This window comes from Aulonocara sp. 'chitande type north' Nkhata Bay, linkage group LG18 (genome assembly GCF_057382095.1).
Source record: "Aulonocara sp. 'chitande type north' Nkhata Bay isolate Kocher_YH1m ecotype deep benthic linkage group LG18, A_spYH_male_GT1.1, whole genome shotgun sequence".
NCBI classification, from domain to species: Eukaryota; Metazoa; Chordata; class Actinopteri; order Cichliformes; family Cichlidae; genus Aulonocara; species Aulonocara sp. 'chitande type north' Nkhata Bay.
The window spans coordinates 39,814,389-39,958,567 of record NC_141361.1 but is presented as its reverse complement, the minus strand read 5'-3'; the positions used below and the strand labels follow the sequence as shown (position 1 = coordinate 39,958,567).

General features: G+C 42.3%; 3 protein-coding genes and 1 pseudogene across 6 annotated transcripts; 1 reads left to right on the top strand and 3 right to left on the bottom strand.

The window, feature by feature from the left end:
* The window catches only part of LOC147309188 (uncharacterized), a 20,313-nt pseudogene extending 12,405 nt beyond the window's left edge, over positions 1-7,908 (top strand).
* A 3,521-nt stretch (positions 7,909-11,429) lies between these two features.
* On the bottom strand, positions 11,430-53,421 carry LOC147309187 (cadherin-12-like). 2 transcript variants are annotated; one of them, XM_086271599.1, is made up of 14 exons: positions 53,332-53,421; positions 46,455-46,516; positions 45,691-46,281; positions 36,141-36,265; positions 34,485-34,654; positions 31,208-31,327; positions 28,763-28,930; positions 28,442-28,629; positions 24,624-24,877; positions 24,031-24,167; positions 22,513-22,634; positions 21,990-22,104; positions 14,927-15,178; positions 11,430-13,145 (listed from the first exon to the last, which is right to left on the bottom strand). In XM_086271599.1, the coding sequence occupies exons 3-14, from the start codon at positions 45,997-45,999 to the stop codon at positions 12,553-12,555; spliced, it is 2,553 nt and encodes an 850-aa protein (XP_086127725.1). In that variant the 5' UTR covers positions 46,000-46,281; positions 46,455-46,516; positions 53,332-53,421; the 3' UTR covers positions 11,430-12,552. The 2 variants fall into 2 exon arrangements, with proteins under 2 accessions (XP_086127725.1, XP_086127726.1); XM_086271600.1 differs by lacking the exon at positions 53,332-53,421 and having other exon boundaries at positions 46,455-46,533.
* A 21,260-nt stretch (positions 53,422-74,681) lies between these two features.
* Positions 74,682-106,542, bottom strand: LOC147309186 (epidermal retinol dehydrogenase 2-like). 3 transcript variants are annotated; one of them, XM_086272312.1, is made up of 7 exons: positions 106,386-106,541; positions 98,405-98,732; positions 95,462-95,593; positions 95,174-95,273; positions 94,744-94,888; positions 90,866-90,991; positions 74,682-75,276 (listed from the first exon to the last, which is right to left on the bottom strand). In XM_086272312.1, the coding sequence occupies exons 2-7, from the start codon at positions 98,723-98,725 to the stop codon at positions 75,180-75,182; spliced, it is 921 nt and encodes a 306-aa protein (XP_086128438.1). In that variant the 5' UTR covers positions 98,726-98,732; positions 106,386-106,541; the 3' UTR covers positions 74,682-75,179. The 3 variants fall into 3 exon arrangements, with proteins under 3 accessions (XP_086128438.1, XP_086128439.1, XP_086128440.1); XM_086272313.1 differs by lacking the exon at positions 106,386-106,541 and adding an exon at positions 106,211-106,361; XM_086272314.1 differs by lacking the exon at positions 74,682-75,276 and adding an exon at positions 86,665-87,004 and having other exon boundaries at positions 106,386-106,542.
* Positions 106,543-123,022: 16,480 nt separating this feature from the next.
* Positions 123,023-127,532, bottom strand: LOC147309185 (proenkephalin-A-like). The gene is made up of 3 exons (XM_086272009.1): positions 127,229-127,532; positions 126,782-126,928; positions 123,023-124,031 (listed from the first exon to the last, which is right to left on the bottom strand). The coding sequence occupies exons 2-3, from the start codon at positions 126,923-126,925 to the stop codon at positions 123,435-123,437; spliced, it is 741 nt and encodes a 246-aa protein (XP_086128135.1). The 5' UTR covers positions 126,926-126,928; positions 127,229-127,532; the 3' UTR covers positions 123,023-123,434.
* Positions 127,533-144,179: the final 16,647 nt, after the last annotated feature.

The window sequence follows — 144,179 nt, the reverse complement described above, 5'->3', positions numbered from 1 at the left end:
ACAACTGCTGCTCAAACAACAACAACAGTTACTCCAACCACTACAACTGCTGCTCCACCAACAACAACAGCTGCTCCAACCACAACAACAGCTGCTCAAGCCACTACAACAGCTGCTCCAACCACAACAACAGCTGCTCCAACAACAACACCAGATGCTCCAACCACTACAACCGCTGCTCCAACCACAACAACAGTTGCTCCAACCACAACAACTGCTGCTCCAACAACAACCACATCTGCCCCAACCACAACAACTGCTGCTCCAACAACAACCACTACTGATCCAACCACAACAACTGCTGCTCCAACAACAACAACAGTTGGTCAAACCACAACAACTGCTGCTCCAACAACAACACCAGATGCTCCAACCACTACAACCGCTGCTCCAACCACAACAACAGTTGCTCCAACCACAACAACTGCTGCTCCAACAACAACAACAGTTGCTCAAACCACAAAAACTGCTGCTCCAACAACAACCACTACTGCGCAAACCACAACAACTGCTGCTTCAACAACAACAACAGTTGGTCAAACCACAACAACTGCTGCTCCAACAACAACCACAGCTGCTCCAACGACTACAACTGCTGCTCCAACAACAACCACAGCTGCTCCAACCACTACAACTGCAACTCCAACAACAACAACAGCTGCTCCAACCACAACAACAGCTGCTCCAACAACAACAGCTGCTCCAACCACAACAACAGCTGCTCCAACCGAAACAACTGTGGCAACAACCATGACAACTGCTGCTCCAACAACAACTGCTGCTCCACCAACAACAACAGCTGCTCCAACGACTACAACTGCTGCTCCAACAACAACCACAGCTGCTCCAACCACTACAACAGCTGCTCCAACCACAACAACAGCTGCTCCAACCACTACAACTGCTGCTCCAACAACAACAACAGCTTCTCAAACCACAAAAACTGCTGCTCCAACCACTACAACTGCTGCTCCAACAACAACAACAGTTGCTCCAACCACAACCACAGCTGCTCCAACAACAACAGCTGCTTCAACCACAACAACAGCTGCTCCAACCAAAACAACCGTGGCAACAACCACGACAACAGCTGCTCCAACCACAACAACTGTGGCACCATCCACAACAACTGATGCTCCAACAACGACCACAACTGCTGCTCCAACAACAACAACAGTTGCTCCAACCACCACAACTGCTGCACAAATAACAACCACAGCTGCTCCAACCACAACAACTGTGGCACCAACCACAACAACTGCGGCTCCAACCACTACAAATGCTGCTCCAACCACCACAACAACAGCTGCTCCAACAACTGCTGCTCCAACAACAACAACAGCTGCGCAAACCACAACAACTGTGGCACCAACCACAACAACAACTGCTCCAACAACAACAACTGCTGCTCCAACAACAGTTGCTCCAACAACAACAACAACAGTTGCTCCAGCCACTACAACTGCTGCTCAAACAACAACCACAGCCACTCCAACCACAACAACTGATGCTCCAACAACAACAACTGCTGATCGAACAACAACAACAGTTGCTCCAACCACTACAACTGCTGCTCTAACAACAACAACAGCTGCTGCAACCACAACAACAGTTTCTCAAACCACTACAACTGCATCTCCAACAACAACCACAGCTGCTCCAACCACAACAACTGCTGCTGCAACCACAACAACAGTTTCTCCAAGCACAACAACTGCCGCTCCAACGACAACCACAGCTGCTCCAACCACAACAACAGCTGCTCCAACCACAACAACGGCTGCTACAACCACAACAACGGCTGCTACAACAACAACCACAGCTGCTCCAATCACTACAACTGCTGCTCCAACAACAACCACAGCTGCTCCAATCACTACAACTGGGCCCTGTTTCAGGAAGCCGGTTTGGAAAACTCAGAGTGAAAAACGACACTCACGGTTGAGTAACCCCGAACTGTCCAACTCGGAATATTCCGTTTCAGAAAGGCTGATAACAATTAGTTCAGTCAACGCGGAGTTGCTTTAACCCCAAGTGAAGCGCGCGGACGAGGATACATGAAGCCCTGATAAGCGGAGCACAGATTAAGCGAGTCACCATGGAGACGGAGGGAAAGAAGGCGTGATCAATGTATTTTACAGCGCTTGAGGCCGAAATTCTGATGGCAGCATATGCCGATAACACGCAAATTCCGCGGAAAAAAGTTACACAGCCACAGCTGCGAAAGACAGGGAGCATGCATGGCAAAACATAGCCGACAGAGTCAATGCGTGAGTGTTAATTTAAACATTGATCTAGGGATTTCCACCCATTTAACACGTTATTTTATCATATGTTATTTTATTTGTTATTTTATACATTTTATTTTGTGATGTGATGTGAGCGCAGGTGCAACCCAACAGGCCCCAAACGTTCCTGGCAGCAAGTAAAAATGAAATGTAAAAATATAGTCCAAACAGGTAAGGTGTAATTGTATTATGAGCCATAGTGCTTGGTCTGTTTGTCCCATGTAAATCAATTGCAGTTAGAGGCTACATTAATTTTCTTTCTGTAAGCACTTATTGAAATTATCTGAGCACATTACAAGTACATATTTGCTTACTCTGTATGCTCAAATGTGGCCCGTTATAGCCAACAGAAAAAAAGCGGAGGCCCGAAAAACAGGTGGGGGTCCTCCACCACCACCACTCACAGAGGCTGAGCAGTTGGCCCTCAGCCAAAACAGTGGGCGCCCTGTGGCCGAAGGCATCTCTGCGGGGACATCCTCTGAGTCAATAACCCCGCAAGACACAAGTGCCTACATAAGGGGTAAATTCAAAATAATACATGATGTGCATACATCCTTTCTTCACAGTCACCTTTGCAGTGCTACTCATTCATTTGATAAACTCTTTACCATGATGGATTATTTTGTAGTGAAGTTATTTTCCTACTGATTGTGCCTTCCCTCAGGCTTGGTTGTCTTTGAGAGCATAATGACAATGAAGTGTAAGGTGATTGGTATGTTTGTTAATTGCCATTTGGTCCCTTGTAAGTTATAAGTGTCCTGTATAAACCTCATATTCTATCAGTTGATGGTGGTGGTGTACTGCATCTGGTGCAGCCTCCTGTTGAGCCAGACCAACATGCAGTTGTGAGTAATACTCCACAGATTATATGAGTGTACAGTAGAACAGCAATGTTGTTTATTTCTTTACTACAGGAAAATAATGAAGAAACATTGACAGCTGTTACAGAGGAGGAAGCAACAGAGACACTTTATGAGGTTTACATCTTTTAATACTTTGTGTACAGGAAATACAGGCGACCAATAAAGCCAGTTGAACAAAAAATCTGTTTATTCTTCTTTCAACATGTTGAGGTGATGGGTCAAAAGAAATGATTGTGACATATGGTGTCTCTGACTGCGCTTCCATCTTGTATGTCCGTGGGAGGGTCAGGATGTTCATGGTTTGGATCACTGCTGATGTTTGGTTCAGAAGGACAGTGTTCTCCTCTAATTGTGGCAATGTTGTGAAGAATCACACATGCCACAATAATGTCACATGCCCTTTCTGGGGTGACCCTGAGTCTTTGCAGGCACTGGAACCGGGCCTTAAGCATTCCGATAGTCATTTCAATTCTGGCTCTTGTCCTGCAATTAGCCAGATTATATCGCTGCTGTGGGCCCGGTTCAGGGTCAGGGTAAGGGGTAAGCAAATAGGGTAAACATGGATACCCCCTATCACCAAGCAAGTAGCCAGTGAACTCTCCTAAGACAGAAGGATACACTTCAGTTCAAATGTCCCTGAAGCAATTGGTCTTTATATATTTTAAAGTATTCTCAACTCACCATGTCCAAATTTTGTGCTCAGTGTACATTCACGGAATATTTGTGAGTCATGGACAGAGCCTGGCCACTTGGCTTCCACATTTGTGATAATGTTGGCAGCATCACATATGATCTTCACAGTGCAGAGAACACAAATTAGCATCCATTACTATGATAAAATAATTTGTTAGTTTGAAATGCTACAGGGAACTATGTACCTGTACATTAATGCTGTGGAAAGACTTCCTGTTCACATAGTCTCCTTCATTTACTAAAGGAGCAATGACTGGAATGTGAGTGCCATCTATACAGCCAATCACGCCTGGGAACCCTGAAAATAAATGTAAAATTTAAGTAGTAGTCCAAGTATCACCACACCATAAATTAAGTTTCGTTCATCCTGATACCTGCAATTTTGTGGCATCCCTCTTTGATAAATCTTGTGGGTCTATGACCGGGGAACACCACAGACGAGTACAGGAGACGTTTCAGTGCAACTGTAACATTCCTGACTGCCCGACAGACGGTAGCCTTGGAAACGTGCTCAGCGTCACCAATATTATACAGAAAGCTCCCGTTTGCAAAAAAACGAAGTGCAATACAAATAATATGTACAGAACTGAGAGCATGTCCGCGATGTGTCACATGCGTAATATATGGCCTGAGGATGTTATTCAAATAAATTATTGATTGTGCTGAGAAACGGTAACGTTCACACAGAAAATCATCAGGAAATGATAAAATGTCCAAACGCGCTCTGATCACTCTCTCCCGGCGGAGAGCTCTGCGGAGAATTTGGGCTTCACGATCTACTGGCTCTTCAAGGAAGGGACACGCCATGTCTGAGACTTCCTACTGTCAGGTTTCCGACAAAGGGGCGGAGACAGTCAGGGTTAGTTGTAGTAAACCTGCTAGGGGGCAGGTTAGCTTCACGGAGTGTGTCGTCATAGTGACTCACTCAGGCTGCAGCTGAACTCGCTTTGTGAAACCGAAAACCCAGAGTTTTCGTTAACTCAGGGTATACTTACTCAGTTTTTCCACTAAACCGGCTTCCTGAAACAGGGCCCTGCTGCTCGAACAACGACCACAGCTGCTCCAACCACAACAACTGCTGCTCCAACAACAACAACTGCAGGTCCAACAACAACCACAGCTGCTCCAATCACTACAACTGCTGCTCCAACAACAACCACAGCTTCTCCAACCACAACCACAGCTGCTCCAACCACCACAACAACGGCTGCTACAACAACAAAAACTGCTGCTCCAACAACAACAACAGCTGCGCAAACCACAACAAATGCGGCTCCAACCACAACCACAGCTGCTCCAACCACAACCACAGCTGCTCCAACCACCACAACAACGGCTGCTACAACAACAAAAACTGCTGCTCCAACAACAACAACAGCTACTCAAGCCACAACAACTGCAGGTCCAACAACAACAACAGCTGCTCCAAAAACAACAGCAGCTGCTCCAACAACAACAGCAGCTGCTCCAACCACAACCACAGCTGGTCCAACCACAACAACTGCTGCTGCAACCACAACAACAGTTGCTACAACCACTACAACTGGTGCTCCAACAACAACAGTGACACCTGCTCCAACCACAACAACAGCTGCTCCTCCAACAACAACAACAGCTGTTCCAACCACAACTCCAGTTGCAACAACAACAACAAAAACAGCTGCTACAATCACAACAACTGTGGCACCAACCACAACAGCTGCTCATCCAACAAGAACTGCTCCTCCAACCACAACCACTGCTGCTCCAACAACAACAACAGCTGCTTCAACCACTACAACTGCTGGTCCAACAACAACCACAGCTGCTGCAACCACAACAACTGCTCCTCCAACCACAACAACTGCTGTTAAAACCACAACAACAGGAGCTTCTCCACCCACCACAACAACAGCTGCTCCAACCACCACAACAACAGCTGCTCCAACCACAACAACAGCTGTTACAACCACAACAACAGCTGCTCAGAAAACAACAACAGCTGCTCAGAAAACAACAACGGTTGATCCAACTACAACAGCAGCAACTCCAACCACAACCACAGCTGCTCCAACCACAACCACTGCTGCTCCAACCACAACTACTGCTGCTCCAACCACAACAACAGCTTCTCCAACTACAATGGCAACAACAACAACAACAGCTGCTCCAACCACAACAACTGTGGCACCAACAACAATAACAGCTACTCAAGCCACAACAACTGCAGGTCCAACAACAACAACAGCTGCTCCAACAACAACAACAGCTGCTCCAACCACAACAACTGCTGTTACAACCACAACAACAGCTGCTCAGAAAACAACAACGGTTGCTCCAACTACAACAGCAGCAACTCCAACCACAACCACAGCTGCTCCAACCACAACCACTGCTGCTCCAACCACAACAACTGTGGCACCAACCACTACAACTGATGCTCCAACAACAACAATAGCTGCTCAAGCCACAACAACTGCAGGTCCAACAACAACAACAGCTGCTACAACAACAGCAGCTACTCCAACCACAACAGCAGCTGCTCCAACCACAACTACAGTGGCAACAACAACAACCACTGCTGCTCCAACAACAACAGCTGCTCCAACCACAACAACTGTGGCACCAACCACAACCACAGCTGCTCCAACCACAACAGCAGCTGCTCCAACAACAACAACAGCAGCTGCTCCAACCATAACAACAACAGCTGCTTCAACCACCACAACAACAGCTGCTCCAACCACAACAACTGCTGTTACAACCACAACAACAGCTGCTCAGAAAACAACAACGGTTGCTCCAACTACAACAGCAGCAACTCCAACCACAACCACAGCTGCTCCAACCACAACAGCAGCTGCTCCAACAACAACAACAGCAGCTGCTCCAACCATAACAACAACAGCTGGTCCAACCACAACAACAGCTGTGGCACCAACCACGACAACAGCTGTTCCAACAACAACAACAGCAGCTGCTCCAACAATAACAACAACAGCTGGTCCAACCACAACAACAGCTGTGGCACCAACCACGACAACAGCTGCTCCACCAACCACGACAACAGCTGCTCCAACCACAGCAACAGTGGCAACAACAACAACATCAGCGGCAACTCCAACAACAACAGCTACTCCAACCACTACAACTGATGCTACAACAACATCAGCTGCAGCTCCAGCCACAACAACTGCTACTCCAACCACAACAACTGTGGCACCAACCACAACAACAGCTGCTCCAATCACAACTACAGTGGCAACAACAACAACATCAGCAGCAACTCCAACAGCAACAGCTACTCCAACCTCTACAACTGATGCTACAACAACATCAGCTGCAGCTCCAGCCACAACAACTGCTACTCCAACCACAACAACTCTGACACCAACCACAACAACAGTTGCTACAACAACAACTGTTCCAACCACAACAACTGCTGCTACAACAACATCAGCTGCTGCTCCAACAACAACTGCTACTCCAACCACAACAACTCTGACACCAACCACAACAACAGTTGCTACAACAACAACTGTTCCAACCACAACGACTGCTTCCACAACAACATCAGCTGCAGCTCCAACAACAACAACAACAACAGCTACTTCAACCACAACAACAACTCCTCCAATCACAACTACCGTGGCAACAACCACAACAACAGCTGCTCCAATCACAACTACCGTAGCAACAACCACAACAACTGCTGCTCCAACAACAATAACAACAGTTGCTCCAACCACTACAACTGCTACTACAACAAAAACCACAGCTGCTCCAACCACAACAACTGTGGCACCAACCACAACCACAGCTGCTCCAACCACAACAGCAGCTGCTCCAACAACAACAACAGCAGCTGCTCCAACCACAACAACAACAGCTGCTCCAACCACAACAACAGCTGCGGCACCAACCACGACAACAGCTGTTCCACCAACCACGACAACAGCTACTCCAACCACAACAACTGTGGCACCAACCACGACAACAGCTGCTCCAATCACAACTACAGTGGCAACAACAACAACATCAGCGGCAGCTCCAACAACAACAGCTACTCCAACCACTACAACTGATGCTACAACAACATCAGCTGCAGCTCCAGCCACAACAACTGTGACACCAACCACAACAACTGTGACACCAACCACAACAACAGTTGCTACAACAACAACTGCTCCAACCACTACAACTGCTGCTCCAATCACAACAACAGTTGTTCCAACAACTATAACTGCTGCTCAAACAACAACCTTTCCAACCACAACAACTGCTGCTACAACAACATCAGCTGCTGCTCCAACAACAACAGCTTCTCCAACCACAACAACAACAGTTGGTCCAACCACAACGACTGCTTCTACAACAACATCAGCTGCAGCTCCAACAACAACAGCAACAACAGCTACTTCAACCACAACAACAACTCCTCCAATCACAACTACCGTGGCAACAACCACGACAACAGTTGCTCCAATCACAACTACAGTGGCAACAACAACAACATCAGCTGCAGCTCCAACAACAACAACAGCTACTTCAACCACAACAACAACTGCTCCAATCACAACTACCGTGGCAACAACCACAACAACTGCTCGAACCACTACAACTGCTGGTACAACAGCAACAACAACAACAGTTGCTCCAACCACAACAACTGCTGCCACAACAACAATAACTGCAGCTCCACCACCACCAACAGCTGCTCCAACCATGACAACAGCTGCAACAACAACCACTAAAATGCCTTCAACAGCTATATCATCCACGACAACAACAAGTCACACATCTTCTGTCAGAATGAATGTAATCCCTCTATTAGTCGCACTCTTTGTCTTTACCATCTATTAAATGGTAAATCATGGAAACCCCATAAAAACACTACAACTGTGAAAGGATTTTTTTTTATGTTACTGTTTACTTCTTCTTTTCTTTTTTAGTTGGGATTTAAGTTAAAAAGTGTAATATCTATTTAATATTTACCCACAAATATATTTATCTATTTATTAAACTCATTATGCAAATGTCTTGAAAAAATGTACTTGGGATTTTTGTTATATGTGATTCAATGACAGCATTTCTTAAACTAGTAACTGTAATTACACCAGAAAAAAAAGCCAAAGGATTACAACTATGACCATGATAAAGTTTTCAACAGACAGTATGACGGGATTTGTTTTTTTGCTTTGGAAATATCCCATTGATGGCAAGGGGAATAAAGAAAGCTATGGCAGTATATTTGTTTTGTATAATGTTATGATTGTCCCGACTGTCACTATTTTCATCATATTGATGGTAACACATGGCCCTACTTTTAACATTTATAAAATTACAGAATATTAACCATATGTTATTTAAGATGAGATACTCTGGTGTCCCCTGAATGTAGACTTTTACTCTCTTCACCCTAATAAAATTATTAATGCAACCAATTGTTTTTCTACATGAATTACCGTACCTATACGATATTTCAAAGTTTCTTTAATGAAGTGATATATTTCACACTATTCAACAATATTTTATTATTAAGAAAGCTAATGTTTTTTGCTGGCTTTTCTAACTACCAGTACATTTCCCTCATAGATATACAAATTTTGATAATTGAAAAGGAAGGGGGATGTGTTGAATTATATATTCTTTTTAAACAAATGTAATCTCTGTTTCTAGTTATCAGGTTTCAATTATAATGTCGTCCTCGGATCTTTAGTGGTTCTAACAGGCACTAACTATTTGTTTCTTTTTATAAAGTCTAAATGGCTTGGAGTGGTTGGTAAGATTGGAAATAAGCTTCCTAAATGCTTATCGATCACATAGTAGTACATATCATGTCACAAGTGTCATGGTTGGCTGTGTGGCAGGCAAGCAGAAGTGGTGGACCCAAAATTGCAGGACTCTTGGAGATGGGAATAAGCTGAAAACGCAGCTTTATTCCTGGAGGAATGATTCACGAAATAAAACTTACAAAAACAAAACTCTACACCGAGGTGCTGGAGGACAGGACATTACAAACACACAGCAAGTTGAGGGTACAACGCGACACTGACACAGAGAAACACAGGGCTTAAATACACAGATGGCAGTAATCAAGGGATGAGAGACAGGAGGGGAACACACCTGGGAGAAATCACAGCTGATGAGACAGGGGAAACGTAAACTGAGCACACTCACATACGACACAGACCTTCACAATAAAACAGGAAACTCAGACACATGGAACCAGACAAGACATTGAACTAAACAGACAGATTCACAAACAGACGGGGTGACACCATAGACCAGGGGTGCTCAATCCCGGTCCTCGAGAGCTACCGTCCTGCAGCTTTTAGATGCATCCTTGTTCCCACACACCCGAATCAAATGAATGGTTTGTTATCAGGCCTTTGCCAAACACGATGGCATGCTGAAGAGGTAATCAAACCATTTGATTCAGCTGTGTTGGAGTAGGGATGCATCTAAAAGCTGCAGGATAGTAGCTCTCGAGGACTGGGATTGGGCAGCCCTGCCATAGACAGACAGATACAGACGCAGACTCAGAGGCAGACCGAATATAACACGTAGAACTCAAACAATAATAATCATGATAATAAATTGGAAAATGATAATAATAAACTTAAAGCGCTGGGTCACCGACCCAGGACGATGACAACAAGAACCAAAATTAATTGTTGTAATGGAAGTAATAACTAATATGAATTTAGGCAGGTTTGCAACCAAGCAGAAAAGTCTTTCAAAATCCCAGATAATAAATATGAAATCACCACACTTGGAGAATGTTCATTTAGCTTTTTTTACTTCAGAATTTGAATGGCTTTCCCCTTTTTAAAATTAAGTACAGAAAACTTTATGTAATGTTACGATATAAATATATATTCTTAATGCTTATTTTCTGATTATATTGTCTTTTGTACTTTGCAATAGAGGCATAAGAAACAACTAGGTCAGAGGGTGACAGGTCGATCTGGCAACAGACTTTAGAAAGGGGAAGTTTAGTGCAGAGCTGCACAGGAAACCAGACACAAAAAAGAGGAACTAAGTAAACGGTGTGTCGGTGTGACGTAGTGCAGAAATATATATATATATATACATGGTGCAATATATTCAGACCTGAGCATGTGTGTTCCGTCTCCATTTCCAGAAATGTAAAATAAAGATTTTTTGAGCTTTACCACTCTGAGTTCAGTCTTTCTCTGAAGGGAGGTCAGCAGCTGATGGATGGATGGCTTTGACAAAGAAAAGGTCATTAGCAATAGGCCACAAAGGAGGTGGAACTCTTCTGAATCTGGAGAAGGAAAATTCAGTGATGCAAGCTCTGACAAAGTGTCTGGTGACTTAGGGGCAGACTCCCTAAAAACATTCATAAAACATACAATTTAATGTTAGTAGCTCTTGAAAGGTGTGAGGGACCTAAAACACAGGAAAAAAAATACAATCCTGTCTTTGTGTTTGAAAGGCAAGCACAATCATAGCCCCTCTCATTTGCTGTCATGTTATTAACTGTTATTTTTAACTGCAATTTTTGTTTTATGTTATTTTAAACCAGTAGTTTTGTAAATAAATCACATTTTTCAAATAATAATGAGCACATAGAAGTGGCTTTGGTGGCTGTGGTTCTGACTTTATTTAGGCGCACGATTGAACATTTCATAAAACAATGAAACAAATTAATATGAGTTAATAACACATTTACCTTCCAGTCTGGATTTTTAGCTTACAGGTCACACACATGAACTCATTAGCACTAACCCACTGAGATGCATCTGGAGTTAGATTCAAAGTAACATTTAGCTCTTTTTATAAAATAAATCACCAATCTGGAACATTGTTAAATGGAAAAACATTACTGCTCATTGACGTATGACACTTGAAAGTAACACAAATGGTCGTTTTATAGTAGCTAAAACAAAACCCCACTCTAAACCTGTATGGGTCCTTACTGACCAGTTAAGAGGTTTACTTATATTCACTTTTGCAACCTACTTGCCAGCTTGTCCAAACTAAGGTGAATCCAAAGATGAACCAAACCAGGTTCCACTGGGAGAATGCTTGAAAGCTGAGACTTGAGAGAAGACAGAAGACAGACCCTTGGATGATGTGGAAGCATATAAATACTACCGACGTGAACAAGTTTGGTTTTATCATTCTGACAATTCTTACATCGTTCTAGTGTCTGTCACGTTTAAAAATGTATATTTCAGGCATCTGACGCCTCCTTATTGAGGTTTGCAGGCATGTCCCACAGGGAAGAGCCAGGAAACGCTGGAGAGATCATTGTTCTCAGCTGATCTGGGAACACCCTGGTGTTCCCCTCGACACGCCAGAAGAAGTTGCTGGAGAGAGGGAGGTCTGGGCTTCTCTGCTGGGGCTGAGGCCCCAGATAAGTGGAAGAAACTGGATGGTTGAATATTATGCACACATACACACACATCACCAATTGTTTAACTAAATATATTTCTCAAGGTGCCGTTGACTTGAAATTCCCACCAGATTGCAGCAACAACCCATCCAGTCCACACATGCAGAGAAACAGACGTAATAATGAGAAAATGACATGGGAAAAAAAACTACTTACTGAAATGTAACAACAAGCCTCTGTTGAGATCACAGCTTCAAGACACCTTTTGTATGAAAACGTCAGCAGCACCTTTAGAAATACATTGACAAGTGACATGTTCAATAATATTTGGCCTAACTGAACTAATATTCAGTTCAATTTCCTCTCAGCTCTCGTTAAAGAGAGACGGTGGCTGCTTGTCAAGGATGCTAGCCAGTGTTTTAAATGGCTGCCCCCAGTCGCCAAGCGAGCTAAAATCCCCTAAACTGTCAAGTACAAAAGAGTCCTCTATGGATGAGAGAGAACGCGCCTCTGAGCCATCCCCCTCGTATGCGTAGGTTGCCAGTGAATCAGCAGGTAGGGCCGCGTACCCCTGCTGGCTCTCCTTCAGTCGGTGTTCAATGACCTCTCTGATCAATTCAGCATCGCCTTGGGTCGCCCTGCCGCGGCAGAAGAGTGGAGGCTTGTTCCCGGTGGCGATGAAGCTGGCTGTTTGCAGATGGATGTCAGGTGACCTGACATTGTCACAGTGGGTGCTGAGATGCATCAGAATGCCGTCGCCATAGCCATTTTTCTTCTTGTTGGAGATGCTGCTGTGGTCTGTTTTGCACAAGGTGCCCATGTGAAACGCGTCAGTGTCAGCCTCGCCACCTCCCTCGTCGTCATAGTGAATGACATTATCACGGATGTCTTCTTTTGATCTCATCAGCGTGTCTTTCACTTTCTGGGGCCTCTGACTCATGTATAACACTGACATACCTGCAAGGCAGAAAACAGAGAGAAGCACTGGTTACCATGGTGACCACACATACATGATCCTTAAAAATATAAATGTATAAAACATTACATGGTGCAATCAAATCTGCTGGATATTAGATCAATGTTTGGACAATACTTTAGGAACGTGTTGCAATGCAGTATACCCCACTGAGGTTCAAACACCAGGATGGGCAAGACAGGCACCATAAGGGGTCATCCACCCAGTGTTTTGTCATTTTTCTGCATTTATTGAGTCGTTTACTGTATTGTATCTAGTTTCAGTTTATTGCTTGTGTCCTGTTGTATTCATGCCTCCTATTGTTGTTTATCTTGGTCTTTGTGTTTTGTCCTTTAGTCTCGTGTGTGAAGTAAGTCTTGTGTTTGTTCACGGACCTTCGATCTGGTGTTTCCTGTGGTTGTCGTCCCTCTGTGCCTTTGTGTCTCATTTTCCCTGATTTGTTCTCTTGTGTCCCCGATCTCATCCGTCTCTCTGTGCTGTCCTGTCTGGTCCTCCTGTTAAACTAACCATGGTTCCTTGTTCAGACTAGTGGTGTGTTTATTGCGTGTCTCATCATGTTATAGTTTCCAGCTGTATCCCACCCTTTGCATCTTTTGTTGTTATTCTTTCCAGTTTGGATTCAGGAGACAGACACTATCTCTACTTTCAAGATTAGGCTTCAAACTTTCCTTTTTGCTAAAGCATATAGTTAGGGCTGGACCAGGTGACCCTGAATCCTCCCTTAGTTATGATGCAATAGACGTAGGCTGCTGGGGGATTCCCATGATGCACTGGGTGTTTCTTCTTCACTCACTGTGTGTTAACAGACCTCTGCATTGAATCATATCTGTTATTAACCTCTGTCTCTCTTCCACAGCATGTCTTTATCCTGTCTTCCCTGAGTCTGGTTCTGTCGGAGGTTTCTTCCTGTTAAAAGGGAGTTTTTTCTTCCCACTGTCGCCAAAGTGCTGCTCATAGGGGGTCATATGATTGTTGGGTTTTTCTCTGTATCTATGAAGCGCCTTGAGGCGACTTTTGTTGTGATTTGGCGCTATATAAATACAATTGAATTGAATTGAATTCTGGTAAGTATATATTGTTCGAGTCGCCCCTTGCTCTCTGTCGTGTGGTCCCTCACACCTTCATGCTGTGTGTCCTGTATGGATCACTGCAGCCCTCCATCCATCATTACATCAAAACTCTTCCACATCCTGCAGGTTTTCTAAACAATGTTTCTTTGCTTTTCAATAACAGTCTTGTAAAAGCAACATTGTATTCAAAGCCATCCAGTTCTGTGTACGCAGTAAAAGTGATGAAGTTCTTTATTTATTCATTTATCTACTTCAGGTTTATTATCAGCCCTAATTTAAAACATCAGATTACCTGAACAGGCTGAGAACCAGAGTAATATGCTCAGGTTCAGCATCAGTTTGTCATCATCAAGCTCAAAACCTTAGAGCTCCTTATATTCATATGGAATTTGCACATTGTATTTTCACCTGTATGTCCAATATAAACAGAATGTTTATAACAAAAAATAAATACATAAATTGATTTGCTTGTGACCTGGTGGGAGGTTAATAAAATATTAACTGGTCTGTTGTGCCAAGAATGATTTTCTTCATTAAACAACATTAAGAAAGATTTTTAGGCTACCTAATGTCAACAGTGCAAAAAGTAAAATTCAGTCAGAACACACTGCACATAAGACTGCAGTTTGCAGTGCTAACCCCAGAGTTTGAGTGTTTATACATGACACAACATTATAGCGAGACTAGCTTACCAATCAGCAGAGCAATGCTCAGAAGAATAGCCAACAAAGCTTGAGCACTGAGCTCAGCGGGCAGGAACATGGCCACTGGTGAGCAGGTCAGAGGTGAGCCCACAGTCTCACAGGAACACACTCTGATGGTCAGGGTAGCTGTGCTGCTCTGAGCGGGGTAACCGCTGTCCTCAACTACAACAGGAAGGATGTAGACATCCTGCAGCCGCCGCTGGAAAGCTGAATGTCGAGTCACAATCCCAGCAGTGTTGTCTGTAAGATCAACAGGGATGCTGCGTTATTATTACATTACATACAACAACTATGTACAACATCATGCATAGTAACATAATAATTACTGCTAATTAATAATTGGACTGGTCAGGTAATAATTGGTATGTAAGCCAGGTATAAACACTCTCAGGCTTGCTTTCATTGAAATGAAACAAGTAAGTTGGCAGTTTGGCTTAAATTAGTCCTAAAAGCAAAGCATAAGAGGGACCAGAGGGACAACTGGGACCTCTGGTATCATTTAGCATTTATACAGACAGTAGATAAAATGTTATACTGTTATACTGCATGCTGGTCGACATGCAGAATTTACAATAAGTAACAGTACGCAGCAGTAACAGCAGATGGAGATTTGTGATTTCAAGGCAACATTAAATAATCACAGGACAGCATTACAACTGATATTATTCATACATTTTTAATGTAAATACATATTAGCCGTCAATTTTAATCCTTCTGGTGATTACAGACTCTGGAATGTAGTTCATATGTTTTTTTGCTCATTACCAACTTCTTGCCTTTTATACAAGTTGGTAATATAATTTGAAGTAACGCAACTTCTGTATGTGTGTCCACTTCACACTTTGAAGAGGCACACGGTGGACAGGCATGTTTTCCTGTGAGACGGGGCTACTGTCCTTAACATCAGTTTCAATGTGGTCTCATGCACCATTATTCACAGGGCCCATGATTTGACACACTGTATTTCTGTAACACAAGTTTTATTTTTAGACATTAAAGAAGCTTCTTCAGTTCTAAGAGTCAAATGGTGGAGAGTCCCAGATTTAAAACGCAGTGGGAGTTTCCCCCCAAAGAGGGACAAAGGACCCCCTGATGATCACATGAGCTAAGGTGTGAAAATGGGTGTGGGTCCCAATCAGGCAGGATTTCAGGTGAGCTCATTGTGAAACCTGGCCCCACCCTGTTTGGTCTCTCCGATGTAGAGGTCTGGGCATTCCTCGCTACACTGTACAGCATACACCACATTGTTAAGTTTGTGTTTTGGAGTTTTGTCTTTCGGGTGAACCAGTTTCTGTCTGAGCGTGTTGCTGGGTCTGAAGTACACCGGGATGTCGTGCTTGGCGAAAACTCCTGAGTTTCTCTGATACACCGGCTACATAGGGGATGACAATGTTGTTGGGTCTGTCTTTCTTATTCTCCCTCGCTGGTGTCTGGTCTTCTTTTCTGTGCCTCTTTGCTGACTTTATAAACTCTCAGTTAGGATAACTACATGTTTTGAGTGCTTCCTTTACATGTGTGTGTTCCTTCTTTCTCCCTTCAGGCTTAGAGGGAACATGTTCAGGGAACTGAAGAAGCTTCTTGGATGAGAGGTGAAACGTCTTCAAGCAACTCAAAGAAGTCCAGACGCTTTTTTTCCAAGCTCCTTAGACTACGATGACCTGGATGACTGAGAACCTTCACAGACATATTTAGACATTAAAGTGTTATTTAGGTTGACACGCGTTTTGTTCCAAACCACACTGGTATCTCACTAAGGGGGAAGTGCCCTCTGGCGTGAACAATCACAGAAGCTCAACTACCACCATGCCTGTCCAAGACAGACCAATCACTTCACAGACACAGGGTCCCTCCTTTTCCAGGAGTGGGAGTGGTGTTTGCGAGTGGTGGTGGGCCCAAAAATCGATTCTTTCCTTTCCCATCGATGTAGGAAAATCCCAGTGGCTAATTCGGCAAAGCCACTGCTTGCTAGGGGGAAATGGTCAAGGACCTGGAGGCGGAGTTTACTCCTCTCTTCAATCTGCCCCTTGACTTTAAACATCTGGTTGAAGAGAGGAGAAAACCTCTTGAACTGGAAAAAAAGAATTAAGATGAGGAAGAGGATGTTAATATGGATATCCTTGGAGATGAAAACAAGCAGGACAAAGTTAATGCCGTTCTGCCTTCTACCCAGGCATCGCAGCCTGGCAGCTCCACCGGCGGGGAAACTGAGGTCGATTTACATGAGATAGGTGTCATGGTCCTGGGCCATGTGGGCCCAGTATTCTTAGTTTCTTGTATTTTTGTATTTCATTCCTTATTTAGGCCATGTTTCCTAAGTTGTCCTGTTGTGTTGTTCCTTATTTGACTTCCCCTTGTGACTTTTATCCCCTGTGTGCCCCTCTATGTATCTGTGAGCCCTCATCTCCCCTCCTTGTTTCATTCCATGTTTCCCCAGCCCACTATGCCCGCGCTCTCTCTCTCTCCTCCTGTTTGCACCTGTGTACTTCCTGTTTTACTTTGACAGTCTCCCGTCAGTGTTGTTTACTCCTGCCATGTCTTGTTATGTTTATCTGTGTCAGCTGTGTTCCCATGTGTGGCCACTTCCCCTGATCATCCCTCTTGTGTATTTAGTCTCTGTGTTTCATGTAGTCTGTGTCGCGTCGTCTGTGTTCTCACCCCCATGTTTTCATGATCAGTCTTTTGTGATCATCTTCGTCTCAGAGTTCTCTTAGTTTGTCACAGTATTAGTTTTCCCAGTTTAGTTATAGTTTAGCCACGCTATCCCTGCTGTGTTTGTATTCCTGGTCTTCAGTCATATTAAAGGCTCGCTTTCTGTTAAACTCACTCCCGTCTACTCACTTGTGTACGCTCCTGGGTCCATTACACACACCACCGCACGACCTGCCTCTGCAGACCGTGACAGTACGACGCGACCATGCCGGACCCAGCGACACAAGAACGGGAGATCATCCGGACAGTGGAGTCGCTATGCGGCAAGTGGTTGCGGTGCTCCAGAGAGGAGGAGCGGAACGAGTTAGCCCGCCAAGTAGGGGTATGCGTGTCCGTATTCCCTTGGTTATGGGAGGCGCTGCATCCCCTCGTCATTGACTTTCTCGTTTCCTCTCTCCAACTCCGCCCGCAACTGCAGCGGTCCTGTGTGCGTGAGCCGTCGCCAGAGTCATGCGGTAGCTCAGTTTCCCCGCTGCCTCGTGAGCCAGAAGCCGTCAGAGTCGGTACGGTGAGGCTCACCGCTGCCACACCCTCGGCTCACGCTCCATCGGCTTCCACATCCTCGTCACCGCCTGACTGCACTACGCGGATCAAGGAGATGCCAGCTGCTATTGACTTCGGCGAGGAGGAGCGGCAACAGGTATTACAGGCGTATCGCGAGGACGAGCTCCGTTGGAAGCCCTGGCTCATCCCCGAGGAGGAGTTCTCGCCAACCGCCCCGCCTCGGACCTGCCGCCCGCCCTCGCCGCCTCGATCGGACTACTCGTCTCCTGCTGTCTTTCTGGCACGGATGTGGTTGGAGGACGAGGAGCCGGCCGCTATGGAGAGTCAGGTTTTGTCCACAGCCGCTTCAAGGAAAAAGCGGCATTCTCGCCGCCGTCGCGCACCGCTACGTCCCGCCTTGCCCTCCACGGAGCATCACGGGCATGCTGTGGGGGTCCTGGATGTCGATCTCGAGGAGCAGCAGCACGCCGCATACATACAGCTAGAGGAAGAGTTCGGGAGGGAGCCGTGGCTCGCCCCTGATCGTGATGAGCGCTCTTTCCGGGGAACTCGACTGGCTCTTGGGGGTCCCCGGAGTTGCCAGGGACTTCCACCGCTCACCCCGCCCGCTTCCACGGATAGAAAGAAGCGGCACTCTCGCCGCCGGCGCTCTGAGCCCCACCCTAAGGAGGTCCCTCAGTTAATGCCATCTGAGGCTTTAACTCCCATCAGCCATCCAGCCGTGAGTACCCCTGACTCAGTTTCTGACGTCGTATCTAGCCCCTTAGCCAAAGACCTCAAGTCAAAGGGATTTTCTGAGGTAACTAGTGATGAGGACGTTACGTCTCACACAGTAAGCCTGCAATCGGTGGGTTTTTCTGGAATAATGAAAGATGCTGGGAGTAAGGGGTCAGACTCAAAGTATTCTGTATCAGACGACTTTCGATTTAATGTGTTGACATCCTTAGCGAGCAGTCCTAGTTGTGTGGGTGATCAAGAATTAAATCCTATTACCTCTGACAATTTAACGATTACCAAGCCACCTCATGCCAGGTTTGAAACTTTGCGTGAACCATCTACCGAGTCTGAAGAGAGACTGCCTAGCTTTCCTCAAGGAGCAACTACAGACTGTTTGTACTGTGCTGAAGTCTCTGAAGAGGTGGGGGCAGCAGCTGTCCAGTCAGCACCCGTCCTAGTTTTGCCCCAGACTCCTCTTATAACGGAGGTGAGTGACTGTGCTTTTTCATCTCATGAACCTGATATAGTGGAGTGTACTGGGTTGCCCTTTTGTGGGCCCAGCTATGAAGAAACTGGTGCCAAAGACTGCTCTACCATTAATCATGATTTCATAGACACCCATGCTGTGACTGACCTAACTCTAGTTACGAATGAGGGCCAGTCAGAGCAGTGTTGTGATAATGAAAGGACTGTGTGTAACTGTTTTGAAAAACCACACAACGAAATCACAGACAACGTTCTTGACCCTGTAGAATCCAGGACTTTTTCTAGTGTTGCTCCCATAGCCGCACCACATGGAGCAAAGGTTCATGAGACAGCGAAAGGGATTCACACGTCGACTGTACAGTCTGCTTCTGAGCCTGCTAGGAATGGCGTGAGCTTTCTCTCCGCCTCAGACTGTTATCTACCGCAGCCAACTCGTACAGCCGAGACGGAGTGTTACCCCCGCGTGCAGATCGTAGTGGACTCTAGTACCGTATTCCCTGATGGTGGGATTGCAGACAGTGCTCAAGACCAAATGCACAGGAACGTGAGCTCTGATGCTACTGCTTCTCAGTCGCAGACTGTTAGGCCAGCCATAAGCATGCCTGCCTCTTTATGTGACTCTGAATCCAGCTACGGACTTATGTGCAATCCTACCATGAACTATTGTGTTGACAATACCGACAGGGAGTTGGCATCTACTACTCGAGTTACCGAAAGTGTTCATGACCTGAGAAATTATGTTTTCAAAGCTTGTCATGCTAACAGTGTTCTATGTGCTGCCTCACCAGTCGCTTCTGAGCTTAAGACTCTCCCCAGGGCCTCCTCAGATGCCACGTCAGCTGGAGGGTCCGAGGGGCCCGTTCAGCCTCCCGTCTCCGCTGGAGGGTCCGAGGGGCCCGTTCAGCCTCCCGTCTCCGCTGGAGGGTCCGAGGGGCCCGTTCAGCCTCATGCCACGTCAGCTGGGGGGCCCGAGGAGCCCGTCCAGTCCCACGCCACGTCAGCTGGAGGGTCCGAGGGGCCCGTTCAGCTGCATGCCACGTCAGCTGGAGGGCCCGAGGAGCCCGTCCAGCACCATGCCACGTCAGCTGGGGGGCCCGAGGAGCCCGTCCAGCACCATGCCACGTCAGCTGGGGGGCCCGAGGAGCCCGTCCAGCACCATGCCACGTCAGCTGGGGGGCCCGAGGAGCCCGTCCAGCACCATGCCACGTCAGCTGGAGGGCCCGAGGAGCCCGTCCAGCCACCTCCTGCTTCACCGTCACCTGGTCCAGCTTCGACTCCGGCTTCAGCCTCATCTTCGCCTGGCCCAGCCTCAGAGTCTTCGTCCTCGTCTGGCCCAGCCTCAGAGTCATCGTCCTCGTCTGGCCCAGCCTCGTCTGGTCCTGCCTCGTCTGGTCCTGTGCCCACCGGGCCATGGCCAGCACGCCTAACACTGGAGAGCCGCCGCTGCCTTCCGCGCGGCCGGCCTCCTGAACTGCTCCGTCGTCTCCTTCGCCGCCGCCGCCGCTGCCGCTGCCTTCCGCGCGGCCGGCCTCCTGAACTGCTCCGTCGTCTCCTTCGTCGCCGCCGTTGCCTTGAGCACGGCCGGCCCCCTGAACTGTTTCCACGTTGTCGCCGTTGCCTTGTGCACGGCCGGCCTCCTGAACTGCTCCGTCTCCTTCGCCGCCGCCGCCTTCCGCGCGGCCGGCCTCCTGAACTGCTCCGTCGTCTCCTTCGTCGCCGCCGTTGCCTTGAGCACGGCCGGCCCCCTGAACTGTTTCCACGTCGTCGCCGTTGCCTTGTGCACGGCCGGCCCCCTGAACTGAGCCGTGCTTTCCTTTTTGTTTTCTGTTCCTGCTGTGTTTGTATTCCTGGTCTTCAGTCATATTAAAGGCTCGCTTTCTGTTAAACTCACTCCCCTCTACTCACTTGTGTACGCTCCTGGGTCCATTACACACACCACCGCACGACCTGCCTCTGCAGACCGTGACAATAGGTAATGGTGCAGCAGCCACGCTGTCCATTAGACGGCCTGCAGCGCAGAATGACAGGGGGGAGGAGAGGGATCTGTCTGACAGGAAAATATTGCCTGCTTGTCAGACACTCTCCAGTCCTCCACCAAGCGGCTGATTCCTGCTGTCGTGGCATGTATGCAGGAAATGAGGGGTTACTGGGATAAAACCTTTCACCACAGAGTTTCCATCAAGTCTTACTCTGGTCTGGAGATCGCTGACGGTAAAATTTTGGGGCTCGCTGAACTCCCGGCGGTGGAGCAGCTCGTGCATTTCATCCCCACCAAACCGCCCACACTCACCTGGGTGGGTCTAACCCTCCCAGGTGAGACGGAGCCTTTCACAGCCTCCATGTATCAAAATGTTTATAAATCAGCAGCTCAGTCAATAAAAATTCTGACACGGTCACACTGGACATGAGCCACCTGCTTGATAAGGTACCCTGAGTCCTACTGTTTGCAAGGAGAAGTGTATCATCGCTGATATATCTGACTGAAGACTCTCTGCACCATAAACATGTCACAGGTACAAAGAGCACTACAAATGGGAAAAACTCTGTTTATGGTTGATCTCAGAGATGCATGTGCATCTCCCACACAACACAAAAGCTGTAGTTACTCTTTAGTAGCCGCTACTCTTTGACTTACTTCCATAATCTCTAACAGTGAAGTTTCTGTTTCGGAGCTCCTTGGAGGACTTGAAGAAGAACCTCTGGCCTACAGGGGGCTGGTCCTCGTCCACAGCGCCAACTGTCTGGATCACCTGCTCAGCAAAACAGGAAGATTGTGTGCTAAACACACTCAAGAAAAACACAGAACAACTTGTGAACTGAAAATATCTGGATTCACCACACGGGTTTAGTCTGTGCTGATGCAGTGCACACCTACTCCCGATGACAACCTCACACTACCCCCACGAAACAGAAATATTCTCAGTTGAGTAAAAACAATTGTTGTCATCACGTAGTTACAGGACAAGGTTGCTGAGTGCTGAAGCCGGTGCTCAGTTCCAAACCTCCTCTTACACCAACATCAGCACAAACACTGCATGGGGAGCTTCATGTCAAGGATTTCCATGGCTGAGCTATGGAAATCCTTGACTATTGCCCAGTTAATGTATTTAACAAATACCTGTGATGAAGATCTTTGTATGTGCTGTAGCTCAGCATACCTGTCCAGCTCTGGAGTTCTCACAGACGAATGTATCTGAAGGAGCAGTGAGCTGAGGAGGGAACTCATTCACATCCAGGACGTTGACCTTCACTAACACTTCTGCAGACAGCGAAGGATTATCTGTGAGGGTCAGCATGAAGCCGTGTATAATTAGTGTGACAGCCAAATATATTCATCACAGCCAGTGTGACCCGAACATCCTGTGGGCTTCAAACTACCATTAGCTTGGCTCTGATTTTTGAGTAGGTCACCTGCAAAGAATACATTAGGTAACAATTGTGGGCGTGTCCTGCAAACGTTTCTTTACTTCCAGCTCCACATTTTTTACTCAACTCTAATCAAGTAACTCTGCATGAATCACAATGTTGCATATATGTGCAACAGCACAGGGAACCGCAGAGAAAAGGCAAACATCGAAAAGCTATTCACTGATTTGATAAAGATTATCGAGTAGCAGCCCACTTTAATGATATGAAACATGATGCAGCATCATCACAGTTTTGTGCCATTGAACATGTTCCAGTGCCTCCAACAGTGGAAACCATGACTTATCATTGAAGAGAGGCATTCTGGGTATTCACCTTACAGACGCTGTCATCTAAAGGACTGAATCATGAACTTGTTCTCAGTGTTATGTTCTAGTTTCTACATGATCTTATTTTTTTCAATACATGACAGTGATTTTTATAAGCTGTGATGACTGCGGTTTTTAATAAGTAGTAATTTATGGATGTTTTCGATGGTCCGGTTCTATACAAAAATACACAAAAAGAGAAAATGAGGAACCCTTTTCCCACATCACTGTATGTAAAGTGTGAATCGTGAGGGGATAGTGTTCTGTTTTGTTCACACTGCATTTGTTTCTTGTCACTTAATACAGTGAAGACAAATATATAACACGCAAAACACTTATTGGCTAGAAGAAACAATTATTGGTACATTTCTGTTGCAGGGCTAACTCAGTGAGAAATACCAAGAATCTAGAATAACCAATGAACCCATCTCCACTAACTGCATGTCTTTGGAGTGCAGAGTCAAAGTGAACCCATGCAGCCACACGGAGAACATGCAGACGATACATTAAACGATGGTGGATTTAAACCTGGGACCTTATAGCTGTGAGGCAGCAGTGCTAAGAACAAGCTTTGAAAAAAGAAAAAAGGAAGGATTCATGTTTTTTACGTTTGTGAGGTCTGAAAAGTAAATTAAATTTGTATATTATACTAAATCCCTCATTCTAAATCGACTCCTGGGTCCTCGCAAAGCAGGATTTTCTATATAAGAAAATGCAGTCTTGGTGAATAGTGTGCCCCCTGATAAGAACACTTTTCTTATACGAGTTTTCTCCCATTGATAACTTATCACTCAACATTTATGTTGGAATTTCTAACTAACATTTGTTTAGTTGATGAGATGGTTATGAGATGACCTGTTTGCACAGTTAGTGTCTGTACAGTTTCTGACACACAAGTATACTGTTGGTGGTTGTGTGTAGTTATTGGTGTGGAATACTTACTAAGTTTGGTTGCCACCACAGTGATATTGTGCTGAACAGCTGTCTCTCTGTCCAAGTATTCATTAGTGGATATGATTCCTTCCACCGTCTCAATGTCAAAAAAGCTGTCAGAGCCAGTCTGCCACTCCAGAGAATACCTGCACACATCAGACAGTCCATGGACTTTAACTTCATTTTACATTTTTATAGAAATTTAATTTGGTCAACCAGACATAAAAACTAATTGCATGTATAAACTCATCAGTCAAATAAAAAAGAACTTTTAAAAATATTACTGACTGGTTTTAAAAGCTTTTTCTGCCTGAAAGTTATACGTCTGCAGTGATCTGTCAGTTCGTGGTAATTAATCAATAGTTTCACTTCAGAGTTCTTAACGTGCTTTTTATATGGAATCATATTTGATTATTTAACAAATTAACTCTCTTATTTGGTTAAACTGTTACTTGGTGAACAAGAATCCAATTCAAACTATGATGTAGAACAACATCGTTACAATTTCCAGCCTTCCAGGAAATGAATAATACTGTTAACAATACTTAAAAAAATAAACAGTCTGTTGACATAATTCCACAGATCTGTGAAGCGCTTTCCACCTGACAGCACTGCTACTAGCATCCAGGTCATAAGCGGTCACTGAGCCAATGATGGTTCCTGGGGGAGTGTCCTCGTACACGTCCAAAGAATAGTAAGGCGTGGTGAAGACAGGAGGCTCGTCCACATCCAGTACGTTAATTTCGACTGTCACAGAGTCCTTGAAGGGCCCCAGATGGAGGAAACGGGGATCTAGCTCTGCATTAAATGCTTCCACCTTGAAAGTATAGGACGCTTGGGTTTCATAGTCAAGAGTCTGGAAAACATGGGAAGAAATACACTGAGATGAAGCAAAAAATTCAGAGCAATCCTTATATTACCTCATGTCTGCAGAGAGAGGACGCCCACAGGCCGTCTACAGTGATTTTAACTAAAATACTTTCTGAAGTATAATTTTAGGACCATCTGGGAACTTTTTAAAAAGATAACTACGGAAATTTTTGTTTTTGCGGTCCAAACAAAAATATCAATCCAGCGCAAAGAAGACTATTACAAAGCAATGCTTCTGTCCTGACATTTGTATGGAATCATTCTGGAGACGATGTCTTATCCGTGTTATTGGTTTTGAACATACCACAGCAAAATTAAATAAAGCTCGACCCACGACTGTTGACGCTTGGAAAACCTTCTCATCCAGAGTTATCTCCTGGAAGAGGCAATAATTGGTTTTAACTTTGTGTTGTTGTGTCTTTTCTTTGCTGTCCCTATGCCTTGTTTGCTAATGTTTGCTTTGCTACTGCAGTTTACAGTTGTACTGTATATGTCTGTACCCCCCCCCCCCCCCCCCTTATCAAGAGACTTATTGGGCTGGACCAGGTGACCCTGAATCCTCCCTTAGTGATGCTGCAACAGCTGTAGGCTGCTGGGGGATTCCCATGATGCATTGAGTGTTTCTTCTTCACTCACTATGTGTTAACAGACCTCTCTGCATTGAATCATATCTGTTATTAACCTCTGTCTCTCTTCCACAGCATGTCTTTATCCTGTCTTCCTTCTCTCACCCCAACCAATCACAGCAGATGGCCCCGCCCCTCCCTGAGCCTGGTTCTGCCAGAGGTTTCTTCCTGTTAAAAGGGAGTTTTTCCTTTCCACTGTCGCCAAAGTGCTTGTTCATAAGGGGTCACATGATTGTTGAGTTTTTCTCTGGATGTATTATTGTAGGGTCGACCTTACAGTATAAAGCTCCTTGAGGCGACTGATGTTGCGATTTGATGCTGTATAAATGTCTTTTTCTCTTTAAGACTCTCCTGTAGTTTAATTTAACTGGTACATGTTATTTTAGAATTTAGAACCACTAATTAGCCAAAACCCACTAACTGCATATCTTTGGATTGTGGAAGGAAGCCAAAGTACTGGGAGAGATCCCAAACAACCGCAGGCATCACATTCAGGCTCCACACAGAAAGACCTTGGCCAGGTAGTAGAGCAGATCAGCTACTGATTGGAAGGTTGGAGGTTCGATCCTTGGCTTCCCCAGTCTGCATGCCAAATATCCTTACTAACCCCAAGTTGCTCTCCGATGCATCCATCAGAGTGTGAATGTTGGTTAGTTTACACTTGAGTTTAGAAGTGGGTGTAAATGAGGCTATACAGCGCTTTGAGTACTCCGGGAGAATAGAAAAGGGCTATATAAAAATCAATTCATTTACCAAACGTGGTTCATAGTTCTAAATGCTTTAAATTGTCAGTGAGAATAGAGAAACGCTTTTGGCTGACACGAGTATTTGACCAGTCCACACACACCGTTGGCTGCTGCGGCTGCCTGCGTTTACCTGGGAGTACAAAAGGCTGAGGATTCTTCACTCATGTTCGACTCTCTTGAACAGATGTAGGCTGTCCCTCCTGCCTCTGCCTTTGTGCTGCTGCCTTTTGAGCCTCTGTTTTTTGAGTTGTGGCCTTTGAGATGACTCGTGTTCTATTAGTGTTCTTGTGTTATTTGAAAATTTGAGAGTTGTTTTTTTGTTTGAATTGCCTCAGTGCCTAGTGAGTCGTTTCACTATGTGTTTTCAGTTGTGGTAATAAACCTTGTGTTTTTTTAATCTGCCCCCCCTCGTCTCTGGGCTCATTTATGTTACCTCCCCTTGAAAAAGAGCCGAACACAAGCGCTCTGACATTTCCTGTGAGAGATAAAGAAATGGAGGCGTATACGAAGTCAAAGAAACCAAATTAGAAATGATGCATCTGAGAGGGTAGTTGTTTTTTATGAACACCTGCCTTGACTGGTTGTGGAATAAATACAATGAACACAATGTGAAAGGTTTACAGATAGCTTTTAGGATTTAGGATTATTTAAAAGGGAATCAAAATGGTTCCATCCATAAATGCATGAAGAATTTTTTTCAATATCACTCTTAGACACCATGTTTTTAATTTTAGCAATATTATGCAGATCAAAAATGCAGTCTTAGACACAAAACAACTTCAAGGTTTCTAATGGTACTATAGATCCAGGTAATGACAACTATGCCTCTGTCAGTGCGCCCCAGGGTAGCTGTGGCTACTTAGGGACTAGTAAAGTGCTATACAAATACAGGCCATTTACCATTTAATTTTCAATTCTGTACAAAATAATAACCATTGTTGCTCATTTCCTGTCTTCAGCCATTTCACTCCACGGTCACCTCATTTCCTATTGTAATCCTGCTAAACCTAGTCTGTAGTTTTGGCTGTTCTAAACTATTTAAAGTGAGTCAGGGGTTACATATAATTGCTTTCTATCTAATGTTTTCAATCCATTTCATGTACACATCCATGTCTTTATCTCTCACAGGAAAGTCAGAGAGTTTGTCCTGCACTCATCACTGTGTAGTCCTGGTCAAATACTCGTGTCAGCCAAATGTGTCTTTTATTCAACAAAATAACAAAATTGTCACCAGAGCACAAAGTATGAAGGAATGAATACAGTACAAAGTACAATAGTCCCTTACATGGTATTACCCCAGTGACAGCAATTACAATGGAACAGCAATTACAATGGACCAGACAGTCAGTTAGTGTTTCTCTGTTCTCACTGACAATTTAACACATTTAGAACTATGAACCACATTTAACAATGTGGCTGTGAAGCAGTCTCAGGCTACGTTCACACTGCAGGCGAAAGCGCATCAAATCCGACTTTTTTGACCCTATGCGACCCATCTATCCGATCATGGCACAAATCCAATATTTTCAAATCTGACCTGGGTCACTTTCGTATGTGGTACTGAATCTGACACATATCCGAGGTTGTAGAAAGCGACTGCTGTTTGATGGTCACGTCGCATTAAATCCGTCTTTTACGTCACTGACACAAGACAGACGCCAATTATCAGAAGACAAACGAGAAAGCATGGCGGCCATTGTTAAAGCAAAGGCTCTTTTTTTTCTCAGTGTCTTTTCTTTAATTAATTTTTCAAAATTTTGTCGGTTACGACTGTGCAGAAATTGATCGACTGCTGCAACAACACCTACTAGCTCTGTAGCCGCCATTTTTACTTCTGTAAACAGAGCGTGTTGTGTGTGACGTCTTCTTTTGCGCACGTGTGACGCTTTGAGGGCCGTGAACCGTTCACACTGGAGCGCGTTTGCTGTCACATTTTATTCGTAGTGTGAAAAACAGACAAAAAATTTTTGGATTTGATCAAAAAATCAGAATTGAGCATTAAGACCTGCAGTGTGAACGTGGCCTAATTCATATGATTTAAAGAACTTTGCATCAGCATAAAACAATCTTTCCATCATCAGCTTGAAGACATAAAATAAAGTGCTGTGTGAATGGATCAATGCTTTGCAGCAGGAAGCACTTAGAAAGCAACTAACGTGCACTAAAGGGTGAATTGACCTTTTTCAGAACAATTATCCCTTCTTGACTTTGACCATTACAGATGATGTCAAACACGTTGCCCTCATCTCCTGGAACAATGGCATACTCCACCCGTGCGTTGCTGCCTACATCCAAATCCTGGGCTTGAATTCGTCCCACAGCTGCACCCAATGATGCTGACTCTGGTACATGAAGATTAAAAATACCTTAAAGAGTAAGAAAGATCAGTAAAAAGAGACAACCAATTAAACACTATTATTAGTCCAACGTAACTGAATGAATGAATGAGTAGATTTTTTTAAACAATGAGCAAATTAGACATTGCTAAGAGTTTGTTACTCTTAGTGAAGCGTGGAGGGTTGTCATTGACATCAGTCAGGGTGATATTGATGATGGTGGTGGAGGCCAGTCCCCCCAGTTGACCACCCATATCCTTGGCCTGGAGAAGAACCTGGTATTCCTCTTTCACCTCACGGTCCATGTTGGCCAGAGCTGTCCGAATTATACCTGAAAGGATTTGATTTAACATTTTAGACCTCACTATAACAAAGAAGAAAGACAAAGATGAATCTGGCTTTAGTCTACACACGCTGTATGCCTAATTTTGCCTCAGTGTATCTAAGTGCTTCCCACATTTGAATATTTTTTGTATATTTGTCACAAAAAATGTAAATATTAGACAGAGATGATGCAAGTAAACACAAAATGCAGTTTCTAAATGAAGGTGTTTATTATTAAGGGGGGAAAAAGCCAAAATGGCCCTGTGTGAAAAAGTGATCCCCCTCCCCCATAAAACTGCTACAGGCATCCCCAGACGAGTTACAAACAACAGTGACGTCTCTAACTGGTGAAAAGTTTGAATGGTTGACTGCAGCCAAATCCACCATTACAAGACCAAAACCAGTTGCTCCTGCACTGAACGATGACCTTGAAAACCGCTCACAGAGAGTTAATCTCTGTATACTAAACATTCCTGAAGGGAGCAAACATGGCAGGGACCCTCTAAAGTTTATGTTGGAGGTATCAATGCAGGCAATGGGCCCCAGTCTTCCCTACGTCATCTGAACTGGAAAGAGTCCAACAAACCCCGACCGACCTCCAGATCCAGTGAAAGGTCATAACCCCCACACTATCCTGGTCAGCTTCTCCGTATTCCCACAGAAAGAAGCTGCACTGCGCTGGGCCACAAACTACAAGCTTAAACATCAAGGTACCACTAAAAGGGTCTATCAAGACATCAGTGCACTGTTCAAAGCAAGCCCTGTATCAGAGAAATGTTAGACTCCACCCAGCATGGCTGCGTGTGATGTGACCTGATAGGCTCAGATGTTTCATGACCAGAGGATCAGTAAATAGTAAGACTACATGTATGGCACTCTGATTTAAACAGCCTGAAGATGATTAATCATCTAAGCTTGAGTATGTGCTCATTTTCATCCTTTCATAGTAATCAGTGAAACTCAAGATCCGGACACTCATTAACGTTATTGTTGGGTTATTCAGCATCATCCTACATGCAGGTGCGTACATAATATAATAAGGTTGTATACCTTATTATATTTGACTTTTGATCTAAAACAAGGCAAAACATAAAATTATATATAATTATATATACAAATACTCTGTCTACTTGGAAGGCTTTCTTAAATTAATAGAAGGCAAGAAGAGTGCTGGCTATGAGTGATTTTGTGAGCTATCTAATTTAAAGTTAACAGTTCATGTGTATAATGTCTGTTTCTTTACAGTAGATGTTTGCTGTGGTGGATGAAGCAGCTACAAAGTTTGCTTTTCTTCACACATGAGTTTAACCTGGACCAGGTGACCCTGAATCCTCCCTTAGTTATGCTGCAATAGACGTAGGCTGCCGGGGGATTCCCATGATGCATTGAGTTTTTCCTTTCCAGTCACCTTTCTCACTCACTATGTGTTAACAGACCTCTCTGCATTGAATCATATCTGTTATCAACCTCTGTCTCTCTTCCACAGCATGTCTTTATCCTGTCTTCCTTCTCTCACCCCAACCAATCACAGCAGATGGCCCCGCCCCTCCCTGAGCCTGGTTCTGCCAGAGGTTTCTTCCTGTTAAAAGGGAGTTTTTCCTTCCCACTGTCGCCAAAGTGCTTGCTCATAGGGGGTCATATGATTGTTGGGTTTTTCTCTGGATGTATTATTGTAGGGTCAACCTTACAGTATAAAGCTCCTTGAGGCGACTGATGTTGCAATTTGATGCTGTATAAATGTCTTTTTCTCTTTAAGACTCTCCTGTAATTTAATTTAACTGGTACGTGTTATTTTAGAATTTAGAATCAGTGCTTGCTCATAGGGGGTCATATGATTGTTGGGTTTTTCTCTGTATCTACTGCACAATATAAAGCGCCTTGAGGTGACTTTTGTTGTGATTTGGCGCTATATAAATAAAATTGAATTGAAATTGAATTGAATGAGTTTAACGTGCGGTTTGATGAAGGACGCCCGGCAGCTTTTTCCCAATAAAGGTCTTTACAGGAACAAAAGCTGCTGTTTTTTCACTATATGTGTGCTCCTATGTTTCTATTGCAGGTCTATATTTACATTGACCTGCAATAGAAACAGTCACAACGTAAAGCTCATGTTTCCATGGTAACTTGTCTTTGTGGTGCTTGTTTTATCAGGGGTAGGACTGGGGAGTAACTCGTGAGGTATCATGAAGTGAACTGAATTCATGCGACGTCTGAGTTCTGTTAGTACAACTGTATCAATTATTCTTGCTTTGTAACAGAAACGTTCCAGCTGCTGTCCTGTCACCTGTTTTGGGGTCCACAGAGAAGTAGGGCTGGCCGTGAAGGATGCTGTAGACAACGCGAGCACTGTTGCCATACGTGGGGTCATCTGCATCTGTGGCAGTCACCTGTGTCACGTAGGTTCCTAAACAAACACAAACATGTTTGCACAGATTATGTTAATACAGATTACGTTTCTCTCTAGAAACTGAAAAGCAGCGACGTCTGCGTGCTACACACCTGCTGACCGTGCTCTGTGACTTTACTTGGCCTGTCACTTTGTGGCTGAGCTGTTGTCACTCCTACTCTCTTCCACATCGTTATAATACCACTAATCACTAACTGTGGAATATTAAGTGGTGATAAAATTTCACAGCTTAACTTGTTGCACAGATGGCATCCTATCATGGTACTTCGCTGGAATTCACTGAGCTCCAGAGAATGACCCAATATTTCACAAATGTTTGCAGCCTGTTTGATTTTATGCGTCTGTGGCCGTGGAAGTGAACCACTACTGAGGTTCACCATATGTAAGAGGACAATACTGACATTTTTTTTAAAATTCTCCTATAAAGGAAACAGAATGTGGGAAAAATGGGCACAACTTTGCCATCACTGAGTTCACTGACGTAGTTCAATAATGCAGTAATTCCTTGGTGGCCCCAGGGGTGGGTGACATTTGCCACGAGTTCCTGAATATTGTAAGGCTGTTCTGGTTCACACACTTCTGCAACATCACATGGAGATCTAAACACTCCTTAGCCTCCCTGGGAAGGTCTGCCCTTTGTCACTGATTCGGTTCATAATCTTTACAGACAGGATCCAACCAAGTGGTGGAAGGCTTCCAACTTGGTAGCCTCAGAATGTTATATCTGCTTTTTGCAGATGATGCGCCCTGTAGGCTTCATCATGCTGTGGCCTCCAGCTTGCAGTGAAGTGACGTGATTGAAAATTAGCATCTCCATGTCTGAGGCCATGGTCCTCAGCTGGAAAAGGGTGAAGTGTCCTCCCAGGGTCAGGGTAGAGTTGCTGCCCCAGTTGTTAGAGGAATTTTACAGGGAGATTGTAAGATGGGGTCGTGGGTACAGTGAGGAGGACAGTATACCATTGTAGTCATTTGAGATGGGCTCAAAGTAGAGCCACTACTCCTCCACATCAAAAGGAGCCAGAGTTGGTTTGGGCATCTGACTAGGATGCCTTCTGGGTGACCTCTGGCTAAGGTGTTCTTGGCATGTCTCCACGAGGCCCCAGGATAGGAATGGAGAGATCATATCACTCTGCTGGCCTGGGAACACCCCAGTGTTCTCCCAGATATACTGAATGTGATGGCTGGGGAGCAGAGGGTTTTCTGGGTTAAGCTGCCCATGACCTGGTTCGGATAAGCAGAAGAAAATAGATGGATGGATGGATGGATGGAGGATGGATGGATGTATGCCAAGACTTTGGAGAACAAAAAAAGAAAGATCAGATAATTTGATCTTGTAAACACACCCTAAGAAAGCAGTCTTACATATTTGCTTAATATGTGCGTTGAAGGACATGTCCTGGTCAAAAATGACTCCAAGGTTCCTCACAGTGTTACTGGAGGCCAAGGTAATGCCATCCAGAGTAAGAATCTGGTTAGATACCATATTTCTAAGCTTTTCAGGGCCGAGTACAATAACCTCAGTTTGATCTGAATGAAGAAGCAGAAAGTTAGCGGCCATCCAGGTCTTTATGTCTTTAAGACATTCCTGCAGTTTAACTCATTGGTGTGTGTTATCTGGCTTCATGCACAGATAGAGCTGGGTGTCATCAGCATAGCAGTGTAAATGTATGCTATGTCTTCTAATGATGCTGCCTAAGGGAAGCATGTATAATGTAAACAGAATTGGTCCTAGCACTGAACCCTGTGGAACTCCATAATTAACCTCAGTGTGTGAAGAGGACTCTCCATTTACATGCACAAACTGGAGTCTATTAGATAGATATGATAGAAACCACTGCAGCACAGTACCTGCAATACTTACAGCATGTTCTAATCGCTCTAATAGGATATTATGGTCGACAGTATCGAACGCTGCACTGAGGTCTAGCAGGACAAGCACAGAGATGAGTCCACTGTCAGAGGCCATAAGAAGATCATTTGTAACCTTCACTAAAGCTGTTTCTGTGCTGTGATGAGCTCTGAAACCTAAAATCTGATAAATAGGTTGATCATAGCCTGAAGTAATTAATTTTAGGACGTCGTATAAGAATGGGTTCTAAAAGACACAATGATGGTTTGGGGGAAGAAATTACTGAAGTTAATTTAGAAAGATGGAGAAAAAGAGTCTAAATGAATATCAATGGTGCTGAAAGTAGCTAAACATAAATCTAAGTCTGTGAGATGGTTATGAATGGTTCAAATTTTATTTGTGAAGACTGTTACAAGATAAGGTTAAATGAATGCTTGGTTCAACAGAGGTCTGACTTTTTGCGAGCCCTGCTACAGTGCTGAAGAGGAACCTGGGGTTGTTCTTATTTTCTTCGATCAGTGATGGATACTAAAACGTTCTAGCTTTGCAGAAGTTTTTTTCTGTAGAGCAGCAAACTGTTTTTTTCAGGCTAAATGATGATCTTCTAAATAAGATCCCAGTTTCTCTCCAGTTTACAAGTTTTCTTTGTTAAGGTGCATGTTTGACGGTTACACCAGGGAATCAAGAATTTCTGATTTCGGGCTTTCTTTTTCAGAGGAGCTACAGTAGTGGTACGCAGGGAAGATGTAGAATTATTAAGCTCTGTGGGAGTAGGTAACCGCTCTGCATTGTTTTGGCACATGGCACTGAAGAAGAAAACAGTAGAGAGACAGTGGCGCTGTCACTTGGTGTTTGCTCTCTGCAGCAGAGTATTGCTTCCTGTTCCACAGTGTGTAGCTTATCTGTGGAGCCAGTTGATTTAAAAACTTCACCTGCTAATTACATTCACAGTATTCACTATCCCCTACCTTATCGGACCAGGGGTGACATATTCAGCTGCACCTGAGCCAGCCAGCAATCTAAGGAGATCTCCTTAGATTGCTGGCTGGCTCAGTTGTGTCTAAAACACAATGTAGATAACTGGAAAAGTTTCTGGGAAAACCTGGTCTTGTTACGAGAGACTGTCCTGTCTAAAAAATTGGTTTCATTTTTAATATATTTTTGTGCACTGTGTATTTTTTTATACCTAAAATATATTTTCCTTGATAAGGAGTGTACACTTTCATTTATCTTTATTTATCTTTATGAGTTCTGCTATCTAAATTCTTCATCCACCTACTGCATCCGAGCCTGTAGCTGTCTTACCTGTTGGGGACATCTCTGGGACGCTGGCGCTGTAGGGTCCATCTGGGAACTGAGGTTCATTGTCATTAATATCCTGCACCTTGATGATAAACTCAGACTCTGGCTCAAGAGGGATGCCTGTATGAACGTCAACAGCCTGGGCCTTCAGCGTATAGTACGATTTTTTCTCCCTGCAAAACATCAAGTATTAAATTTACACACACTGAATTCACTGGCACATACTCAACTGATATGATTATGTGTTCAGGCTATGAGTCTCATGGTGTCTCAGCATTGATTCCGTGTCAGGCTGCACTCATGCTGCCAAACAGACTGTTAAAGAAAATGGAAATATTAGATGTGCTGTAGATCAAGTAGTGACTCAATTTTGGGACAGGAAAGTGTTTTGTCCATAGAAATGCTCGTCTATTGATGCAAATGCATGAATAAAGGTAGACTTTTATTGGCATAGTCACAGTTTTATACTTACGGGGGTTGTTCATGTGCAAAGCTTAGTTTATCATTTTAGTTAGTTTATCATCATATCAAAGAGGAACTTTCTTTTATGATATGATTTTCTGAATTTTAATGTGACATTAAGATATCCAACAATATCTTATTTATTTAATTGTGGAGGGGTGTGGTTTATGGCTCAGCTGCAGGGGAGGGGTGGAGCAGTGGGTTCAGGGTGTGGTGTCGGGGGAGGCGGACCTGCCCATGCCTTTCCTATTTCAGTCAGATGCGGGGACCTGACGAGAGAGCTGCGTGTGGTGCAGAGCCGATGAGGACAGCTGGAAAGCTGCCCCACTGTTAATAAAAGATCACTGCACTAGCAACGCAGCTACAAAAGTAAACATGTGATAAAAACCTGCAATTGCAAAAAAGCAACAACAACAAAACAACTGCCACTGTTGAATGTGTCCTGTTTAGGTGGAATGGGTTCTCTCTCTTACACACACACACACACACACACACACACACACACACACACACACACACACGCGCACACACACGTGCACGCTCGCACGCACACACACACTCTTTAGAGCGTGCTGATTTTGTATAGAATCAATATATAAATTTGACAGTTTTACTGTGTATTGTATGCAACGAATGACTGCAACACAATGTGATAGCAGCATGTGAATATTATCAAGCCCTCGAGCCGCAACGGTAGAAACTCTGAAGGCAGATGCTACTCATGATTGGTCTTTTTTTCAACGACTCCCAAAGTCTCCAAACAACAGGGCTGGCCGCCCGCAGTGACAGTTCAAGAGAAAGCTGTAATAACACATCTGCAGTTTTAAAGGTAATGCATATGTTCAGTGATGTTTTCTGAGGTCAGCAGCTGTTTCAGGTCTTGAACATCAAACATTCTTGCTCAGGTGACTCAGCTGAAGTTGATCAAGCCTCAGCCTGTTTTGTGGGAAAAAAAAATCGCCTTGAATCTTTTGTGCGTTTTTAAAAAAATCTCAGCCAAAGTCAGCATCTCTGTGGACACAATCATCTCTCTGACAGAAAAAGGTTGATTCTGATTTGTCCAAGTCTCACTTCCCCGTCCATTGCAACTCCTGAGAAAAACAGTTTGGGAGGATGTGCCTTCTCTAGGTTCCTACTTAGATATTACTGTTTTCAGGTGCTTAGTCAGTTTAGACAATATTATTGGGAGGTACTGACCTGTCAAGCACCACCTGTGCATGTATATCTCCTGTCATTTGGTCAATGGTGAAGACAGACCCCACTCCCTCTCCTGAGAGTGTATATTTCACTGCATTATCTCCCTGGTCCATCTCAGTGTGGAGCTGCAGAGGAAATTATGTGTCAGAAAAGCATCACAAATACTGTATTGTTTTCTTATTTAGGAGATGATATGCACATTAACTGCATCAGTCTTCATTTGTTGTCTATGAGAACGATATGAATACACTGACTAGCTCCTGCATTCGGTACACCTGTTCAGCTGCTTGTTAATGCAAGTATCTAATCAGCATGACATAGTGTGTAATGTGTATCTGTTTGTAAGCATGTAGACTTGGTCAGTATAAGCTGCTGAAGTGGAACAAGAGTGATCTAAGTGACTATGAAGGTGGCATAGTTTGGGAGTGAGGTGGGCTGGGCTTATTTCAGAAGCAGCTATCTGCTGCAGGCCTCGAGGGCCGGAGTTTGAAACCCTGATCTGCTGGGAGTTTCCTGCACACGTTGATGCCAGAGGTCAGTGTAGAATAGTCAGACTGCTCTAACTTTGGTTAATGTTTTTTGTTTGCAAATGAAATCATCATTTAAAACAGTTTTTTTTTTCATTTTTTTGGGTTTATTTGGGTCATCTTTGTCAAATATACATTTTTCACTAACATGCCATTTTTAGTCCAAATCCCATGCTAACTAGAAACATTTGGGTTTAACACTGTAACAGATGAATGAGTTCAGTGTTAACAAGCGTTAACTGTGATTAATTAATTTGAAAAATATAACGCATAAAAAAATAACGCATTTAATAACACTGGCTTGACATATTTGCATTCCAAGCAAAGAGGAATGTTTGTCAATGCACCATTTCCTGGTAGACCGATTACACTGATGCACACATCAGAGCTACAAAGAATAGTGATGGGATTTCCGGCTCTTTCAGCTCCGAACCGGCTCTTCAGGTTGTTTTGTTGCTTTAACTAATTTATTTTTAACAATAATATAAAATTATGCAAAAAAGGAATTACTAATGTAAAAAAAGTATTTTTATTTATATATGTTTATATATAAATATATACGGTGGCCCCTAGAGACAAAGCACGTACAAACTCCAAAACACATTTCTAGCATGAACTGAACTTCCAAAGCAGAGCTACTAGATCACTTAAATTACACAATTGAAAGCATATTCAATTATCTTGTTTGTGTATTTATACACAAGCACTCACTTATATTCAAATAATTTAAAAAAAATGTTTATTTACCTGTTACTACCACACACCAAATCCGGTCGTTGGTACTTGCTGGCTTGTGTAGCCACCAGGTAACACTGCGCCTAGCGTCCTGGAGCACTTCTGTTGTGTTTTGTACGTGCTTTGTCTCTAGCGGCCACCGTAAATATACTTTTATTTATTCACTCCACATAAAATGTAATAAATAAATCATATAATACAAAAACCAACTATTCACATTTGAACTTTTAACTATTTCAATTTTCAGCTTTTTCCTTTTAAACAAATTTAAAGTGAAACAACACAAAACACTGCAAACCACAACACAATTAAATATAAATTATAATATGAAAACAAAAAGAACATGCATATTCTCTGTCATATGGACCTGCATGAATCCTTTATTATCTGCAACCGAAAATAGTTGTGGATGATCACTATACCTTTCTAATGTGACGTTGTTGTCCCTGGCTCTCTCTCTCTCTCCCTCCCGCTCTGTTCCTGTGCTACTGAGTGTAACTACCGCCCCTCCCCCCTCTGCCCAGCACAAAGCACAAGGCTCACGTGCGGAGTGAAGCGGAAAAAAGTGCGAGAGAGAGAGGCTGAGAGAGAGAGAAAGGAAAAAAAACCCATGGCTCCCAATAAGGAGCCGGCTCATGTCACCTCAGACTGATCAGAGGCTAATTTGATTTCTAAAGACTATCCAATGGAACCTTGATAAAAGCGTGGTTATGTGCAAACTGTGCAAAAAGGAGTTTGCATACCACCGAAGCACTTCAACCTTACGGCATCATCTAAATGCAAAACATGTTGCAGTGAGTACAGAAACTGTGGGAGCTGTTAGCGCTAGCAGTCCCAGTAACAAGAAAAGGTGTCAGCAGCCGAAACGTGATGAAATACCTGGCATCAGGACCAAAATTAGCAAGTCAACATCGGACAAACTTACAAATTCTCTCACAAAATGGATTGCTCTGTCTGTAGACCACTATCAGTGGGAGAAGATAGCGGGTTAGAAAATGTGCTACAGTTGGCGTCAGGTGATCCAACTTTCCAGCTGCCTATTTCAAGTAAAGTTCAACAGCTTTATGACACTGAAAAGCAAACAACATGAGATTACAGACAGCCCTGCTAATATGGAGGAACTACACCAGGAGCAAACAAGACTGGGGCAACACAAAGAGCCACTTGAGCCATGCAGGTAAATAAAACCATTTTTTACTTATTGTTACTGTTTCTTCAAAAAGCTCTACAGTTGACAGTTATTGTGTAGATAATAATTACTTTGTTGAACTGTCTACTACAGGTTCGTGACTGAGCTTCTTGGAGGTGAGACGTCTGTCTGATGTTCAGTGGTGTTACCTGCTTTCTGCCACCTGCATTACAACATGGAGGTCTCTGATGATGACCCAAACTACATGGTGAAGTTTAAGACTGCCTTCACAAAGGTGTAGCTACACTCAACCATCAGTGAGCTACACACCAGATAGCTGCTGTGCTTGACCCACTTTAAGGATTTAAAGTGTCCTGCAAGGAGAGAGCGAGAGGAGGTTTGGAGCAGCCTTGAGGTCCTGCTGCAGGAACAGTGTGAAGATGGCACCACAAAGGAGCCAGCAGAGACAAAGAGCCTCCTCCTCCCCTCTGATGAGGAAGAGTTTGCACAGAGCAGAATCCACCATCAGCCAGACAGACTGCCCGCTGCAGTGGTGGTCCAGTCGAGCAGGGACCCACCCACAGCTGTCTGTGATTGGTCCTGCCACTTCTGTCCCATGTGACAGACTGTTCTCACCTGCAGGTCACATAGTAACAAAAAGCTGCTCTGAACACGTGAACAGGCTAGTTTGTAACTGGCTGAAAGAGACGGACAGTAAATAAGCATGGAGGTACTGTGAGTAAATGGACTGGTTCTTATTTAGTGGTTTTCTACTCTGAGCATCAAAGCGCTTTATACAACTAATTCATTCACCCAATCACACAAGCACTTTTTCTAAGCTGTTAGTGCCTATCTAACATTAACATACAATGGATGAGCAACAGGGGGTTAGTATCTTTCCCAAGGATATTTGGCATGAAGACTAGGAGGAAGCCAGGAATCGAACCACCAACCTTCCAATCATTAGATGCTCTACCGCCGGAGCTACATGTTTTATGTTCACTGTTTTAGCCTAATGTACAAAATAATGTTGGCTCAGGTTACTCAGAGTTTAAAGGTGAAGCTGCTCAAATAACCTTTTATGTTTATTTTTTTAAGAAGATTAAACTTCACTCATGTTGAAATTATTATTATTATTTAAAAACAAAGCCATTTTGAAAATATACTTAAAGTACTTAAAACAGCGCTTCATTTTTAAGCCTGCCCAGGGATTTTTTTTCCAGAAATGTAAAGAGCTTGAGTTTCCAATATTCATGTCCATGTTTATTATTTGATTCTGTCGCCCACTAAAACCCTTTTAAATTAAAAAAAAAACATTTGCACTTTGAGGAATATTTTCTTGTGCGATTAAATGTGATTAACCGAGATGATTAATTACAAAGCCTCTAATTAATTAGATTATTTGTTTTAATTGAGTCCCACGCCTAATAATAATACAATGTATTAATCAAACAACATAATTTCTCATTCAACAGAATAATCTCTTGTTTGTAGAATATATACTACAATTACTATACTAACTAACACTATTTCCAAATAAATCATCCATAATAAATATAAAGTCAACAAATATTTTCAAAACAAGCTCTACTGTGCAGGGCATTACACTTATCTAAAAGGGGTTCAATATATGAAATATGAAAGTCAACAACTAACTGACCAGTGGGCTCCAAACATTGCAATGAGGATCTATTTAGACCTTTTGTAGTTTAATTAATAACCAGTCGGCTAAGATGTTGGCGTAATAAACTGTAATAAGTTGCAACCATTGCAACAAGTCAGTTTGTGAAATGAAGTCCCTCCTAGATATTCAACGATCAGCTGCAGGTGATTTTTAGCAGTAGAAATGTGACGATGTTACAGAGCGGGGGTAGACCAGTACTGAGGCACACGTTCCAAACACTGATCACTGTGTCAGACAAAAACAGTTCATGCATGAAACTCAGAGCAACACGAGCTAATAAACCAACCACTTACAACCACATGTCCAAAAAAGTTGTAAAATGTAAATCAACCGAATGCAATGATAAAAACATGATATGTTTATCTGTGAATTGTTTCTTCTCTCAACAGGAAAACATATACAATATTTATAATGAGACAATTATAAGAAATCATAAGTAATGATGGACAGAAGTGAACCAATCTGAAATAATTCTGCCTAAAAGTTATTTTTGAATCATTTAAAATAGACATCAAAGACGTTAAAAATCTCATCATCTACCGTACAAAATGACATAAAGAGTCCAAGAATCTTGACGAGGCTAAAAACCAATACTGAAAGCCGTCAGGCCATCAGCACGATTCCAGCATCAGTTATGAACACAGTTTGCTGTTTAAAGCTCTGCTGTGGTATCAAGAAGTCAGAGATCAACATTATCCAGAAATACCATCGTCTGCTCTGGTACAAAGCTTATGTGGAAAATAGTTCAGTGATCAGACAAATTCAAATTCTCTTTGGAAAACTACAAAGGAGAGGGACTATTCGGCTTAATACCCAGTGGTGGTGTTGATGGGGGGGCGGGGGGAGCTGGTGCGCATCAACGCCTATGTAACTGACAACTATAAGTGCTGACAGGTATATACAAGAGCAAAGAACACTACTTTTTCAGGGAAGGCCTCACATTTTCTCCTCTTACAGGAGCCTGGATTTTTAGAGGAGAGCTCCAAATCAGTGCTCACCAATTTCGAACATTTGATGCACTGAAATGAAGAATATGACCAAAAATCCGTAGAACAACTAGAATCCAGTTGTTTTTTGTTTTTTAGGCAAGGCCTTGTGTATTTCAGCAAGGACAATTAAATTAATATTAACTCAGGTTTGTATAACCCCTGTCAAGAACCTCAAAGATGCTTCACAAAAAAGTATAAATAAATGAAAGTATATAAATAAACACAAAGGTAAACAACTCCAAAGGAAAGCAGAGTAATACAAACTGATGACCAGAGTCCACTGACATCTGCTGCTAAACAACACACTTAGTGCACACCCTCCCCAATGGGAGTAACACGACAATCAGTAGTGTTCTTACACACACACACACACAGTGTGAACACTGCCCAACAGCCCTATTTGCTCCCCTCTTCTTCTTCTTTAAAACCCGCAAAGCTGATTATGAGGGGAGACACCTGCTGTCACTGGGAGGAGCACAAATCCTCCAGAAGAAGGAATGCGCGCAAACACACACACACAGACACACACACAGCACTACAGCTTTAACTACATACAGTGGGGGAAAAAAGTATTTAGTCAGCCACTGATTGTGCAAGTTCCCCCACTTAAAATGATGACAGAGGTCAGTAATTTGCACCAGAGGTACACTTCAACTGTGAGAGACAGAATGTGAAAAAAAAAATCCATGAATCCACATGGTAGGATTTGTAAAGAATTTATTCGTAAATCAGGGTGGAAAATAAGTATTTGGTCAATAACAAAAATACAACTCAATACTTTGTAACATAACCTTTGTTGGCAATAACAGAGGTCAAACGTTTACTATAGGTCTTTACCAGGTTTGCACACACAGTAGCTGGTATTTTGGCCCATTCCTCCATGCAGATCTTCTCGAGAGCAGTGATGTTTTGGGGCTGTCGCCGAGCAACACGGACTTTCAACTCCCGCCACAGATTTTCTATGGGGTTGAGGTCTGGAGACTGGCTAGGCCACTCCAGGACTTTCAAATGCTTCTTACGGAGCCATTCCTTTGTTGCCCGGGCGGTGTGTTTTGGATCATTGTCATGTTGGAAGACCCAGCCTCGTTTCATCTTCAAAGTTCTCACTGATGGAAGGAGGTTTTGGCTCAAAATCTCACGATACATGGCCCCATTCATTCTGTCCTTAACACGGATCAGTCGTCCTGTCCCCTTGGCAGAAAAACAGCCCCATAGCATGATGTTTCCACCCCCATGCTTCACAGTAGGTATGGTGTTCTTGGGATGCAACTCAGTATCCTTCTTCCTCCAAACACGACGAGTTGAGTTTATACCAAAAAGTTCTACTTTGGTTTCATCTGACCACATGACATTCTCCCAATCCTCTGCTGTATCATCCATGTGCTCTCTGGCAAACTTCAGACGGGCCTGGACATGCACTGGCTTCAGCAGCGGAACACGTCTGGCACTGCGGGATTTGATTCCCTGCCGTTGTAGTGTGTTACTGATGGTGACCTTTGTTACTTTGGTCCCAGCTCTCTGCAGGTCATTCACCAGGTCCCCCCGTGTGGTTCTGGGATCTTTGCTAACCGTTCTCATGATCATTTTGACCCCACGGGATGAGATCTTGCGTGGAGCCCCAGATCGAGGGAGATTATCAGTGTTCTTGTATGTCTTCCATTTTCTGATGATTGCTCCCACAGTTGGTTTTTTCAGACCAAGCTGCTTGCCTATTGTAGATTCACTCTTCCCAGTCTGGTGCAGGTCTACAATACTTTTCCTGGTGTCCTTCGAAAGCTCTTTGGTCTTGGCCATGGCGGAGTTTTGAGTCTGACTGTTTGAGGCTGTGGACAGGTGTCTTTTATACAGATGATGAGTTCAAACAGGTGCCATTCATACAGGTAACGAGTGGGGGACAGTAAAGCTTCTTACAGAAGACGTTACAGGTCTGTGAGAGCCAGAGATTTTCCTTGTTTGAGGTGACCAAATACTTATTTTCCACCCTAATTTACCAATAAATTCTTTACAAATCCTACCATGTGGATTCATGGATTTTTTTTTTCACATTCTGTCTCTCACAGTTGAAGTGTACCTCTGGTGCAAATTACTGACCTCTGTCATCATTTTAAGTGGGGGAACTTGCACAATCGGTGGCTGACTAAATACTTTTTTGCCCCACTGTATCAGCCAATAGCTGGTTAGCCAGAACTGTAATCTAAACAATCTGTATTCAAATCCTATGTGCGAAGTGGCTGGATTTATCTTGATGAATAAATACATAAAAGTATGTGTGTGTGTATATATATATATATATATACACACACACACACACACATATATATATACACACACATATATATATATATATATATATATATATATATGGTAAATGGCCTGTATTTGTATAGCACTTTACTTAGTCCCTATAGACCCCAAAGCGCTTTACACTACATCCAGTCATCCACCCACTCACACACACTCACACACTGGTGATGAAGTTACATTTAGCCACAGCCACTCTGGGGCTCACTGACAGAGGCGAGGCTGCCGGACACTGGTGCCACCAGACCCTCTGACCACCACCAGTAGGCAACGGGTGAAGTGTCTTGCCCAAGGACACAACGACCGAGACTGTCCGAGCCGGGGCTCGAACCGGCAACCTTGCGATTACAAGGCGAACTCCCAACTCTTGAGCCACAATTAACAGGCTGGTGTGAAAGATTGCTGCCACACCTCCCCCTCGGCCTGTGCTTCGAGGTTTCTGGTAGTTAGAATGACTCGGGGGTGTTGATTCATTTAAACTAACATAATCATCCTGCTGCAACCAGGTTTCTGTACGGCAGAGTAAATCAATTTGTTGATCAATTATTAAGTCATGTACTAACAGAGACTTGGAGGAGAGAGACCTAATATTTAATAATCCACATCTCACTGTGTAACTCTTTGGTTCAGATGTGGATACTGTATTGTTCTTTCTTTGTAATTGTTTATGTTTAAGTTGTTTGTTGCTGGTTTTTAGTTTGTTTTTTGTCTGTTTGGAAGCTGACACAGTCTCTATGGAGATGGGTTTTTGGGGGGGTAGCAGGAGGAGAGAAGCTGCAGAGAGGCGTGTAAGACTGCAACTCTGCTTCCTGGTCCCAACTCTGGATAGTCATATTTTGGGGGGGTTAATAAATTTGTCCATGTTTCTAGAAATGAGAGCTGCTCCATCCAAAGTGGGATGGATGCCGTCTCTCCTAACAAGACCAGGTTTCCTCCAGAAGGTTTCACATGTCTGAGAACAGAATCACCAATTACCAGAGTTTGACCCCCGGCGGGTGTGTCACCGAGTGGGGAAAAACAGACACATGGTTGGTGGTGTACCTGGGGCTTCTGTTTAAGACTACGCTTCCTCCTCACCATCACCCAGCCGCCCTCTTTCCCCAGCTGCTCAGGACAGTCTGCCGGGGAACAGCTAGCGGGGCCTACGCTGTCTTCAGCTGCACCGTTACCAAACAAGGCTTAGAAATGGGCAAATTTCATTTAGACAAGAAATGGTGCAACCTTTTGATACTATTATGTTGTAATGAAGCAATGTGTTAAAATCAGCTTATTCTATTGGTAACCAGAGTGATGCACTCAGCCACAGACGACCATCTCCATTAAAGGAAAGAAAAAGACAGAGAGATGGAGATCATCTGTCATAATGTTCTGTGTAAGTAAAGTTGGGCTGCCCAGCTCTGTAGTAGTAGTTATAAAGTAGCAGGAGTATAACAAATCTCCAAATACATGGTTTAATTATCTTCTTGGTTTTTCACACGTTTACCCCTGATGTGGACTTCAAGTCAACAAGGAAGGGTGTTCATCATCTGTACTGGCTTCTATTGTGCATCACCAGGTTGTCTTCATTATGTTTAAATACTTACATGTATTCAGTTTCTTCCATGTGATTTGCTGATTAGATAGAATTTGAACAGGTGCAACAGCAAAGAGTTTTTTGGTATTTGTTTTTTTTTTTTAGTAGTACTGGAGTAGTAGCATAGCTTATCTTAGCTTAGCTTAGCCATCTGCTCTCATTTTTAAGTATCTTACTGTGTTATACTACAAAGTTTGGGAGTTTGTACACTTTAGTTTTATCTGATTTGATAGTTTTCCTCTGATATTTTTAGAGTTCTGTGAGATTTTTTAGTTTTCATGCCTTTTTGTTTTCTTCTTATTTCAAATAAAACATCTCAAAGCATTTGAAATGAAAGCATATATTTTAGCCTTATCTGGATATTTTCTAAAGATTTCATCCAAATCCACTTCCTGGTACAAGCGAGCTCCAAGCAGAAAAATGTAAAAATGAAGCAACATGGACGAGCTAAAAACATCAGGTCTTTTCTGTTAAAATTAACAGAAGGTAAAGAGTCAGTAATGTTGGTAAAGTTGCTGTTTAAAGACAAGTACAGAGTACACACAAGCTCTCTCAAAATAATCTGGTAACAGCATATATAACGATCGTATATAACGATTTTGTTTCGCTTACCTTTCCAACATACTGAGGTTCAGATCCCATGTACTCCTCCAGGACAAAGAACTGGTTCCACACCCATCCTCTCTTAATCCGGTGAGTTCCCAACCTACCCTGCCTCCGCCATCTCCTCTTGCCCTCCACTGATGGAACTTCCCCCAAAGAAGGCCTCAAACTCAGATTTTTCCTCCCTCCACCAGAAAATGTAATGGCACCCCTGCTAGTTCTGTTGTGGAGGGAAGTCTGCAAAGGGATTTGGTAGGAGTGGTCCAATAACAAGCAGGATCCCACCAGGAATATAGTGACATATCTCTTTGTTATCATCAGTGAATGTGTTTGTCAAAAAAAGGGAAAGCAATGTTAAAAACAAACTGGGTTAGTTTGAGGTTGAGAATGAACGTCCAAAGCTGGATTTGACCTGCTGGCACGGACTGGGCAAGAATTCCACTGTATTCCCAGATAATTCATATACTGTCATTGCTCAATCAGGCAAATCTCTGAAGGTCATTGTTGGTTGGCCTGGGTTTGTTGGACCATGAGTTTCGTCCTGTTCTGTGACTGCAGAAGAACCACCTCGTGTTCTCCTCAGTTCCTCAGCAGAGACACCTGGAAGAACAGGTTTAAATAGCAGCATTATAATGTAGACTTGAACAAAACAGTTCAGCTACAAAGTCTCACTTTTGTTACTTACATTTACTTATAAACTTTAAATCTATTAATGCTTTATTACATTTGAAGCTTTAGTGGAGACAAAGTCAGAGAACAAACTATTATCCCACCTGTAATCCTGACACTGCTCTGCAGCGCTGATTGGACAGGTACCTGCTGTGACACAGATCCACTGGCACAAGGACATACAGGAAATCTTAATCACACATCAGGATCACTGGTACTGTCATTTTAATGTTTTATTGCCAATTTAAATTGTGTTTGCTTTGTTTTGCATTAAAAGAAGAAAATGGATAGATGGGTGGTCTCAGCATACATTTTTACTTATCTTATTAAAACTTAAGTACTATTACTTAAGTGGGATTATGAACTTTTTTTTATGTAAGCATAATTTTTTTCCCTTCCTTCCTGTCTCAATGGTTTTCTAAAGCAGTTCATTTTGCCTTGTTTGAACCATTAAATACAAGCGGGAGGTGATGTTAATACCTGATTAGTCTTGTCATGCACCTGCTTCACAGACTTACAGTGAATACATAACAACACCTACGCTCACATTGTTGTACTCTCCGTCAGAGGGGCAGTGTCTGAACGGCTGCCATCACTGTGACATAGGGCCAAGGACCTGGTATGGACCCCCCCATGATTCAGTGACTGAATCATCGTTGTTCTTATGATGGGGTTGATGATTTTCTCTCACGTGTTTTTAAATAATTCTTACTGAACTTTTTTGTCTACACACTGTCAGACTGCACGTGTAAAGGCTTCCACAAAAATCACTCACAATCTTCTGGCAGTGCTCTGTCATTTTGATTATTATTATAATAATCTGGGCAATGAGAAAAATGATGAGTACTGAATTACTAAAAGAAACAGCTGACTACTGAAAACTGGGGCATGCTTGATTTTGAAAGTTGCTTATACGAATATAAGTTACGTCATATCTAAAGTTGAATGACGTTTCATTATGAGGGCGACTCATCCTTAACTGTTGTGCTGAGCACAGCAACTAAATATCTCCAAACATTTGTACTTCTGATGCCCGAGCTGGACTAAGTTTTTGGTTGTTTATTATTTGTTTTTCTTAAATTTATTACAAGAAACAGTCAAATAAAGGTTCCATTTAAAAAAAAGAAATCACTTTTAAGTAATTGTAGAACGACCCTCTTTCATCTTTAATTATTCATTTATTTTTTCTTGTTCAGTGACAGAAATCGAATTCATTTTGGGCTGAACGCAGTGTCTTAAAGTCCCATTCAGTCACTGAGAGAGGATCTGCATCCAGACTCTTCTTCATCACAGAGGATGTTTGTTCACACACAGTCCCGATCAAACGTTTAAACCAAAGTTAACTTTCGAACATTTGTTGCCACCATAAAAAAGTCAAACCCATCTATATCTTGTTCAGGCAATTGATTAGGTTTTTTTCATGATGTTGTTTATGTTTTCATTAATTGAATTCATTTATCCACTTGATGGCTGCTCGTTCTCGTCAGAATGCTGTTTTTTGGTAAACAAACACACACTGAGGTTTTAGTCATTGTACCTCATGTAACACAACTATAACCAGTAACAATCTAACATTAGCATTTAATATTTTAGTGTACCAGAACTGCAACAGTGATGCCACCCTCACAGTACACCAGTATTTAAGTTCAAATGTGAAAGCTGTCCAACCCTTTTTAACTGAATATTGTGGCAGAATAATCCACTCATAAAACCAGTCGGTGTTATAACTCTGATTGGAGCACTCTCCAGCACCCCACCCTGTGACTAACAACACTTGGCACTCTGTCATTTGGCCCATAGGCACAAATAACAGCCAGAGCCTGTTCCAACCTGAAGATGCAGGGAAGCAACTCTTTTGTCCACTGGGGAAAGCCAAGGGGCTGCAGGTATACCTAACCCTGGACAACTGCACAGTGCAAGAGAGTCTAACTGCTCTCCACCAAACTGGAGCTTTGTGTTGAGGTGAGCCAGACTATATCTAGTCAGCATCTTCCAACCTTGTGCACCAGCTCGAGCTCCTTCTGCACCAGGGGACACTACATGTACCATAAGCTAGTTTTGAGAGTGCCAGAACCTCTGCCTCTGACTGCTAAGTCTAGTAAGCACCAAACTACGGCCTCTTCTGTGGGTGGTGGGCCCACAGGAGGACAGAGCTGTGCCACTTTTTTGCACCCGGCCCCGTGGGCTACGGCCGGCCACCAGAAGCTGAGACTCTACCCTCGGCTAAGTTACCCTTTTGTCTGAGTCCTGATTTTGTGTCCTCATCCTCACCATGACACACCACAAACATACAGTTTGCAAACTCCCCCTGTTTTGCTGCGGTCATTGCTGATATATAAAACAATATATTAATGTAAAGCTGATGTTTAGTCACTCAATACCATTCTTCAGATTTGTCTATTTAAACTGAATTCAACAGATGCCTCATCAAGATAAATCAAAGCAAAAAGATGATAAAGGGACGAGGAACACTGTAAACAGCTGACCAGCCAGTTCTGTTATTCTCCGGGGAATCTCAGACAGTTTGCATGGAGCTGACTGTGAGCTATGGCTGGGTTTGTTCACTTCCTCCTTGCATGAAGGCATTGGCCCCGAGGCACAGTCGATGCCTTTCCACAGTCCTGTTCTGCTTTCCTCATGTCATAGCCTATCCCCTGGTATCTCTACCGCACTCTTGAGGCAGTGCTTGGAGACAGACCAAACCTTCTTGCAACTGCATCTATGGACGTGCCGTCCTGGTAGAGCCAGACTACCTGTGCACCGTTTCACAGTTAACCTAAACTTTACCTGAAATTAACTGCACTCAGATTCAAACATATCTTTGCTGTTCAAGCATCTCTAGGTGCCTGAATCATCAGGGAAACTTGCCACATTCAGTGTGACTCTAAATTTAGGGTTTAATGTTTTTAATTTTCATTTCTGTTTTTAATGGCTCATTAAAAACCTTTTTGAATAAGTTATTCTTTTTTAATATCAAATTGTTAGGGTTTGTTTTTTGTTGTGGTCTATTTGTTAGTAATAATTAAAAAATTAGGGCACAGTAATTTAGTGTCCTAATTGCTTAGGAGTTGTCACTATAAAGTAAAATCTCACCATTCTCTAATATATACTACTGGTCAAGTTTTAGAACATCCTAATTTTTCCAGTTATTTGTTGCATTTTAAGTCCTATGAATAGCTTGAAATTGTACAAATTTAAGTGGTGAAATGCCAGAGGTTAAAAACAAAGAATAAATAAGGTACATTTCAGAATTAGACAAAAAGACTTTTTCGGGGAACACAGCGTGGGTTAACAACCTAAAGCTGTTCTGCAGCGATGGAGGCTGAGCAAGCCTTGAAAGCTGGTGCTACTCAATCCTACAGCTGTTTCAACTTCTCTGGATTTTCTGCATTACTTCCAACCCCCTCTGTCTGCATGAAGCAGTGTTGGAACACACTGTGGTACCCTCGTCAGCATCAGTTGAACAGTACTGTACTGCTGAGAGTAGTGTGTTGGTACAAAATCGTGAGATTAACAGTGGAAGAGAGACAGACCAACATAACACTTATAAATGTCGGTCTGTCCTACAGAGAAACTGCAAAGAAAGTCAAAGTGTCAGTGAGTCCAGTTTCCTTCAGCATCCAAAGGCTCACAAACTGTGACAGGAAGACGTCTGCTGACCCAAAGACACGACTGAATCAGAGGACAAGTTTCTGAGAGGTAACAGCTGTGTGATGGCGGCTCACAGGACAGCAGCTTCAAGCAGCTTCATAGTGGTTGTAGTGAGAAAGTCTCAGTTCCAGCTGTGAAGAGAAACGTTGAGCTGCAGGTTTGACAGGACGAGTTGCAGAAAGAAAGCCAGACGTCAGAATAAGACAGAGGTTTGTCTGGGCCATGAAACACCGACACGGGACGACTGAAGACTGGAAGAAGGTATTATGGACCAGAGATGGACAGTAATGCAATCGGATTACTTATTTCATGTAATGAGTGATGTAAGGGATTACTATTGCAAAAAAAAAAGTAATTCGATTACTGTTACTTTCCTGTAGTCACGCTGCGTTACTGCGTTACTAAACCGTGATTTTGTTTGTGAGAGTGTCTCATGACAATGACGTACGAGTGTGCGACGTCCGTGGCAACAGCTGTGTGGAGATCAACAATGGATCATATGGAGTGATGGAGAGAGTACGACCATGCAGCGTTTAAAGTGTGGAAGTAATCACATTACTTTGAGTTTGATTCTGTAAAAAGTGACAAAAACATTAGTGTCCGGTGTTCACTCTGCGTGGGAAGAAAACTTCTTTTTACAGCGAAAAATGAAACTTGAAATCTGAGCGAGCAGCGAGCACGCTGCCACAGGAACGGGACATTCACCAAGAAACCCCCGGATCCTCCCACTGACATGACCACTGTGGGCAAACCTCCACCCGCCCCACTCCTGATAAACACAGACAATAGATTTAAGAGCTGCTGAGTCTTTGATTTTATTTTTATTTTTTTACTTGCATCTACTTAAAACATGATTTGACTTTATCTGCTGGAATGTGCAGAAAATAGCTTTAAATGTTGAACACAAGTCAGAGAATGTTGCATATGATTAAATTCTTGCTCGATGCAATGTGCTCAAAGTTCAAAGATTAAAACTAATAAAACATTTTTTAGGAAGAGGCTTTCTGTTGGATTACATCTTATATGATGGATTATGCAGAAAAGTAGAATTGGGCTGAAAGGTCTGTTGCTTTACTACATATTCAGGTTGTGCATCATGTTTTTAAAAGTAACTATTACGTTTGAAAATAAGTAATCAGCAATGTAATGGGATTACTTTTTTGGAGAATAAGTAACTAATTACTTTTTTGAAGTAACTTGAAGAACACTGTTATGGACTGATAAATCAAAATTTGATATCTTCGGGTCATCAGACAGGATCTTTGTACACCGTCGAGTGGGTGAAAGGACGGTTCCATAGTGTGTGGACTGTCAAACACGGAGGAGGAAGTGTGATGGTCTGGAGTCAGCTCTTTCAATATTCACACCATTAGTATCTACTTGATGTGATCTGTAACAAACTATATTATAATTACAATACCGTTTTCTGGCTACTGTAAAAGGCTGAATCCATCTTAGAATACATGGAAAAATTATACACGTCATATGCACAAAGATGAACATTAGATTACTGTCATTTCTAAACCCAGTTACTAGTTTAATAAAAGTATTTTGACTTAAATTATGGAATAAAAGTACAAGATTTTGTTTTACATTAAATTTCATAATAAAACCCAATAACAGCGCATTTCTGCAATATTAGGTTTATGTAAATGTAAAGAACTGTGTTTGACCATATTATTAGTCATTTCATTGTTTCAACTTTATTTACTATATAAAATCTCTTAAAATACACAATATTTTGTGTAAATTTAAAACTAAAACAACCATATTTAAATTATTATGACATGAGGACATTTACTGTAATTTAATTATGGAAACTTTCTTTACTTTGATGTGATGGTACATTTCTGGCACTTGAATATTACTGTTTTTGTTTGTCTGTTTGCTTTTTGGTTTTCTGATGGGGGGGGGGGGGGTCTTTGGGGGGGGGGGGGGGGTCTTTGCATTATTGCATGGTCTTTATTTTACAATATGAAGTATCTTGAGGTGACCGCTGCTGTGATTTGGCACTACATAAACCTGATTGAAATGAAAAACGCTGCTCGGGTTTGTGTGCGTTCAGTTGTCCACAGCTTACCTGAGGTCCTGACACATCATGCCAGCTGGGTTGAAGTTTAGACTTTGGCTTGATTCTTTTCTCTTTTTAGCCATTTGCTGTAGATTTGCAGGCATGCTTGGGATCATTGTCCTACTGCATGACCCGATTTGGGAAAAGCTTAAGCTGACGGACAGATGGCCGCAGAATTAACTCCAGAATACTTTGATACACAGAGGAGCTCCTTGACAAACTAATACTAATTAAAGGTTCAGGACGAAGCTTTTACACTAATAAGGCTATGGCAGTACAGTGGTGCAGCGGTTAGCATCATTGCCTCACAGGAGAACGGTCCTGGGTTTGAAGCTACTCTGTGTTCTCCCAGTGTCTTATGGATTCTCTCTGAGTGAACACATTTTTTTAAATAAAAGGGACATAAATGGAGGGCTGCCTTGGACATTACAACAATTGTGTAACTTTTCAACATTTAAATGAGATTTAAAGTGCAGCTCAAGTTGCTTTCATTTTTAATGCCCTGAATTTTTCAAATATGACATCTACTAATTGGAAGGTTGTTGGTTTGATCCCTGTTCAGTCCATGCTCCAGTCTGCATGCCTAATATCCTTGGGCATGATACTAAACCCAAGCTGCTGTCCGATGGACCCATCGGGGTGTGAATGTGTGTGAGTTTTAGATAGACAGTAGAACAAACATCCTGTGTAAATGAGGGAAGCAGTCTGAGTGCTCAGGTATAATGAAAAAGCTCTTTAGAAGAACCAGGCCAAATAAATATCATGTCAGGTGAAAGAGGTTAATCACACAGATGCTGTTAGCTGCTGGGAATGTGGTTCACAGGGTTTTTGTGTGTCTATTATTATTGTTTTACTCTTAATGCCACAATTGAAGCTCCTTTTTTAACAGTCCACATTTGGCAAACGAGTCATGTTGAAAGAATATGATGCACTCTCAAACTATTATAACGTGTATGAATGCAACAGTGCAACAATGCTTGCAGTGCAGTGCAGAAAGTGAACATGTGTTCCTGTGTGGGAAAGCACAACACGGCCTTGTTGCAGCGCCCGTTACTGCAGCTGACACTTCTTGAACTGATTTAAGACAGAGCCTGGAAGCTCCCCCCCCCCCGACTTACTGCTTACCTCTCACGCTAAAGCTTGCTAACCTTGATGCTTGTTGACACATAGAAATAAAAGCTTTGTTAAGAAATCACAGAAACTTCCATTTAATTTCCGTGTGCAGAGTCAGCACCCCGTGGTACTTGCAGTGCATTTACCTCACAGAAGCCTTCCAGTGTCCCTCCACGCTGCTGGAAGTTAAGTCCAAATATTTCTCCCTCTGTGGCGAGCTCCTCTGTCAGTTCACTCCACTGAACTAAAACCATGCTCCATGTGCACTCACCCCCTGCCTCCCTCTGTATCCTCCAATCTCTCTGTCTCTTTCCTTCTAAATCCCTCCCTCCTTCTCATCGTACTCTTGACCCGCTCGCTTTCTCTTGCTTTTGTTTCAGTTCAGTTCAGTTGTTCCATATTGATATAATAGTTTTTTAAACAATAATGCCATAGCATGAAAATACAATTTAATTAACCCTTTTACACCTAACATAGAACAAATCCACCAGAGTTTCTTTCACATTTTTACATGCTGTTGTGGCATTTTTGGAACATTTCAAGTTTCAAACACTATGCATCAGTACAAGCATTATATCCCAAATTTTAAAAAACTGTATAATATGTATGTATTCAGTCCACATGTAAGTATTAAGTGTCACAATTTTCTAGTTACAGAAATGTCAAACATACATCCCTCAAAAAAGCTGTTATATTAATTTTTATAAACTGCAGCAAAAATGAAAATAGATATTACTGTGCACCATTTTCAAAAAAGGGAAATGTATCTGTCATTTATGCTGACGTGACATAACATATACGATGGTAACGTCAGGTTTGTAGTGCTTTGTTGCTTGGTCTAAGTATTTGTTGATGTTGATATTGTTAGTGTTGTTTTAAAGAGATGAAACACTGCAGCACAGGCTGACTTACATCATGTAGCTGGCACAGAAGTAACTCTGTATATGTATAGATTCAATGAATTCATTAAAAACTGCATTAAATCATTAATTAAATGTTCCATTAATTAATTAGGATTGGAATTAATTGATTAAATAAATATTTCAATAATTCATTGAATGTCCATTCGTTTCATTTAAAAAATGAATAAGTGATTTCTTTATTTCCAATTGTATTTAATTAATAACACATTTAATTAATTATTTAATGGCGTATTTATTTAATTCATTCTGGCACTCCTGGCGCTGCGGCTGTGGTAATTAATTAAAGTTATCAAAGTCAGGGGGGCGGGGTTAACGCTGCCACTGCAGCTTGTCTAACACCTGATTGGTTACCGTGCAAACTAAGCCAAGACAGTTGATCCCGGATAATCGATGGCTTTGAACTGTTGGTGGTGTGGACCAGTGTGGATAAAATCAGATTAGCATCAGATTTGTGTGGGGTGTTGGTGTTTCGGTCATGTTACGTTTAACCATGAAACACATCGTGCAGACTTCTGGATGTTAGAAGAAAACTAATGAGTCCTTCATAACTAAACGTGTTAATAGCACCTTTAGATTCATATCATAGTTTGCTTGTATTTCAGTAATAACCTATTTATTTCAGTAGTGGTGCACAGTTCTTACCTGTTTGTCCTGTTCGGCTGTCAGTGAAGGCTGATCGCAGATCTCATTAAATCAGTAAACTGTGTAAAATGGTCTGTATTTGTATAGCGCTTTACACATCCAGTCATCCACCCATTCACACACACATTCACACACTGGTGATGGCAGCTACGTTGCAGCCACAGCCACCCTGGGGCGCACTGACAGAGGCGAGGCTGCCGGACACTGGCGCCACCGGGCCCTCTGACCACCACCAGTAGGCAACGGGTCAAGTGTCTCGCCCAAGGACACAACGACCGAGACTGTGACTGGGGCTCGAACCGGCAACCTTCCGATTACAACCCTTTCGCCCATGTATGATCTTCAGTTTCTGTCCCTGTCAGGCTATCTGAATAATTAGGTTGTGCTTTGAACAGAAATAATGAGAGGAACTGGGAGTAATTTCTTTGATGGAGAAGGACAAAAAGGCAAAAGCCACTAAGTACAGTATCTGTGACCACCAGGAGAACAATTTCAACTGTGACAGTGAGTCACAAACCATAAGAAACTGTTCTGATGCAACATTTGACATGCTTACAAAAAGTCCAACAATACCTTTTCTTTCATTCTTTTTTAATTGTTTGCTTGTTTTACAAAAGCAGTCATAAAGCATCAATAAATATTTGGTCTTCATTCAGAATGAATTAAAGTATTATCTCCTCCCTGTCTTAGTGCCATGACATTGCATGCACTGGTGCGGCTGATCCCAACACTCAGGGACTAAAGCTCTGTGGTTTACAAGAGCCAGCAGCTCTTCGTTCCCGGACATTCAAAGGTTGTAAGTAAAGTTGTAAACAAGGTTGTAAAAAAGATATATTTTTACTAATGGTATCTGTTTCTTATGGACTCAGGAACCCCACATTTATTGTGTGAGCATCACTGCATCAGTTAATTTGGTTATTTGCATTGTTAATGTTATTGTAAACCATGTTGTATTTAATGCATTTGCAGGTGGATGCAGACGTCCTGCTGTTTGTGCTGGGCCCTGACTTCAGTGAAGGAAGGCTGACAGACGACAGCGGGAGATGCGTGTCATCAGTTTTCTTCTTACAGAAGTTGGAAGATGACGGCAACAGTACTCCATACCACAACTGTTTCACAATCTTGAACACCTTTACCTGACATTTTATACAGTTTATTTATTTCTACTTGGTGTGTCCTTTGGTTAAAAAATGCAGGGATGGTCAGATCAGCTTGTTTCTTGCAACAATTTTTAAATAAGTTCAAACTGTTTAGACAAGGAAGAATGGCTGCCAGAACAGGATAAAAATCAGTCATTATATATACACACATTTTGTTTTCTTTGAAGAGCATCCTCACACAAAACATCACATCCTGGTATACGGATATCTGTGTTCAGGACCAAAAAGCTCTTCAGAGAGTGATCTGTGTGTCAAGACGCTGCTGCAGGTCTGTTCTCCCGTTCCTACAGGACATTTACACCAGGAGATGCTGGTCCAGAGCAGCTCAGATGTTAAAGGACTCGTCCCATCCAGGTAACAAACTGCTTCAGCTTCTGCAATCAGGCAGAAGGTTCCACACTATCAGGGTCAAATCAGAAACGCTATGTACGTGACAAATAAAGTATCTTGAAAATATATATTAATTAATATTTTCTTTTTAAACTTCCCAACCTTTGATTCCACCCATCACTTGTTTTAATGTGTAAGCTGACTAAAGAAAATCACAAAGAACTGCAGTAAGTTGAAGGCATTTTTACAGTACGACAATATTTTAAATTTCTATTAAACGTTCTGGTGACAAACTAAGATAAGATAAGATAAGATAAGATAGAACTTTATTAATCCCTCGGGTGGGTTCCTCTGGGAAATTCGACTTCCAAAAAAAGCACAGCAACGACCGAAGTTACAGTTACAGAACTGTTATATATATATATATACACACACACACACACACACACACACACACACACACACACACACACACACACACACACATATATAAATACAGAGACAAATATAAATAAAATATACAAAGGGGATAAATAGAATAAATAGGAATAAAAAATAAAAATACAAGTGAATTGCACATTTCAAGTATTGAGTCTATTGCACTGTTGACTATTTACAAAAAGTATTGCACAAGGTATTGTACAGTGAGGTGCAGAGGCACTGCAGCTTAGTTGTTCCCCCCTCCTTTGTCCTCCTGTTTCCCCTCCCTCTCCCCTCCAGAGAGGAGTTAAACAGTCTGATGGTGTGTGGGACAAAGGAGTTTTTAAGTCTGTTAGTTCTTGTCTTGGGGAGAAGCAACCTGTCACTGAACAGACTCTGGCAACCTGTCCAGGGTTACCAACAAGCTGCTGCTGAGTGCGCCAAAAGAATTAAGAGGAAAATATCAGACTTAAGAGAAGAGTGGTTCATCTAAAAAAGCATTTTATTTCTAGAGTCGAGTGTTTGCAACGGAGATTACAGTCATGGCCACATTTATTTTGTCAGTGAGACAAATTGTTTTATGCACTTTGTTTCTTCAATTTTTATTTTTGGTAAAGAATCATAAGTCAATCATAAATATTTCCAAAGTTTTGAAGCCAAACATTGGCAAACTATTTTAATGTTTGACAGTTGTGGCACTCCCAACCTCTGGATGTGTGTTACATGTTTTCATGGACAAAAGTGACCCCAACAACGAATTACCGTCATTTGAGAACTTCCTTCCAGCAGTGACTGTTGAAATCATGCATAGAGATGTTTAAGCACCAGGCACTGATGTAAAAAAAACAAAACAAAAAACGCTACTGCCATCTACTGGCAAAAACACTGACATCTTTATGAGCTTGGTGAGAAGAGTTTGACCTTTGATTATAAACACTTTTTCCAGACATAAACCTTCCTCGCTCTGTTCCACGGGCAGTAAACATGTATTTAAACATGTATCAGGCTATTTGAACATTCTCCCTGATGCCCTCTGACCCTCTCGTGCACACACAGTCCAAAGGATAAAACGTCGACTTTCTCACAGTTTGTCTGAGTTCAGTCATGGCCAAAGGTTTCTGCATGAATTTTGTGTTTCATACACTTTGCCACTTCATTTTTATTGAGATTATTATTCACGTTTGTATTTAGTGATGATCTATCGTCAGTATGTCGCACAGTTCAAAGACTTAGATGCTAGTGGTGATACTGCCAAAACCTTTGTGCATGACTGTAAATGCTTACAAAATGTACAAATGCCAATACAATCATGTAGAATTATATTTTTAAGGTGAACTTGTGCAAACTAAGTATATCTTTAACAGAAGACTTCAAGCTGAGCAGTTAGAAGAAAGGTGGTGTGATTGCAGTGTTGTAAATGACAGGTGGTGCAATCCAGGACGTGTTAGCGTGAAGGAAGGACTCAGCTCGTCAGACACTGGACTTTTAGCTGTGAGTGTGTGCCCATGTTATTTACCACAGGTATTCTCCACTATATTAACTAGTGTTTACTTCCACCATCAGCATTTCAGCTAAACTTTGTATTTTGATGTTAGTCTGGAGAGTTTGCCGTATGACCAGCTTCTGAGGTTGATGTCTTCTGCAGCAGATTCAAAGCTATGCGTCAGAAGAACTGCAAAGAATATTACAGATAGGGTGGATGCAAGGGTGTAGCCCTGACATAGCCAAACACAACACTACCCTTCATGTCTTCATAAGAAGACCTGATGATGCTGAAGAGCCTTGGAGGACATTCAATCTTCTTTCATATCTGTAAGAGCTATGAAGGCTATGAACAGGCACCATTGTTCCCTGCCTTTTGTCCCTGTTCTCCTGCAGCTGTCACCATGTGGACCTGTTGGCACAGAGTCCAAACGGCAGCTGTGGGTAGACTCTCTCTGCCAACTCAATTATGGCTTTTCAGAGAAACTTGTGTAAAGAGATGGTGAGGAGAGAAATATTGCAGTTGCTCCCGTCATCTTTGTTATGTCAGAGTGTGACTATGTTGGCATTTATCATATCTTGCAGCACAGAACCGTCCCTCCAACAGAGGCAAAGGATTTCACGCAGTTTGATGATGATAGTCCCTTTGCAGCACTCTCAGACCTCAGCAGGAATGTCATGTTTCCCAGGTTCTCTGCCAGACGCGAGACAGTCCAGGGTTTTGCTGAGTTCTTTTAGATGAGGGTTTGTCCAGCTGCTTTAGCACATGCAGTCAGTGGTGTTCAGGGCTTCTTCAGTTACAACGTTCTCCCTGACATACAGCTCAGAGTAGTGCTCTACTCAGCCTCCATCTGTTGTGCTTAATCCTGGATTAACTTGCCTGTTGTGAACTTTAGAGGTGTGGTTCTCTTCTGTATGGAGCCCACAGCCTGCCTGATTCAGTCCTAGCCTGTGTCAGCTGTATGTCAGAGCAGAGCTAGAACCAGTACTCGTTGTCACCTGGCAATCTGCTGCAGGTTGCTCAGAGGACCAGAAGTGGCTGGTTTTGTGTGGGTGGGGTTTTCTCTTCTCCTCCATGACAGGTGTCATTTTCTCAGAGTATTCCTCAAACCACACTGCAGACCTGCTGGTCTTCTCATATTATACATTCTGCAAAAACGAGCAATAAGGATAATATATAAAACCACTGGTTTGGTTGACGTCAGAACTGCACTAAGACTGTGCAAAGCAGCAAATAAATCTGTGTGGGCTACCAGCAGCCTTTGATTAGATGATCTCAGGCTGCAAAGAGGGAACGTGGGGTTCTTTTTTTTTTTTTCCCGATATTTTTATTAAAGTTTTTGCATCGACTTTTACAAAAGACAAATTGAACAATATGCCGTTTTCTTTTTAAAGAACATAAAGCAATATAAGACATACACTCCCACCTCATAATTATAGCAGTACCAGTGGGTGTACAAACAGAAAAAGGAAAAAATCCAATCTAATAATACTAGTAACAAACCCTAGGGTACAAGACAACAGTTCCTGAGTGTACAAGGGAGATGTGGAGAGTATCCAAAACCCCCACCTCCACACAGACACAAACAAAAAAAAATAAATAAATAAATAAACCCACACATGATAAATGGTCAGCTTAGTTATAGGGATAAATCAATTCTGTTAGAGAAAAGAAATATGTATAAAGTAGTTAAATAAATACCATCATAGAACGCAGGCACAATAGAATCCATATACTTAAACTTAGGCCTCTTACTTGAACATAAGATAAGAAAAAATAAAATATGATAGAGTCTGAGCTGGCTAATTGGGAGCATTGCGAGACCGCAAAGTCTGAACATGATCAAAAAAGGGTTGCCAGGTCTTAAAAAATTTGGCCGTAGACCCGCGCAGGGTGAATTTAATCTTTTCGAGTTTGCTAAAATGCAGAACGTCTCTGATCCAGATTTCCCAAGATGGGGCAGAAGGGGACTTCCAACATAGCAATATTCTGCGTCTTGCCAATAAGGTGAGAAATGCGACCAGATCCACTTGAGGCGTCGGCAAGGCAACTGAATCAGGAAGAACCCCAAACAAAGCAGTTAAGGGCACAGGTTGGAGGGTTAGCTGGATGATCTTAGATAAAATCAAGAAAATATTAATCCAGTATTGTTTGAGGGATGAACATGACCAAAACATATGCATTAAAGAGGCAGGTGTTTGATGACAACGGTCGCAGTCAGGGCTAAGATTGGGGTATATTTGAGCTAGTCTGGCCTTAGTCCAATGTACACGGTGCAGAATCTTACATTGAATCAGCCCATGTTTGGCACAGAATGAGGAGCCATGGACCCGGTAAAGAATTTTATCCCAAGAGTCATCCTGAATCACACACCCCAGATCCTGCTCCCATGCCAATTTAATAGCCGAGATTGAAGAGTTGCCAAAGGAACATATTCTCCCATACAAACAGGAGATCAGGCCCTGTAATGAGGGCGGAGGCAATAGAAGGTTATCAAAGTCATGATAAGAAGGTCTAGATGGGAACTGAGAGGATTTCTCCTTAACAAAACTCCGGATTTGTAAATAGCGAAAAAAGTGACTTTTTGGAAGGCCAAATTTCAATGAGAGCTGTTCAAAGGAGGCAAATGTATTCTGAATGTACAGATCAGAAAAAGATCTGATACCCAAAGAGGCCCACAAATAAAAAGCACCATCAGCTAACGAAGGCTGAAAAGAGGGATTTTTCAAGATGGGTGATTGAAGGGGAAAAAAGGTCAACTTAAAATAACGACGAAATTGATACCATATTTTCAAGGTAACTTTGACAATAGAGTTATTATAAGAGCCTGTACTCGAAGGCTGCTTTTGGGCATAGATCAGGGCTGGTAAAGAGGCTGAGACACAGGAAGAAGTCTCCAAACTGAGCCAGGCCGGGGCATTATTCGTGTCTTCCCCCTGTAGCCAATACCTGAGAATACGAATATTACATGCCCAATAATAGAACATAAAGTTTGGTAAAGCCATCCCCCCCATCTTTTTCGGTCTTTGAAGATATGTCTTGCGTATTCTGGGTGTTTTTTTGTTCCAGATAAACCCAGACAGAATCTGGGGTTCTAAAAGATCACAGACTCAGACAGGAGCGTCCCGAGTCAGAGCTTTAAAAGTCAGTAATACGATTTCAAAATGAATTCTATAATGTTCAGATTACAGCTTGGTGATAAAGTGGTAAAAGTAGGGTAACAAGGAGGGAAACAAGAACGTAATAATTCTGAGTTTCTAAGTACCACTCAATTACCTATGGTAGTTCTGTGTAATCAGGGGATTACCACAAACCCCAGCCCCAGACAGGGTGCAGGAAATGGGCGTGTAAGACCACTTCCCCGCTTGTCTGTGTTAAAAGTAGCCCATTGGGTGCATGTGTTGGTGTATATGGGTGTATGGGGTGTAAATAGTGAGAATGACTGGGTGAAAACTAAAATGCTATTAAAATTGAAAGGACAGATATGACACAAGCACAGTATATATATGGCTAAATACAGGGAGTGCAGAATTATTAGGCAAGTTGTATTTTTGAGGAATAATTTTATTATTGAACAACAACCATGTTCTCAATGAACCCAAAAAACTCATTAATATCAAAGCTGAATGTTTTTGGAAGTAGTTTTTAGTTTGTTTTTAGTTTTAGCTATTTTAGGGGGATATCTGTGTGTGCAGGTGACTATTACTGTGCATAATTATTAGGCAACTTAACAAAAAACAAATATATACCCATTTCAATTATTTATTTTTACCAGTGACACCAATATAACATCTCCACATTCATAAATATACATTTCTGACATTCAAAAACAAAACAAAAACAAATCAGCGACCAATATAGCCACCTTTCTTTGCAAGGACACTCAAAAGCCTGCCATCCATGGATTCTGTCAGTGTTTTGATCTGTTCACCATCAACATTGCGTGCAGCAGCAACCACAGCCTCCCAGACACTGTTCAGAGAGGTGTACTGTTTTCCCTCCTTGTAAATCGCACATTTGATGATGGACCACAGGTTCTCAATGGGGTTCAGATCAGGTGAACAAGGAGGCCATGTCATTAGTTTTTCTTCTTTTATACCCTTTCTTGCCAGCCACGCTGTGGAGTACTTGGACGCGTGTGATGGAGCATTGTCCTGCATGAAAATCATGTTTTTCTTGAAGGATGCAGACTTCTTCCTGTACCACTGCTTGAAGAAGGTGTCTTCCAGAAACTGGCAGTAGGACTGGGAGTTGAGCTTGACTCCATCCTCAACCCGAAAAGGCCCCACAAGCTCATCTTTGATGATACCAGCCCAAACCAGTACTCCACCTCCACCTTGCTGGCGTCTGAGTCGGACTGGAGCTCTCTGCCCTTTACCAATCCAGCCACGGGCCCATCCATCTGGCCCATCAAGACTCACTCTCATTTCATCAGTCCATAAAACCTTAGAAAAACCAGTCTTGAGATATTTCTTGGCCCAGTCTTGACGTTTCAGCTTGTGTGTCTTGTTCAGTGGTGGTCGTCTTTCAGCCTTTCTTACCTTGGCCATGTCTCTGAGTATTGCACACCTTGTGCTTTTGGGCACTCCAGTGATGTTGCAGCTCTGAAATATGGCCAAACTGGTGGCAAGTGGCATCTTGGCAGCTGCACGCTTGACTTTTCTCAGTTCATGGGCAGTTATTTTGCGCCTTGGTTTTTCCACACGCTTCTTGCGACCCTGTTGACTATTTTGAATGAAACGCTTGATTGTTCGATGATCACGCTTCAGAAGCTTTGCAATTTTGAGACTGCTGCATCCCTCTGCAAGATATCTCACTATTTTTGACTTTTCTGAGCTGTCAAGTCCTTCTTTTGACCCATTTTGCCAAAGGAAAGGACGTTGCCTAATAATTATGCACACCTGATATAGGGTGTTGATGTCATTAGACCACACCCCTTCTCATTACAGAGATGCACATCACCTAATATGCTTAATTGGTAGTAGGCTTTAGAGCCTACACAGCTTGGAGTAAGACAACATGCATGAAGAGGATGATGTGGACAAAATACTCATTTGCCTAATAATTCTGCACTCCCTGTATCTGTCGACTGCAAACCCAAGTGCTGAAGGTCCTCGTGTTTATATCAATGAAAAGGGGACAGAACCAGGTACTGCTGCTCTTTCCACATATGTCACCTTTTAGCCATTTACTCCTGACTGTGTAGGTCCGCTAATGTGCGCTCCCACACACTTCTCCGAGGCTATTCCACTTTCAAAATCAAAGCATTTTTTCTCAGTTTTTATTTCGCCAAAGTCCATTCAAACTGACCAAGGATTCAGATTCATATCTAAAATGTTCAGTCCTAAAAGTCACGATCATCCATCAAGCATCAACAATCCAGTGAGTCACAGAATCCATCCTGAGGCACTTGAGCATTTTTGTCAAATGCTTCAAAAGTCCATGATGAGGAAATTTTGCCTTGAGATAAGAAGAGAGTGGGATGAGGGGTTGCCAATTGTCTTCCCAATGCTGTGAGAAAGGTCCACAGGTTTCAGTGCAGCAGAGCTGGTGTTTAGACCTCTGTGGCGGGGTGTGGTTTGTGGCATAGCTACAGGGCAGGGGTGGAGCAGTGGGTTCAGGATGTGGTGTGTAGCTGAAAATCTGCTGCAAGGAGAAATTGTGCAGATAAAAGTTCATTCATCTTGCAACACTATCTGCAAGGTTCCTTGTTCTATCACAGTGGTGCCAAAACAGTGCCGTGCCATGGTATGGTGGACCCTCAACCGGCCCAGCCAGTTGAGGCGCTGGGCCAGATGGTGGCCAAGCTGTAGGCCATGCAGTGGCAGCAGGCAGTGGTCCATCACTGCCACGGCAGCTCTCCAATGGCTCATAGCAGCAAGGAGCAGCTTTGAAGATGTCCGCTGAGCAGTAGTGGACTGCTTAGACTCCGGGACGGAGGATGATCACCAGCATTGATTGAGAACTGGACGTTTGCCTATGACAAGCGGCTCTTTGACACAACAACATGGTGGCTACAACATGGCCCCACTGAAGGCTCACATCACTGGAGCAGGTGGTGAACAAACAATTCATTGGGGAACCCCCTCAGACACCACAGAGTGGGTCCACTGCCACCAATAGGCCAGCTTGGACATGATGCGGGCCATGGATTACCTGTCGGCGCGCCCAGGGAGGCATCAGAGCACCTATGACCAACGGCTGGGAGGCAGCTAGTTCCAGCTCTGTGGAGTCTGCTCCAGGACGCTTCACCACTGTGTGCCATCATCATGGAGCATCAGCCACTGGCTTTAGAGTGGGTGGAGTTGAGGTGTGTATAGGGACATGGGGATAGACAAGTACACATACACAAATATCCCATAGAGCCACTACAAATGAAATAGAATGGCAAAACGCATCAAGTACAAGCTGCAGTGAGCTCCCACCTGAAGCATCCTTTGATTGTGGGGACAGATTTTTATGGTCCTGCAGCCATATATATATATATATATATATATATATATATATATATAGAGAGAGAGAGAGAGAGAGAGAGAGAGAGAGATTTGTCCAAACGCAAGGTGACAATGTGCAGCAATACAAATCCCTCTTCAAGACATTTCCAAAGACATGGCGAAAGATTTTCAGAAGCATGTGATGAACAGAAACACTGTTGTGTCCACTTCATCAGCTGAGGAGCTTTTCTTGCAGTTCCAAATGTTTATCAGGAGCTACTGTCCAACAGGCCGAGTGGAGAGGCAGTTCTAGCTTTGATAAGTGATGTGAGGCTGCAATTCAAGGCAGCGATGAATCCAGAACAGTTAAATCCTTCCCAAATCAAAAACCCTGGATTAACAGAGATGTTCGCGCGGCACGGAGCACCGCCTTTGCCTCCGTGAACACATCGGACTACAAACACGCACATTACCAACTCCAGAAGACGATCAAAGCAGCCAAACGTGAGCACAGGGACAGGGTGGAGCAACAGTTTGACAACCCTCGGAGTATGTGGCAGGGACTAAACACGATCGCAGACTTTAGAGGGAAAACCAGCACACCGCAGACCACGGCCTCTCTCTGTACGGGATTCCCGGCCGCGTCCTCAAGTCATGCGCGGCTCAGCTGGCTGGAGTGTTCACGCACATCTTCAACCTTTCCCTCTCTCTGTCTGTAGTCCCAGCCTGCTTCAAAATGGCCACCATCGTCCCTGTACCCAAATCCTCCACCATCTCCTCATTGAACGACTGGCGACCTGTAGCCCTGACCCCCATCGTGAGCAAATGCTTCGAGAAGCTGATCAGGGACTTCATCTGCTCTGCACTACCCGACTCACTGGACCCTCTACAGTTTGCATACCGCCACAACAGGTCCACTGATGATGCCATAGCCCTGACACTACACACTGCCCTGTCACACCTGGAGAAGAGAGACACGTATGTGAGAATGCTGTTTGTAGATTACAGCTCAGCATTCAATACCATCGTTCCCTCGAAGCTGGACAGGAAACTGCAGGATCTAGGACTGAGCAGCTCCCTCTGCAGCTGGATCCTTAGCTTCCTGTCTGACAGACGCCAGGTGGTCAGACTGGGCAGCATCACCTCATCCCCCGTCACACTGAACACTGGTGCTCCACAGGGGTGTGTACTGAGCCCTCTCCTGTACTCACTCTACACCTACGACTGCACAGCCACTAACAGCTCCAACATCATTGTGAAGTTTGCGGACGACACTACAGTGGTGGGTCTTATCACCAATGGTGACGAGACGGCTTACAGGGAGGAGGTCAGCGCCCTGACCCACTGGTGTCAAGACAACCATCTCACCCTCAACGTCGCAAAGACAAAGGAGTTGATAGTGGACTTCCGGAGGTGCAGAGAAGTACACACCCCCATCACCATCAACGGCGCTGCTGTGGAGAGAGTGAGCAGCTTCCGGTTCCTTGGAGTACATCTGGCTGAGGATCTTACGTGGTCAGTACACACAAACAAAACAGTGAAGAAGGCGCAGCAGCGCCTCTTCTTTCTCAGGAGACTGAAAAGATTCGGCATGAGCCCCCGCATCCTCAGGACCTTCTATCACTCTGCCATTGAGAGCATCCTCACTGGATGCATCACCACCTGGTATGGCAACAGCACCGCTTACAACCACAAAGCTCTCCAGAGAGTAGTGCGGTGGGTCGAAAGGATAATTGGGGGTGAGCTTCCCTCCCTCCAGGACATCTACAGGAAGCGGTGCCTGAGGAAAGCCGGGAGGATCATCAAGGACTCCAGTCACCCCAGCCATAAACTGTTCAGACTGCTTCCATCAGGAAGGAGGTTCTGCAGCATCCGGTCCCGTACCAGCAGACTGAGAGACAGCTTCTTCCACCAGGCCATCAGACTGCTGAACACGTCATAGACACCTCAGCTTCACTACTGGAACTTCAACATTATGCACTCCATACTGTACAGTAACGCCACTGTTTTGCACATGTCTCACTCTGTATATTTTATATATTTTATTTTATTGTTTACTCTATTTAATTTGTAAAATATGTGTACACACACACACACACATACACACACACACACACACACACACACAAGTAGATATACGTATTTAGTAAATTTCAAATTCAAATTCAAATTCAAATTTTATTTGTCACGTACACAGTCATACACAGTACGATATGTAGTGAAATGCTTGGACAACTGCTCGTGACCTAAAGAAAACAAAAAAGGAAAAGGCTATGAATAAGATAGGAAATAAATATGAAAAATTAAAAAGGGTAAATTTAACTAGGAAGGAATAAAATATAAATTAAGGTTAAAAATGAAATAACTGTACAACACAAATTAGAATGAAGGGTAAATTTAACTGGGAAGAATAAGATAAAGATAAAATATATAAATTAAAGTTGAAAATAAAATAACTGTACAACAAAATACACAATATAGAACTATATAAGAATGTATGAAGAAATCTAAATATAAATAAATATATACACAATAACAGCAGCTGTACAAGTATTAACCGGAAATGAAGAATATAGTGTCCAGTGTTGTGCAAAACCAAAGTCCAGAAAGTCCAGTGTGTGTGTAAGAACCATATGTGTGGGTCAGTACTGTGTGGTGGTGTGATTGAGAGACCGTATCGCCTGCGGGAAGAAGCTCCTCCTCAGTCTCTCTGTGTTGGTCTTCAGGGAGCGGAATCGCTTTCCTGACCTCAGCAGAGAGAACAGTCTGTTGTTGGGATGGCTGAGGTCCTTCACGATCTTCCTGGCCTTGGTCCAGCACCGCCTGCTGTAGATTGAGTGCAGGTCAGGGAGCTCGGAGCGGATGGTGCGCTCAGCTGATCGCACAACCCTCTGTAGAGCTCGTCTGTCCTGCATGGTGCTGTTCCCGAACCAGGTTAAGATGTTTCCCGCCAGGATGCTCTCTATGGTGCACAAGTAAAAGTTCCTGAGCACCTTGGAGGGCAGTTGGAAGTCTCTCAAGCGTCTGAGGTGGTAGAGACGCTGACGGGCCTTTTTCACCACGGTGTTGATGTGACAGGACCATGACAGGTCCTGCGTGATGTGAACTCCGAGGTATTTGAAGCTGTCCACTCTCTCCACTGGGCACTCGTTGATGACGGGGGTCTGGTAGTTCCTCTCCTGCTTAGTGCTGAAGTCCACTATCAGCTCCTTTGTCTTACTGACGTTTAGAAGGAGGTTGTTCCTCTGGCACCAGTTCTCCAGATTCCTAATCTCCTTCAGGTAGGCCGTCTCGTTGTTATCAGAGATCAGGCCCACCACGACGGTGTCGTCAGCAAACTTGATGATGGTGGTGGAGCTGGTAGTGGCCACACAGTCATATGTGTACAAAGAGTACAGCAGGGGGCTCAGAACACACCCCTGGGGGGCTCCAGTGCTGAGAGTGGTGGAGGCTGAGACATGTCCGCCCATCCTTACTGCCTGTGGTCTGCCAGTTAGGAAGTTGGAGATCCACTGACACATAGATGAGCTGAGTCCCAGATGCTCCAGCTTGGTGGTGAGTGTGGAGGGAATTATGGTGTTAAATGCAGAGCTGTAGTCTATGAAGAGCATTTTAACATAATTCCCCCTTCTAGTGTCCAAGTGAGTGAGTGATGTGTGGAGGAGATGAGAGATGGCATCGTCTGTGGAACGATTTGGACGGTAAGCGAACTGTAGTGGGTCCAGTGTGTCTGGTAGTGAAGAAATGATGAAGTCTCTGACCAGGCGTTCAAAGCACTTCATCACTACTGAGGTGAGGGCTACAGGGCGATAGTCATTGAGAGAAGCAGGGTGGGGTTTCTTCGGGACAGGAACAATGATGGACTCTTTGAAGCATGTGGGGATCACCGACTGAGATAAAGAGATGTTGAATATCTCAGTGAACACAGGAGCTAGCTGGTATGCGCAGTCTCTTAGGATACGACCTGGGATGCCGTCTGGTCCTGCTGCTTTCCTGGTGTTCACTCTCTTGAAGGCTCTCCTTACTTCATGCTCGGAGATGACGAGCACGTTTCCGGTGCTGGCAGTATCTTCCTGTCTGCAGCCGTTAGCGCCGCTAACACTAGCATCGTTGGAGTCCTTAGCTGCAGCCTCGAAGCGAGCATAGAAAGTGTTCAGCTCGTCTGCCAGAGTCACGGCCACGTTCGTCATACCGGTTGTTGGTGCTTTATAGTCCGTTATTGTCCTTAGTCCCCGCCACAGGCTCCTAGAGTCACTCTGTTGGAGTTGTGACTCTAGTTTCCTCCCGTAGCGCTGCTTCGCCTCTTTCACCGCCCTCCGCACGTTATATGACGCGGCTTTGTACGGGTCCATGTCCCCCGTCGTGAGTCCCGTGTTGTAGGCAGCGGTGCGGGATCTCAGAGCGTCGCGGATGGTTTTATCCACCCACGGCTTCTGGTTGGGAAACGTTGTGATAGTCTTTGTCTCCACGGTATCATCCGCTAGTTTCCCGATGAATCCCACAACCGCTTCCGTAAACACGTTGACGTCATCGTCGGAGCTGTTTCTGAACATGCCCCAGTCTGCGTCATCGAGTGCGTCCTGTAACGCGGCCACCGATTGATCCGTCCAGCGCGCGACCTTCCTCTGAACCGGAACTTCCTGTTTCAGCCTTTGTTTGTATTTTGGCATGAGGAAGATGGCGGCGTGATCAGATTTGCCAAACGGGGGGCGGGATTGTGCCTTGTAGCCGTCCTTGACCGTAAACACATCCAGTAATGCATACACGCTTATATTGTACATATATTTATTACTCTCAGATTTAGCCATTCTTATATTTTTGCTTGTTTTATGTTATTGTATTTTTTGCACACCTCTGTTGCTGTGAAGCTCGCACTCAAGAATTTCACTCACATGTACTGTACCAGTGTACCTGCACATGTGATGTGACAATAAAAGTGATTTAATTTGATTTAATAAAAGGTATAATGTTTCACACGTTACACACTTTACAACATAGCTCCCTTTGATAGTTCTGGATATTTATATGGCAGTGATAAAGTATATGCTAAAAAAATATGTTGAAAAATGCTTATTGCGCCTAGAAGGTAGTAGCTTACTCTGAAATGTTTAATATAGCAACTCTAGATGAAGTACATAGGTGAACAGATTCGGTTCACTATTTGGCAAGAAACTAGTCAGATTTTTCTATCTTTTGCCCTTAAATAATGAATAGTAAACACTTATGAAAAACTGTTTGCAGATTCATTAATAACATATATATAAACTATTTATTAGCTTTCTATAACAGGAGTCCTACTGTAAAGTGAGACCATATTTCCTATTAAGAATGTCTCATAAATGTCATCAGCATCGTGGGCTGTCTTGTCTGCTTTAACAACCTGATATCAGAAGTACAAATAATAACGCCTATCAGGAAATACTTCTATCAAATTCTCTTTAAAGTACAGGTCAGTTTTCTGCTTTGAAAACTCCAACAACATCAAGTGTTTTATCAAACAGCTATTAACAAGTAGTCCATATGATGGCAGTAGTAGTCCATCTAAGCTGCAGACTCCCCATTTTATATGTTCTGAACGTGATCAGATTATGACTTATATAACTCACGATGAGCATCTTTGTTCATACACAGAAGCTGCCGAGGTGTGTTTTAAAACTTTCACTGTCTTTGCTTGAGTTGAAACACATATTTAATATTGGGCCTCTGTCATTTTATATGTGGTGTAACTTATTAGTGATAACACACTGTTGAGCTAAAATAGTACTGTGACCACCTATTAGTTATATGCTCTCATGGGGGTGGAGCCAAAACCCACCTGAGAGGGTGATATTTCCAGGATAGTTTGCCTGACAGAAACACAGCCACGCGTCTTCGCTGGATTGTTGAGTAACACTCGTCAGCTCAGCTCTGGTAAGCTCTGTTTCTTGTGTGATTTCTTAGTTTAGCGTGGCGTGGAGTGGGTGTGGGTGCTGAAGACTAATGTGAGAGGAGTGAGAGGAGTGAATGAGCGGAGTGTGTTTGGACCCTCTTCCCTTTCTCCCTGGACCCCTGGAAATCCCCTGGAAATCCCCTGGAAATCCCCCAGTGTACTGGGGCTGGGATTTATTCAAAGATAAACTTGTGACTTTAACTCTAGTTCAGCTGGTCTGCACCTGAGTCCAACCGCTAAATTGAGAGCTTCTTTTTTTTACGCTCAATTCTCTCTTCACCACGACGAACCGGTACAGTGTCCAAATCACTGCAGCCGCAGCACCAATCCGTTTGTCGATCTCCCGCCACCTTCTTTCCACACTCGTGAACAAGACCCTGAGATACTTAAACTCCTCCACTTGGGGCAGGAACTCGTCCTTGACCCGGATTGGGCACTCCACCCTTTTCCAGCTGAGGACCATGGCCTCATATTTGGAGGTGCTGATTCTCATTCCCACCACTTCATACTCGGCTGTGAACCGTTCCAGTGCGAGCTAGAGGCGATCACCCGATGACGCAAACAGAAACACTTCATCTCCAAAAAATAGATATGAGATTTCTGATGAGGTCGAATACCTTCTCCAAGTCCACAAAGACATGGACTAGTTGTGCAGTAACTGGTTGTTACTCCCATGCACCCTCAAGTATTCTCGAGAGGGTAAAGAGCTGGTCCAGTGTTCCACGACCAGATAGAAAACCGCATTGTTCCTCCTGTATTTGAGGTTCGACTGATAGACAGACTCTCATTTCCAGAATCCTGACATATATCTTCCAGGGGATGCTGAGGAGTGTGTATAGTGGAAATACACCCTCTGGCCCCCTTTCTTAAAGATGGGAATCACCACCCCAGTCTGCCAATCCAGAGGTACTGCCCCTTATCTCCACGCAACATTGTAGAGGTGTGTCAACCATAATAATAATAATAATGGATGGAATTTATATAGCGCTTTTCAAGGCACCCAAAGCTCTGTACAATGCCACTATTCATTCACTCTCACATTCACACACTGGTGGAGGCAGCTACAGTTGTAGCAACAGCTGCCCTGGGGCAGACTGACAGAAGCCAGGCTGCCATATCGCGCCATCGGCCCCTCTGGCATGACAGCCCTACAACATCCAGAGCCTTCAGGAACTCGTCCACCCCAGGGGCCCTGCCACTAATTTGTTGTTTAACTGCCTGATTGACTATGGAGGTGCTGAAAATGGTCGATTCGGACTCAATGTCCCCAGTCCCCCTCAAAATCCTGTTGATGCTCTGCTGGAGGTGGAAGTTGAAGATCTCGTGGACCAGGGCCTCTGCCAGGTGCTCCCAGCACACCATCGCTATACCTTTAGGCACGCCAGGGCTGTTCAGCATCCTCCCCCACCACCTGATCCAATTCACCACCAGATGGTGATCAGTTGAAAGCTCAGAACCTCTCGTCACCCGAGTGTCCAGATGGATGCGGCTCTGATGATAAAATTACAAAATCGATCATTTAGAGCTTAGAGTGTGAAATGAAGAGTGTGCACACTCAAACAAACTAAAAAGTATTCATTGGGGCCCTTTAAAGAATTTAGTTATGTTAGCAACAGCTGACGTCAAAGGTCCTTGTAAATGTAATGTATGAGTGTGGATGTGTGTATCTTCTTTGTGGTAGTGATTTGTCCTGAAAGTGGTTGGCTCGCCATCTGTCAAGACCGGAATCTCGTCCTGGTCCTCGGCCTTCCCTGTCCTCTCCAAACACCGGACCGTTGGTCTGTGTTTCAAAGGTGAACACGTTGGTATCGGAAGTGCAGCAGCTCTCTGGGTGAAAAGTGTGTGGGTAGCCGACGTTACTTCTCTCCTTCATCCAGTCACTGAGCTGTCTAAAAATCAGCCAATCCACTTCAGATTGAGTTTTTCTGGCCTGAGCCCAGGCAGCACCCCTTTTTTTGAGGAGACTGGAGAGCTGAGGAGAAAACAAAGGATTGTTTCTGTATTTTTACTCTTTATTTTTACTTTTGATTTAAAAAAGAGAAGCTTACTCAAAGAAATGCTTAAAATCTTGTTTAAAAACTATTTGTGGTCTTGATTTTAGGAGCGTCGGAGTACAGCTACCACGTAGTGGTCACTGATCTCATTTGCACCAGTGTGAGAATGTTTATGTTGCATGTTAGTTAAAAATAAATCAATAAGTGACAACTTTTCCAGGTATTTAAGATTTGTGCTATAAATTAGTTGTGTGAGATTATATCAGTCACACATAGATTTAAAACTGAGGCAGAAGACGACCAGTCCCAGTTGAAATCTCCGGTCAGGATAATTTCATTAAAATCTAAAGTAGATCGTTTTTCCACTAAGTGAAATTAAAGCCTCACTACTAGCTGAGGGGCGTCTATAACAGCCCACAATGGTGATAAAATAGCCCTTGTAAAGTTAGAACTTGCAATGTGTTTACAAACAGTTACTGATGATTGGACAGTAACATGGAATTTGTTTTTTACATAAATTGCAACACTGGGCGGTCGCAGTGGAGAAGATTGTAACCCGTTAATGCGATGTGTTTGTCAGTAATTGTTCTTGTGAGCCAGGTTTCAGATAGTTTAACTGTTTCATTGTCATCAATAATAATACTGTCTGTTATCTATATATCTTGCTTTTTCCGCCCCATCTCCTCTCACATCCATTGGATCACATCCATGCATTTATTTTCGAGCTAGCTCTATGTGAGAGGCCTCAGAACACTCTAACCACCTCTGAGTCACAAACAAACACACACACACACACACACTCGAACAACGATCCACTTATAAACAGGCTCCCTCCAATAAGGTGTGGGGGCAGCCCAGAGCTCCTTGATGCATGATTATGAGTTTTTTCTTGTAATTTTGGGGGTGAGCAATGTGTCGTGAACTAATTTTCCCCCTTTTACGTTGGTTGCTTTTAGGGATAATATGATCTATTGAAGGGAGGAATGAATGATCACTTTCTGCTTACAAGGTTAAGACACAACTCACTTTCAAATGACTTGATGCAAGCGCTGTTTGCCGTAAATGGAGGAAGGAGCAGAAGGGCAAATGCAATTAGTTTCACTACAATTGCTGCAGACGTTTCTCTAGATCAACATGAGGCTGCCGAACAGAGCGATCGACCCGAGTGGGTTGGATCTGGGCAGCTGCCAGAATGATCGGACTGAGAACGTGGAAAGTTTGTGACAGAAAATATTCCTATTTTTAATTCATATTTAAAGTAATCATTAAACAGCAACTAGTAACTAGCCAATGCAATAGCTTTGGGTAAACTGAGCACAGAATGTCCTTAAATGCCAAAGCGAATTCATAAAAAGGCGACTGCACGCAGGCGAGGATCAGAGAATTTCAGAACTTTTAAAGAAAAATCTGAAATTGGATTTTACCTGCAGATTGGTGAGTTCTTGTACAGTTTACAAGACGTGAGGGCATCACAGGGAGAGAACCGAGCCATGTGTTTACCCATGGCCCTTTATGTAAAATATGTGGAATGAAGACATAATTACAAGATCTGACACACTAGGTGGGTGCAGAGAGTGGTAGCATTGCACACACACACATGTATGCACGTGTTACATCAAAGACCAGATTTAAGTAGAGCTGCACGTGCTCATGGCTCCTGCTATGTTATATTACAGTTAAAGTTAGAAAGAGTTGCTTCAGGCCTACACAAAACCACATTTATTTCAATGTCACTGGTGCATCTGCACAAGCTGGAAGTCTCAACTTCAAAGATTTGTCTCAAGTTTTTGCTTCAACACACGACATTTAATGCCTCAACATTTTGTAAAGTTACTTACAAATAAAGACGTACTTAAATAAAGAAAATGATTTTTCCAGCCTGAACTAACTGCAGTTTTAAGTAATCTGAACCAACAGCTATTAACCTTAGCAGGGTGAGAAATTGTCTTAGAAATTCCTTTATCATGGTTGATTGTTCCTGAGTGCTTAGCTCTGGCACTTGGTGTTTGATGAGAAAGTATTTCAGCTGGTAAACACTAAACAGCATGAACAACTAAATATATGCGTCAGCCTCTCTTTTCCTGGGGTCCCATTTTCAGGTCCATGGTGTGCCTGTTTAAAAACTCAACTGATGCCATTTTTAAAGGTTTCTAAATATAGCACGTTCACTGAAGAGGCCTCTTAGTAAATGGATGTTCTTTATTAATGCACTAAATTTGGTAGCAACATCATATAAGCATTTTTAATTGACAATTACGCTGGAAACTGTCAGTGTTAAACAATCTACACAAAGGCAATTTCAGAAATGTCAGGAAACATTCACAACAACGTCACATTTGATGCAGAGTTATGAGGACTAGCATGCATTAACAAAACTACATATAAAGGATCACCATGAGTGGTCTTTGTATTCCTGTTAATACTATATCACAGACTGTAAAATGACAATGATTCACTAATAATAATAATGCAATTTAAAAACACATTTAAAAACACATTCATTCATTTGGGAAGCTGAGATTAAAAACACAAGGCTCGTTATACTGAGATGTGCTGCTCCCTGATATTACACCAACAAACACTTAATTCGAGGGTTAACAATTAAATTGTTGTTGATGTTAATTTTAATGCATCCATCCTTCCATCTTAGGTATTCTTCATAAGTGCTTCTCCTCTCCGTCACTCCTGTTTCCTGGAGCGCCCCCTGAACGTGTCCATGAGGTTGAAGGCTCCCAGGTACTGGCCCAGAACAATGGCCTGCTTCATGTTCAGTACACTTTGAAGAGAGAAAAAACATAGAAATGAACATACAAAATACATACAAAAAGGTGTTTGACATCTGTGTTAGTTTCTTTTTATGTGCCAATGTCTTAATATGCTATAACAATGCAACTGCACCAGAAACTGCACGGACCAAAGCGAGTGTAAGTTTCCACGAACAGTTTCAACATCAACTCTGCAAAACTTTTGTGATCAAGTTTTACTGAGTAAAAAAGTCCAAATGCAACTGGAGTGGCTATAGCCTAGGAGAGGTCATCAGGGAGGTTGCTGGTTTGAACCCTGACTAATCCAGCATGCCAAAGTATCCTTGGGCAAGACATTGAGCCCCAAGGTGCTCTGTGTGGAATCACTGGATAGTCATATTTTCAGGTGGTTTAAGAAATTTGGCCAGATTTCCAGAAATTTAAGCGGCTCCATCCAAAGTGGAATGGATGCCATCTTTCCTAACAAGAGGTTGTGTTTCCCCCAGAAAGCTTCCGAAGTATGTACAAAACCCACATCATTGTTCATCCCTAACAGACTGGTAACAAACTTAATCAACTTCAGCCTCCTACACTCCATCTCCCTCTGGATTAAGGACTTCCTCAGTGACTGCCCACAGAAAGTTGCTGAGGAAGTAGTAGGGCCGCACCTCTCCGCAGCACTCAGTCATTTTCAAACAAAATAAATGAACACTGGAGAGAGTGCCTCCTTTCAATAACCCTGCAGTATCTCATTTGTGCTATCAATACAAACCATACATGTTGACACACATGTATATAGACAGGGTGTATTATAAAGAGTCAGCCTATTATAAATAAATAAATTAATTTCAGTGCTTTAATTCCACAGCCATTCACAAACCTACTCTAGAAAGGGGGATTCAGTACCACATGGTTGCCAGTATGTAGCACAAGAAGTGCATTGTTAGCAGTAAACTCATCCACCTACAACATTTCCAAACATCTCACCACCATCCCAGCCCCCGGTGGAAAACACACCCCATTAAAAACTCTACAGACCTAAAACCTGGATCACTGGATCCAGATGAAACCAGAGTGTCCTTTAATGAGGCCTACATTTCCACTTGCATATCTTTAACCAAGGCAGTGGAGACTGTCACAACAAGACAACAGCATCCAGCTCCTTACAGAAGAGAACTTTACTCCTGAATACAACAGAACAGAACAGAACAGAATAGAATAGTCCTTTATTGTCACTGTACATGTACAATGAAATTGTGGGTGCTCCACAGTAACTGTGCTGGAATAAAAATATGAATAGTTGACAGCAGGAATAAATGGCAAACAGGAGAAATATGTACAGTCAAGAGGAATATATATCTAAAAATCAGAGAAAGGGCCACTGTAAAGAACAAGTTGCATTAGATTTACATGCTGTTAGACCACATACTTACAACCAGATATTTTAAACACAACAAGGGTATCTATAGATAAGTACAGCTCTTGGCTCTTTCAAACAGACAGAACCTAGCCACCTAAAGATATGTGGATGCCACTGCGGTTAAAATCAAAATCTATCAAAACCCAAGAAGTAGAATCTTTCACTGTTCACATCAGCTCAGTGGATAGAAACATAAAGCTCACCAGGGAAGACACAAAGGACCATAGTTTGCCATTTATGGACTGTGCTGAGCGCATTGAGGACTCGGGAAGCCTCAACATTTACGTTCACTGGAAGCTCACGCACACAGACCAGCATCTACTCTTTGACTCCCATCACCCTTTGAAACACAAACTTGGAGTAATCAGGACCCTGCAACACCGGGCAAAAGCCCATCCCAATAAGGCAGAAACAGAAAGAAAAGGAGCACATACATGTAAATGAACTCTTTCATCCCAAGGACAGAACTCCCAAACACAAACGAAGCAACATAGTGTATGTACTGGAGAAACCAAACAGCTACTCAATAAACACACGACACCTCGACGGGACACGACTCACTGTAAAGATGAGCAAGGCAGCAGAGCAAAGCTAGCCAGCTGGTTCTTAGAAAGTTTATGATCACGTGAGAAGTTCTAAAACAATGAAACTGTACCTCCAGCAACTCTACAAGAGTGCTGCAGCAATCCTTTAAAAATAAACAAACATTCCAAGGACTGATGACCTCATTAGCATTAAGCATAACAATGAATCTAACAAACAGCTCCTAATGGAACAAAATATTTGTTCTAATTTAAATAGGTCATGTCTAATAATTTCATAGAGCCAGAATAATGTTGCTTGCATTTCTAGCGAAATCTGGATGACTAACAACTCCAACAATGACTGTCTTCAAAGAGGGAGCAGAGACAAGGCAGGATAATACAACACATTATTAAAAGCCCGGATACAATGGCTTTTATCTAAAATGAACAGAGGTGACAGGCGAGGCACTATCTGTGAGCTGTATTTGTGTGAGCTGTTTTCCAGAGACAAAAATCTTTCTAATAGAGAATAATAGCCCTGTCCTCAGATAAATGGACTAGAGGAAGAAGAAGAAAAGAATGGCAGACATCTTTTCTTCTTAAACACTCACTCATGAAATACAATTAAAGAACAAAACGATTCAGCAGCAGTGCAGGGGGCTTCAGCTATCTAAGACCTGGCTCTTCCAAATGGTGCATTATTATTTCTATTATCAGTGTTATTGCTAAGGTATTACAGATTTCACTCATTTGGGTAAAGTGATGTGAAGTTTACACAGTGCTCATACAACTAGACTTTTAACTTATGTTGGCAAGCTGAGGGCAGTCAAATACAATGTGACCTTACAGTCCCAGCAAGAAATCATTGCAACTTCTGTTAACCTCTTAAACACCCAAAGATGGGTGCAAGAGGGAGGAGATCGTGGAGATCAGGAAACCACATTAACAGGTTAATGCACTATTATGTAAAACTCACGCGCTGACATTTTTGCTCACTTCTGCTGCCTTTATAACCAAAAGGGGTTAACCTCCCTCACTATTCTCGGAGCTTCAGACTCAGGTGTCAAGCAACTCATATTGATGTGGTGATCAGAAGCTGCGGAAAGTGAATAACATGCAGTGACTTTGAGCAACTACATGTGAAACAACTGTGCTCGAAGGGAAGTGGCAGAACTTCCAGGGGAGCATGTGAAGCCAATGAGAGCAAAGTATGGTGTTGATTGACATACGAGCTGGTGGAAATTTGCTCACCTTCATACAAACTGTACAGAAAATCTGCAATGTTTTAAAGTTCCACCAATGCATTGAAAAGGCATTTTAGACAGACTACGATCTCTCCTCTTTGTTGACTTCTACAGAATTACTGACACAGTAAATGCCACATTCAAAATGTCTATATGATGTTCTGCTATCCCATTTCTGTAACTGAGCAACAGAAAACTGATAGAAATATTAAGTTTATTATTAACCTTTATTTTACCAGGAAAAGTCCCATTGAGATTAAAAACCTCTTTTCCAAGGGAGTCCTGGCCAAGAGGCGACAACATGTTAAAATTACAAAGTTACATACATGATCATAAGTAACAATTAAAGTTTAATTAAGTTTGAGTGCAAGGTTCAATTAGCTGAGAATTATATTTTTGACACATCGAAAAAGGATGAAAACTCCCAGTACAGACTGTTAATTGGCAACTGCAGATATGATACATCTTCATGTTTTTGGCATAAATTGTAATACACCTCTATATATTAATGTTAGAATTGATTTTATTTAAATAAATACTGTAGAATAAAGACCCTACAATATTAGAAAGAAAATCTGAACAATCTGACAATCCCCCATGAGCAAGCATGTATCGACAGTGGAGAGCAAAAACTCCCTTTTAACAGGAAGAAACCTCCAGCACAACCAGGCTCAGGGAGGGAGCAGCTGAGTTTCAGAAGAAACCTCAAAATCAGTTTCTTCACTCTTAGTCCACTCTATTTTTGCAAATTTACACACCAAACTCACATTTAATCATTAGTAATTATTACAATTCATCTAATTTCAATTTCCCCATAATTCTTAGCTAGTACCCTTTTAAAAGGGAGTTTTTTTCCTCCCCATTGATGCCAGGTGCTTGCTCGTAGGACATTGTCTGATTGTTGGTCTTTTCTCTCGATTATTGAGGCAACTGTTTGTTGATTTGGTCCTATTATTTGGTGCTATATAAAAAACTGTAATGAACCAGATGAACAAACACTAAAATAGGACTGTGGCCTGCATTCGCTTTCATCACTATAACAAGGAGAACCAGGAATATCATTAACATATGTAAATCCATTACACAAATAATGGCTGCAGCTCCTAACTTCATCACCACTCAGTCAGGTTTCATATCCATTCAAGATTACATTTTCAGAATATCACACACTGCTACCAAACACATCCTGTAAATTTGTTATTCTGCCACGCTGCCAGTCTAACCCTTCAAGCTGCCTTAGATTCGTTTCCTCAGATATCTACTATATTTTCCAAAAGCATCCACCCACCTGTATTTTTCATGTCTTGGCTCTTTTCCTTGAATAAGAAGATATTTTCCTAAATGTATATAAAGACAACAAAGCAAACATCCTGGGTGCTTTTAGTTGGGAACCTTTATTTGACTTACACTGGTGAAATACAACTTATATAACAAAGTCTCTATTTAAAGAGATGGTAAATGGATAGGTTCCTATATAGGGAAAGCCATGTGTGGTTGTAACACATTGTGCTTAAGCATCTGTAACTCAATGAATTTTTGTACTTTTAAACAAAATATCCTGTTTGTTTACTATGAATGACACCTGCAAGAATACCACAGATCTCATGTGTTAACATTAAAATTACACCAGAGAACATGCTTCAAAAAAGTGGTTTATTGAAAAGAAAGAACAGCGTCCACCTCTCTCTGTGACTGGCCATAACTCAAACACACTCTTGTGGTATCAGTGTGTAAATTAGTTCACTAAACAAACTTTCAGTTAGTACAATGCACCTGTGTGACAAACATATAGGTTTGATTTAAAGTGCAGGCTGGGTGGACATTTTACCCAAACTACCTCCGGCTTTGAGTTAACAAATCCAGACAGACAACGCAAAAGTTTTTGTCATCTGCTGTCTCAGAATCTTCAGCGTTACTTTAAGACTTTTTTGGGCACATTTCTATTTTTCTTCTGCTCGCCTTGATTTTTTCCTGAGATACTCTTTCTTGTAATATTGGTTATTTTCTGGTCCACTTGCATTAGTGCTTGTTTTAAATGGTAAATGGACGGATTCTTATATAGCACTTTTTTCTTCTTCTTTTCTCTTCTTTTTAGAAGGTTTGTATGGTGGATCAAAATCTGCCAGTACTTTTCTGCTTCGTAATTTGATCAATTTTGGTAATATTCCCAATACTACTGGTTAAAATCCAGCCCAAAACCATGGTAGAGTCTGCACCATGCACCATGTTTTACAGATGGCTGTTGTGTCTTTCTCTTGACCTGCTTCGTACCTATTGATGAAGGTTTGAACCATAAATTTCCCATTTGAAGTCCCTCCACCATCAGACCTGTTCCCACTGATTTTCAGTCCAGTTCTTGTTTAATTTGGCATAGCTCAGCATTTTCTCCATGTTTCCCTTCTTTAAGAATGGCTCCTTGACAGCAATGCTTCCACTGAGACTGTCTTTACTGTCTTTTCATCTGTTTCTTAAGGACATGACTTTCAGATACTGTTTTATCTTCTTTAAATTGTTTTGTTAGGTCTGCCCCCTTTTCCCCATAGATTCGATTAAAGAAATGTGAGCAAATTATGTGTTTTTGCGACAGGCTACTAGTAACAAAGTCCTCAAAGATACAATTTAAAACTGAGAAATGCACAGCTTTTCCATCTTTTCTTCTGCACAGTTTCTTTCTTGAATATCAACTGTGCTAGACAAACAGTGAAAGAATGACTGTATCTGCATTACAGTGTGCAACAGCACGCTGAGACAGAAAAATCTGTAATACGACACCTCAGATGCTGGCAAACCTCTGCATGAGACTCAGACAGGTTTGCAAGTCAAAATGAGAAGACAAATTTACTGGGTGTGAACGCATACCGCTCCGTCATTACTTTTAGAGAATAGTGGCCATTTCCCACACAATGCCAGCTGATGATGCGGGCATCGCTGAATAGCTAAAGACATTAAATTGTCAGGGATTACATAGCGCTTTTCTACTCTCCCGGAGTACTCAAAGTGCTGTATACAACATGCCTCATTCACCCATTCATACAAGCACTTCTAAACTCAAGTGCAAACTAACAAACTCCGATACTAACACTAACTAATACCAAGGATATTTGGCATGCAGATTAGGGAAGCCCAGGATCAAACCGCCAACCTTCCAATCAGTAGCTGATCTGCTCTACCACCTGAGCCACATCCCATACTGGTGTACTGATGATCATTTCAGACTGCCTCTTCTTCCTGATCCTGCCAGTCTTTTTTCTTGGCCCTGGTTTTGAAAATGGCCGTATACCTGAAGAATTGACTGTCTGAGCTGTAGACAACCCTGAGGTACTAGGTTCATCTAGAGGACAGGACATAAATAGTAAGGAAGTCATAAGTCCCTAGGAGAGTTGGAGGACAGCATGGCTGGGAACTTGCAGATCTTAGTGATGGACCTGGTTCTGGGCAGTCTTTGATTCGTGACGGTGCATCGCTACACTTCTCAAAAATGTCAGTGTTGAAGGGCGAAATATCTGTGGACTGTAAACCAGATGGAATGGTTTTGGGTGTTGCAGCTGGAGGCAGAGCAGCCTCGACAATCCCTGGAATATAATACATGATCATAGTCTTGGCAGAATTCATCTTCATCCAGGCAACACTTGCATTATTTCCCGTTTTCTTAAATGGGTCATAGACACTGCGATCCAGTGGATGAGGTTCATGGGTGCAGATGGGATGGAAGGTAAGCGCCATGATTCCCCTTTCCTCGCAGAACTGGATAGCTTTCACTGATATATGCACTACCACACGCCTTTAATGGTTTTTCTTTATTTTCATGACTAGTTGCCTCTGCACTCCTCTGCAACAGGCTGTGGTTCTGCTTCATAAAAATTGTAAACCATGTGCTTCTCACCACATGATTGTGGGTGTTATAAGTTACTGTGAGCTAATAAAAAAACTTTCAGACCTAAAAAAAGAAGTGGAATAACGACTGAGTACAAACATTTTTTTTAATTGGTCAGGCACCTTTGCTAGTATTCTGTCTAACTTATAACCAGGTCTGCTGTCGAAGTCGAATAGTCAACCAACACTTTTTCCTGCGCTTCGGAGAAAGCTTTATTGCTGCTATACTAACCTACCAAGGATCACGGGGTCTCTGTCTCACAGCTTTTTGCAGCATCTACTCAGTGTTACATGGCAGATGTTCCTTTGCCACTGATCTGACTGCCTTCAGCAGCCACACCAGTATCAGTATCCCTTTTCCAGGCAGCTGGAAAAGTATAAAAATGAATAAACTCTTCTTTAGGGAAGGGGATGGTTGTAACACTTAAAAAATATGTTACAACCCACCCTACCATTATCTGTTAACGGCTTTAGCATTGTGGTTTGAAATGATCAGGGGGAAAATGCATCACAGTTTGCCTAAGAAACTACAATTTCATCTACTGTAAGTCACACTGTTTTGCAGTTTAAGCACTAAACAAAGTTTAGCACTAAACCTGCTCAAAAGATCAACTTTCTTACCTCAAAATCAGTTTCCCCCCAATAAAACCTGCATGCAGCGGTTTCCAGCCATGACAACCACCATGCAAAAACAGGGATTGTGTCATGTGGGCAAACACTGAAATGATCGTGAGACTCCTAGCGCCTTCCTCATTGGTGACATTTGTGGTGTTATGAGTCTCCCCTAGTGCTTTTCTACTCTGCTCGAACACTCAGAGCATTTTATACTCGAGCCTCATTCATAAAGGGTAACACCATCCAGAGTAACTACCATTAGAATCTACTGTCAGAGGCCATAAGACCATTTGTAACCTTCACTTTGCACTTTCTGTACCGTGATGATCGTTACATTCTGACTGAAACTACTCAAAAGACAAAAAGGAATGAAAGGAAGGTTGGAGATTGGCCTATAATTAGCTAAGGCAGCTGGGTCTAGAGATGCTTTCTGAGTAACAGTTTAAATACTGCCACCTTAATGACTGCTGGTACATAGCCCATTAATAGAAACAGATTGATCATATTTAAGTTTAACCATTACATAGTTTTAAATGCATCACCAAAAGGCAAAGATGGTGCAGCAGCAGGGATACACCTGTCATGGGGAAGTGATGTGGCCACTCTATGTCTCAAGTCTTTTAAATTAGCTCTGCTGAGCTGGATCCTTCCAAGACCTTTGTTTTCTCTGTAGGAATACATGATGAAGGAAAAACTTCCTAATTATGTGACTTTGGCCCTACCTTGCTTTTTTACTTAAAGTTCTTAACCACAAGTGTGTTTACTAGGTGCGTGAAGTGTCCCTTGTATCCTAGGGGCAGACCCAGCAGGTTGCTGAAAATAATTTTGATTTTACATTTTGTTTCTCAGCACCACTGTTGTGGAAGCTAATGGGGTTCCTTATAAATAAACAAATAAACCACTATAGACGAGTTTAAAACAAACAAGATGATTGAAGTGGATACAGTAGCTGTAATTCAAGAGGTTTAAGAAAAGTATTCATTTTTGTTTATAATCAGTCAATTTTACACACGTGACACATTTTCAGTCTCAAAGGCAGAAAAAAAATATCTAACAAATAAAAAAAATATGTAATTTTTACACAATGAAAATTGTGCAGTCACTAAATGCCTCACGTCTGGAACCCATGAACATCACCAAATGCTGCATTTCCTCCGTTCAGAGAATCTGCCAGCCCTTTACTGTAGCGTCCCTCAGCCATATTTTTTAATCCAGTTTTGTCTTTTTCCCCCAGCAGAGCACAAAGTGACAAACTAGTTGATACAATATCCAAATTCTTTGCCTTTAGAAACTTGTTTGCTTTTGCAGTGTATATTGTGTCTTTATACATTTGTATTATAACAGGCAGCGTGGTTTGTGAATGCGATAACTTAAGAACAAGATGATGTAGGATTTTAAAATTCATACCACAGGTGTACCTACTTGGCATGTTAGATGAGTCAGAATCTCAGTGACCTTGGATTTAAGGTCAAGGTCAGGGGTCACGTTTTCTGAAAATCCTGTGAATGCAATAACTCAAGTAGGAAGACACTTAAGATTTTCAAATGGATACCAAACATGCATCTACTTGGAGGCTGAGGGGCGGCACTGGCAGCTGACACAAACACGTTTACAGTCATTCACTCGTCAACATCAAAGGCCGGAGACGGTGATCACATCACAGATTTATTAGCAGCTCAGAACAAACTCTATAATCTCCATCTTTGTAACTCTGGCACTAAATAAATGAAATTTAACTGAATTGAATGCAGCTGTCTGTTCAACAGACCAGACTGGTCAGTGACTCGTGTCTGAGAGGATTCCAGTATTTGAGTGAAGTTGAGCCTAAAATGACCAAAAATCAAAAACTGAACTAGATGCATTTGAGGTGAGTTTTAAATGCAGGCTGCAGACAGTCTGTGCTCTGAACATTGGACTGATTCTTATACAGCGCTTTTCTACTCTCCCGGAGTGCTCAAAGCACTGTGTACATGAACATGAATGAACATGCCACATTCAGCCATTCACACCCACTCATACAAGCACTTCCTTCTATACTTAAGCATTCACACTAGGGCTGCCACAAACGATTATTTTGATAGTCGACTAGTCACCGATTATTTATGCGATTAGTCGACTAATCAGATCATCATCCACTGGACGTAAAACTACAGCTTATTGCACCAGCAGCATCTGCTCTTATATAACTATCATTAGCTTACAGCTTTAAGTGTGTAAGGTCTGTGCTAACTAAAAATAAAGACAAGATGATAGTTTATTAAATTTTAATGAAATTTGCAGATTGTTTCAGTGAAGTTTAATAAACTCCTTGCTATCTAAAATATAACAGGACACCGGAGTAGATTCTCACACTTCTGATAATCAGCTGTCTGCTTGACGTTTATTCAGCTGTGTAAAAACTATAACTTTAATCTCATCCAAACAGATTTACTCAGGAACAAATAAAATACTAAAAAAAGCCAAACAATAACATTTTAATTTATTTAAGTGACTTATATATCATGTTTAACCTGAGAGAGAAAGACAGCGGTGGGTTTGAAAACGATTTGCCGGGAGTCCGGTGTTCTCATGGCGCTAGTTAGCCTTGCCCCCGGCTAGCTATCGAGCTAGTGGGTAACAGGCGTCTCCGAAAACGTCGGAGCGCTTTTGAAAATATGCGGTGTCCTGATAAACTGAGCCGATATTTGAGGTTTACACAGCTACATTCTCGCCTGAAATATGTTAAACGTTTATTTTGTGACCCAGAAAGAATAATAAGAGTATTAATAAAACTAACTAGCTGCCGCCATTGTTGGAAACTGAGCTGGGCTGCGCTATGAATTCTGGGACACAGCTTCTTCTTCTTCGGGGTTTAACGGCAGCTGGCATCCTTGTACATGCAGTGCTGCCATCTTCTGTTTCAGTCCGTTATTACACTCTTAAATCCTGCTACTTATTCCTGCGTCTTTTGTGATCTTACAAAGCTTCAAACGACGCGTCGACTATTAAATCAGTCGGCGACGATTTTGATAGTCGACGTAATCGTGACTAGTCGACTAATCGTGGCAGCCCTAATTCACACACATTCACACTCTGATGAATGCATCGGAGAGCAACTCGGGGTTAGTATCTTGTCCAAGGACACTTGACATGCAGACAGGAGCCGGGGATCGAACCACCAACAGTAGCTCAGTAGCTGATCTGCTCTACCACCTGAGCTACAGCCATTTCATTTGTTCACATTAATAAAATTCAGAAAATTAACAGATTTATCAATATGACAACACTATCATTAAATTGGGGATTAGATGAATTACAATCAAGTATTTCACTTTGTGTTTGAGGCAACACAAAGACATTAGATGCTCTTAAAAAACAAAAACAATCTAATTCATGGAACGAGGTCCCAGGAATCCTAAGGATCTGAAACATCTGAGATCTTAGGGATCTTGGTCAGTCGGTGGCTGATCCGATACCTGCTGATCTCTAATCTGGATTATAACATGCTCTGAAACCAGTTAGGCATGAGTTGCCATGGTAATCTTCCCCAATAAGAAATGATCCACCTTTGTAGTTCTTAAACCACTGGGTTAGTTAGCTGCGTAAGAGCAATCCAGCTTTGTAGCACAAGTCAGGTCCAGGAAGATTTGACCCCACATCTTGTTTCAGTATAATGACATTGGCGAATACAATATTAGGGAAACACAAATTTAATGAAAGTTAAATAAGTGTTATGAGAGCAAGACATAGTATCTGAATGTTGTCTTTAATACTTGACATTTTAGATATTATATAGCACTCATGGCTTCACTACATGTAAATACACCATCACATGTAAAAATGTCATGTGCTGGGTTTCATGGTCAATAAAGCATCAAATCCCTCCTAGTAAACTTCAACATTTAGCACAGACGGAGGTTGCAGAATGTTTCGTTACACGTTACAACAGTCCGAGCTACAATGTGCCCTGTACGTGGTTAGAGATTACAGCTGAGCACAACATCCAAACACATTTCAGTGTGCACTGAGGCGTTTGTGGCAGTCTATTTCAACGGCCAATTCCATGTAACGGCCAAAGAGGTAGCGCAGCTTCCACTGTAACACACTGACGATGATGGAGGGAAACAAAAGAGAACAGGATGAGGACAACAACAGAAATATAACCCCATCAGCACCAAGGTCATTTTAATGAAATGCATAACATATGTAACCATTACGGCAATCGAATAATCTGCCAGTGATGGCTGTGATGTCATTTTAATTATAAGGAAATAATATTTCTCTTCAACAATCAGTTTAAAGCCAAGTTTAACCTCATGTTATTGCTGGGATGTATCCATCTAAAAACAAACATCCACACAAAAAGATGACAAAGACGAGGACAGACCTGAAACAACTACTGTACCAAACACACCGACAACGATAAGACCATTACATAAACAACATGCAACATTACTGTATTCTGGCACAAAAGTCATCCAAGTGGAATCTTTATGAGTGTTAGTTAGTGTGCATGAGTTCAGTGTGTGCCAAAGACATTATTTAGGTCTGAGTCATTCTGGAAACGTTAGTAAGAGGGCAAAAAGAAATAATTAAAAACAAAATAAATCTCAGAATCAGTTTTGGGTTTGTTTTGTTTTTTAAATATACAATAAGTTTTTGCACGTATCAAATTGGTTTTAAATTTGGTGCCTTTTCACACCGGACATACGGACATACGACGTCCGTGTGAACATTTTGTGCGTTAAAAATACTTTTGGACTACCTATTGCTAATGCAGCCGTTCACACCAATCGTGTATTTTTATTGGATGAATTTGCTGAATTTATTTTTATCAAACCGAGCTTGACTCTTCAGATGTTTTGGATCCGAATAAACTGATCTGACCAACCAAATCGCTGTATTTGGCAACAAGCTTGCTCATAGCTGCATATACAATGATACAGAAAGAGGAAAATGTTACCATTTTTACCACAGACACACTGATGAACACTGGTCTGGCTCACTGGGCTCTCTGAAACGATTTCTCCTCCTCAGATCTGTTTCCAACTCTGCTAACAACAGTTCAAACTGACACACTGACATCCTTCAATATGTATGGAACTCGTGACACAGCTTCAGCTGCTGGACAAAGCCATAAAACTCTCTCTGCTGAGAAATGGATAAAACCTAGAATCTGGATTTCTCCTTTTCTCATTTAGGAACATCACCACTTTATGTGGACTCCGTTTTAATCGTTTGCTGTTTTAACTGTTTGGAGTTTGTTGAAATAGTTTTGTGAGCTTTAAGCTGAGATTCTGGCAAAATATATATATATTAGGGGTGCAACGATACACAAAATTCACGGTTCGGTTCGATACTTTGGTGTCACGGTTTCATATTTTTTTGATACAAAAAAATGTTCATGCTTTTTTAATTTGTCATTTATTAAAATTATAAATATATATTTTAACTCAAAAGTACAGTTTTTAAATTTAATGTTGCTGAAACAACAAAGTAATAAAAAATAAATCTGATTGAGGAATCCCTCATCTTTGGAAAAGAGAGTTTATTACAGAGAAATGGCTCTTTCAAAATAAAAGCTATACTATACGCTTCTTCTGGGCTATACTCTCAGCAGCATATTAAACATATCAGGTCCCCATAAGGAGAATCCTGTGCTAACGGCTGTCTAAATGACTCGGGTAAAGTTTGTAGCATGCATGCTTGTTGTCTGCTTCCACTTGTCTTTGCACTAGGATGCTGTCGGAGTAAATGTGCAGTCATATTCGTTGTGTTCCCACTAGTGCTGTCAGCGTTAATCTGAAATGACGTTAACGCCACAACACGGCAAATCTCCGTTAACGAGCTACCGCGGATCGCCCCGTGCGTGGGGCTGGACGGCCAACAAGCTAACACACTAGTTCCCACCCATGTAATTGAGCATTGCGTGGCACATCCAACATACTGTTTTACTTTAGTCCATGACGCGCTTACCTTCAGGGTCATACGTCACATGAAAACCAAAATAATTCCAAACGCCAGATCTGAATGAGGGTGGGGGAGGTTCAATTTGCCATGTTGCAACGAGCTTAGCTTCTGTCTTGCTAGCTTGCGCTGCGCTCAGTGGATCTGCGCTCGACAGTGCAGCCTAGGCGGATAAGTCGAACGCAGATCCACTGAGCGCTCCACACAGACAGCATCATCAGAAGAAAAGTTGATAAAATAAATAAAAAATTTTGTATTGTTCGATACATATGCGTACCGAACCGAAAGCACTGTATCGAATGGTTCAATATCGATACGAGTATCGTTGCACCCCTAATAATTATATGTAAAAATGGATACAGGATTTATTGATATGGTTTACATTATTCTAACTAAATATGATTTAGGGTCTAAAGTCCCGTTTTTTTGGCCAGGCCTTCTTTTCGAGGTTGGACTTCAGGTAAATATTGACAGGTTGTCCCATTCCTGTAGGTGAAACGTCACCAGCTACAGGTAGAGACATCCATCACCTTGTATTCTTGTGATAGCCTTTCCCCGCCCCATCGTGTGAACATGTGTAAATGATCCTCCTCAACACCCCACCTCCAGCAAAAATCGACCTTCAAAGATGGTAACATGCATCACAACAAAAACTAGAAGTTAACCAAGTCGAGCAAAGGCCAGAGAGCAACAGGCAGTGTCGTTAGGCCACTCCCACTCCCATCAAGGCCACCTGAATCACCAGAGTACAACCAGAAATACACAGAATGGTGACTGGTGCCCCCATGACCCCAGAAATAGCCCACAATATTATTAAAAAGTTAGTCATTCATAATTTCTGTGCATTGCTGCATGAGTGTTTTCACCAGAAAGTGGAGTGCAGCCAAACTATATTTGTTATGCACAGAGCATCCAGAAAGCATTCACAGCACTTCGCTTGTTTCACATTTTTATCTTAAAGCCTTTTTTCAAAATGGATTCAATTCACTTTTCACCTTAAAAACAAAAACCCCGCCGGTTCAAGTCTGGCTCCTGGCAGGGCCACTCGGGACATGATAAGAAGCCACTGCTATCCTGGCTGTGTGCTTAGGGGGAAGATGAACCTTCGTCCCAGTCTGAGGTCAGTACAGAGTGCTCTGGAAAAGGTCATCAAGGACGTCTCTGTACATTGCTGAATTCATCTCCCTCCACCCTGACCAGTCTCCCTGTTCCTGCTGCTGAAGAACATCCCCACAGCATGATGCTGCCACCACCCGGCTTCACTGTAGGGACCGTATTGGTCAGGTGATAAGCAGTTCCTCGTTTCCTCCAGACATGACGCTTGGCGTTCAGGCAAAAGAGTTTAATATTTGTTTCATCAGACTGGAGAATTTAATTTCTCGTGATCTCAGAGTCCCCTCAGGTTCCTTTTGGCAAACTTCAGGCAGGCTGCCACATGCCTTTTACTAAGAAGTGACTTCTGTCTGGCCTCTGCGTATAAATGATCAGTGCTGCAAAACAGCCAGTCCTTCTGGACCGTTCTCTCTCCAAACAGCAATGCTCCAGTTTTTTTGAGTGCAACCATCTGGTTATAATTGCTAACTAAGGCCCTTCTACCTGATCCCTCAGATCATCTGGGGAGCTAGCTCCAAAGAGTGAGCTGGTGGTTCTAAGCTTCTTCCATTTACACATGGAGGCCACTGTGCTCACTGTGATCTTCAGTGCTGTGGAAATTCTCTACCCTTCCCCAGATAGGTGCATTGATCTATGGAAGGACCAATCAAGGCCTTCTGTGTCTTGAGGTAGGTCAGGCGGTCTATTAAACCCCAGCACTTGTTCTATTTCACTTTACCAATTTCTGCACCCTCAATTTTCCAATGGGGATATACAAATGATCCATTTTGTGATAAGGCATGACAAAATATGGGACAAGTGAAGTGGATAAATCTTCAGATATCTCTACATTAGTGAGTGTGGAACTGTGTGCAAGTGAAAGAAACAAAGAAAGGTAGTGACTAACTTCTTCAGACCAGCTATGAGGTACATGCTCCGAGGCAAAAGCAAGTAGACCTGGTCTGTGAGCACAGCATGGATGATCTTCTTTGCCACATAATCAGGATTCAGGATTGGTAGCAGTTTTGGCCACCTGATGAACACAAAAAAGAGACAAAAAAAAAAAAAGCACTGAACTTAGCATTTGTCAAGTTCTCCATTTCAAGTTCTCCTGCGACAATCTGGGTGGGTAATCAGATATTTGGTTGAAGGTTACAGAGGGTAGATTTTTAAATGATTTGGAAAATTATTACACTTTATATAATTCATGTAATTAATGCACTACATCTGCTTACATGATGTGTATTATAACATTCATCACACCAAATATACAACATGTAATTCTAATTTTAAACAGACTATTGGAATCTGCACAAACAGGCCCCCTAAAAAGATTTTACCCTTCAATAATGCTACAAATGGCAACTCTATGAATAGTTACACCGTACTAGCACCAGGTTTGCCCCCGTTTTGCTGTCAGAAATGCCTTAATGTTTGTGCCATAGATTAAACAAGGTGATGAAAACAGTACTTAGATTTTGGTGCACGTTGACATCATGGCCTCAGCTGCTGCCGATCTGTCGGCTGCACGTGCATAATGTGAACCTACCACATCCCAAAGCTGCTTCATTGGGATGTGGCAGCTGAAGGCCACTACAGTGAACTCATTGCCATGTTGAAGAAACAATATTGAGCTGACTGAGCTTTATGACATGATGCCTTATCTGGCTCGATGCACTGTGGTGATACAGGGATGGACACTGTGGCAACAATACTCAGTACCAACTGAACACTATTTAAACAGGACACACACACCGTAACATCTCCACAAGCATGAACTGACATTCTGACATTGCCATCCAAACATTACAGTAAGGGAGGAAATTTTACTGTAAGTCACAGTAACCTTGTTAATGTTGCCTATCAGCTCGTCACCCAGACAGCTGACACTCACTGGTTATTAATTTCTGGACCAGTCTCTGCCATCCTACAGATGCCTGGGTGGGATTAACCCCAGCAGATCAGCAGTTTGTGAAACACTAAGAAGCATGGTTTGACACCATGCTACATGCTACATGCTACATTCAAAGTCACTGAAGTCTCAGTTTGATGCCAGTCAGATCCTCAGTTTAAACTTCAGGCAGTCGTACTGACCATGTCTACTTGCCCAATTGCATTGTATGGTAGGCTGATCACATGTTTGTGTTGAGAGGCAATTGAACAGTGTACCTAATAAAGTGGCTGTAAGCGTGTGCCCAAAAAAAAGGAACCTCATGTTCAGTCGTGTCTGCTAACATGTGGCTTAGCACTTTCAGTGCTGCCAGTCCACTTCCATCACATAACCTGTGGTCTTCTGTTCCTGGTTAATAACCAATATGTTTGGTTACTTGGTCAGCAGCTGCTGTTTTTGTGTGAAACTGGAAGTGTAACAGGACTTCTAGTCCTCATATGTGTCAGCAAGGTGGTTTGCGACTATGTGCTAGATGGCGTCTTGGGACACCTTTGCAGAATCTGCAACTTAGGTCATGTCAGCTGGGGTAGGCTCCTGTCTCTGTGGACCTGCTGCTTAGGCCTGTTAACAATAATCAGAGCCTCTGTCTACATTGGCCTTTGACTAGCCACTGGTAGCACTTCTTGATGTCAGCACATCCTCGCCCAATGGTATCATGCAAGGGCTTGGTCCGACATCTTTATGCATCTTCAGCTGCTTAAGGCATTCTTGGAGCCACTCATCTGGTGAGGTGGTGATGGTTGGTGGGTTGGCGCATCTCTGATGATGGCTCTGACACTCAGTAATCCTAATCCTCCCCCTCCTGTTGCTCATAGAGTCACAGTGTGCTGGATTTCAGGTGGAGACCTCCATGCTTTAAGAGGAGTATGCACCTTGACAACAGTGGCATCTATCTCCGTTTGTAGCATGGAGGAATATTGGTGTGACACTAAGAAAAACTATTGTAATTCTATTTCGAGAAAAAAAAGTAAAAATATTCAGATTACGGTTATTTCGAGACAAACTGCCACAGCTACAAAATGCCTTGTATAGACAGTTAGTTTTACTAACTGATCAGCATACTTGTGATGCAACTGTTGGTAGCCTTGAATCTGTCCATGAACAACCATTTCATGCTGTATAAATCCATTCTTCCAAGTTTGTGTGGCCATAAGCAACTTTCTGCACCATCTTTTCAATGTCCTTGTACTTGACCCAAAAGAGAAATAACTTCATTCCTTGTTACTAAATGAGATTCTGAAGTACTACGTTATAAACTTATAGGGTACAGCAACTGCCGCAGTTTGTCTGGAAACAACCATAATCTCCACATTTTGACTTTTTTCTCAAAATACATTTGACTTAAATCTCAAAATTTCGACTTTTGCAACTTTTATCTCTGTTTTTTTGTAGATGATGTGCTTCTGTTGGTATCAGGTGGTGAACTCCATCCCACATCGGAGTGGTTAACAGCCAAGTATGAAGCAGAGTGAGTGAGAAGTCTGAGGCCATCATCCTCAGCTACATAAGGGTGCAGGGCCCACTCCGGGTCAGGGACCAGTTACTGAGGAGTTTAAATATCCCAGGGTCTTGTTCATGAGTGAGAGGAGTGAGAGATCGACAGACTGATTCGTTCTGTGGCTGCAGTGATGCAGCACCTGACTAGTTCGATCAGTCAGTTGTGGTAAAAAAAGCACCAAATATAAAAGTGAAGCTCTCGATTTACGGGTCAATCTACGTCTCTACGTCTCCCCCCCGTCCACTAAACTCACAGGCCGAACAAGGAGCTGATCAGAAATGCAGCCAAGAGGCCCATGGTGACTCTGGACGAGCTGCAGAGATCTACAGCTCAGGTGGGGGAATCTGTCCATAGGACAACTATTAGTCGTGCACTGCACAAAGTTGGCCTTTATGGAAGAGTGGCAAGAAGAAAGCCATTGTTAACAGAAAACCATAAGAAGTCCTGTTTGCAGTTTGCCACAAGCCATGTGGGGGACACAGCAAACATGTGGAAGAAGCTGCTCTGGTCAGATGAGACCAAAATGCAAAACACTGTGTGTGAAAACTAACACTGCACATCACTCTGAACGCACCATCCCCACTGTCAGCTATGGTGGTGGCAGCATCATGCTCTGGGGGGGCTTCTCTTCAGCAGGGACAGGGAAGCTGGTCAGAGTTAATGGGAAGATGGATGGAGCCAAATACAGGGCAATCTTGGAAGGAAACCTCTTGGAGTCTGCAAAAGACTTGAGACTGGGGCGGAGCTTCACCTTCCAGTAGGACAACGACCCTGAACATAAAGCCAGGAAACAATGGGATGGTTTAAAACCAAACAGATCCATGTGTTAGAATGGCCCAGTCAAAGTCCAGATCTAAATCCAATCAAGAGTCTGTGGCAAGATCTGAAAACTGCTGTTCACAAACGCTGTCCATCTAATCTGACTGAGCTGGAGCTGTTTCAAAGAAGAATGGGCAAAGATTTCAGTCTGTAGATGTGCAAAGCTGGTAGAGACAGACCCTAAAAGACTGGCAGCTGGAGCTGCAGCAAAAGCTGGTTCTACAAAGTATTGACTCAGGGGGCTGAATAATTACGCACACACCACTTTACAGTTATTTATTTGTAAAAAATGTTTGGAATCATGTCTGATTTTCGTTCTACTTCTCACGTGTACACCACTTTGTGTTGGTCTTTCACCTGGAATTCCAATAAAATTGATTCATGTTTGTGGCTGTAATGTGACAAAATGTGGGAAAGTTCAAGGGGGCCGAATACTTTTGAAAACCACTGTACAGGTTCTTAATGACACCTGTGACATTTGAAACCATAAAAATGGAAACCATGTAGCATGACCTACTTAGTTTGACATCCATCGAACATTCCGGTGTTGATGAAGTACGGGCATACAATCGTAGTTTTGACACCATCTTTCCCAGTTGCTAGCAGCTCAAGACCCACAGACTCTGCAAACCCTACTGCAGCAAATTTACTGGCACAGTAGTCTGCAGAATGAAGGTATAAGACAAAGCATTACAAAGAGATGTTCCTTAAATAAGGTTACTTCACCAATACCAGAAAGTGTATTTGTTTAGTTAAAATGATCACGTATGGGAGTATGCACTTTTACACTGATGGCTTAATAAATAATTCAGTCCTTAATAAAAACAATAAATAGATTAAAGAATACGTCATGTTCTCAAGCTCCACGTGTCAAACAGGGGATTCATCCAACACATTCAACTTTAGAATTACTGAGATGCATCACATGTTTAGGGAAGAAAACACACCTGCCAATCCATTGACTCCTATTAGTCCAGCAGAGCTGGCAATGCTGACAAGGTGCCCATGATTGTTGGCAATCATAGCAGGAAGGAAGGCCTTGTAGGTCTGAGGGGAGAAAGAAAAGGGGGGGGAAAAAAGACCAAATCACCTGCTGTAACAGAAAAGGTCGTATTCATTCTTAAATTCTACTAAAGAATCAACTGGAGACGTTAATGCCAAATTAAATATCACAGTGTTGTCTAATCTGCTAGTAAAATCATGTGGAGACTTGTCCATGTCCTTTACTGACTGACCCAAAAGTGAGCCATGATGTTGACATCCATGGTCTTCTCAATCAGTGAATCAGGAGCATCCATGAACTTCTTTCCTGTCACAATGCCGGCGTTGTTCACTAAAATGCTGACATCACCCACCTCTCGCTTCACCTACATGAGGGAATGAAGAAAAACCATCACGTATGAATAAATATCATTTTGTAAAAAAGATACTCCAAAGTAAAATGTACAACAGCTGTAGGATATGCATGAGGAAAAGAGATTCTATGATTTCCCAAACAATCTGTGTTGTCTTGAAATTGATCTGTGATTTAGACGAAGAGCTGTTGTTGTTCTCTCAGCTGCCTCAGTGATGCACAGACATAACTCAAACATACAGCGGTGTGAAAAAGTGTTGTCTCGTCAGTCCACAGAGTATTTTCTTAAAAGTCTTGGAGATCATCCAGATGTTTCCTGGCAAAACTGAGACGAGCATTTATGTTCCTTTCGCTCAGCAGTGGGTTTTGTCTTGGAACTGCTCTGCAGGCCATTTTTGCCAAGTTTCTTTCTTATTGTGGAGTCATGAACAGTAGCCTTAACTGAGGCTAGTGAGGCCTGCAGTTGTTGTTCTGGGGTCTTTGGTGATCTCGGATGACTCCTCTCAGGAAAAGCCGGCCGACCAAAATTACCCTAAGAGAACAGCGAAGGTCCACTACAGTTTCATGCTTTTGCCATCTGTGGATGATGGCTCTCACTGTGGTCCACTGGAGTCCCACAGCTTTAGAAATGGCTTCATTACCTTTTCCAGATCTCAATTAGCTTCTCATTTCTTCCTCAATGTCCTTGAATCGTGCCATGTCGTCTTGTTTTTGAGGATCTTTTTGGTTCTATTCAAAGTGATTTCTTGATTGAGAACAGGTGTGGCAGTAATCAGGCCTGGATGTGGCTAAATTGGCATTGAACTCAGCGTTACAATGCTGTGATACACCACAATGAATTTGTTATAACGGGGGGTTTGTATACCAGTATATCAGTTTAAATCAGATTTAAATCAGATCAGGGTATATCAGTTTTTCCACATGGGGCCATGTAGGTATGGATTTTTCTTCCCTCTTAAAAGCCTTCCTGTTTGTGTGTCATGTAACTAATATTTGATCATCTAATATTTGAATTTCTTTGATGAGCTCAAACATGCAAGTGTGACAAACATACAAAAAACCTGAAATCAGGACGGGGCCAACAGTTTTTCACAGCGCTGCAGGCTCAGTCTACATAACATTTAGATTCACTTTTTAGGTAAATTTTAAATAGCACCAATTCACAATTCAGTTGGAGATCAAACACACACTACATTATGTTACACTGACTAGAAAATATTTCATTATGGTACACAAAATAAAAGCCTCCCAATAAAGTGATAAAACAAAGATCCTGTCAGCTTCCATCTTAGAGAAAACCTCTGACAACAAACTGAATCAAGAGAGAGTATGCAAAGAGAGAAACATGTTTGGATGGTTACAGTTACACTTAAAACGGCCCGTGGTGGCTCCTCAGCCGGAGCGGGCGTGGCCAAGGTAAAGCAATCCCACGCCTGTGACGTGGACAATGACACCACGAGTAGTAACGCCGCTAAGCAACACTATCGGGGGAGTAGTGTGAGTGTCCGTTCATTTACAGCTTCCTACACTGTATATTCATTCTGTTTACATTTTTCAGTGTTAAATCTTCCTGTGAAACGCTGATCTAGACCCAAACAAACAAGACAGAAGGCAGGAAGTGATGCTTGTACTCGATGGTTATTGCTGACTCATGTTTCTACACATGAAAGGACAAATCAATTATTTAACCGTACTGCTAATGTATACAGATGTGTACAAAAAGCAAAAGTCTTAATATAAAACATGAATTAATTAATTGCTGAGTCAGAGAAAGGTGCATTTTAGTCTTTGGATTATTTTTATTATTGTTTTGGGGTTTTTTGCCCTAAAGAATTATACCTAAAATATGCGGAGCTTCACTTTAACGATGAGGGAAAAGCTGCTGTAGGAGCCACTGTGATTAACACGACTGCTGTCATTGCCACTTTGCACCAGCATTTCAAATAAATGAAAAGTCAACAATGCAAAGGACGGCATTACTCAAGCTGTCTGCAGCTAATTTTAATTTTAGTGTATCACTATGTGTGTGTGGCTGAGTGTGAGAGAGCGAGTTACTCATAAGTGCAAAAGCTCCATGTGCTGTTAAGTAGGAGAGAATTAACACATCATTAGCATTCAACGGGGTCTTAATGAGCAAACGTTTACGCAGCTCTGCTAACTCCTGCAGAAATTATGAACAACTTGTATGTCATAAATTTTTCATATGGTTTCTTATAATTGTGCAACCATAGCATCATTGTCACAAGCCAAAAAACTGAATTAAAGTGAATGGATCAGACAGTGTGATAACAAAGTAAGTAACATGTTGATCCAGTGGTTAGCACTGTTGCTGCACAGCAATTACGTCCTACAGTTAAAAGCACTGGCTTCCTGGGACTTTTCTGTGTAGCAGTCCAGGTACTCCAGCTTCACCCATCACAAATATATGGTTAGATTAGCTGCTGATTCTAAATTGTGACTATGACTCTTAATGGTCATTTCTCTGTTAGCCCTGCAACAAGTAGAAACCTGTTTAAGGTGCGCCCCATCTTTCACCCACTACAATAGGCTCCAGCCCCCCAATGAACCTGAATTAGACAATGAGGGAAACCACAGATTTCTCTGAAGACTTAAAATCATTTGAATACAAAAGTTAAAAGGTCTAAAACTACTTAGACTAATATAATGTATTTTTATTTTCAAGCCACTGAAAGTTTGGACGTTGTAATAAGCTCAGGTGGTTAACTTGTTGCACGTACACATCGATGTTAACTCAAGTCAAAAACGAAGTAGATGCCAGTTGCACTACAGGCACGTCGGTCTAATGTTCACCCAGAAACTTTACCTGGTCAGCCACTCTGTAAACTTCATTCTTGTCACTGCAGTCACAGATATAGTAGTGGACTCGACTGGCTCCATTACTTTTAGCCAGTCTAGCAGTTTCCTTCATCCCTTCCTGGTTGATATCCCACAGCACCAGCACGGTGCTATAAGCTGCAAATTCCTGAGCCATGAGACGGCCGATTCCACCACCGGCTCCTGTAATGAGCACCACCTCACCAGCAATGTTCTTCTTTTTCTTTGGCACAAAGAAGTAGATGAAAGACTCCACATTGTACCAGATGGACAAAAGGAGTACTTTGATGGTTTCCAAGAAGAAATTCATAATGAATCTGGAAAGAAAGAAGAGAGACATCAATCAAAAACAAAACAAACGTTTCCTGGTATTATGAATAAGACTGGAAATCTTGATGAAATGATTTTCCTCCAATTTTTTATACAAGTAGCTTCAGTCAGATTACAGAAACCTTTGTGTTATTCCTATGACTCTTTTTAGTTTTGTCTTTAATGAATTTAAAAGAACTTCAAAGCAAGTTGTTTTGGGGCATTATAGAATTTTGTGAAAAATGAATTCAGGAATAATCATAATCAAAAGGTGCACCTCAAGGCTCTGTATTAGGACCGACACCATTTCAATAATAATTTAAGAAAAAGGCTGTACCGTGACAAAACGTGGAACAAGGGATATGCTGTTAATGCTTTCTGAATGCACCGTGTATCAGCATTGATACTGGCAACTTGCAGGCAGGACCATTTATAAGTGTAAATAAATAATGAGTACAATCAGCAAGCGCCCCTCATTTATCATACACTACCTCATTTGGAGTGCAAATCTGGTGAATGACAGAAATATTTGGATAATATTCTCTCCCCCGATCAGTCTGGTTTCAGAAAGCAACATAGCACTGTCACAGCTTCGATTAAAGTTTTAAATGACTTTGTGGAAGCTTTTACTGTGTGGCAATTTTTATAGATTTGTCAAAAGCATTTGACACAGTACATCATAAGCTGTTATGTCACAGACTTTTAGATATTGGCTTTCCAGACCAAGCTACTGACTGGTTTTCAAATTATCTTTCTGATCATAAGCAGAGTGTTCACGATGCAGTCCACGATTGTTCTTGTTATCCAAGTGTCACAAAAGGTGCACCTCAAGGCTCTGTATTAGGACCGACACCATTTCAATAATAATTTAAGAAAAAGGCTGTACCGTGACAAAACGTGGAACAAGGGATGTGCTGTTAATGCTTTCTGAATGCACCGTGTATCAGCATTGATACTGGCAACTTGCAGGCAGGACCATTTATAAGTGTAAATAAATAATGAGTACAATCAGCAAGCGCCCCTCATTTATCATACACTACCTCGTTTGGAGTGCAAATCTGACATGAGCTGCATCATAGTGCATATATAGCAGGAGAAAAGTGAAACAAGTTTATTTTACACAGTATTGAAGATTGAATAGCTCTCCCTCTCAGACATGCCTGTGTGTCTGTGCTTGTTCCATTGTGTGTGCTGAAGATGTGAACGCATAGCATTGCTATAACAATGACACTGTGATACGACAATCACATAAAAAGTAATACCATACCATATTATCAGCACAGCCCTAAATAATGATGTCAAACACAGCCAGGAGAAAGTATATGCACACTACCTGTTTTTTTGTTGCGGCCCGTCATCCAACTGGGCCTTACTCAGACTTTATCAGAACTCTTTGTTTTTAATCTGGTTTAATGCTCAGTTATTGTGGGTGATTTTAACATCCATGTAGATGCTGAAAATGACAGCCTCAACATGGCATTTAATCTGTTATTAGACTCAATTGGCTTCTCTCAAAATGTAAAAGAACCCACCCACCACTTTAATCACACTCTAGATCTTGTTTTAACATATGGCATAGAAACTGAACATTTAACAGTGTTTCCTGAAAACCCTCTCCTGTCTGATCATTTCCTGATAACATTTACATTTACAATAATTGATTACACAGCGGTGGAGAGTAGACTTTATCACAGTAGATGTCTTTCTGAAAGCGCTGTAACTAAGTTTAAGAATATAATCCACCCACTGTTATCATCTCCAATGCCCTGTACCAACACAGAGCAAAGCAGCTATCTGAACGCTACTCTAACAGAGGTCGATTATCTTGTTAATAATTTCACCTCCTCACTACGTACGACTCTGGATACTGTAGCTCCTGTGAAAACTAAGGCCTCAAATCAGAAGTACCTGACTCCGTGGTATAATTCTCAAACACGTACCCTAAAGCAGATGACTCGTAATCTGGAGAGGAAATGGCGTGTCACAGATTTAGAGGATCATCATTTAGCCTGGAGAAATAGTTTGCTGCTTTATAAGAAAGCCCTCCGCAAAGCCAGAACATCTTACTATTCATCACTGATTGAAGAAAATAAGAACAACCCCAGGTTTCTCTTCAGCTCTGTAGCCAGGCTGACAAACAGTCAGAGCTCTGTTGAGCCAACCATCCCTTTAACGTTAACTAGTAATGACTTCATGAACTTCTTCACAAATAAAATTTTTATCATTAGAGAAAAAATTACCAATAATCATCCCACAGATGTAATATTATCTACAGCTACTCTTAGTACCATTGATGTTAAGTTAGACTCTTTTTCTCTAATTGATCTTTCTGAGTTAACTTCAATAATTACTTCCTCCAAACCATCAACGTGTCTTTTAGACCCCATTCCTACAAAACTGCTCAAAGAAGTCCTGCCATTAATTAATGCTTCGATCTTAAATATGATCAACCTATCTCTAATAATCAGCTATGTACCACAGGCCTTCAAGCTAGCTGTAGTTAAACCTTTACTCAAAAAGCATCTCTAGACCCAGCAGTCTTAGCTAATTATAGGCCAATCTCCAACCTTCCTTTATATCAAAAATCCTTGACAGAGTAGTTGTCAAACAGCTAACAGATCATCTGCAGAGGTTTATTTGAAGAGTTTCAGTCAGGTTTCAGAGCTCATCACAGCACAGAAACAGCTTTAGTGAAGGTTACAAATGATCTTCTTATGGCCTCTGACAGTGGACTCATTTCTGGCATTCAGCCTAATCCTGGCCCACCTGAGTAGTTTTAAAAACATGCCTGGGTTACATATTTTACATGTTAATGCCTACCTGACAAGATAGATATGGTGTTCATCGTCCAAGAAAAGATGGTGTAGTAGCAATGTATGTTAAATGTAGTTTTTCAGTGCGAATGAGGCTTTCCAAATCTTTTTCTAAAATAATATTCTCTCCCCCGATCAGTCTGGTTTCAGAAAGCAACATAGCACTGTCACAGCTTCGATTAAAGTTTTAAATGACTTTGTGGAAGCTTTTACTGTGTGGCACTTTTTATAGATTTGTCAAAAGCATTTGACACAGTACATCATAAGCTGTTATGTCACAGACTTTTAGATATTGGCTTTCCAGACCAAGCTACTGACTGGTTTTCAAATTATCTTTCTGATCATAAGCAGAGTGTTCACGATGCCGTCCACGATTGTTCTTGTTATCCAAGTGTCACAAAAGGTGCACCTCAAGGCTCTGTATTAGGACCGACACCATTTGCAGTTTACATTAATAATTTGGAGCAGAATGCATCTGCTGCATCTCTACGCTGATGACACTGTTGTTTACTATCACACAAACTCAAATGCCCTGGATTTTGATCATCTACAGATTGCATTTATTATTCAGTCACATTTGTTCCATCTCAAACTCGTACTGAATGCTGGCAAAATGAAGCACATGTTGTCTGCAAACTAAAAGAAATACCTGCCTAATTGAATTTGTGTGGTTATAAACACCTAGCTATTTTAATACATGAATGTGTCTCAAGTCACATATTAAAAATTAATTTAAAAAAAAGCTCAGATTAAAAGTAGTGTTCTTCTATAGAAATGAATCAAAAACAACTTTGCTACCACGTTCTTACCTCACGTTGATTATGATGAGATTACTTATATGAACACTCGCGTGAGCTCTTTTACAGACACTGCTTGATCATGCAGCGCTATATTTCACCATTGTACTTTTTACTCTTTGGTTAACTGGCCTCCCCTGTCCACACACAGACTAATGCATTTGGCTTGTTCGGAGTCCCAGACACTTTCCTGCACCTCCCCAGATAACATCATCCACAACGACATCTGTGCCAAGAATGTGGAGCAGGTGGCCACGATCCTGGAGTCTCTGAGGCAGGCCAGACTCACGGCCAAACCAAGTGACGGAGGAAGGTGGAGTATCTGGGGTACCACAAACCAGCAGCCATGTTCTTCACAGTGATGAGAATAAGGCCATTAAAATAACTTTTTTCAGCGACTGGTAATCTAACCAATTACTTTTTCTATCATTACAACGCCGTAACTGTTACTAACAAGAAAATGCGGTGGGTGCGTTACTGTTTTTCAACACACAGATGCTTAAAGCTGTCTTCATCTTACTGTGAGCTAGGGAGGGTGAAACAATTGCACAAGTGCTGCTGATTGGCTGAGGAAGAGTAAAGTAGTCATGGTAAATCAACCAGAGGCAGGCATGGGCGGGTGCTGACATACAAACAGATATGTAGAGCGATGAGACAAAGTCATGGAGAGTCCAGATAATTCAAAGGTAGCAAACAGCTGAAGTGGAAGTGCAGAAATGATTTTTCTCTTAGAAGAGATAAAAGGCTAGTTCCCATTTACTTTAATAATAAACTCATTTTTACAACAAACAGCTGAAGATATATTTTAGTATGTTCAAGTATGTTTAGTAATTTATATTTTAGTAGAGTTCATTAAGAGGGGATCCAAGCTCTTTTACATATTTAAACTAGAGATGGACCGATACCGATATTACATATCGGTATCGGTCCGATACTGACGTAAATTACTGGATCGGATATTGGAGAGAAATAAAAAATGTAATCCGATCCAATAAATATAAAAAAAAAAAAAAGCACCTCACAAAACTTGCAACACGGCGTAACTCAGCTCATAACCGTAGCACGTCGCAGCAGTGTGGTCACGTGATAGAGCAGCTGTGTGTATTTGCAGCCTCGCTACCAAACCAACATTTCATCTCCGAGGAAGTTTTCCCAGAGAGAAGTAAAGCAAGTGTGTAAGTTCATCTCTGAATGTTTGTAAAGCATTCCAGCGTTAAGCTTAACAACCTATGGAGCGACTGCCTCTCTCTCTCTCTCTCCTGCTGCCACTTCAATCGTGACACTGATCAATGATCAGCTGATCGGCTTTTCTGTGGCGAGTCCGTCTCTCTTTGTTTTTGGCCCACTTTGCACCAGAAAGAGGAAACCAGCGGCTGAACAACAGCAGCACGTTTTAGCTTGATAAGCTGTTGTTATAATGTATTTAATATTACTTTCTACACCAGGATCTTTTTCTACGTAGCTGACGCTGGTAACTGTGCAGGGGCGGATCTAGCAAAGTTTAGCCAGGGGGGCCGATAGGGCATGAACAGGGAAAAGGGGGCACAAAGACATACTTTTCTTTCTTATTCTCATTTAAAATGTCGAGCTTTTAATAAATAATTATCTGAATCTTACACCCAAAGTTTTAATCTGATGTAAAATGTATAGAAGTCTATTACTGTATATAGTAACTGTTAAGTCTAATATACCCTAGTAAGCTATAGTACTTTTTCCTTTGGAAAGATACCATCTGTGCAGTTCTGTTGAAGAAAGATGTTGAATCTATTTAATTATTCTTGAAAAATAATTGATTTCTGTGCATTTTTTTTCACACTGCATCAAATTAAAGTTGATTATGTCGATTAAGCGTCATGAGGTGGAGGGTGGTTCCCCCCTTTTTTTTGCTGGGAGTTTGCAACCCTATTAGTTAGGTTGCTTAATATTTCTGCTAAGTACTCTTTAAAATGCCAGAATAGGGAGGATGGAGCAGGTTTAAGTTTATTAGATTGATCAGTTTTGCTGAACTATGTAATGTTTTGGGTGCAGTGTATTTTTTACATACAGGTTTAACAGAATAGCTTTAGTGTTGTTGTTTATTTAAACTTGAGTATGAACTTATCAAAATGCAGCAAGATATTAAAAAAACAGTTTTATTGATTAAAAAACACTATATCGGATTCATATTGACAGATTCAAGATGGCGGCGCGCACGGGTGCAGCGGCTCTTAGCTCTCCAGTTTGGTGCTCGTTTTTACTTCTTTGAACTATTACCGTCAGGCCGACGGTACAGGTCACATAAAACCAGGACAAACAGATTCAGGGATAGTTTCTTTCCCAGAGCTACCACTGTAGTAAATAAGCACAAAAACAATTGAACCTATTCCATACAGTCACTGTCATTATATTATGCTGCTACTCATACTGTCATTATATTAATGCTGCTATCCTGTATATATTGTACATACTATTGTTTGAGTACTTACGATTGTTTTTTTTGTACTTTTTATATTTTACATTTATATTTATTATTGAAACTTGCACCAAGGGAGTGGCACTCCAATTTCGTTGTACTCTGTACAATGACAATAAAGGCTATTCTATTCTATATTGGTATCGGCAGATATCCAAATTTATGATATCGGTATCGGACATAAAAAAAAAGTGGTATCGTGCCATCTCTAATTTAAACATTTTCTAAAGTAATGCAATAGTTACCTTTCCTGGTAATTAGTTACGTTTACAATATTGTAACTCCATTACTACTTAAAAAAAGTAACTGCGCATGCGTGTTTTACCCATATTCTATCGCAATATTTCATTTTCCTATCGCTGCCCAACATTACACCGGTATTATCGTGACCGTGATTATCGGTATAGCCCAGCCCTAATTGTAATGCGTTTCCTATCTTAGTTTCCTACAGTCAAATGTATGGCTATCTGTTTAAAATCTAGAGGCTGGCTGCAAATGGGCCATGCAACATGATAAAGAGCCAAACACACCTGCAACAAGAAGGGCTGAAGAATCAATGAGCTGCAATGGCCCAGTCAAAGTCCAGACCTCGACTGAAATGTTGTAGTGGACCAGAGCAAGAGCTGTACATGAACAACTGGCTGCAAAGCTCAACGTAAAGCAACGCTGTTTAAAAACTGACAATGATGCCAGACTGACAGCCATTCATTACTTCAATGTGTTGCTGCTAAGGACAGCTAACAGCTGTCGAATCAACGACCGTGTTAAATAATGACATTGTATAATACAACATGTGCTGCTCATCAGAGGTTGCATTACTTTACTTTCAGAAGCTGGCAGGGACCCGATTTTATTTCTATAATGAGTAAGTGAGAAAAACCTGAGAACTCAATGTGTGTACTTTTCTGTGTGTGTGTACTTTTTTAAATATATGCCACAAGACTGAAATCACCCTTCGCAAAAACCTCCTTATACGTGAGACAGAATTTGCAGACAGCACCAAACCGCAAGGCAACAACCACTTCCTCTTTGAACGGTCAAAACCTCAAAACTCTGAAAACTGTTGTCCCGATTGGACAAAGGTTAGAAAGTAAGTTTCGTGTCAAAGGTAATCAGGACACCTTTTGCTTTTTAAAACGACTGCAGGCTTTTCTGGGACAATTAAAACTCGAGTTGTTGATTGTCAAACATCCGGGTAAGTAATTTTCTGGTGATGAAGTTTTGTACGATTCACTAAAAGTAACCAGTTCTAGGAATTTAGACAAAAACTTACTCAAAAATCAAAACTTGTATCTTGTTGTGAAGCATCACTGGCAGTTTAACACCAGCTTGAACACGCTGCCGTGTTACAGCCGTTTGCAAAAGGCAAGCATATCATGAAACACTTTGATGCTTTCAGCTGAAATTAACTTTCATTAACTTACCAAAAACCCAGAGTCCCGTTCAGGCGGTTTGACAGTGAACCCGTTCCCTCGCCTTGTTGGCACACACCGCATCAGTTTGAGTCAACCTTTGCTCTCCACATAGGCTAACGTTATCAAACTGATAACGGAAACTAATAAAGAGTATCTGTAGAGTTCGCAGAGAAAGGAAACGTACCGTGCTCTTTATTTGGTGGGACAACACCGCGTCTCCAACACAAGCCGTTCAATATTGTGTCACAGCAGTTTGTGTAGCCTGCGGGCGAAGAAACACGATGTCACATCAAACAGAACCAACACGGATATGCGGGGTGTGTCTGTGCCTGTTTTCTGCCCAGATGCATCATGGGACTTGGAGTACGTGTGCTTACTGTTACGCATACAGCGTGTAATTAGCCACATGCTACATGTTTAAAGCGCTTCCATGCCTTTAAGCATGTAGACACTGTCAAACCTAACCTTTTCAAACTAGGCATAAAAATGAGAAAGTAGTGTGACTTAAATGACTTTAATCACGCCATGCTGTGGTACTACAGGGCTGAAGGTTTCAGAAGCTGCGTATCTGCTGGGATTTAAGCATAAAACCAGGTTACATAGAGTGATCTGTTACAGAGAAAATATCAATTGTTCTATTTAAAAATGGTTCAAGAGGTGACTGTTGAGCTCAAAGGAAGGCAACAGCCTAATTCTAATATTCAGTCGTTACACCTGAAGTATATAGAAGTGTGTGTGTGTGTGTGTGTGTGTGTGTGTGTGTGTGTTTACTTACTTTACCTGCTGTTAAACACTAAACAGCAGGTAAAGTAAGTATTGAACACATCACCAGTTATCATCAATGATCCAAGAAATGCTGTCACATAGTGCAAATCCATATCAGCTGGTTCAGTCCCAACTGATAAAGCCTGTAAAATGATGTCTCATTACCAAGGTGTCACACAAATATCTCATGGGTAAAACCAAAGAGCTTCTGCAACACACTTGTGGCCGTATTGTTGCAAAAAGTACCAATGGCACTGGTTATAGAAGAATTTCTAAACTAATAATTATTTTAATTATTTTATTATAATTATTATTTTACCATAAATCGGGTCACAGCCAGGTGTTCCCTGCAAGATTACAAGCAGAACAGTGAAAAGAAATATCAGAATAGTTGTACAAGAGCCAAGGACCACATGTGGAGAGCTACAGAAAGACCTGGGATCAGCAGGTACAGCTGTTTCAATGCAATCAACCGCCATAGCTTCTTGTATGCACGCCTACCATGCAAGAAAATAACCATGTGGAAGCATGCTCAAAGTTTGCAGAACAACATTTTGACAACCCTGGAAAATAAAGGAGAATATATTCTGGTCGGATGAATTCCTTTTCAATCTCAACAAAGTTGAACTTTTTGGAAGCTGTGATACACTTTTGAAGGTCAAAAGCATATCACTGTTAAACACCAACAGCGGCATTTGGAGGTGGTGAACATCATGATGCGGTGCTGTTTTTCAGCGTACAGTATTGGTACGCCTCACATAACTGAAGGCAGGATAAATGGAAACATTTACAGGGACATTCTTGATGAAAATATGCTCCCATCTACCAGGATGATGAAGATGACACGAGTGTGGATTGTTCAGCAAGACAGTGATCCCAAATACACAGCCAGGTGTTGGTGGAATTGAACTCAGGACCTTCTTGCTCTAAGGCAATAGTGTGCCACCATGCTGCCCACCTTCAATATGTATATTTAACAAATATTTAGGACAGCTTTCTTCCATTTGCACAATATCTCTAAATTTAAATTCATCCCTCTGATGATCTCTCCTCCTCACTCAGCATCACTCTGATTAGGTGGATGTTGAAAAACTAGTTCATGCATTTATTACTTCCAGGCTGGACGACTGTAATTCATTATTATCAGGAAGTCCTAAAAACTCCCTGAAAAGCCTTCAGCTAATCCAAAATGCTGCAGCAAGAGTCCTGACAGGGACTAGAAAGAGAGAGCAGATTTCTCCTGTTTTGGCTTCCTGTTAAATCCAGGATTCAAAATCCTGCTCCTCACATACAAGGTCTTAAATAATCAGGCCCCATCATGGGGGCTTTCCATGATGCACTGAGTGTTTTCCACTCACTATTTGTTTTGCACAACTCTCTCCACTTCAGTATTGGTTATTATTAATCTCTTGCTCTCTTCCACAACGTGTCTTTATCCCTTTTTTTCCCTGAGCCTGGCTGTGCTGGAAGCTTCTTTCTGTTAACATAGTGTTTTTACTTCCCCTTGTCATCAAAGTGCTTCAAAGGGGGGTTGTATTGTTTGCTGATTGTTGTCATGTCATGAATATATTGATTGTTGGGGTATTCTCTGTTTGCTTTGTGTTATTCTAGGATCTTTACCTTACAATATAAAGCCCTTGAGGCAACGGTTGTTGTGATTTGGTGCTAACTGAATAAAATTAAAAAGAAACTAAATATTTTTTGGATGTTTGTTTTTCTGCTAAAAACTATTTTTTATCTTTATTATTATGGTAGCTGCTCTGTTGGAAGTGTGTCAGCAGTAATATCCCCAGCGCATAGCCTCAGCCACTAAAAACACGCTGACGGGATGATGTCGTTTTTGCAGTCAGTATCTATGGGAACCGACACAAATCCAAAGTTCAGTTATCCAAATGTTGTATATCCTTCTCCCAGCAGGAGAGAAAAACTCATCATGAAGCTGAGGATATTTTGTTTGTTTGTTTTTGTTTGTTTAGGAAAGTTAGAAAAACAAAGTGTGAAAAAAAGAACAATTGCATAACTGTGGGGATTGAAGAAAAGGGGATTTGGACCCTCGGACAAGGAGTGATCCCAGAAGAGCCCATGTGGGAACTGGATAGGTCAATACATTTTGGGGGATGTAAATAGTTTTAAATTAATTTGTCATACAGGGAGTGCAGAATTATTAGGCAAATGAGTATTTTGTCCACATCATCCTCTTCATGCATGTTGTCTTACTCCAAGCTGTATAGGCTCGAAAGCCTACTACCAATTAAGCATATTAGGTGATGTGCATCTCTGTAATGAGAAGGGGTGTGGTCTAATGACATCAACACCCTATATCAGGTGTGCATAATTATTAGGCAACGTCCTTTCCTTTGGCAAAATGGGTCAAAAGAAGGACTTGACAGGCTCAGAAAAGTCAAAAACAGTGAGATATCTTGCAGAGGGATGCAGCAGTCTCAAAATTGCAAAGCTTCTGAAGCGTGATCATCAAACAATCAAGCGTTTCATTCAAAATAGTCAACAGGGTCGCAAGAAGCGTGTGGAAAAACCAAGGCGCAAAATAACTGCCCATGAACTGAGAAAAGTCAAGCGTGCAGCTGCCAAGATGCCACTTGCCACCAGTTTGGCCATATTTCAGAGCTGCAACATCACTGGAGTGCCCAAAAGCACAAGGTGTGCAATACTCAGAGACATGGCCAAGGTAAGAAAGGCTGAAAGACGATCACCACTGAACAAGACACACAAGCTGAAACGTCAAGACTGGGCCAAGAAATATCTCAAGACTGGTTTTTCTAAGGTTTTATGGACTGATGAAATGAGAGTGAGTCTTGATGGGCCAGATGGATGGGCCCGTGGCTGGATTGGTAAAGGGCAGAGAGCTCCAGTCCGACTCAGACGCCAGCAAGGTGGAGGTGGAGTACTGGTTTGGGCTGGTATCATCAAAGATGAGCTTGTGGGGCCTTTTCGGGTTGAGGATGGAGTCAAGCTCAACTCCCAGTCCTACTGCCAGTTTCTGGAAGACACCTTCTTCAAGCAGTGGTACAGGAAGAAGTCTGCATCCTTCAAGAAAAACATGATTTTCATGCAGGACAATGCTCCATCACACGCGTCCAAGTACTCCACAGCGTGGCTGGCAAGAAAGGGTATAAAAGAAGAAAAACTAATGACATGGCCACCTTGTTCACCTGATCTGAACCCCATTGAGAACCTGTGGTCCATCATCAAATGTGAGATTTACAAGGAGGGAAAACAGTACACCTCTCTGAACAGTGTCTGGGAGGCTGTGGTTGCTGCTGCACGCAATGTTGATGGTGAACAGATCAAAACACTGACAGGATCCATGGATGGCAGGCTTTTGAGTGTCCTTGCAAAGAAAGGTGGCTATATTGGTCGCTGATTTGTTTTTGTTTTGTTTTTGAATGTCAGAAATGTATATTTGTGAATGTGGAGATGTTATATTGGTTTCACTGGTAGAAATAAATAATTGAAATGGGTATATATTTGTTTTTTGTTAAGTTGCCTAATAATTATGCACAGTAATAGTCACCTGCACACACAGATATCCCCCTAAAATAGCTAAAACTAAAAACAAACTAAAAACGACTTCCAAAAACATTCAGCTTTGATATTAATGAGTTTTTTGGGTTCATTGAGAACATGGTTGTTGTTCAATAATAACATTATTCCTCAAAAATACAACTTGCCTAATAATTCTGCACTCCCTGTATGTCACATGTCAGAGTCCTCTCAATATTACACATAAAATTAAAGCAAATACCAAGTTCACACAGAAGAATTAGTGACCAGCAGCAGCTCTCATTCGAACGCAGCAGATTTGGAAAGACCCAGAAAGTCAAACAATACATGGAGCCCAGTTTACAAAAAGAGGGGAAAAGTCAAGAAGATGCATCACCCGACCTCATTCTAGTTAGAAGAAAACGAGGAACCGTCAGGAATGCACGGGAACGTTGTCCCTGTGGCAGACTGGCTACTGTTTAGATGGAGGTTGTTTCAAAAGGACCATGTTGGAGATCTGAGCAAGCAGAACTCTATAGAAATTGGAATTAAGCCAGGATAAGATTTCCTTCTAGGAGGAAGATTAAAGATCCTTGGTCAACAGGTGGATGAAGAATGAAAACACTCAAATCTATTCAGTCTTTCAGAGCCATCGAGTCAGATTGAGAAGGGGTGTGAGATTTGATTATTTTGGTTTTTTTAAAAACACTTCAGAAAAGAAGTAATCAAGGTTTTAAAAGACCAGACAAGCGAAAAGCGAATATCTCTGGATCAGATGGTTTAGACGCTTACATGTTTATGCATTAAGAAAGAAAAAGCTTGGAAGAGAGGCTCTGAAGAACTCTGTCATTGTTATGAAGGGGGAAATGAACCTTAGCATTAATGGTACTGAAGGAATTTACTGTCCTGCTATCTTCAAACAGGGGATATCCAGCCTCCACAGCTGATGTGAGTGAGGAACATCTGCTCTATGACGATGACGACGTCCCTGACATCTGTTTCCCATAAAAGGGAGTTCACAGTGATTACCTGAGTAGGAAACTGTAAAGAAACACTCAGAGAATATATCATTTAATAAAATGATTTATACTGTGTCTATTGTGACTGACAAACACGAGTATCAAAGAAAATAAAAAGGGAAACAACATATTTCTATATAACGGAGTCAAAAGAGATTGTGTTAAAATAGATATTCATGTGTGACTGAGCTCATGATGAATCCAGTCGAAGTATAAAAGCATAAATTGAATGAAACATGAAGGAAAATATACTTATATGTGATTTAATATTCATGTGTGATGGAATTAATTGTAAAACATAGAAAAGGAGAAATGTATTCAAGTGTTTTTAATGTTTAAACTATGTTTTAAATCATGTTGAAGTAAGGTCACATAGAGAGAAGATGATAGAATGTAACTGGACATCGAGTGATTGGATTATAACAAAAATGACTGAATCTCTTCAGCATCGATGTACAGCTAACAGATCATCTGCAGAGGTTTATTTGAAGAGTTTCAGTCAGGTTTCAGAGCTCATCACAGCACAGAAACAGCTTTAGTGAAGGTTACAAATGATCTTCTTATGGCCTCTGACAGTGGACTCATCTCTGTGCTTGTCCTGCTAGACCTCAGTGCAGCGTTCGATACTGTCGACCATAATATCCTATTAGAGCGATTAGAACATGCTGTAGGTATTACAGGTACTGCACTGCAGTGGTTTGTATCATATCTATCTAATAGACTCCAATTTGTGCATGTAAATGGAGAGTCCTCTTCACACACTGAGGTTAATTATGGATTAATTAAGGTCTGGGAAGTGCTTCCGCTCCCTTAAGGCCAAAACAGAGAGATTGAGGAGGAGTTTCTTCCCCCAGGCTATTCGGGCCCTAAACCAGATGTTATGCTTCCCTTAGATCAGCAGTTCCCAACCTTTTTTGCGCCACGGACCGGTTTATGCCCGACAATATTTTCATGGACCGGCCTTTAAGGTGTCGCGGATAAATACAACAAAAAGGGACCGCTGCCTTAGACAGTATCATCAGAAGACATAGCATACATTTTCACTGCTATGAGGTTATTGTACTCAGCCCTGAAAAGCTTAGAAATATGGTATCTAAGCAGATTCTTACTCTGGATGGCATTACCTCGGCCTCCAGTAACACTGTGAGGAACCTTGGAGTCATTTTTGACCAGGACATGTCCTTCAATGCACATATTAAAAAAATATGTAAGACTGCGTTCTTCCATTTGTGCAACATCTCTATAATTAGAAATATCTAATTTCTATTCGATTCAATTATGATTGACTCCAGGATGCCAGCAAAGTCTTTGCCAGCGGGCGATGGTGTGCCGGGGGAGTCTGCCAGGCGACAGCTTTTTGATGACGGCGACTCATTGACCAGGGAAGATGCGCTCTCGGCCTTCTTCATAACTATACCATCGAAGCACCGGTCGATGAAATCTTGGAGAGCGTCTAAACTCTCCCTCCAGGGTGTTGGAGATGATTAAACAGATGTGGTTAGTTATATGACAATTGATTAATATATTGATTAGTATATTTGGTAAACTTGAAGCGTGAAAGAACGTTTGTAAAATTCTAAGCTACCATTCACTTTCTTTCCGCCACATCTCCGGTGTCTGACGTCACCTACAACATGAGTCACTTACCTTTCCCGTCACTTAGCTCCCTTGCTGATCTGTTTATAAAAAACTAGTTCATGCATTAATTACTTCTAGGCTGAACTATTATAATTCATTATTATCAGGATGTCCTAAAAACTCCATGAAAAGCCTTCAGTTAATCCCCGGGTTGATGGCACTCAGGCAAAACCACCAAAGGAGTCCAAAGGGGCCGGGTACTCTGAACCATTGTTCACTGCATGGGCGCAGACGATGGCTAGGACCTGTTACCCGACCCACCGGTGCAGGAAACAGGCCCTCTTGTCCACTGGGAGGAACCCCAATGTACAGAAGGTGGGCGGAGTCAATGCTGATAAAGTTAAAGCCATTTCTTTGGCTTGGTGGCCATTGTTTTAGTGGGTGTTTCTCAGAGCCAACAAGGACATGTGGAAAGTGAACCGTACTTTGAAATGCCCTGTTTGTGTGTCACCAAATACAATTTTAATATTTTTTCGTGATTGAATCTTCAGATATCTGTTCAGTTTGTCAAGATAGAGCCTTTTTGCAAAAGTGCTTCGATGATTTCGGAGATGTCTGTTCAGCCCAGTCTCACGGCAAAGCGTGTAATCGATCCGCTCGCCTTATAAACGCTCGAGCTTGGTGTTTCCGTCACGTAGTAACTGTTAGGTTTAACTGTGCCAGGCTTGTTAGACATGATGAAACACATACAGACTTCTGGATGTTCAACCAATATTTTTATTGTAAATATTAATCATGAGGGTAAATGGGTAGGCCCGCTGCTCCCTCAGAGCCCTGTACACCACGGAGCGAGGTCAGCATATCCAGGATATCTTTCTGTTATCTGGATTCACTGACCCTAACACTGGGACCAGGATAAACGGTCACACGAAGTTATCGGCTCTCTAAGTTCACCCAAGATTTCCCAGCGCGGTCACATGAAAGCGCTGGCAGCATCAAACTAATCTAACAGTCGTCTATGAATCTAATTCACAGGTCATATCCATGTTCTTTTATCATCCTTATTACTGCCAACTATTCCAGAGAGAGTCTGCAATATAAAGAACATAAAAATACAGCAGTCAAACACAACACTGCTGTGAAAGAGACGAACGCTCCAGTTTGTCAGATCAGAGTGGAATGAATGTGGTTGGTTGAACAGATGTTTGTGATGTGTTATCTGCATTTCCATCAGCGTAAGAGACTCAGCAGCAGATAAGAATAAATGATAATAACATTTATACTTTTAATAAATCACCAAATTAATACACGCATGTTCCCATGACAATGCAATGCTGTGTTTGCGCAGTGATTTTAGCTCATTTAACACGCAGTCCTCCATCATTCCCCCGTTTTAAACACTTAAAACATGCTGCAAATAAAAGACTGAGTGAAATCGTGGCACTTCCAGCTGATTTGGAACAGAAACGTTCAAACCTGCTGCGACTGTTTGAGTTTGTATTCTCTCAGCTGCAGACTTGCTGCTGTTTAAAAGTTTGAGAGCAAAGATTAGTAAGTAAGTAAAATGTTATTTATATAGCATCTTTCTAGACACAATTACAAAGTGCTGCACATAGGACAACAAAAAAAGATATATAAAACATAAAACAGGCAAAAATGAACCCAAAGCAATTGTAAAAAGGTGCGTTTTGACTTGTTTTTTTTAAAAAGAGACAACTGAGTCCACAGATCTTAAGCTTTTTTGAGGGAGTTCCACAGTCTGGGGGCCACTGTGGCAAAAGCTCTGTCTCTCTTAGTTCTTATCTTAGTGTGTTGTGTAGCAAGTAGGCCCTGATCAGATGATCTCAGGGACCTGCTGGGACATGGGCCTGTAGAAGATCAGAGATGTAAGCTGGTGCTTGTCCATGCAAAGAAGTCAAAACCAGGATCTTAAAATGGACTCTGAATTCAATAGGAAGCCAGTGTAACTGAGATAGCAACGGCGTCACATGTGAAAGATTAGATATAATTAGATTAGATTAGATTAGACATAAAAACAAACGTCACACATGGGCTCAGTCTCTGTACACAATATGAGGTCAGCAATTACAGAGTGTGTGTCCTGTTTCAACATTAAATGTGTCGGATGGTTTGCAGCCATCTGGCAGTTTTTCATCAGCACCATGCTGGAAGCTGCACGCTGATGAACGACTGACTTTTACTTTCAAAGAGACATGAAGGGTACTTCCCAGAGTCTGACCTGCGTCGACCCACCTGCTTAGTGTCTGTGGTTACCATGGTTACTGCAGAAGCTGCTGTGAATTAAACAGCTGGCATTGAATTAACCTACCAGCGATGTGAGTGTTTATGTTTTTCAATACAAAAGAAATGAAATATCTAATGAATTAATTCACATTTTAATTAATTAATGAAACATTTAATTAATAATTTAATGGCGTATTGAATGAATTCATTTTGTTACTCCTGGCCCTCCATAAGGTAGCTGAACAAGGACTTCTTAGTTGAAGCTAAGATGACTAGATATAGTTTGAATTAATACAGCTATGTTGGTTGCACATAAGTCAGTTTTTTCATTTGAAGTAAAGTGTTTCTAACTTAACTGAATTTGGTGGAAACTGTTGACATAGGTTGAAATTGTTAAATGTTGTCATTGTGTTACTTAAATTTGTAAGTCTTGGTTCAAACTGTATGATCAAAGACATTCCTTTGTTTCTGACTCCCTCCCCAGCCAGTCTGTTGGTGGGGGAGGCTGCAGTGTTTTATTATAGGCACATCCTAGGTCAGACCTTCCCAAAGTGTGGGGCCTGCCATGGCAGGGGGGGTGCGGGATGAAAAGGGGGGAAAAAAACAAAACGCTTGGACACTGCTAGCACCGAGCACCCACAGAAACGCAAAGCAGGAGATGAAGCATCGCTGAATATGTTTCCAAACCAACTTCATTCTAAGACAAAGACTAGAAAACATGGTGAAGCAAATCTTCCCTCTGTCTCTCTTCCACAGCATGTCTTTAATCTTTCTTCACCCCAACCAATCACAGCAGATGGCCCCGCCCTTCCCTGAGCCTGGTTCTGTCGGAGGTTTCTTCCTGTTAAAAGGGAGTTTTTCCTTCCCACTGTCGCCAAAGTGCTGCTCATAGGGGGTCATATGATTGTTGGGGTTTTCTCTGTATCTATGAAGCGCCTTGAGGCGACTTTTGTTGTGATTTGGCGCTATATAAATAAAATTGAATTGAATTGAAACATCAACTGCTGATTGCCTATCACTTACACTCATTACATCCACAGAAAGCTGGAGTTGAAGTGTCAAGTGCATCAAGAGTTCCTCTTGAGGTTCTGAAAGATGACATTTCTCTGCCTATCAAACAGATGCATACTGACATGACAGAAGTAAACATGACTAAAAGTGCAGACTATAGAGGGATCAACTACAGAAATAGAATGATAGTTATCTGTGGTTTTACTGATGGGCTACCTGGATTTGGAGAGATAATAAGAATATGTGTTGTTCAGGGTACAATGAATTTCATTGTCAGCAAGTTTTCGTCTTGGTTTAGGGAGCACTACCGGGCCTTTGAACTGCAACCATGTACAAGTGACAAAATGTCCCTGATAACATATGATGAACTGGCAGAGAAGTACCCATCAAATGACTACTTCATTGGTCCCCTTCGAATGGTTACATTGAAAAGATATCCTTACATCAAAAGCACATAATGAATATGTGAGTAAACAGCTCTAATTAATAGCTTACTCAATATGCACTTTAATCTCACTGGCATAAGCACCTTCAGTAGCACCTGGCTTTATTGTGATGTTCAGCCACTAACTCCCTGTGACTTGTTGAATCTAACAGTCTGATAGGCCCATTCGCACATCTTCTAGACAAGAAAACCTTTAATCTGTGTTTTTGTTGAGATTAGTCAGAATTTTTCTCAGTTCTCTCTTAAGTACCGTTGTGAAACATTATGTTGACATCTCAATTTTAATGCTTTCAATTTTATACATAGTTACTGGATTTATGTTCATGTATATATATATTTTCTTTTTTATATATATATATATATATATATATATATATATATACACCCAGCACGCCCCTGCGGGCGGTTTATCCTTCAAGCTCGGGTCCTCTACCAGAGGCCTGGGAGCTTGAGGGTCCTGCGCAGTATCTTAGCTGTTCCCAGGACTGCGCTCTTCTGGACAGAGATCTCCGATGTTGTTCCCGGGATCTGCTGGAGCCACTCGCCTAGCTTGGGAGTCACCGCACCTAGTGCTCCGATTACCACGGGGACCACCGTTACCTTCACCCTCCACATCCTCTCGAGCTCTTCTCTGAGCCCTTGGTATTTCTCCAGCTTCTCGTGTTCCTTCTTTTCCTCTTTTCCTCGACATTTTGCTGCAACGTTTTAAAGAGCCAGAAAGTAAATAAGCAGCAGACAGAAATGAGGCAGGTGGAATCTTCTTGCGTTTCACGCATGTGCAGGACTGGAACGTAAGCGCTTTTAGCCGTTTCAATGTGGACGCACAACTCTGTGAAAACGACTAAAAATGCTAGTGTGTACGCGGAGCGTTTTCAGATGAAAATGCCGTTTTCAAACCTATCCGGGCTAGTGTGGACGTAGCCTCAGTTGGTCGGCACAGACTTTCAGGCAGGAGGTGGACACACCGTCAGATCCTGGTGCAGGTAGGAGGTCAGAGGTGAGGGCTGCAGGTAGTGTTTTAATCTAGGTGTGAGGTGAAGGTGAGCAAATGGAAGGTGTGAATCATTGTCTACTGTTAAAAATGTTATCCAAACCCACCTGGAGCTTTTGAAAGACACGGTGAAAAACATCAGCTTCGATCGAGTCATTCGTCTGGGAGAACATCCTCCGAGGTGGATTCTCCAGCAGCTCTTCTGCTCCTCATTTCGGGGAAATCAGCAGGAGGGTTTTTATGCCAGCGCCACCTGTCACTCTTCTCCAGTCTGTCCTGCTACCCCTGGTGGTAACTTGGCCTCTTTGTGTGCCGCACGGACATCGGAGTGCAGTCGGGACACTTTCCCTGTGACTGTCCTCTGATGGAGGTCGGTCAGGTGTTCTGTGTCTTTGGCCTTCCGACACCTTCCCCCAGAAACTCACACTCAAGACACGTGAGCTTGACACAGCGACTGGGGAGACAGGACTGACAAACCACAAGAGAAGATGAGACGCAGAGGGAGGGAGAACTATCATCAGTAAGAAGCAAAGAGCTAGAAACTAAACACAAACTAAATGATCTAATAAAAACTCACAATTACAAGAAGACCAAACATAAGCAACTTTATTTACTTAGAATATAATTTTAGCCTGATTTACAATTCAATTCAATTCAATTCAATTTTATTCATATAGCGCCAAATCACAACAAAAGTCGCCTCAAGGCGCTTCATAGATACAGAGAAAAACCCAACAATCAGATGACCCCCTATGAGCAGCACTTTGGCGACAGTGGGAAGGAAAAACTCCCTTTTAACAGGAAGAAACCTCCGGCAGAACCAGGCTCAGGGAGGGGCGGGGCCATCTGCTGTGATTGGTTGGGGTGAGAGAAGGAAGACAGGATAAAGACATGCTGTGGAAGAGAGACAGAGGTTAATAACAGATATGATTCAATACAGAGAGGTCTGTTAACACATAGTGAGTGAAGAAGAAACACCCAGTGCATCATGGGAATCCCCAGCAGCCTACATCTATTGCAGCATAACTAAGGGAGGATCCAGGGTCACCTGGTCCAGCCCTAACTATATGCTTTAGCAAAAAGGAAAGTTTGAAGCCTGATCTTGAAAGTAGAGATAGTGTCTGTCTCCTGAATCCAAACTGGAAGCTGGTTCCACAGAAGAGGGGCCTGAAAACTGAAGGCTCTGCCTCCCATTCTACTTTTAAATACTCTAGGAACAACAAGTAGGCCTGCAGAGTGAGAGCGAAGTGCTCTAATAGGGTGATATGGTACTACATACACATAACGTAACATCCATAACATAAACCCTGGGACCCTGGGCCATGACATGGGAGGCTGGCCACTGGCATATATTCTGGGGATGACCAGTGAATAAATTTACAAAGTACATTATGTATTTGGTATTCTTATATGTGTATGTTATCTTATAACCTCTCCAGTGTGACAGTTTTCTAAAAATTGGTAAGATCTCACTTCTCAGAACTAATACTACATTGTACAATAAAGATCCACCCAGGTATCTTACCTTCATAATTGTATTGGATCACTCTTAGCCAGCTTCACGTTCTGCCCTAACTAATACTGTTGACAAGCCTGGTACATATAAATGACACATTATTCTCTCTCATCTGTTTAAACAAGTTTAAAAACTCCCCAAAGATTGATTCTGTTCATCTGGACGTTTTCAGTGGGAGAAACGTTTCATCATCATCCAGGTGACGTCTTCAGTCTCAGCTGACTGCAGGTTTCAATCTTATAAACAGTACATTTGCATAATGACTGAAACCAGCTCAGTGAAGGAACAATGGGCTGGGAGGTCAGTTCCTTGGTCATAATTAAAGTCAATTCTCATGACCATTGATTTATACATCGGGGAAACCAAACAACCAAAGTGGATGGAATAACACAGAAGAGCCACCTCGTCAGGCCAGGATTCTGCAGTCTGTTCACACCTACAGGCCAGTGAACACTCTTTCAATGATGAGGATGTAACATCCTGGACAGGGAGGAACGCTGGTTTGAGGGCGGAGTCAAGGAGGCCGTTTACGTGAAAAGGGAAAGAGCATCTCTGAATCGAGGAGGGGGCCTAAGGGTACAACTGTCACCATCTTACATGCTGTGATTGCAGCCATTCCCCAACTCTCTGTAAATGGGACTCATGAACATTGATCAGTGGTTGTTGATCAGTTGTCATCAATGAAGAATTTGCATATTAATGATCAAGGAACTGACCTGAAACCTGCAGTCAGCTGAGACTGAAGAAGTCACCTGGATGAGTGACGAAACGTTTCTCCCGCTGAAAACGTCCAGATGAACAGAATCAACTTTTGGGGATTTACTTACCTGGATGATTGAGCATGCATCCAGAAAGTTTAACAATTATAAATATGTGTTTAGTCTCACGGATGGTGCCAGCCTACTGTTAAGATCCCAGTTACCTCTGTACAGAAGTCTGGACCGGCTATCCGCTCAAAGTGTCCAAGTCTCTGATCCTAGATGTATTACCACAATGCATTAACAGAAACTGATTTAAGCCACTGGTGGGGGGATTCACCCAGCACTAACTACCTCTGTCTGAACGCCTACTTCAGATATTGCTCAAATTGTGCAATCACACGATTTGAGCAATATCTCGTTCGATCACGGGATTTTAATACTGCATTTTTTTTCATATCTTGACTGGTGTATCAGAAGTCTTATTTGAGTAGTTCTTCTTCTGTCAGCATTTACTTTTCTGTCAGAAATGAGTCTTCTAACACTACCCCCTTGACCTGTGGTATACCTCAGGGTTCCAAGCTGCATATAATGCTGTTTTCATTGTGTATGAAAACATTTTCATTGCATTAAAATGCACACTTGAGTGTATATTTTAAAAACCACTTTCACACTGATGACACTCAGATATACAGCCTCTAAAACCAGGCACCACCACCAGTGGTGCCTACTCATTCACCTTCTGCCTGGCTGAGGTTGAATCCTGGCTCTTAGTTTTAGTTTTAGACATTCAATTCAATTTTATTTATATAGCGCCAAATCATAACATACAGTGGGGCAAAAAAGTATTTAGTCAGCCACCGATTGTGCAAGTTCCCCCACTTAAAATGATGACAGAGGTCAGTAATTTGCACCAGAGGTACACTTCAACTGTGAGAGACAGAATGTGAAAAAAAAATCCATGAATCCACATGGTAGGATTTGTAAAGAATTTATTCGTAAATCAGGGTGGATAATAAGTATTTGGTCACCTCAAACAAGGAAAATCTCTGGCTCTCACAGACCTGTAACGTCTTCTGTAAGAAGCTTTTCTGTCCCCCACTCGTTACCTGTATGAATGGCACCTGTTTGAACTCATCATCTGTATAAAAGACACCTGTCCACAGCCTCAAACAGTCAGACTCCAAACCCCGCCATGGCCAAGACCAAAGAGCTTTCGAAGGACACCAGGAAAAGTATTGTAGACCTGCACCAGACTGGGAAGAGTGAATCTACAATAGGCAAGCAGCTTGGTGTGAAAAAATCAACTGTGGGAGCAATCATCAGAAAATGGAAGACATACAAGACCACTGATAATCTCCCTCGATCTGGGGCTCCACGCAAGATCTCATCCCGTGGGGTCAAAATGATCATGAGAACGGTGAGCAAAGATCCCAGAACCACACGGGGGGACCTGGTGAATGACCTGCAGAGAGCTGGGACCAAAGTAACAAAGGTCACCATCAGTAACACACTACAACGGCAGGGAATCAAATCCCGCAGTGCCAGACGTGTTCCGCTGCTGAAGCCAGTGCATGTCCAGGCCCGTCTGAAGTTTGCCAGAGAGCACATGGATGATACAGCAGAGGATTGGGAGAATGTCATGTGGTCAGATGAAACCAAAGTAGAACTTTTTGGTATAAACTCAACTCGTCGTGTTTGGAGGAAGAAGAATACTGAGTTGCATCCCAAGAACACCATACCTACTGTGAAGCATGGGGGTGGAAACATCATGCTATGGGGCTGTTTTTCTGCCAAGGGGACAGGACGACTGATCCGTGTTAAGGACAGAATGAATGGGGCCATGTATCGTGAGATTTTGAGCCAAAACCTCCTTCCATCAGTGAGAACTTTGAAGATGAAACGAGGCTGGGTCTTCCAACATGACAATGATCCAAAACACACCGCCCGGGCAACAAAGGAGTGGCTCCGTAAGAAGCATTTGAAAGTCCTGGAGTGGCCTAGCCAGTCTCCAGACCTCAACCCCATAGAAAATCTGTGGCGGGAGTTGAAAGTCCGTGTTGCTCGGCGACAGCCCCAAAACATCACTGCTCTCGAGAAGATCTGCATGGAGGAATGGGCCAAAATACCAGCTACTGTGTGTGCAAACCTGGTAAAGACCTATAGTAAACGTTTGACCTCTGTTATTGCCAACAAAGGTTATGTTACAAAGTATTGAGTTGTATTTTTGTTATTGACCAAATACTTATTTTCCACCCTGATTTACCAATAAATTCTTTACAAATCCTACCATGTGGATTCATGGATTTTTTTTTCACATTCTGTCTCTCACAGTTGAAGTGTACCTCTGGTGCAAATTACTGACCTCTGTCATCATTTTAGGTGGGGGAACTTGCACAATCGGTGGCTGACTAAATACTTTTTTGCCACTGTAAGTCGCCTTGAGGCGACTTACAGTGGCGCTTCATAGATACAGAGAAAAACCCAACAATGTGACCCCCTATGAGCAAGCACTTTGGCGACAGTGGGAAGGAAAAACTCCCTTTTAACAGGAAGAAACCTCCGGCAGAACCAGGCTCAGGGAGGGGCGGGGCCATCTGCTGCGACTGGATGGGGTGAGAGAAGGAAGACAGGATAAAGACATGCTGTGGAAGAGAGACAGAGGTTAATAACAGATATGATTCAAATGTATCCCATTCGTCTATAAGAACTACACTTTCCACCACCCACTCAGATTTTAATGTCCTGACACTTGCTCTGTGGTTTGTGACTGGATTAAGGTTTGACAACTATCGCGTTTACCTTTTTTGAAAACAGTGTAGAAATTGGATTTATTTGTTCAGTGTGTTGAAGTCCAGTGTATACTGAAAGGTAAACCCACAGGCAATATAAGCTATTCTTGCTTTTAAATTTTGATTTATATAAAAAAACGATTAAAACACATGTGTACAACTCTTTATATACCCTTAGTCATTTTTTATATAATTTGTAGCGTTTATATTTTATTTTTATTACAGTATCACTATTATAGAAACTACAATAGCAGCCAGTCATAAGTTGTTTGTCTTTATTGATGTGCAGCACATATTTGCATATTTAAATGAGAGCACTTGATTTCTTTTCTGAGCCTGCAAACACATAAACTCAAACATGTCAGAGTTTGTGAAATTATAATGTGAACACACACATGTTGATTAACATATTCTTTTAATAAATAATATTGTCATGAAAAACATAAACACCGAATAACAGCTTGTGTACATTTGAACAGTGCATGTTCATATTTTTTCTTTATATCATTACATGGACCAGTCAAACCAAAGATCAGCACATTATGCAAAAGAAGATGAAATTTAATTTAGTATAGGTGGGCAGGCAACTTACACGAACACCAAAAAAGTTCTGATAACAAGGTAATTACTTGATAAGGTTGGACGGATGAGGGACTGGGGTGTCATAACTCTCCTAGTCCATGAAGCCACCGTATCTCTTCTGTAGCTCACCACCGTTCTCCGAAGCTCGTTTCATCTCCCCTTCATTCTTGCTGTCCACCAGCCACTCAGGCCTACCCACACGCCTCATGAACCCTCCATAGCGTTTCTTGAGGCCTCGGCCTAACACTGCCTCTAGCAGGTCACCCTGCGCAACCTCCCCTTCAGCCCGACGCATGAAACCTCCATACCTCTTTACTACCTCACCTCCCTGATCTACCCCCTTATTGCTACGCCCAATTTCTGTATTAAGGAACTTTAGGATGTCCAGGTGGAGGTTTTCTTCATCATTCTGGTTTCTGGTTTCCTCTAGTGAGCCCTCTGTAGAGGATGAGCGGCGAGACATGAAGCCACCATAGCGTTTCATGAATCCACCATACTTCTTGGACATTTGTTGTTCTGGTGATCTTGCAAACTCATCATCAGTGTTCAGGGTTCCTTCTGCTTCCTGCGCCCCCTGTGCATTGGGGTAAGCATCCATTGGAATACGGCCTTCCTCTTCCAGCAGTAAGTCCTGGCACAGGCGCAGCTTCTGGCTGTCCAACCCACCATCACACTGAGGAGAGCATGTCTGAAAAAAAAAAAATCAAAATTGCTATCAAGTCTTTCATAAATGCAATAGCTTCCAAGTACAACTCGCTGTTTTATCCAGTTCAGTATTCATTTGAATCAGTTTTCAGCTTGAGCTGGACACTATAAATGACTGCTTCATTTAGAAGTCCATGCTGAACCATCTTTCTTCAAAAACATCAATAAACTATCAATAATGATGAACAACTGTTCAAATGTTTCTGTCTTCCTTTATAATCAGAAGTTATATGAAGGCTCTATACTACTCATAAAGCTAATACCTCTTACACAGCTCTTTTTCTGTCCTTTTTAATAACATAAGTGACAATGATACATTTTCATTTTGTAAAGTACCACGACAACTTCTAGACATCAGAAAAGTATTTATGGAAAGTGTATTTTTAAAAGGTGAGGTATAATAAGACCCATTATTGACTTTTAGATCTGTTCCAAGATTTTTCTTTTCTTGTTATTTTTTATTTATTTGTCCTGTTTTTAGCCACAAGATTCCCATTAAGTTCTTGTCCTGGTCAAGAGGGCAGCATAAGCAATTAAAATTTCTAAAAAGAAAAGAAACAAAAGTAAATTTTAAGAGAACAACAGCATGCAATATCCACACCAAATTCCACCTGAAGTCCAAGATTTTGTAACAGCAACATCTGCTCAGGGCAGCACATAAAGCTCTGAGGACATGCTGGACACATGTTGAATAATCTGAGTGTTAGTGGCAATCTGACCCCTGAGCAAAGTTGCTGGTAAGAAGACAGGTTACCGAACAATTTCTTGGCAATATATAGCAACAGTTTATTTTCTGAATGAAAGCTAGAGCCTGAGCTTGTTGCACATGTTATATATTATATGTGATAAGACTGTGATCACTAAATGTAACAGTTTCTCTATTTCTAATTCAGTTTGTGCTTGTTTGGAAGAATTGAAATAGAAAAGAATTTCATATTGTTTTACTTTTTTGTCACAGACAAATGATAATAATATAAGAATGAATGATTTTCAGTCTTCCCTTAATGGTTTATTCTGCTGTTACTGTTGTTTTATTTCCCCTCTTCATTAAACCATGACACTGTTACCTAATGAAATGTTACTGAACCTGAAGAGAGGCTGACACAAACAGACACACAAAGACACAAACTGTGTCACGATAAGACAGCAAAGGCATAAACTCAACAGTGCAGAGAAACAATCAACAAGAACACATTACAACGGGTCCACGGTCTTAGCGATTGCTTTAACTACTGACAATACATTTTCCACAAGACGTCTCATCTGTTCCTCACCTGTCATGAGTGTAGCAGATACATCTAATATAAACCTGCTTAAGTTATGAATTCATTTAACTCCAAGCGAAGGAACATAGTCATAATAAATGCAACTGCTGGGCCCTTGAGCTGCACACTGTGAGGATAATCTGCACGTAACCTCTTGGTATGATTGGATTTCACTTCGTAGAGTCATCACAAATATGTTGACTCGAAAAAAATGTTCGATAGCATGTAGGGAGAATTTGTGCCTCGGTTAGTTTTCAGTGCTGTTTGCTTTTGAAGACTGAAAATTGAACTGGGAATATATTAGAATATATTAGCACCTAATACATATTTATCCATTTTCCTCTAAAGACAATAATGTACATTATATGTATATATATGCACACATACATTTGTTATAATATAAAAACAGTGTAAGTGCCTCTTCAAAATGTAAGGTTCTGCAATTCAGATCTCAATAGATACCAATAACATTCAGAGAATGAAGTAAGTAAGAAGTAATTTAAATATACTAAATGCACTGATAATTAATTAAATGATTTGAAATTCTTTCACATGTAAAATATGATATGGAGTAGTCTTCTTAGAATATGAAACAATGCAAAATATATGTTCCAAACATAGAGTTTTTATTTCTCTGGTCAATATTTTAACTTGTCTGTGTCTCAACATGAAGCACGCAAGGCTGAAACCTGTAACTGCATATGCTGCATACTCAAAGTGATTGAAACATCAGCGTCTGAATTATTTCAGTTTTGAGAAAAACCTAAAACAAATATACAAATATATATACAAATATTAGACAAATATAAAACACGAAGAGTGCGAGGTCTTAAATGGAAAGAAAAGGCAGGGAAACGATAAAATGCATTTGCAGTTTGAAGAACTCGAATGCCAGATCAATATTATAGCCATCAACAGATCTTGCAAGTGGCATTTGAAAGGGAAAAGGGAGGCGTGAAAAGAGGAAAAGACTAAATCAAATCAAGGAGCGAGAATAACATAATATACAGAAAAAATGGCATGGGTTGAAATCCCACAGAGATTACAGTTACGACTGTTGTCTAATTTGGTATAACTGAGTCTACAAATGTGAAAAGGAAAGCTATGGAAACTAGAAGGGAAATAAAAACGGAAAACAGGCGGAAATGTAGTTAGTAAAGAAAAAAACGGCATAGAAAACTGAACAGAAAAGAATAAAGTACAAAAGAATAGCAAAGGCAAGAAGTTGTGTCGTAATGTGTTCGCTGAACACTGTAAATGTCACTTTACATGTTTTTTATGAACTATGACAAAATGAACTGCTTTCAGGGGAGAAGAAAAACTGACTAATGGCTTGTATAAAAAGTACAATCCGACTGACCGTGGACAGACGGCACAGTGCCACTGTCAACTTACTGATTACAATTCATGAATTATTCATTTGTCTCTTTTTAAGAAATATAAACAAAACAATATATAGTGACATTACCATTGATGAGAAACCAGACTGTTGTCCCAGCAGATGGTATACGCAAAGTGCACACTCCTTCCCGCAGTCTGTTCCAACCACAAGTGACACACAAACGCCCAGAACCATCATCCACATGCAACTGCTGTATGCGAGGGAAGCCATGGTCTAAGTACGGAAATGAGGGGAGAGAGGAAAAAATTAATTTTAAAATTAATCATTTTCAGACAAATGTTCAACTGAGTACCAAGTACACGACTGATACTACTGGTTGTAACGAACTAGTAGCAATTTATAATGCCACCTTTTATGAGCAGTGACAATTAAAAAATATTTTAAAAAAATGTGGCAAAGGGAGTGCGCCTTCAGGTGATGTGCCTTATTCTCTATGATTTATTACTAGCTGTAGATATAGTGGGTAGTATAAGCACCGGTGCATCACTTTAAAAAAAGTATTCGCTATCTTACCTCTGCTTTACTTTAACAGAAAATAAAGCCGCTCGGAGATTTCCTCGTCCTGTGCCCTTGGGAGTAGCGGCGGGCTGTGAAACTGGACTGGCTCAAGTCTGTGCACTCAATATATCTGCGCGCAGCTCCGTGAGCGGCAGGCTGTGGGAAGAGTGGCCACGGTTCAGCCAATCAACAAAAGACATACACACTGCTTGGTCGCTCCTCTAATCGGCGCTGTATCTTCCGTCTGCTGACAATGACAGAAGTGCAGTGTGTCGCCTTTTAGCGAGAAAAACAAATACCATTACTATCATCAATTTAAAGAGCTGGGTGCAGTGCTGTGTCCGGATGCGCTGCGGGGTGTTAAAGTAGTTGGTGGCAACGACGTCACTGTATAATAAGACAGAAAACGTAAGAGGCGTTTGGCACGACCTGAACCCCACCCTCCATAACGATCGCCACTCAGTCAGATTTGGAGGTGCAGTGCTGGCACAAATAAATGCGTAGAATAGTCTCAGTTTGTTGCTCTATTTGTTTTTTCTACAGGTACATGACATTCAAATGGAATAATTCAGTTATTTAGTTCAATATAAAGTACGGGAGGGTTAATTTAAATAACACTGTACACATCAAACAACACATAACGATTTTTCACCACTTTACTACATAATTCTGGATAATTCATGAAAAGTTTTGTAATATTCATATACTAAAACAGACAGTGAACAAAGTGACCTAGTCTGTTACACAATCCCCATTTCCCACTTAATCTCCTTCACACAGATAGCTGTTATCATTGCTTCATGCAGGACGTTTTTTAATTAAAAAAGGCGTTCTGCTAACATTACCAAGGCACTTCACTGTTCCAGCACTTATTTGTTCAGAACAACAGGCTCAATAAAGATATCCCGGCATCAACTGCGTGTTGTGTCTGTGTGTGTGCACATGTGTGAATGCACACAACATTTGCATATTGCTTCCTTATGGGAAACTGCAGTGCAAATGATAAACATTCATCCAATTTTATTAACACACAATTTCCAAGTACAAGAAGCTGGCGAGGAACTTGTGGAGTGGTCTCGAAGAAATCACCTCTTTCTGAATATCAGCAAGACAAAAGACATGGTGGTTGACTTCAGAAGGAAAAACAAATGTGACTAGGCCCATCAACATCATGGGTGAGGAGGTGGAAACTGGACAGCTGCTGGTTCTTGGGCATTCACCTGAATGACAGACTGGACTGGGGGACCAGCAGTGCTCTATAAAAGAAGGGAATGAGCAGACTCTACTTTCTAAGGGTGCTCGTATCCTTTAATGTGTACAGTAATCTGTGTGCAGAACTTCTACCGGTCTGTGGTAGTGAGCGCCATCTACTCTACAGTTTCTTCTCAGTTAGCCAACTGAGATTTGGGTGGGTGGGTGGTGAATATACATTTTTTCTGTAAGTTATGCTGAAATGTTTTGTAATTCAATTCAGTGCAGTTCTACTTTAATCAGTTGCATTCACTAAACAACAACACTGTCATGGTCTGGGTGAGTTACAGTAATTTTCCACAGTGGCTGCTCTCCTCCTTGGGGTGGAGCCTTCGCTGCTCCTCCCAGAATCACCACCTGAGACTGATTGAGACAGCTGTATTTAAGACCAGCGTTCACAAAAGTGGATGCACAAACACAGAGAGTTAAGTATTTTTGATTAAATTATTTTCATTTAACCTCCATAGTTCATGTTCATAGTGTTTACATAGCTGTTGTTCATAGTTTCTCACAGTCCTCAGATTAGAATTAAACTCATCTGGTTCTACCCTTCAACTTAGCCTTGTTCCTAGCTTCAGCACATGTAAGTATTGTTACCTTCACACTGTTATAAATCAAGTTTAACTGTGGAACTGAAGCTCTAGACACTGCCAAACAAAGGCTCACAGATCTGGCCACAGAGCTACATCAACGAAGCCAAAAGAATGACCCTGTTCTCCAAAGACCCGTCCAAATTGTAAGCGCACTTCCAAGGGAAGAACAGTAAAATGTCAGACCCACCCAAAGCAGAAACTCTGGGACAAAGAAGCACTGTACATCTGCCATAACAAGAATTAGTCCACATCACAAAGTCAGACATCCAGCAAAGCTGCTGGTAAATGAAGCAATACATCAGGACTCTAAGACCAGGCAGTACAAAGCTTAGTGCCATCTGGACTGACTACATGAAAACCTACAACTTACTGGCCCACAGTGGATGCTACAAGAGGCAGCTCACACAGCTGAAGACAGATGGTAATGAGGAACGGATGTAGAGACTGCCATTGATGACCAAGACAGCAAAAAGGTTTTATTTTAAAAAGTGAGTCCTTAGAAGTCACAAGAATAACGCCACTTGTATTGCCATTGAGATTGAGCTGATTGTTCTTTGTTTCATTGAACAATATAGTTGTGTGTTGTCTGCATAAAAACATGAAAACGATGGAAGATGTTTCCTAGAGGAAAAAGATAAACTATACATAACAGAAGTCACCCAATGATCCCTGAGGGACATTATGTGACTGAGGCTGATGTTGAAGTTATTGGACTCTAGATTTTAAGAATGACGGTGACAGAGGCTGTTTTGAGAGATATAAGAAAGTACCAGTGAAACGAGGTGGCCATGGTAGTCATGATCAGTGCCAGCGTAGGAAGACAGTCTTTGCTCAAGGAAGTTGGAAGGATGAACATGTGGAGGTTTTGGACATAATATGAGTTTGGTGATGTTTTTCACAGAGCACAGTTGAAAGGAGGATAACCTGGAACATAAAGAACTTGCGGTATCTCCCCAGATGGAGTTTTGTACTTACAGGGATTAGAAAAAGAGAGCTTATTTTAGTCACACGGGATCCTCTTTATCAGCTCGTTTTCAAATCCAAAATCAATTTTAAGATAAGATAACTCTTTATTGTCATTGCACAGTCATACATAGTACAATAGTACAATGAAATTGGAAAACTGTCCTACGTCGGCACTACATATAACACGACACGATACGACACATCACAACGCAACAAACAACACAACACAGTATATTAACTTAGTATAAAAAAGAAGAAGAAGTGTATGTGTATTGCACACTGTTATTATTGCACATTAATTATTATTGCACCTTGTTATAAATATAAATATTATTGTTATCGTTTTAAACATTGTTACCTCCCCCTAAAAAAGTCCAGGGAGGTATCCAGTCAGGTCAGCTATTTACATTGATCAGGGCTATTGCCCTGTTGTAACAGCTGTCCTTGAGTCTATTTGTTCGGGACCTCAGCAGCCTGAACCTCCTGCCAGACGGCAGCAGCTTAAACACCCGGTGTCCTGGGTGTGTGCAGTCCCGTACGATGCTGTGTGCCCTCTTGAGACAGCGAGTGCTGTACAGGTCCTTCAGGGAGGGAAGAGGATGTCCAATGATTTTTTGGGCCATGTTGATGACCCTCTGGAGTGCCTTTCTGTGTGCTGTGGTGCAGCTGGAGAACCACACACCGATGCAATATGTCAGCACACTTTCAATGGAGCAGCGGTAGAAGACGGTCAGCAGCTCCTTCTTCAGGTCCATTTTTCTGAGGATTCTCAGAAAGTGGAGACGCTGTTGGGCCTTCTTTAAGACCGCAGTGTTAGAGCTCCATTGGAGGTCTGTGTCTATGTGCACACCCAGAAACTTGAAACTGGAGACCCTTTCCACGCACTCCCCGTTGATGCTGACAGGCTGCAGCTCGGACTTCCTCCTTCTGAAGTCAACTACCTGTTACGGTTCTGGGTCCGTTGGACCCAGTATTTTGAGTTTATTATGTTTTGGTGTAATTTTGCATCATGGATTGTTTTCTTGTTCTCTTGTGGTTGTGGTGATTATTATTATTATTATTATTATTATTATTATTATTATTATTATTATTATTATTATTATTATTATTATTATTATTATTAGAGTTTCATGTTTCTGTTATCCATATTTTAGGAATTGTGGTTTCATGTATAGTTCAGTTCCATGTGTCATTTTCTGTCTCTCTGTGTTGAGTCCGTGTCTCTGAGTTGTGATTCATGTTTCCTGTTTTATTGTGAAAGTCTGTCTTATGTTAGTGTGTGCAGCTTTGTTTCCCCCGTCTCGTTAGCCCTGATCTCCCCCAGCTGTGTCCCCCTTCTGTGGCCCATTCCCTCATTACTACCCTGTGTATTTAAGCCCTGTGTTTTCCCATGCTCGGTGTCGCGTCGTACCCTCAGATTATGCCTGTGTGTTCCTGGTCTCCGGTTTCAGTGGTCACTTCACGTTTGGTTTTCAATAAAGCTAAGGTTCTGATTCACAATTCTGTGTTCGAGTCCTGCGCTTGGATCCTCCTCTCCGCCTGCCCGCACACAGAGCCCTGACACTACCAGTTCTTTTGTCTTGGTGGTATTGAGGTCCAGGTTGTTATCTACACACCAATCTGACAGCCTCTGAACTTCAGCTCTGTACACAGTCTCATCTCCCCCTGAGATGAGCCCCACCACGGTGGTATCATCTGCAAACTTGATGACTGTGTTGTCTGGGTGGGAACTAACACAGTCATGTGTGTACAGAGTGTACAGTAGGGGACTCAGTACACAGCCTTGTGGAGAGCCGGTGCTGAGGCTGAGGGCTGAGGAAAGATGAGGCCCCACTCTAACTCTCTGTACACGGTCTGAGAGGAAGTCTCTGATCCAGCGGCAGGTGGTGGAAGGAAGTCCAATTTCCAGCAGTTTAACTATTAGTCTGTCCGGGAGTATCGTATTGAAAGTCCTTCTCTTCACATACAAGGTCTTAAATAATCAGGCCCATCTTATCTTAATGACCTTGTAGTACCATATCACCCTATTAGAGCACTTCGCTCTCGCTCTGCAGGCCTACTTGTTGTTCCTAGAGTATTTAAAAGTAGAATGGGAGGCAGAGCCTTCAGTTTTCAGGCCCCTCTTCTGTGGAACCAGCTTCCAGTTTGGATTCAGGAGACAGACACTATCTCTACTTTCAAGATTAGGCTTCAAACTTTCCTTTTTGCTAAAGCATATAGTTAGGGCTGGACCAGGTGACCCTGAATCCTCCCTTAGTTATGCTGCAATAGACGTAGGCTGCTGGGGGATTCCCATGATGCACTGGGTGTTTCTTCTTCATTCACCTTTTTTCACTCAGTTTGTGTTTAATAATGAGTTTTTAATCTTTGACTCTCTTCCAAAGCATGTCTTTGCCCTGTCTTCTTGCCCTCACCCCCAACTGGTCACAGCAGACGGCTGTGCCTTCCTTGCCAGGTTGTGCTTCTTGTTCAAAGGGAGTTTTTCCTTCTCACTTTTGCCGAGTATTTACTTGGTGGACAGAAAATAGGGCAGCACAGTGGCATACTGGTTAGCAGTGTTGACTCACAGCAAGGCCCTGAGTTCGACTCCTCCATCTGAAGGAGTAAAGCCTTCCTGTGTGGAGTTTGCATGTTCTCCCCATGTTTGCATGGGTTCTCTCTGGGGACTCCGGCTTCCTCCCACCATCCAAAGACATGCAACCTGCAATTAGTGGGGTTAGGTTAATTTCTGATTCTAGTGTCCATAGATGTGAATGTGAGTGTGAAGTGTTGTCTATCTTTCCGTGGTAGTCCTGTAACAGACTGGCAACCTGTCCAGGGTGTACCCTGCCTCTCGCCCAATGGTAGCTGGGATAGGCCCCGCCCCCCTGTAACCCTGATAAGGATAAGTAGAAGAAAATGATTTGACATGATCTATCAGTAATTCTTTTAAGGTATAATACTTTAACATTCATTGTATTTTACTATTAGGTTAGACTGTTGCTGTTCCCTGTGGTCCAACAGAAATCAGTCTTCATCATCATATCTCAGAGTCTCGTATTATTCCAAACAGGCTTTTATTCATAGAGGCTTTCTGTGTTGATAATAATAGTCCAACCTAATTATCTTCTGACCTGTGTTAAGAAATTGATGATTAACTATCAGTAACATTATATGAGACTTAGTTTTCTGTGTTTACCAATGACAGCATACTTAATATGATTTCTGATATTCAGAATCATGTGTAACAAAGGCTGGAGACACATTTCTTATCTGTTCACATCCCTGCAACAGTCTCACACACACAGGTCGGTCAAAGACACTTTCATTATTCAAACTACTGTGACAGAGGTGTGATGTGGCTCCATTGCACAGGGGGATGCACTAAGGGGGCAATGCCAGGGTGGCTGCGAGGACAGCTGCTCCCACTTGGTCAGTTATGCTCTCCCTACTTTAGTGATGCCGGGACCTGGAGAGACATCAAAAGTTATTGATCACACGTTTAAACAAACGCTATAAATTTTAAAAAGAAACTTTGCTGCTCACGTATTTCATCTGGGGACCATACTGATTCACAACTACATCGCATTCATCTTATTAATTAGACTTAAGAATTAAGAATTAAAGATCATATACTATTACCACAAGCACATGCAGATATTTAGCCACCTGTATCACTTTTAAGGTAAAAAGCTGGATGACCTTTCACCTGAAAGGCAAACTGCGGGGGACTCTCATTCTATTACACTTCTCTCAACAATCAAGCTGCTGGAGGACTTCCCATGATGCACTTCCATTCCTCTTTTACTCCTGTCATGTCCAATGAACCACTGAGTGTAATTTATCCCAGTCTCCAACAGTTCATGTTTTGTAATTCTCTCTCCTTCTTTTTTCTCTTTGCTTTCAGAGCCTAGAAGCTGCATGTGTCGATATCATGCTTGTAGTTCAAAAGATGTGTCAGGGATAAGCCATTGGGATTTAGCAGGAACATCTCATAGTGCTATGGAGACATTTTGCCCCAGAAGTGCCAAACTCAACAAACGTTGGCGCTGAGCTTCACGGTTTTCATGCAACAAAGACTGACTGCCTGCTGCTTCCTTATAAAATAATCCAAAGAGGTCACCAGGAGCAGGTGTGTGATTCACACCATGTGTGTGGAGACCAGAAGGCAGGAAACAGCCCACCTCCAGTGCACCAAAACCAGTCCATGCCCAAACACACACACACAAACTGTGAAATGGGAGAGAGAAGACAGAGGACACAAAAACACACAGGAAATGTCAGGCTTCATGGAGACGACCGATGGATCATCGCTGCTTGGGTGCATAGCTGTTTTTAGTTTCCAAGTCCAAATGTTTTTGTGGCTGCCGTCAGAGACACACAACCACAAAATATTCTCTCTGCATTAAATTATAACTCTGATAGTGCCTAAAGTTTTAAAGGGCAGTAAGCAGAAAGCATTCGTGCACTAGTCTGATAGTTCTCATTGTGCACATGCATGTCTTGCATTCGAATTATGTTTCTCCAACAGAAAATAAACACACTGTTGACTGTAAGTCATTACCACACACACAACACCTGGATTATTATATATAATTATCTTTGACTCAAAAACATTAGCATCAATTAGGGAATCATGTTAGCTATCAGTACCTCAGGGAAAATTATCCTTTTCTCAGAGAGTAATTTTCCCTGAGCCTTTATTACCCAGCATGATTATGTTGTTTCTGATAATGATGGCTAATCAAGTATCAACACTACTAGCAGGTACCAGCTTCTGTGCTGGTACCTGCAGAATTTGATGCTGATAGCTGCTCCTTCAGCCCCGTCACTCTCTGAGACTAACAGAAGCAAATTGTGAAACTGCTGTTTTACAATTCTGGAGAAAGAAAAGAAGAGAAGCAGAAAGCAAGCTAGTTGTAATCATTAGAGGGATGAGCTTCATAGAGTGGATGGCTGAATGATAAAAAAAAATAGGTTAGTGGCAGTGCCATAGGGTAGAGGAAATAAGGAATTAGTTTGAGCTTTTCCTTGGTGCGGGGATGTGTGAAATGAAGTAAAGAAAACAAGAGGAGAAGGTCAGAGAAGGTTGTAGAGGAAGGTGCTGGTTAGATAACAGGAAACGGTGACAAAGAAGAAAACAACAGAGAGCAAAAGACATGTAATAAAATAACTGAGTCAGTTGGAAGCCTTGGTTTGCAGCTGAGTTCCAGTATGCTTCATTCTAGAGGCAGAATTGGTCGTGACTTTCACTGGTAATATATGCACAAACATGCAGAAAGACACACACACACACACACACACACACACACACACACACACACACACACACACACACACACACACAGTGTTGCTGGCTTGGCCAGGTTTCTATCACAGCACACTATTTCACTAAGATGTGTTCATTGCAAAGCCTTCAGTGGGGTCATATTGTAAACTTTTATTCATGTGTTGTAGAATGTGGAGGAATGAGAGAATCTCCCACTAAACATTGGGTATTCTTGCTTTAACCTTGCTTTGATCTGTGCAAAGATATTTTTACAGAGCTATACAGACTCTATATAGTCTAATCTGGCCTTCCTGTTCTTGCGTGTACAGGAAGTGCAGTTTGTACCTTGTTGTAAACTCTATTTCCACTGATCTCTTGCATCTCTTGATTGCAGACTTTGATGATGACCCTCTTAGTTTTAGTAGGAGGATATTCATCAATGCTGTGAGGACAACCGGGGCACTGGTGAGACACAAGGACACTAAAGGTACTTGAAATGGCCCAGGTGAATGTTAAAAGCATTTTCCACTCATCTCCCTAATTTAACAGAACCAAATGATAAGCGTTGGATGGTCCATCTTGGTTAAGATAGTGGTGCAAAAGCTCAAAAGCAGATGAGAGACGAGGCAAAGAATATTTGTTTTTAACAGTAATCTCATTTAAAACATGGAAGTCAATGCAGGGCCATAAGGTTTTGTCCTTCTTATTAGCAAATTACCCCGAATCTAAAGGGGCAGAAAATGAACACATTATGCTTGAGGCCAAAGAGTCAGTGATGTACTTTTCCATCACTTCCTGTTCTGATTTTGATAGCCTCTACAACCTGCTGCTGGGAAGTGTTGCTCCAAGGAGAAAGATTCCCAACAGGTCAATAGCACACTTGTACAGCCAGTGAGAAGGAAGCAATATAGCCACATCCTTGCAGAACACTTCAGGTTGTGTTAGGCAGAGGGCACTGTAGGAAGACCAGGTAGTTTTTCATGACAATGATACGGGAACTGGAAGGGAAGCAGATCTGAGACCATCCTGAGGACAAGGAAGCCTCCAAGTTATGGTGGTGAGCTTCTTGTTGAGGAAGGAAGTGCTGAGCAGAATTTAAGTCTGTTAAGTCAGTTTTCTGACCTGACATTCTGTCATAACCAGTGTGCAGGCTGGACTCAAGCACAGGACTCAGGAGATCTGATTCAGTTAATTTATAATGATGGTAAAATGATACCGTATTTTCACGACCATAAGACGCACTGTACTAAAAGGCGCAGTCTCAGTTATGTGTGCCATTACTGTATTTAACACACACATAAGGCGCACTGGATCATAGGGCGCATACAAGTACCGTATGCGTATTTAAAAATAAAGCGGGAGCAAACCTGAGTTCGGTACCTTACTCACATTTCTATTACCAGTAATCGTCATCATCAACAACACACAAGCATACAAGTGTGCGTATTTAAAAATAAAGCAGGAGCAAAACAAAGTTTGGTACTCACATTTTTATCATCAATCAAACCCATCGAAGTCCTCATCCTCTGTGTCTGAATTGAACAGCTGCGCTAAATCTCCATCAAACATGCCAGGTTCACTTTCTTCACTGTCAGAGTCACTTTCCGTGCCGTGCGGCTCCTCGGAAATGATGCCGGCTTTTGCGAAAGCTCGAACAACAGTGCCAGCAGACATGTTAGCCCAAGCATCTACAATCCATTCGCAAATTGTGGCGTAACTCGCCCGGCGCTGCCTTCCACTCTTGGTGAAACTGTGGTCTCCATCGGTCATCCATCGCTCCCAGGCCGCTCGCAGCCTTACTTTGAACGGCCGGTTCACATCGATGTCCAGCGGTTGGAGCTCCTTTGTCAGGCCTCCCGGAATGACAGCAAGCTCACAGTTCATTTGTTTCACTAGTTTTTTCACATCGGCTGTGAGATGGGCACGCATAGAGTCACAGATCAACAGCGATGGTGATGCGTGGAAAAAACCACCTGGTCTCCTTACATACACCTCCCTCAGCCACTCTTTCATCATTTCCTCATCCATCCAGCCCTTTTCATTTGCCTTAATGATGATTCCTGCTGGAAACTTCTCTTTAGGCAAAGTCTTTCGCTTAAAAATCACCATAGGCGGCAGTTTCTGTCCATTAGCATGGCAGTCAAGCACAACAGTAAAAGAAGACTTTTCGTGCCCCGTTGTGCGTATCGCTACCGTGCTGGTCCCCTTCTTCTCCACAGTGTGACTCACCGGGATGTCAAAAGTGAGCGGCACCTCGTCCATGTTTGTGATGTGGCTGGGCTGGATGTGTTTGGCGGCGATGTGTTTGCTGCAGTAGGAGCGGAAGATGGCCAGCTTTTCCTTATAATCCGCTGGAAGTTGCTGCGCTACCGTAGTCCTGGTCCGGATGGAAAAATGGCACCGTTTCATAAAACGAAAGCACCAAGATGGACCTCCTTGGAAATGTTCAATGTTCATCTCTTCAGCTAGTGAAACTGCTTTTAGCCGAATGGTGACCGTCGAAATGCTTCTCCCGCTCGTTCTTTGCTCGATGATCCACCGCTCGAGTCTTTCCTCCAACTCGGGCCACCTCGCCTTATGTCCGCGGAAACTCAGCTGCGTTTTCTTGACCTGCCGGAGCTTGTTTTCTAGCTTCCTCCATTTGCGAACCATCATTGTTAATCTTAAATTCTCTCGCGGCTGCTCGATTTCCATGTTCCTCCGTGTAGCTGATGGCCTTCAGTTTAAACTGTGCTTCATAAGCGTGTCTCTTTGCCATTTTCAGGGTTGTTAAAACAACGATGTTCCACATAATGCACATACCTGTTCTTTTAGAACGGCTGTGGACCGGCTGTACGTGGACGGACAGCTCCACCGCGACCCCAACATCACTCCGTGGCTGTATTAACCTCACACCAGATAAGAATCAGCTACACCATTTCCCTATCCACTCACACTAACTTGCATTAACATCTGTTTAACTTACCAGTATCAAATCGCATCTTAAAGTGTGATTTCATAGCAGAATTAACACCGTCACTCTCCGTCAGTAATTGGAATGTTTACGTTTTTTTTTTGTTTTTGTTTCTGTTTTTTTTTTTCTTCTCGTTTTTTTTTTTTCCTCCTCTCTTTTCCCCCTCTTGGTTTTATGCTGCTCACCCCTGTCCTTGGTTTCTTTCTTTATTCCTTTCACTGCCTCGATCACCTGCTTCGACACTCATCCATAAACATCCTTTATTTCGACAGATACGCACCATGCGCTCAACGGCAGCACATTTACTTCAGTCAGACAGCGCACACAGTCATATAAGATACACACACACTTAAGCCAAGCCTACTCATATTAGTAACTATGCTTACACAAAGTCAGACTCAGGGAGCATCTCGCCACACATTTTTTCTCTCTCTCCTTCTCTTTATTTATGAACAAGTGACGTATTCTCTCCACCTGTCTAAGCGACGCACACAGCATACATCCCTAGTTATACACAAACATCTATGGGTACACTGAGGTTCATTACATGGAATATAAATGGAGCTGGCTCCAGAGAAAAGAGGTTAAAAATATTTAACCAACTCAAAAAACTACAGGCAGATGTTGTCCTTTTACAAGAGACCCACAGACCTCTTAGAGGTTCGAATGAACTTAAAACACCTGAGTTTCCTAATGTGTTCTCAGCTTGTTATAATTCTAGACAAAGGGGAGTAGCAATTTTAATACATAAAAATATTAATTTCACAGTACTCGATACAGTTATAGATCCAGAGGGCAGATTCTTAATCATTAAACTATCTATACGTGATAAAAAGCTATGTATTGCAAGTGTATATGGTCCAAATGTTGATGATCCCTCATTCTTTCATGGTTTTTTCAGTGCACTCTCTGAACACTTAGATGGCACACTTGTTCTTGGAGGCGACCTCAACCTTGGACTAAATGAAGACATGGATAGGCTCAATACAGCTGGAACTCAGCGTAATTGGCAGTCCACAAATATAATCAAACAGTATATGAGCGACTTTGGTCTTTGCGATGCATGGCGCTCCCTTCACCCCACCAGTAAGGAATATACTTTTTTCTCACATGTCCATCACTCCTACTCTCGTCTGGATTATTTTTTGGTCAGCAGCTCACTGCTGAACGACATTTCAGACACTGAGATTCACCCTATAGCTGTCAGCGATCATGGTCCTGTATCTTTAACACTAATGCACAAGAATAATACTACGCCAAGAAAAAACTGGAGATTTAATATATCACTACTTAAAGATGAAGACTTTATTAAATATTTTAAAAAAAGAGTGGACTTCATATTTGGACTATAATGACACTCCCGAAACATCAGCTTCTGTTCTATGGGAAGCAGGGAAAGCTGTGATGAGAGGTAAAATAATTTCTTTCTCATCACATAAAAAGAAAAAAGAAAACAAAAATATTCAGGAATTAGAAAAAAACATCAAATCACTAGAAGAAGCCTACGCGTCCCACCAAGATCAGGAAACATTGAACAAAATACGCAAAACAAAACTAGAATTAAATGAGATAATTGATAAAAAAACAAAATTCTTAGTACAAAGACTACGCCTACAAAATTATGAACATGGTAATAAATCCGGTCAATTTCTAGCAAACCAGCTAAAAATAAAGAAAGAAAAAACAACTATATGTGCTGTTCAAGATTCATCTGGGAACACATTATATGATCCGATACAAATAAACAACATTTTCAGGGATTTCTATAAAACGTTGTATTCACCACAAATAAACCCATCTAAAAAAGAAATTGATCAGTTTTTGGACAACATAACTCTTCCAAAATTATTGGACACTCAAGCAATGGCACTGGATTCACCACTGACACCAGGTGAACTCCAGGAAGCTCTGATAAGTATGCACAATAATAAGGCTCCAGGTCCAGATGGCTTTCCTGCAGAATTCTACAAAGAATTCTGGTCGATTCTAGCACCAGTTTTCTACAGAACGTTGTTGGAAATTAAAGAAAAGGGCAGACTTCCATCAAATATGAATTCTGCAAACATTAATCTCCTGCTAAAACCAGGCAAAGACCCTGTATATCCCTCAAGCTATCGTCCAATATCCCTTATAAATGTAGACCTTAAAATAATCTGCAAAGCTCTCTCAAAGAGACTGGAGAAAATAACCCCCCTCTTAATTCATCCTGACCAAACTGGTTTCATAAAAGGTAGGCACTCATCAACAAATACACGTAGATTACTTAATTTGATAGACTACTCATACAGTAAAAACCTAGAAACTACAATATTCTCTTTAGACGCAGAAAAAGCGTTTGACAGAGTTAACTGGAAATTTCTATTTGCAACTTTACACAAATTTGGTTTTGGATCCTCTTTCATAAACTGGTTAAAAATATTATATAATTCCCCAACAGCTTGTGTCAGAACAAATGACCAGACATCCTCCAGCTTCTGTCTCTTGAGGGGCACCAGGCAGGGATGCCCACTCTCCCCTTCACTATTTGCAATTTTTATTGAACCACTAGCAGCAGCAATTAGACAGAATTCAGTAATTAAGGGCATAAAATGCAAGAACGTGGAACATAAAATCAGCCTTTATGCGGATGATGTGTTACTCTTTCTCCAAAATTCACAAACCAATATCTCTGGGGTGATTGAATTGATAAACTCTTTTGCAAGAATATCAGATTACTCAATTAACTGGTCAAAATCTACAGTTCTACCGATTAATTGCTCCTTCCATAATTCCTCTTCTACACCACTGCAATCGGGAAATATAAAATATTTAGGTATTAATGTTTCTCCCAAGCTTGCAGATCTAACTAAATTAAACCATATCCCACTTTTAAAGAAGGTAGAAGATGATCTGGCTAGATGGAAATGTCTACCCATATCACTCATGGGAAGGGTTGCCGCTATAAAAATGATGGTCTTACCAAAAATAAATTATTTATTCTCAATGATCCCAACTAAACCGCCACAAGATTGGTTCAGATCTCTAGATTCATGTATGTCCAAATTCCTTTGGAAAAATAAACCCCCACGTATAAGCTTAAAAACACTACAAAAGACCAAGGATAAAGGAGGACTAGAACTGCCTAACTTTCAGCACTACTTCTTAGCCAACAGGCTTCAGTTTATCTCAGGATGGCTAAAACATACCCTCTTAGATGAACCTTGGCTAGATGTAGAACAAGCACTCTGCAATAATCTAGAGATCTCAGACCTACCATTTATCAGCTCAAACATCCAACGACATGAATGCTTCAAAAGCATCAACATCAGCTCTTCTCTGACAGCATGGTGGGAGTTTCTAAAATTGACGGCGTCTTCATTAATCCCATGCAAACGTACACCTATCTGGAACAACCCTGACATATTACAAAACAATAATATGATAAACTTTTCAGATTGGAGTGGTAAAGGAATCAAATATTTAGAACATATACTAGAAGGAACAGAATTTATTTCATTTGACGGACTAGTTACACAATATGGGATCAACAAGAAAAGATTTTTAGAATATCAACAAATTAAATCCATAGTAAAAAAGAAATTTAAACCGGGTCAAGTTGAACTACAAACACCACCAAGTGTGGTTCAATTTCTTACTCTTAAAACCCCCAAATTACTATCCAAAATATACAGAATGCTTTCTAAAACAGATGAATCAATATCACTTCCTATTGCAAAATGGGAAGCGGATTTATCAGTTAACTTAGACCTAAACTTCTGGTCTCAGATTTGCTTAAAAACCTTTCATCTAATTAGAAATCCCAGTCTTCAATTAATTCAATACAAAATATTACATAGAGTGCACTATACAGGTCATCGGATGCTCAAGATGGGCTTTACGTCTACCAACAACTGCTCACACTGCCAAACCAATTCACCGGACAATTATATCCACGCTCTTTGGTTCTGTCCACCAGTTCAGAAGTTTTGGCGCGAGATATGTGAAGACTTATCGAAGTGTCTGAAATGTAACATTCCAACTTCCCCCTTAGTGTGTTTGTTGGGCAGCTTAGATAATGTCACTTCAGAAAAGAATATAGCCCATATGGTTTTCACTGCCCTATGCATAGCCAAGAAAACAGTCCTCATGAACTGGAAAAATAAAAATAATCTTAATTCTAACCAATATAGAAATTATCTATTAGATTACATTAGTCTTGATACAGCCTCTGCCACCACATCAGATCAATTGCTCTGGGCTCCTTTGATCAGCTCCATCACCTAGTGGGGGTGGGGGGTCATAGTTTGGTCCCGCCTTCACTGTTGTGATTGGTGTGGGGGTAGGGACAGGCTTAGGGCGTCGGGGGGTTCCCCGGAGGCATCTTCCTTGGGGGGCTCAACCCGGGGTAGCGGTCATGTCCGGTTAGGGGCTCTGTTGGCTCTCAGGTGACTGTTTCCTCGTGGCTGCGTGCAGCGGGGCTAGGGGAGGGTCTGTGCTGACGGACGTGGGTTACTGACCTGGTAGCCTGGCTGCCCCTGGGTGGGTCCGGGATGGGCGTGAGGTTGTGGGGGCACTCCGTCTCTGGGCTGGGACCCGGACCGGGCCTCGGGGGCTTGGGTCCTGGTTGGTGTGTTGCCGGGGTTGTGGGCGGGTGGGTGCATGGGGGCCCAGCCCTGGCGCAAGGTGCCGCCGGTGCGTCGAGCCACCTGGGGGGCTCTTCAACCGGTGGGGGAGATTGTCACATCTTGCAGGAGCTTTCCTCTCCTCAGGAGCTCCCTCTGCAGGAGGGGGAGATACAGGATAGGTGGAGGAAGATCTCAGCCTGGGTGTTTATTGTCTTATGTAGTCTGGAAGATGAGTGGATGGTGGGGTGGGTGCAGTTTTCTCTGTGGTGGGGTTGGGTGGACTGTCCCGGGCTCTGTGGGGCCGGGAGGCGCTGCTGCACTGGGCCCCGGTCTGGATGGGCCTGGGCCCCCTTTCCCTGGCGGGTCGCGGAGTATGGGGGTGCCTACTGGGGTCAGCGGGGGAGCTGGCTCCAGGGAGGGGTCACTTGACCCCCTCAGACATCGGTGCGTTGGTGGTTCTTTGTGTCCGGGGATGGGCGTCCAGGTACACACCGGCTCACTCCTTGGTGGCCGCTTATCGGGGCCTGGAGCCTGGGGCTCGCTCGGGCCACTTCGGAGGTGGGGTGCCCCCGGCCTCTCGGCCTGGGGCTCGGTCACTCAGGCACGGCTGGCTGCCGGCGGAGCTCACGGGCGCGTCACTGCAACTCCCCCTGGCTTCTGCTCCGCGGCTGCTGAGTGAGCCCTCATCTGGGACTCTCCTCAGCTCTTTCTGGGACAGTGGCGCGGCTGCCCCTCTGTTGGTCTTCCTTGGTCTCTTGTGTTCTGGGGGCCTCTGGATGTCTGGAGTTTTGATCTCCTCCATACCTGCTTCATGCCCTGGAGGACGGGGCTGTGGCCCCCCCACACCCTCTAGCAGATCATTACATGAAGGAACCTTTTAAAAAACAAAAAACAAGCGCGTCCATGCTCACAGGTGTACACACGGGTGATCACACCCACAAACTACACCCTTTTTGGCTCCTACCTCAAAGCACACTGTGTTCTGTTGATCTTATGTGCTGCACAATAATGTTTAATATTTAGTATTTACTGTCATATTCCCATATATCATTGTGATGTTGTTTATTCTATTACTCTTGTTCTCTTCTGCTTGTTTTCTTTTTTCTTTCTCAGCAGGTGATCCAGGTGATTGATATATGCATTTTTTTTTCTCTGCCCGTTCTGTTGGTTTTTGTCTTTTGCCCTTCTCCCCCGTCCCTCTTCTCAGCTGTTTCTCTTTCCCTCTTTCTTTCTCCCCTTCTTTCCCCCAGTCAAGTCTGTCCCGTATTCAGTAAGTGAAAATAAAATAAACAATAAAAGGTGAATCAAATGGACCATTATGGCAAGGCTGGGATGGTCAATTTGGTAAAGT

Bases quoted from the DNA above. Each gene is read 5' to 3' on its own strand.
- LOC147309187 (XM_086271599.1), bottom strand. From the start codon at position 45,999: ATGATAACAAAGAGATATGTCACTATATTCCTGGTGGGATCCTGCTTG. The intron at 24,878-28,441 runs GTCAATTCACCC...CATGTTTTCCAG, and splicing joins GGATAATTGTTCTGAAAAAG to ACTCTTGACTATGAAACCCA. The intron at 22,105-22,512 runs GTATGCTGAGCT...TTTGCTGAGCAG, and splicing joins AGAACTCCAGAGCTGGACAG to GTGATCCAGACAGTTGGCGC.
- LOC147309186 (XM_086272312.1), bottom strand. From the start codon at position 98,725: ATGAATTTCTTCTTGGAAACCATCAAAGTACTCCTTTTGTCCATCTGG. The intron at 95,274-95,461 runs GTCAGTCAGTAA...TTCTCCCCTCAG, and splicing joins ACATCATGGCTCACTTTTGG to ACCTACAAGGCCTTCCTTCC. The intron at 94,889-95,173 runs GTGTGTTTTCTT...TTCATTCTGCAG, and splicing joins AGGAGTCAATGGATTGGCAG to ACTACTGTGCCAGTAAATTT.
- LOC147309185 (XM_086272009.1), bottom strand. From the start codon at position 126,925: ATGGCTTCCCTCGCATACAGCAGTTGCATGTGGATGATGGTTCTGGGC. The intron at 124,032-126,781 runs GTAATGTCACTA...TTTTTTTTTCAG, and splicing joins AGTCTGGTTTCTCATCAATG to ACATGCTCTCCTCAGTGTGA.